The following is a 139,627-nucleotide window of genomic DNA, read 5'->3' as shown; positions in this document are numbered from 1 at the left end:
AGAATCAAACTGTTCCAATGAGTGTCTCAGATTATTAGATGCAGCGTCCAGGAGTGCAACCTCGTCGGCGTAGTCCAGGTCGGTGAAGTGGTATTTCGGAAGAGTGACCCCATTACATTAGTCAATACGCTGAAGAATCCAGTCCATGGCCCTGCAGAAGAGTGCGGGAGCCAAGACGCAACCTTGTCTAACACCAGACGAGGTCTCAAAACTAGCAGAGGCTGGACTGTTGATACGGACTTTGGCGGATGTGCCCTGATGCATGTCGTTTAGAAAGGATGTGGGGATGCCAATGCCACACAAGGCCTTCCAGAGGGCATCTCTGTTGACCGAGTTGAGCGCCCCTTTGAGATCAACATACGCGACGAGGAGCAGTTTGTTAAATTCTCTATGTATCTCTGAGCCTAAGAGTGAGTATGGCATCCATGGTGGAGCGGCCTGCCGTTAAGCCTGACTGCTGGGGTCTCCGCTTGGAGGTCAGAAGTGGTTGTACCCTTGAGAGTAGAACATTTGCGAAGACCTTGCTGGGAACCGAAAGGAGCGTTATCGGCCTGTAGCTAGTGCATGCTGTTTTTGGGCCCTTCCCCTTGTACAGGGCGAAGATGATGCCCTACTTCCATTTGACGGGGACTTTCCCACAAGACCAGACACGCAGAAATAGTTGATGTAAAGCAGTGCTGATCGGCTCAGTTGCAAATTTCAGCAGTTCAGGTGGAATGCCATTTGAGCCGGCGGCACGCCCGTGTCTAATTTTCTGAATAGCAGAACGGACCTCTTCCCGTGACAGAGCATCCGTATGCACAGGATGGTCCTCCACAGCGATGGATGCGAGGTCATGGCATGGATTCGCCAGTGAATGGTTTAGGGCGGATGATATAGATAGTCTATCTAGCTCCCCACTAATCCCATGCTATCTTTACCCTGAAATAGTTGGCCTCCAGTTCTCTGGATATTGTGTCTACGTGAAATTAAATTCCAAGAGCTGCTAAGTAATATGTTTCCTCATCACTTACCACGTCCATAAAATGCTGTAGATGCTGCAGCCATGGCTTCAGCTGCTTAGGGCTCATGCTCACGAGCGTGGTGGGATGCACCCCTGCGGATTTATGTCGTGGGAGTACCGCGATTAAAAACAAAGTGCCTGCGAGTGGGCGCGGAAATCTTGGTGGATTTCTGCACACTCCATTAATGCTATATTAATAGACACCTTCTGCGGCAAAAATCTGCGGCAAATAGAAATGCGTGATTTATTTCCCACTGTGGAAATCCACGGTAGATTTCTGCATGTGAGCATTGACAGACAGAAAGCTATTAGGTTCAATAGAACCTAATAACCGCGAAATTCACGTGCGGATTTCCAGCACAGGAAACACGGTAGAAATTCATCGGTGGGCATTCACCCTTAGACAAAAGAAGATGATGGTAAGAGGATGAGAAATGTAAGATGGAAACGTGTAAAACAGGACAGAAGAAGCAAAGTTACTTCCACAGATCTGAATTGAAGGAAGATCCTGAGTGACCGGGATCCAGGATCAACAACACCAGATGGGGACAGATTACCCAGAACATCGACTGTTACTGACACTCGGTCCAAGGTCAAGATCAGACGGTCACTGGGCTGTTAAGGGACAATGGAGGAGATTAGAGGGTCCCGTGGTTTATGTCTTGTGTTGGGGTGTTAGAGGATTGCTTTGTATAAAGGTTGTCAGTAAGTGAGTATAAACCACTATGTACTTACCGTTAGATCACATACAGACGGCTTGTGTCTCATCATCCTTCTGTAGCATTTAATGGCATCGGTGGACATGTTCTTCTCCTGTGGAGGGTTACAGAAGCTTTATCTGATGTGGATTAAACAGTTTTTATGCATTCAAAATTAATAACTTCATTCGCCAATCCTTCAAGTAGAGTCTGACTATCAATGTCTAGTATCCCGGTGGGGTCAAAAGTTAAGTGTTTAATCTCATCATTTATTAGAAACAATGGATGTACATAGTAAATTGGTTATTCTACTGTTCCACCATCTTAATAGCCACCATATGTAACTATGGTATTTACATAGAGTCTATAATGGAAGGATGAGATTATCGGACACATTTTGTGTGTTTCCTGACTTTTGACTCAGCCTGCAGATCTGTACATCAGAATCCTCCCAGTATACAGTCTTCCTCCTTACATGCTCATTCTGCAGCTCCTTGATCACCGTCATGTCATCAGAAGATACTGATTTATATCTGGACATCCGGCAGGGTCTCCTGAGTGGATTTGTGGTCACTGCCAGAAGTAGAATACTGAAGACCACCAGTCTGATGTCCATGGCCGGAGTATCGGGGCCGATCTGGAGACTTTCTTCTCTTCCTGTGAACCTGTGTATAAGACATTATTACATATAAGATGATTATTGTACATAAATCCATCATGTGAATGTCTGCAGCTCTGATATTCTGTATATACACCCAGCAGAAGATGCTCACCTGCACAATTGTCTTGTGTCTCTCTGCTGCTGATCTCAACTCCATCTTAAGTCTTCCCATGTTTCTCCTTTTATATTTTAGTCTCCAGGAGAGAAATTCCATCATTTCCGCGATGTGGAGGAATCCTCTCTATACATTTAGAATTGTAGTAATTGCAGACAAGTGATAGCAGCCGTAGGAAGTCCTTATAACTATCAGTTTTCTTACTGTACAGGTGAGACGGTAATGTCAGGTAACAAGGGGCAGGCTCCTCCCACTTACCTGACATCACACCTGTATAGTAAGGAAACTGATAGTTGTAAGGACTTCCTACGGCTGCTATCACTTGTCTGCAATTACTTCAGTTCTAAACGTAGAGAGAAGAAACTTCCAAATCACGAAAATCATGGAATTTCTCTCCTGGAGACTAAAATATAAAAGGAGAAACATGGGAAGACTTAAGATGGAGTTGAGATCAGCAGAGGAGAGATCTCCAGATCGGCACCGATACTCCGGCCATGGACATCAGACTGGTGGTCTTCAGTATTCTACTTCTGGCAGTGACTGCAAATCCACTCAGGAGACCCTGCCGGATGTCCAGATATAAATCAGTATCTTCTGATGACATGACGGTGATCAAGGAGCTGCAGAATGAGCATGTAAGGAGGAAGATTGTAATACTGGGAGGATTCTGATTTACAGATCTGCAGGCTGAGTCAAAAGTCAGGAAACATAAACAGTGTACAAGACATTATGTGTTATATCATTAATATTAGGATGGTGGAAGGGCAAAATAACCGTCATTATATGTGCATTCATTGGTTACCATCCATGATGACATGAGGCCCTCAGTGCGGTTCTAAACCTCTGATCAGCCGGTAACAGTAGACATTGATGGTCAGACTCTACTTGAAGGATTGGGGAATGAAGGTATTAATTTTGAATGCATAAAAACTGTTTAATCCACATCAGATAAAGCTTCTGTAACCGTCCACAGGAGAAGAACATGTCCACCGATGCCATTAAATGCTACAGAAGGATGATGAGACACAAGCCGTCTGTATGTGATCTAACGGTAAGTACATAGAGGTCGGTCTTCTCTTACCAAGAACCTTTATACAACAACATGAACCCCTCCTCACCCTCATTGTTCCTCTAACAGCCCGGCGATCGTCTCATCTTCACCTTGAAAAGAGTCTCAGTAACAGTTGATGTTCTGGAAAACATGTCCACATCTGGGGCTGCTGATCCTGGATCCCAGTCACTCAGGATCTTCCTTCAGTTAAGAGATGATCTCATGATCTGTGTAAGTAACTTTGCTCCTTATGTCCAATTGTTACATGTTACACTCTTAGATGGTAGGTATGAAACCTACTTACCCATCGCTTGTCATCATCTTCTTCTTCTAACAGAAAGTGTCCCCGGGATTCAATACGATTCCCTCTAAGCAGCTGAAGCCATGGCTGCACCATCTCCAGCATTTTATGGACGAGGTAAGTGTCCTACATGAGAAATCTGAAGGTTCTCTTCACTGTTTTCTGAGTAATTCTGGAAATTCAACTTCTCAAACACAATTTTTAGAGAGTTGGAGACCAAATATTTCAGGGTGAAGGTAGCAGGGATCACTGGAGTCCTAGATAGACGTCAGAAACCTTGGTAAAGGAATATGGGGATATACCAAGTGCCAAAGACCATATGCTACATTGGTCATATCGATGGATAATTAGATTCTACAGAATTGAAGTCTATCGAATACAAGGACTCTCTACCTCTCATGTACTCGATGTCATAAGAGAGATCAGTTATTGAGCGCTCTGGCACCTACGAAACTTTCTTCAAAGTGCTGAATGGAGCAGGATGAACCCTATTATGGCACAGCTAACTAGTATGAGCCTCCACGGTCAGTCAGAGGTGCCAAGAGGATCCCTATCATTTATGTAGTGTACTCACAAATGTATCTTGTATGGACGCTCCTAAGGATTTAGATAATGACATTGAACTTGTTTTCCATCTCAAGTAAACTTGAGTAGATATCGTGTTTCACCAAAAATAAGACACTGTTTTATATTAATTTTTGCCTCAAAGAGGCACAGTGTCTAATTGTTGGGGGGTGTCTTATAATACTTACCTAGTAGCCGGCATTCAGGTCCCTTGCGCTGGTCTCTGTCGCTGCTGCAGGCTTCCGTGTCCTCTGGTACGCTGACAGAGCAGTTCTTCCTGGTAATGGGCCTTGAATACCCCGCCTCCAGCAAGCTAATGCTCTGATTAGTTAATCGAGCACCATGTCAGCTAATGAGAGCCCATGCTTGATTAACCATTGAATGGCTGTGATTGGTTAATAGAGTGCCGACTTTCATTGGCTGACGCGACGCTCAATTAACCAATCAGAGCGTTAGCTTGCTGGAGGCCGGGTACTCAAGCTCTGCTATCAGGAAGAACTGCTCCATTGGCGTGCAGGAGGACAAGGAAGCCTGCAACAGTGCCGCCGCCCAGCGTGAGGGACCCGAACGCCAGCTGCTTGTTGAGTATTGTTTTCTTTTTTTTACATGTAGTGTATCTAGGGCTTATTTTCAGAAAAGGGCTTATATTTCTTATATTTCAAGCCCTCCCCCCAAAAATCAGTGTGCTTATTATCAGGGAAACATGGTATCAGAGCGCACAACTTAATTTCCAAGCCTTTGCATCTTATTTTGTAGGCATCTCCACAATGTCTTCAGGATGCCGTGTTACTCAGCCTCATCTCATTAATGGTGGAAGATGTTGGATGTTGGGCTCATGGGAAGAAACTACAATGACGTTTCACAGAAGATCCATAAGTCTAGAGGATGCTCTTCAACTTAGGCAACATATAGATCAGGCTGCACAGAAGATCCATGGGATGATTTTTACTTTCCAAGCTCAGTTGAAGACTGAACATTTTTGGAATCTCCTGCATGGACTTCCAAGTTGGGCTCATGAGAATGAACTGCAAAGAACCTTCAGAAATAATCCACAAATCTAGAGCCTGCTCCGCACTCACCAAGCTCAGTTGAAGAAGGTACATTTTATGGAGGTTTTACTTCACAAGTCAGTTACCTTTTTCCTCGGATTAATGGTCACTAATAAGCCTTGATCAGAAATAAAGAAGGAAATCCCCCGCTGTGATTTTTGTGCACAGAAGAAAGAGCTGCTCTAGAAGTTTATTCCAGTCATCGATGTTTTCTGGATCTCTCTTACGAAAAGTAACTTTTCCTCCTGCAGAACGGCCCGAGAGATATTAATATTCTATGATATTTATTCATATTTATGTATTTCTATCCATTATTTCCTGTATTATATATTTGTATCGGTATTTAGATTATTACATGTTGTTTTATTTATTTATCGCTCAGTGCGGATTTATTGGTTTATTTATGAATATTTTTTTACATGTAAAGAAATGTCTAAATAAAATATCCCATAATAACAATGTCTGATGTTTCCTCTTCACTTCTGCATTAATGATTTGTATGATTGTATCCATCTGCCAGGTCACTGATCATCGTCTTCCTCTTTTCTCTCAGACTCCTCAATCACTTGAATTATCATGTAGCTACAACAGAGGACAATGTGCGACTACAAACGGACCGAGATAAGCCGGGGGCTTGGGCAGAAAAATGGCAAATGAAGTTCAATATTGATAAAGATAAGGTTCTGCACATGGGCAGGAGAAACGGATGTCACCAATATACACTAAATGGGGTACTGCTAGGGAAAAGACCTGGGGGTACTAGTGGACTGTATACTCAATTGGAGCAGCTGCAAAAGCAAATAAAGTTTTGGGGTGCATTAAAAGAGGTATAGGGGTGAGGGAGGAGAACATTATCCTCCCATTATATAAGGCACTTGTCAGGCCTCACATGGAATACTGCACACAGTTCTGGACTCCGGTGCTCAGGCAAGGTGTTACAGTGCTGGAGGGGGTTCAAAGAAGGGCAACTAAACTAATAAACAGGATGAGAGGACTGGAATACCCAGAGAGGCATCAAACTGGGATTATTTACCCTGGAAAAAAGATGGGTAAGGGGCGACCAAATAACTCTGTATAAATACATGAGGGGACGATACAAGGATCTCTGCCATGATCTGTTTATACCCAGGACTGCGACGGTAACAAGAGGGCATCCGCTACGTCTAGAAGGTTTCATCACCAACACAGAAGGGGGTTCTTTACTGTAAGAGCAGTGAGACTGTGGAACTCTCTGCCTGAGGACGTGGTGATGGCAGGATCCATGGAGGAGTTTAAGAGGGACTCAATGTCTTTCTAGAGTGCTATGATATTACAGGATACAGACATTAGGTGACCAGCGGGTTATTGTTGAGGGTCTTACATTCAGGTAGGAACTATCAAATGTTGATCCAGGGATTATTCCGATTGCCATTATAGAGTCGGGAAGGAATTTTTCCCCCAAATGGGCTAATTGGCTTCTGCCTCTTGAGGCTTTTTGCCTTCCCCTGTATCAACAAGGGGGTTGAAATAGGCTGAACTAGATGGACATTGCCTTCAGTCAGCCTAACCTACTATGTTACTATGCTACAGTAGACCTTCACTCTCGTCACTGTGGTTCTAAATGATATAACGGCCCACCTTCCTGTCTATCATATTCTAAAAAGTCTTCACAGACAGAATTCTCAGTGATTTCAGTCTTTTTGTTGCTTGTTCTCTTTATTTTCCTGGAGACAATTCTGATCTTTGCTTTAATGCTTTTGAAGCTCATTCTGCAGTTTCCATAGGATCTTTGGTGTAGTACTATGGATCCTATAGAGACCTTGCCCAATCAGTTCAGGGCCTTGGTGATTGAGGTTGCTGAAATTAAGCGGCAGCAACTGGTGCAGTCAAGCTCAGTGAAAGAACCAAAGCTGGACTCGCCATAACCATTCTCGGGGACAGACGGAGGTTTGTTTCTATTGGGGTATCCTGCAGACTGTATTGTAGATTGTGCCCCATCTCTTCATGTAATGAGAGTCAGAGAGCGGGGATCGTGATTAGAGATCTTAGGAAGACCTGCAGGCTTGGGGTTTTTCTTTTTCCTCATGTCCGAGGTTTTGTCATCTGTGGATAGTTTTTTTTTCTGCTCTCGGACTGATTTACGATGACCGGGACAGGGTGTCATTGGCAGAGGGGAAGATCAGGGCTTTGCATCAGAGCGGATCTGCCATTGAGGAGTTTTGTGCAAACTTTTGGCGTTGGGCGACCGAGATACAATGGAACGATCTAGTTATATTTTGGCCTTAACAATAAAATAAACGATCTGATAATCTCACAACCGGCGCCTTGCTATTTGAATGATGCCATGGCATTGGCCATCCGCATCGGGCGGCGTGTGGGAGAACAACACGGCGAACAAGAACCTGGGTTCTCTAGGGAATCGGCAAACGTAGAGGAACCCATGCAGTTAGGTTCTGTGTCCGAACGGTCTGGGAGAGGGGCAGGTTCCGATTTCAGAGACATTGTTTTCTGTGCGACCAAACAGGGAACTTAGTCTAGACTTGTCCACGTCGCAGATCTCGGTCAGAGTGCATGGAGATCTTCATTTTGAGATTAGTTGCATTATAAGCTCCCACCATGTGAGGAACGCACTACAAAATATTGTTCATTGGCAGAAATACGGGCCATAGAAAGGATCCCGGGCATACATGTCAGTGCAGACCGTCTCATAAAAAACTATCATTAGCATAACCCCTATGTTGTTTTTCCCTTTGTCATTTGCTAGGGTTAGCATGTGGCACAGGCACGAGGGTGGATGCGTCCTTATCGGGGCGGGTCATCCACTAGTAGGTAGAGGTTGTCACCCTCTAGTTCCCCTTAGGAAAGGTTTTCCTCCTATGTTTATGTTGCCTTGTATCTGGTGGTGTGAACACTGCCAGAGACTTTATATTGTGGTTTGCAGTTATTGCACGGAGCTGATGTGACAGTCTGAGGGCCTTATTATAGGCCAAGGGTGGAACCAATTATAGCGCCTCAGGTGGCAAGACCGTGCATCTAATCACCACAACTGTAACCATTTGTAACATCTGCCTGAGATGTAACTGCATGCAGAATTGTGCAGCAAAACCACAACTTCTTTTATGTGCTTGATATTTTTTACATAGAGTCTATAATGGAAGGATGAGATTATCTGACACATTTTGTGTGTTTCCTGACTTTTGGCTCAGCCTGCAGATCTGTAAATCAGAATCCTCTCAGTATTACAATCTTCCTCCTTACATGCTCATTCTGCAGCTCCTTGATCACCGTCATGTCATCAGAAGATACTGATTTATATCTGGACATCCGGCAGGGTCTCCGGAGTGGATTTGCGGTCACTGCCAGAAGTAGAATACTGAAGACCACCAGTCTGATGTCCATGGCCGGAGTATCGGTGCCGATCTGGAGACTTTCTTCTCTTCCTGTGAACCTGTGTATAAGACATTATTACATATAAGATGATTATTGTACATAAATCCATCATGTGAATGTCTGCAGCTCAGATATTCTGTATATACACCCAGCAGAAGATGCTCACCTGCACAATTGTCTTGTGTCTCTCTGCTGCTGATCTCAACTCCATCTTAAGTCTCCAGGAGAGAAATTCCATCATTTCCGCGATCTGGAGGAATCCTCTCGATACATTTAGAATTGTAGTAATTGCAGACAAGTGATAGCAGCCGTAGGAAGTCCTTATAACTTTACGTTTTCTTACTGTACAGGTGAGACGGTAATGTCAGGTAACAAGGGTGAGGCTCCTCCCACTTACCTGACATCACACCAGTATAGTAAGGAAACTGATAGTTGTAAGGACTTCCTCCGGCTGCTATCACTTGTCTGCAATTACTTCAGTTCTAAACGTAGAGAGAAGAAACTTCCAAATCAGGAAAATGAAGGAATTTCTCTCCTGGAGACTAAAATATAAAAGGAGAAACATGGGAAGACTTAAGATGGAGTTGAGATCAGCAGAGAGACACAAGACAATTGTGCAGGTGAGCATCTTCTGCTGGGTGTATATACAGAATATCAGAGCTGCAGACATTCACATGATGGATTTATGTACAATAATCATCTTATATGTAATAATGTCTTATACACAGGTTCACAGGAAGAGAAGAAAGTCTCCAGATCGGCACCGATACTCCGGCCATGGACATCAGACTGGTGGTCTTCAGTATTCTACTTCTGGCAGTGACCACAAATCCACTCAGGAGACCCTGCCGGATGTCCAGATATAAATCAGTATCTTCTGATGACATGACGGTGATCAAGGAGCTGCAGAATGAGCATGTAAGGAGGAAGATTGTATACTGGGAGGATTCTGATTTACAGATCTGCAGGTTGAGCCAAAAGTCAGGAAACACAAACAGTGTACAAGACATTATGTGTTATATCATTAATATTAGGATGGTGGAAGGGCAAAATAACCATCATTATATGTGCAGTCATTGGTTACCATCCATGATGACATGAGGTCCTCAGTGCGGTCCTAAATCTCTGATCAGCCGGTAACAGTAGACATTGATAGTCAGACTCTACTTGAAGGATTGGGGAATGAAGTTATTAATTTTGAATGCATAAAAACTGTTTAATCCACATCAGATAAAGCTTCTCTAACCGTCCACAGGAGAAGAACATGTCCACCGATGCCATTAAATGCTACAGAAGGATGATGAGACACAAGCCGTCTGTATGTGATCTAACGGTAAGTACATAGTGGTCGGTCTTCTCTTACCAACAACCTTTATACAAAACAATCCACTAACATCCCAATAGAAATCTGAGAAGACAACAACATGAACCCCTCCTCACCCTCATTGTTCCTCTAACAGCCCAGCGATCGTCTCATCTTCACCTTGAAAAGAGTGTCAGTAACAGTTGATGTTCTGGAAAACATGTCCACATCTGCGGCTGCTGATCCTGGATCCCAGTCACTCAGGATCTTCCTTCAGTTGAGAGATGATCTCATGATCTGTGTAAGTAACTTTGCTCCTTATGTCCAATTGTTATATGTTACACTCATAGATGGTAGGTATGAAACCTACTTACCCATCACTTGTCACCATCTTCTTCTTCTAACAGAAAGTGTCCCCGGGATTCAATACGATTCCCTCTAAGCAGCTGAAGCCATGGCTGCACCATCTCCAGCATTTTATGGACGAGGTAAGTGTCCTACATGAGAAATCTGAAGGTTCTCTTCACTGTTTTCTGAGTAATTCTGGAAATTCCACTTCTCAGACACAATTTTCAGAGTTGGAGACCAAATATTTCATGGTGAAGGTAGCAGGGATCATTGGAGTCCTAGATAAACTTCTGAAACCTTGGTAAAGGAATATGGGGATATACCAAGTGGCAAAGACCATGTGCTACATTGGTCATATCGATGGATAATTAGATTGTACAGTAAATGTACTCTACAGAATTGAAGTCTATCGAATACAAGGACTCTCTACCTCTCATGTACTAGATGTCATAAGAAAGATCAGTTATTGAGCGCACTGGCACCTACGAAACTTCCTTCAAAGTGCTGAATGGAGCAGGATGAACCCTATTATGGCACAGCTAACTAGTATGAGCCTCCAAGGTCAGTCAGAGGTGCCAAGAGGATTCCTATCATTTATGTAGTGTACTCACAAATGTATCTTGTATGGACGCTCCTAGGGATTTAGATAATGACATCAGAGCTGGTTTCCATGTCAGGTAAACTTGAGCAGATATTAGAGACCACAACCTAATTACCAAGCCTTTGCATCTTATTTTGTAGGCATCTCCGCAATGTCTCCAGGATGCCATGTTACTCAGCCTCATATCATTAATGGTGGAAGATGTTGGATGTTGGGCTCATGGGAAGAAACTACAAGGAAGTTTCACAGAAGATCCATAAGTCTAGAGGATGCTCTTCAACTTAGGGAACATATAGATCAGGCTGCACAGAAGATCCATGGGATGATTTCTACTCTCCAAGCTAATTTGAAGACTGAACATTTTTGGAATCTCCTGCATGGACTTCCAAGTTGGGCTCATGAGGATGAACTGCAAAGAACCTTCAGAAAAAATCCACAAATCTAGAGCCTGCTCTGCACTCACCAAGCTCAGTTGAAAAAGGTACATTTTATGGAGGTTTTACTTCACAAGTCAGTTACCTTTTTCCTCGGATTAATGGTCACTAATAAGCCTTGATGAGGAATAAAGAAGGAAATCCCCCGCTGTGATTTTTGTGCACACAGAAGAAAGAGCTGCTCTAGAAGTTTATTCCAGTCATCGATGTTTTCTGGATCTCTCTTACGAAAAGTAACTTTTCCTCCTGCAGAACGGCCCGAGAGATATTAATATTCTATGATATTTATTCATATTTATGTAATTCTATCCATTATTTCCTGTATTATATATTTGTATCGGTATTTAGATTATTACATGTTGTTTTATTTATTTATCGCTCAGTGCGGATTTATTGCCTTTTTTATGAATATTTCTTCAAATGTCAAGAAATGTCTAAATAAAATATCCCATAATAACAATGTCTGATGTTTCCTCTTCAGTTCTGCATTAATGATTTGTATGAGTGTATCCATCCGCCAGGTCACTGATCATCTTCTTCCTCTTTGCTCTCAAACTCCTCAATCACTTGAATTATCATGTAGCTACAGTAGACCTTCACTCTCGTCACTGTGGTTCTAAATTAGCCAATGATATATTGGCCCACCTTCCTGTCTATCATATTCTAAAAGGTCTTCACTAGAGATGAGCGAGTACCAAAATGCTCGGGTGCTCGGTACTGTAGTCGAGCTTTTTGTAATACTCGAGAGCTCGTTTCGAGTGACGAACCCCATTAAAGTCAATGGGCGACTCGAGTATTTTTCAGGCTGACCGATGCTCTGCATAGAGGATGATTAGTGAAACACCGGAGAACCTCATAAAGTCCTGCAAACGCCACAGAAATGGATAAGTAACAGCATGGCTGCATCTGAGGCTCCCAGGTGGCACTATAAAGCCAAATAGGGGGCAAGAACCTGGCGGTCACCCCCCTAACAATTACCTTGGGAAAGACCATCATTAGCAAGGCACACGCACTGGCACATCTTAGGAAAGCACCACACTAGCTGCAACGAAGGACAATCAGCACCTGCGGGTGACACCGCTGCCTCTACTCCTGGTTTACATGCTGGTATTGCTGTCCAACCCCCCGCACGAGCCTGCGTCCACAGCGGACACAAATTTTTCCCTGTGCAGCGCTCAGTTGTCCTCATGCCACATGCTTGCTTCATAGCCACACCACCCTCATGTCTATTTATAAGTGCATCTTGGATGAGGAGGAACCAGAGGCACACACTGCAGAGGGTTGGCAGGGCCTGGCAGCCACCATCCTTGAAAGTGTGGGCGATAGTCCACAAAGCTGATGAAAATTGATGGTAAATTGATATCCAATCATAATTCCAATCCTGTGCCACCTATGTCACAAAATTGTCAGGGGCCGCAAACAAGGGCACGAAGGGGACTCAGGTGCCAGTACTTCTACACATCTCCACAATGCAGCAAAGATTGGTGTGAAGCAGGAGGTGTCGCAAAAGTAGCCACCACAGGTATACAGTGACCCTGTAAAAGTCTCCTTAAATCAGTTACGCTTCCTGTGAACGCTTCAATCCAGTATCTCGGATAACTGAGGTAACACGAAACACGAGAGATAATACATGCCGACCAGCGCTGTTCCCCAGACCCCAAGGAGCAGGAGGAGGTGGCATAATAAGCCCGAGAAACCATCACCGAGGTAGCACCCGCAATACTCTGTGTGGGAAGCACGTGCACGAGCCCAGGGCCAGGCTCAGTCCCAGCCTCCACCTAGCTGACCCAATGTACCGTGAGCAATGGGAAATCCATGTGTCCCCAAACAATTCATTAGGTGTATCTATGAGATAGCTGAACACCGTGCTGGGAAAGCCGTCTGCATTCTGCACCCTACCCAAGTCATTTAGTTTATTTGTGCCCGATAGCTAAACATTGCAATGGGAAATCTTTGTGTATCCACAGCATAGGCGAGCCCATGAAACTCAAAGACAGTATTAAATATGAAGAAATCAGAGTGCCCACACATGGCAGAGTTTCACCCCGCCCAGGACCTCGGCCTCTGCCCACACCCTCAGCAATCGCGGGCATGAAGCGGACTTGAATGCTAGTACAGCTGTAAATGTCGCCTCCAATCTGTTATGCTTCTTTTGATTGGTCCAAACCAGTGTCTCAGATAACTATGGTAACACAAGAGCAAATACATGTTGATCAGCGCTGATCCCCTGACCCCAAGCAGGAGGGGAAGGTGGCATAAGAAGCCTGAGAAACCATGGCCGAGGTAGGACCCGCAATACTCTGTGTGGTAAGCACGTGAGCGACCCCAGGGCCAGGCTCGGTCCAAGCCTCCACCTGGTTGACCCAGTGTGCCATGATTTACATAGCAATGGGAAATCCATGTGTCCCCAAAGAATTTATTCGGTGTATTTGTACCAGATAGTTGAACACCGTGCTGGGAAACCTTTTTGCACCCACAGCATAGGCGAGCCCATGAAACATTTCTTTAGCAAGTGAATAGGCAGCCTCTTGTAACATTTCGGTAGCAAGTGTATAGGCGGACCCCAGTAACATTTCAGTAGCAAGAGTACAGTCGAACCGCTCAAACCTTTCAGTAGCAAGTGTATAGGCGGACCCCAGTAACATTTCAGCAGCAAGTGTATAGGCAGACGCCTGTAACATTTCTCTAGCAAGTGTATAGGCGTACCCATGTAACATTTCTGTAGCAAGAGTATAAGCGAACCCCTGAATCATTGGTGTAGCATGAGTATAGGCGAAGCCCGGAAAAATTAGTTGGATAACAGTATAGGCGAGGGCCAGAAAAATTGGCGTACCAAGAGTAGAAGTGTACCCCTGAAAAATTGCTGAACTCAGAGGACAGGTGAAACCCATAAAAAATTTTTATAGATACAGCTCGTTCTTGCTTCATTTGTAACAGAGCCTGGAGACAGCCTCCGAAACAATTGGTTTAAGTTAAACTTTTAAAACTTTTAAACAGAGACTTTTGGGCCACAGAAAAATTAGCAGTTCAGCGTGATAACATGCTGTTTTAGGAGGGTAGTAGGAGGAGGAGTAACAATATCTGAGAGGGATAGACGTAGATAATTCTGCCCTTTTTTGGGGTGATAGAGGATGCAATTTTTCTCCTGTTGCAGCGAAAAGAATCTCTAGGATCCACTGCTTTCCACCAGTGGAGAAGAGAAGTCTGGGGAAATCCAGCCTTTGTTCATCTTTATGAGGGTAAGCATGTCAGCACTGTCAGTTTACAGGTGGGTACGCTTATCCGTGATGATCCCCCCAGCAGCACTAAACACCCTCTCTGACAAGACGCTAGCGGTAGGGCAGGCCAGCACCTCCAGGGCGTACAGCAAAAGTTCATGCCACGTGTCCAGCTTTGACACCCAACAGTTTTATGGAGCCGAGGCATCACGGAGGATGGTGGTACGGTTGGCTATGTACTCCCTCACCATCTTTTTACAGTGCTCCCTCCGACTCGGTCTTGACTGGGGAGTGGTGACACAGTCTTGCTGGGGAGCCAGAAAGCTGTCAAAGGCCTTAGAGAGTGTTCCCCTGCCTGCACTGAACATGCTGCCTGATCCCCGCACTTCCCTGCTAGTTGGCCCTCTGAGCTGCGTCTTCTACTGCTAGCACTGTCAGATGGGAACTTTAGCATTAGTTTTTCCACCAGGGCCTTGTGGGATTGCATCACTCTCTTTCCCCTTTTCCTCTTCGGAAATGAGAGTGGAAAGGTTCTCCTTATACCATGGGTCTAGAAGGGTGTACACCCAGCAATTCGTGTTGGCCAGAATGCGTCTAACACGCAGGTCAAGGGAAGGGCAGCCTAACATGAAGTTAGCCATGTGTGCCAGAGTCCCAGTACGCAACACATCACTGTCCTCACTAGGAGGATGAACCTCCTGCTCTTCAGCCCATACACGCTGAACAGATGAGAGGGAAGCAGCATGGGTACCCTGTGCATTGTGGCCAGCAGTCTCTTCCCCTGCTCCTCCTCCAAAACACACGTGTGTGAGGCTGCCAAGCTGCAGAGCCACCACCAGGTTACGGCCGTTGTCACACATGACCATGCCCGGTTGGAGGTTCAGCGGTGAAAGGCAGAGGTCGGTATGCTCTGTCAGACCCTGTAACAGCTCAGGGGACGTGTGCCTCTTGTCACCTAAGCTGATTAGTTTCAAAACGGGTTGCTGACGCTTGCCCACCGCTGTGCTGCCGCACTGCGCGCTACTGAATACTGGCAACGTGCTCACACTTCTTAATTGAGAGAGGATGTGGCGGAGGAGGAGGGGGGGGGGGTTGGAGGAGGTGGCATAATATGCCGCAGATACCAGCACCGAGGTAGGACCCTTTATTCTGGCTGTGGGTAGGATGTGAGCGGTCCCAGGATCTGACTCAGTCCCAGCCTCCACCAAGTTCACCCAATGTGCCGTCAGAAAGATATAGTGTCCCTGCTCGCCAGTACTTGTCCACATGTCCGTCGTTAAGTGGACCTTCCCAGTAACTGTGCTGGTGAGGGCACGGTTAATGTTGCAGGGATGTGCTGCTGTAGAGCAGGGACGGCACACTGGGAAAAATAGTGGCGACTATGGACCAAGTAGCGTGGGACCGCCGCCGCTATCATGGTTTTTGAAAACCTCCGTTTCCACAAGCCTGTACGGCAGCATCTCCAGGCTGATTAATTTGTCATTGTGCACATTTAAAGCGTGTGCATGCGGGTGGGTGGCGGCGTATTTCTGCTTTTGCTCCAACGCTTGTGTTAGCTACAGCTAAATGCTGCGCTGAGAGACATTGCTAGAGGCCGTGGAGGGCCGTGCAGGTGAGGGTGTGGGTGCATCCTGGGAGAGGGATTGGATCTGTGTGCCAGGTTGTGGCACAGGTGAAGAGGCAGTGGTGTGACCCGGAGGCGGAGTGTAGCCTTCGTCCCACCTTGTGGGGTGCTTGGCCATCATATGCTTGCGCATGCTGGTGGTGGTGAGGCTGGTAGTGGTGGTTACCCGGCTGATCTTGGTGCGGCACAGGTTGCACACCACCGTTCGTCGGTCGTCTGCGCTCTCACTAAAAAACATCCACACCTTTGAACACCTAGCCCTCTGCACGGAGGCTTGCCATGAGGGGATGCTGTGGGAAACAGTTGGGGGCTTTTTCGCTCTGGCCCTGCCTCTCCCCCGGGCCACCCCACTGCCTCTTCCAACCTGTCCTGCTGCTGCACTTGCCTCTCCCTCTGAAGCCCTGTCCTCAGTAGGCTTAGCAAACCAGGTGGGGTCACTCACCTCATCGTCCAGCTGCTCTTCCTCTGAATCCTCTGTGCGCTCCTCCCTCGGACATACTGCCCTTACTACTATCTAACTGACAGACAACTGAGTCTCATTATCCTCATCCACAAAAAGCTCTTAAGACAGTTGCTGGAAGTCCCCAGCCTCATCACCTGGACTCCGGGAACTTTCCAAAGGTTGGGCATCGGTCACAACAAACTCCTCAGGTGAGAGAGGAACCATTTTTTCCCACTCAGGGCAGGGACCCAAGAGCAGTTCCTGGGAGTCTGCCTGCTCAAAATCTGTCATTTTCCTGGAGTGACGAGGCTGGGAGACAGGAGGAGCAGCTAGAGGATTCAGAATTGCTGTCCCTAGGCCAGGAGTAGTGGACTGTGTAGAAGACTGGGGGTTCGACACATTGCTGGACGCATTATCTGCGATCCACGACAGGACCTGCTTGCACTGCTCTGCTTGTAATGAAGGTCTACCACGTGGACCCGTAAATTGTAATATGAAGCTAGAAACGTGCCTCTCTTCTAATCCTGCAGCAGCCGGCTGTGATTCATTCTTCCCAGGACCTCGGCCTGTGCCCACACCCTCACTTGGACGCCTGTGTCCACGTCCACGTCCTCGACCCTTACCCCTACTCCTCATCATGTTGGATTAAGGATAGAGCAGGGCCCAAATAAATTACCCCACTGTACAGCACTGAGAACTGGGGCTAATTCACCGCACACAGAGATTTGTAGATAGCGGAGGCTGTGTGGAGTGGCAAAAAGCTATAAAGCCAGTGGATAGTGCTGGTAACTGTGGCTACTTCACCCAACACAGAGAATAGTATCTGTGAAATGCTGTTCTGCAGTGGGCCAGGAAATATTTGCGTACTATTTAGCGATGAGAGTGAGCCCTCTGCCTAAGGCACTGCACACATAGAACGGTATAGCTGCAATGAGCTGCAATGGCCCAGGAAATATTAGAGTACTGTTTAGCGTTGAGACCTCTGCCTAATGCACTGCAGACACAGAACAGTATAGGTGTAATGGCCTGCAAAGGCCTAGATGCTTAAAAAAAATATGTTGCACTACTGCTCCCAGCCAGCCACAACAGTAATGCACACAATGAGTAGTAGCCCTAAGGTCCTTGAAGAGAAGATCCTACTCTAACACATTCCCTGCAGGCTATCAGTATATGCAGTCACTCCTCCCCAATCTGGGTTGGGTTGAGTGGGTGACTGCATATTAGCCTGCCAGGAACAAGCTGCTCCTCCACATTATTGTCTGGCTGACTGCATATCTCCAGGGCTTGCGCCCATTGCGCCTGCCCTACGGCGATTGTGCCGGTGGCGATTGTGCCTGCCTTATGGCGATCGTGCCTATGGCGACCGTGTCTGCTTTGCAGACCTTCAGGTATTGTATTTTTGGCTTTTTCTGTGGATAAAATCTAACACATTCCCTATATCAGCAGCAGCACTTACCCTAACCTCTGCCAGCATGCATCTGAGGTGAGCCGCGGGCGGGACCAGTTTAAGTACTCGGCGGTCACCTGATCGGCCCAGCCACTCACTACTGTGGGAGGGAGAGGGCTGGCACGTCACAGCAGGAAGTGGTAATGCCTTCCCCGCGTGTTTATTGGCTAGAAAATGGCGCTTAACATGGGGTTAATTGGCTTCTGCCTCTTGAGGCTTTTTGCCTTCCCCTGTATCAACAAGGGGGTTGAAACAGGCTGAACTAGATGGACATTGCCTTCAGTCAGCCTAACCTACTATGTTACTATGTTACAATAGACCTTCACTCTCGTCACTGTGGTTCTAAATGATATAACGGCCCACCTTCCTGTCTATCATATTCTAAAAAGTCTTCACAGACAGAATTCTCAGTGATTTCAGTCTTTTTGTTGCTTGTGTTCTTTATTTTCCTGGAGACAATTCTGATCTTTGCTTTAATGCTTTTGAAGATCATTCTGCAGTTTCCATAGGATCTTTGGTGTAGTACTATGGATCCTATAGAGACCTTGCCCAATCAGTTCAGGGCCTTGGTGATTGAGGTTGCTGAAATTAAGCGGCAGCAACTGGTGCAGTCAAGCTCAGTGAAAGAGCCAAAGCTGGACTCGCCATAACCATTCTCGGGGACAGACGGAGGTTTGTTTCTATTGGGGTATCCTGCAGACTGTATTGTAGATTGTGCCCCATCTCTTCATGTAATGAGAGTCAGAGAGCGGGGATCGTGATTAGAGATCTTAGGAAGACCTGCAGGCTTGGGGTTTTTCTTTTTCCTCATGTCCGAGGTTTTGTCATCTGTGGATAGTTTTTTTTCTGCTCTCGGACTGATTTACGATGACCGGGACAGGGTGTCATTGGCAGAGGGGAAGATCAGGGCTTTGCGTCAGAGCAGATCTGCCATTGAGGAGTTTTGTGCAAACTTTTGGCGTTGGGCGACCGACATACAATGGAACGATCCAGTTTAATTTTGGCCTTAACAATTAAATAAACGATCTGATCATTTCACAACCGGTGCCTTGATATTTGGATGATGCCATGGCATTGGCCATCCGCATCGGGCGGCGTGTGAGAGAACAACACGGGGAACAAGAACCTGAGTTCTCTAGGGAATCGGCAAATGCAGAGGAACCCATGCAGTTAGGTTCTGTGTCTCAGCGGTCTGGGAGAGGGGCAGGTTCCGATTTCAGAAATATTGTTTTCTGTGTGACCAAACAGGGCACTTATTCTAGACTTGTCCACGTCGCAGATCTCGGTCAGAGTGCATGGAGATCTTCATTTTGAGATCAGTTGCATTATAAGCTCCCACCATGTGAGGAACACACTACAAAATATTGTTCATTGGCAGAAATACGGGCCATAGAAAGGAACCCGGGCATACATGTCAGTGCAGACCGTCTCATAAAAAACTATCATTAGCATAACCCCTATGTTGTTTTTTTCCTTTGTCATTTGCTAGGGTTAGCATGTGGCACAGGCACGAGGGTGGATGCGTCCTTATCGGGGTGGGTCATCCACTAGTAGGTAGGGGTTGTCACCCTCTAGTTCCCCTTAGGAAAGGTTTTCCTCCTATGTTTATGTTGCCTTGTATCTGGTGGTGTGAACACTGCCAGAGACTTTATATTGTGGTTTGCAGTTATTGCATGAAGCTGATGTGACAGTCTGAGGGCCTTATTATAGGCCAAGGGTGGAACCAATTATAGCGCCTCAGGTGGCAAGACTGTGCATCTAATCACCACAACTGTAACCATTTGTTAAATCTGCTTAAGCTTTAACTGCATGCAGAATTCTGCAGCAAAACGACAACTTCTTTTATGTGCTTGATATTTTTTACATAGAGTCTATAATGGAAAGGATGAGATTATCGGACATATTTTGTGTGTTTCCTGACTTTTGGCTCAGCCTGCAGATCTGTAAATCAGAATCCTCTCAGTATACAATCTTCCTCCTTACATGCTCATTCTGCAGCTCCTTGATCACCGTCATGTCATCAGAAGATACGGATTTATATCTGGACATCCGGCAGGGTCTCCTGAGTGGATTTGCGGTCACTGCCAGAAGTAGAATACTGAAGACCACCAGTCTGATGTCCATGGCCGGAGTATCGGTGCCGATCTGGAGACTTTCTTCTCTTCCTGTGAACCTGTGTATAAGACATTATTATATATAAGATGATTATTGTACATAAATCCATCCTGTGAATGTCTGCAGCTCTGATATTCTGTATATACACCCAGCAGAAGATGCTCACCTGCACAATTGTCTTCTATCCCTTTTCTGCTGATCTCAACTCCATCTTAAAGGGGTTGTCCCGCGGCAGCAAGTGGGTCTATACACTTCTGTATGGCCATAATAATGCACTTTGTAATGTACATTGTGCATTAATTATGAGCCATACAGAAGTTATAAAAAGTTTTATACTTACCTGCTCCGTTGCTGGCGTCCTCGTTCCCATGGAGCCGACTAATTTTCGCCCTCCGATGGCCAAATTATCCGCGCTTGCGCAGTCCGGGTCTTCTGCAGTCTTCTATGGGGCCGCTCGTGTAGAATGCCGGCTCCGTGTAGCTCCGCCCCGTCACGTGCCGATTCCAGCCAATCAGGAGGCTGGAATCTGCAATGGACCGCACAGAAGCCCTGCGGTCCACGGAGACAGAGGATCCCGGCGGCCATCTTCAGCAGGTAAGTATGAAGACGCCGGACCGCCGGGATTCAGGTAAGCGCTGTGCGGGTTGTTTTTTTAACCCCTGCATCGGGGTTGTCTCGCGCCGAACGGGGGGGGGGGGGGGGGTTAAAAAAAAAAAAACCGTTTCGGCGCGGGACAACCCCTTTAAGTCTTCCCATGTTTCTCCTTTTATATTTTAGTCTCCAGGAGAGAAATTCCTTCATTTCCGCGATGTGGAGGAATCCTCTCTATACATTTACAATTGAAGTAATTGCAGACAAGTGACAGCAGCCGTAGGAAGTCCTTATAACTTTCAGTTTTCTTACTGTACAGGTGAGACGGTAATGTCAGGTAACAAGGGTGAGGCTCCTCCCACTTACCTGACATCACACCTGTATAGTAAGGAAACTGATAGTTGTAAGGACTTCCTTCCTACGGCTGCTATCACTTGTCTGCAATTACTTCAGTTCTAAACGTAGGGAGTAGAAACCTCCAAATCACGAAAATGATGGAATTTTTCTCCTGGAGACTAAAATATAAAAGGAGAAATATGGGGAGACTTAAAACAAAGTTGAGATCAGCAGAGGAGAGATCTCCAGATCGGCAGCGATACTCCGGCCATGGACATCAGACTGGTGGGCTTCAGTATTCTACTTCTGGCAGTGACCGCAAATCCACTCAGGAGACCCTGCCGGATGTCCAGATATAAATCAGTATCTTCTGATGACATGACGGTGATCAAGGAGCTGCAGAATGAGCATGTAAGGAGGAAGACTGTATACTGGGAGGATTCTGATTTACAGATCTGCAGGTTGAGCCAAAAGTCAGGAAACACAAACAGTGTACAAGACATTATGTGTTATATCATTAATATTAGGATGGTGGAAGGGCAAAATAACCATCATTATATGTGCAGTCATTGGTTACAATCCATGATGACATGAGGCCCTCAGAGCGGTTCTAAATCTCTGATCAGCCGGTAACAGTAGACATTGATAGTCAGACTCTACTTGAAGGATTGGCGAATGAAGTTATTAATTTTGAATGCATAAAAACTGTTTAATCCACATCAGATAAAGCTTCTCTAACCGTCCACAGGAGAAGAACATGTCCACCGATGCCATTAAATGCTACAGAAGGATGATGAGACACAAGCCGTCTGTATGTGATCTAACGGTAAGTACATAGTGGTCGGTCTTCTCTTACCAACAACCTTTATACAACAACATGAACCCCTCCTCACCCTCATTGTTCCTCTAACAGCCCGGCGATCGTCTCATCTTCACCTTGAAAAGAGTGTCAGTAACAGTTGATGTTCTGGAAAACATGTCCACATCTGGGGCTGCTGATCCTGGATCCCAGTCACTCAGGATCTTCCTTCAGTTGAGAGATGATCTCATGATCTGTGTAAGTAACTTTGCTCCTTATGCCCAAGTTTTACACGTTACACTCTTCTCATTTCCACTTATGTCCAATTTTTACATGTTACACTCTTAGATGGTAGGTATGAAACCTACTTACCCATCACTTGTCACCATCTTCTTCTTCTAACAGAAAGTGTCCCCGGGATTCAATACGATTCCCTCTAAGCAGCTGAAGCCATGGCTGCACCATCTCCAGCATTTTATGGACGAGGTAAGTGTCCTACATGAGAAATGTGAAGGTTCTCTTCACTGTTGTTTAAATAATTAAACATATAACTGAGTCATTCTGGAAATTTAACTTCTCAGACACAATTTACAAAGAGTTGGAGACCAAATATTTCAGGGTGAAGGTAGCAGGGATCACTGGAGTCCTAAATAGACTTCTGAAACCTTGGTAAAGGAATATGGAGGTATAACAAGTGCCAAAGACCATGTGAAAAGTGGTCATAACGATGGATAATTAGCTCTACAGAATTAAAGTGTATTGAATACAAGGACTCTCTACTTCTCATGTACTCGATGTCATAGGACAGATCAGTTATTGAGCGCTCTGGCACCTACGAAACTTTCTTCAAAGTGCTGAATGGAGCAGGATGAACCCTATTATGGCACAGCTAACTAGTATGAGCCTCCACAGTCAGTCAGAGGTGCCAAGAGGATCCCTATAATTTATGTAGAATACGCAGACATCTGCATCTTGTATGGACGCTCCTAAGGATTTAGATAATGACATCAGAGCTGGTTTCCATGTCAGGTAAACTTGAGTAGATATCAGAGACTGCAACTTAATTTCCAAGCCTTTTGCATCTTATTTTGTAGGCATCTCCACAGTGTCTTCAGGATGCCGTGTTACTCAGCCTCATCTCATTAGTGGTAGAAGATGTTGGATGTTGGGCTCATGGGAAGAAACTACAAGGAAGTTTTACAGAAGATCCATAAGTCTAGAGGATGCTCTTCCACTTTGGGAACATATAGATCAGGCTGCAAAGAACCTTCATAAATAATCCACAAATCTAGAGCCTGCTCTGCACTCACCAAGCTCAGTTGAAGAAGGTACATTTTATGGAGGTTTTACTTCACAAGTCAGTTACCTTCTTCCTCGGATTATTGGTCACTAATAAGCCTTGATAAGGAATAAAGAAGGAAATCCCCCGCTGTGATTTTTGTGCACACAGAAGAAAGAGCTGCTCTAGAAGTTTATTCCAGTCATCAGTTTTCTGGATCTCTTTGAAAACTCACGAAAAGTAACTTTTCCTCTGCAGAACGGCCCGAGAGATATTAATATTCTATGATATTTATTCATATTTATGTATTTCTATCCATTATTTCCTGTATTATATATTTGTATCGGTATTTAGATTATTACATGTTGTTTTATTTATTTATCGCTCAGTGCGGATTTATTGCCTTTTTTATGAATATTTCTTCAAATGTCAAGAAATGTCTAAATAAAATATCCCATAATAACAATGTCTGATGTTTCCTCTTCACTTCTGCATTAATGATTTGTATGATTGTATCCATCCGCCAGGTCACTGATCATCGTCTTCCTCTTTTCTCTCAGACTCCTCAATCACTTGAATTATCTTGTAACTACAGTAGACCTTCACTCTCGTCACTGTGGTTCTAACTTAGCCAATGATATATTGGCCCTCCTTCCTGTCTATCATATTCTAAAAGGTCTTCACTAGAGATGAGCGAGTACCAAAATGCTCGGGTGCTCGATACTGGAGTTGAGCTTTTCGTAATACTTGAGAGCTCGTTTCGAGTGACGAAACCCATTAAAGTCAATGGGCGACTCGAGTATTTTTCAGGCTGACTGTTGCTCTGTATAGCGGATGATTTGTGAAACACCGGAAAACCTCATAAAGTCAGGGAAACACCACAGAAACGGATAAGGAACAGCAGGGGCAGCATGCATGGCTGCATCTAAGGCTCCCAGGTGGCACTATAAGGCCAAATAGGGGGCAAGAACCTGGCAGTCACTCCCCTAACAATTACCTTGGGACAGACCATCATTAACAAGGCACACGCACTGGCACATCTTAGGTAAGCATCCCACTAGCTGCAACGAAGGACAATCAGCACCTGCGGGTGACACCGCTGCCTCTTCTCCTGGGTTACAAGCTGGCATTACTGTCCAACCTCCCACACGACCCCGCGTCCACAGCGCACACAAAAGTTTCCCTGCGCAGCGTTCAGTTGGCCTCATGCCACACGCTCGCTTCATAGCCACACCACCCTCATGTCTATTTATAAGTGCATCTTGGATGAGGAGGATCCGGAGACACACACTGCAGAGGGTTGGCAGGGCCTGGCAGCCACCATCCTTGAAAGTGTGGGTGATAGCCCACAATGCTGATGAGAATTGATAGTAAATTGATATCCGATCATAATTCCAATCCCGTGCCACCTACGTCACAAAATTGTCAGGAGCCGCAAACGTGGGCATGCAGGGGACTCAGATGCCAGTACTTCTACACATTTCCACAATGCAGCAAAGATTGGTTTGAAGCAGGAAGTGTCGCAAAAGTAGCCACCACAGGTATACAGTGAAAGTCTCCTTAAATCAGTTACGCTTCCTGTGAACACTGCAATCCAGTATCTTGGATAACTGTGGTAACACGAAACATGAGATATAATACATGCCGACCAGTGCTGTTCCCCAGACCCCAAGGAGCAGGAGGAGGTGGCATAATAAGCCCGAGAAACCGTGACCGAGGTAGGACCCGCAATACTCTGTGAGCGGGCCCAGGGCCAGACTCAGTCCCAGCCTCAACCTAGCTGACCCAATGTGCCGTGAGTTACATAGCAATGGGAAATTCATGTGTCCCCAAACAATTCATTAGGTGTATCTGTCAGATAGCTGAACACCACGCTGGGAAAGCCATCTGCCCTCTGCGCCCTACCCAAGTCATTCAGTTTATTTGTGCCCGATAGCTAAAACATTGCAATGGTAAATCTTTGTGCACCCACAGCATAGGCGGACCCCTGCAACCCAGGGACAGTACAAAATATGAAGCAATCAGAGTGCCCACACATGGCAGAGTTTCACCCCACTCAGGACCTCGGCCTCTGCCCACGCCCTCAGCAATCACTGGCATGAAGTGGACTTGGATGCTAGTACACCTGTGAACGCTCCTTTAATCTGTTATGCTTCTTTTGATTGGTCTAAACCAGTGTCTCAGATAACTATGGTAACACGAGAGCAAATACATGTTGACCAGCGCTGATCCCCTGACCCCAAGCAGGAGGGGGAGGTGGCATAAGAAGCCTGAGAAACCATGGCCGAGGTAGGACCCACAATACTCTGTGTGGGAAGCACGTGAGCGAACACAGGGCCAGGCTCAGTCCCAGCCTCCACCTGGTTGACCCAATCTGCCGTGATTTATATTGCAATGGGAAATCCATGTGTCCCCAAACAATTTATTCGGTGTAGTTGTGTATTTGTGCCAGATAGCTGAACACTGCGCTGGGAAACCTTTGTGCACCCACAGCATAGGCGAGCCCATGAAACCCAAAGACAGTATTACACATGAAGAAATGAGAGTGCCCAAACATGGCAGAGTTTCAACCGGCCAAGGACCTCGGCCTCGGCCCACACTTCTGCCCAAATCATTCAGTGTATTTTTGCCAGATAGCTGAACACCGCTATGGGAAACCTTTGTGCACCCACAGCATAGGCAAGCCCATGAAGCATTTCATTAGCAAGTGTATAGGCAGCCTCCTGTAACATTTCGGTAGCAAGTGTATAGGCGGACCCCAGTAACATTTCAGTAGCAAGAGTACAGTCAAACCCCTCAAACCTTTCAGTAACAAGTGTATAGGCAGACCCCAGTAACATTTCAGCAGCAAGTGTATAGTCAGACCCCTGTAACATTTCTGTAGCAAGAGTATAAGCGAACCCCTGAAACATTGGTGTACCAAGAGTATAGGCGAATCCCGGAAAAATTAGTTGGATAACAGTATAGGCGAGGGCCAGAAAAATTGGCGTACCAAGAGTACAAGTGCACCCCTGAAGAATTGCTGAACCCCGAGGGCAGGTAAAACCACTAAAAAATTTTTATAGATACAGCTCGTTCTTGCTTCATTTGTAACAGAGCCTGGAGACAGCGCTCTGAAAAAAATTGGTTTAAGTTAAACTTTTCAAATTCTTAAAAATTGTAAAACTTTTAAACAGAGCCTTTTGGGCCACAGAAAAATTAGCAGTTCAGCATGATGACATGCTGTTTTAGGAGGAGAGTAGAAGAAGGAGGAGTAATAATATCTGAGAGGGATAGAAGTAGCTAATTCTCCCCTTTTTTGGGGTGATAGAGTATGCAATATTTCTCCTGCTGCAGCGAAAAGAATCTTTAGGATCCACTGCTTTCCACCAGTGGAGAAGAGAAGTCTTGGGAAATCCAGCCTTTGTTCATCTTTATGAGGGTAAGCATGTCGGCGCTGTCAGTTGACAGGTGGGTACGCCTATCTGTGATGATCCCCCAGCAGCACTAAACACCCTCTCTGACAAGACTCTAGCGGTAGGGCAGGCCAGCACCTCCAGGGCGTACAGCAACAGTTCATGCCACGTGTCCAGCTTTGACACTCAACAGTTTTATGGAGCAGAGGCATCATGGAGGATGGTGGTACGGTTGGCTACGTACTCCCTCACCATCTTCTTACAGTGCTCCCTCCGACTCAGTCTTGACTGGGAAGTGGTGACCCAGTCTTGCTGGGGAGCCATAAAACTGGCAAAGGCCTTGGTGAGTGTTCCCCTGCCTGCGCTGGACATGCTGCCTGATCCCCTCACTTCCCTACTAGTTGGCCCTCTGAACTGCGTCTTCTACTGCTAGGATGGGAACTTTAGCATCAGTTTTCCACCAGGGCCTTGTGGGATTGCATCACTCTCTTTCCCCTTTTCCTCTTCGGGAATGAGAGTGGAAAGGTTCTCCTTACACCATAGGTCTAGAAGAGTGTACACTCAGTAATACGTGTTGGCCACAATGCGTCTAATGTGCAGGTCATGGGAAACGCAGCCTAACATGAAGTTAGCCATGTATGCCAGAGTCCCAGTACGCAACACATCGCTGTACTCACTAGGAGGATGCTCCTCCTGCTCTTTAGCCCATACACGCTGAACAGATGAGAGGGAAGCAGCATGGGTACCCTGTGCAGTGTGGCCAGCAGTCTCTTCCCCCTCCTCCTCCTCCTCCTCCAAAACACACATGTGTGAGGCTGCCAAGCTGCAGAGCCGCCACCAGGTTACGTCCGTTGTCACACACGACCATGCCTGGTTGGAGGCTCAGCGGCGAAAGGCAGAGGTCGGTATGCTCTGTCAGACCCTGTAACAGCTCAGGGGACGTGTGCCTCTTGTCACCTAAGCTGATTAGTTTCAGCACGGCCTTGCCCACCGCTGTGCTGCTGCACTGCGCGCTACTGACTTCTGGCAACGTGCTTACACTTCTTAATTGAGAGATGGAGGTGGCGGAGGAGGTGGCATAATACGCCGCAGATACCAGCACCAAGGTAGGACCCTCTATTCTGGGTGTGGGTAGGACGTGGGCAGTCCCAGACTCTGACTCAGTCCCAGCCTCCACCAAGTTCACACAATGTGCCGTCAGAGAGATATAGTGTCCCTGTCTGCCAGTACTTGTCCACGTGTCCATTGTTAAGTGGACCTTCCCAGTAACTGTGTTGATGAGGGCACGGTTAATGTTGCGGGGATGTGCTAGTGTGGTGCAGGGACGGCACACTGGGAAAAATAGTGGCAACTGGGGACCGAGTAGCGCGGGACCACCGCCACCATCCTGTTTTTGAAAACCTCAATTTCCACAAGCCTGTACGGCAGCATCCTCAGGCTGATTAATTTGTCAATGTGCACGTTTAAAGCTTGTGCATGTGGGTGGGTGGCGGCGTATTTCTGCTTTCGCTCCAATGCTTGTGTTAGCTACAGCTAAATGCTGCGCTGAGAGACATTGCAAGAGGCTGTGGAGGACCGTGGAGGTGAGGGTGCGTCCTGGGAGGGGGATTGGGTCTGTGTGCCTGGTTGTGGCACAAGGGAAGAGGCAGTGGTGTGACCTGGAGGCAGTGGTGTGACCCGGAGGCAGTGTGTGGCCTTCGTCCCACCTTGTGGGGTGCTTGGCCATCACATGCCTGTGCATGCTGGTGGTGGTGAGGCTAGTAGTGGTGGCTCCCCAGCTGATCTTGGTTCGGCACAGGTTGCACACCACTGTTCGTGGGTCGTCCGCGCTCTCACTAAAAAACATCCACACCTATGAACACCTAGACTTCTGCACGGAGGCTTGCTGCGAGGGGGTGCTGTGGGAAACAGTTGGGGGATTCTTTGCTCTCGGCATGCCTCTCCCCTGGGCCACCCCACTGCCTCTTCCAACCTGTCCTGTTGCTGCACTTGCCTCCCCCTCTGAAGCCCTGCTTTCAGTAGGCTTAGCAAACCTGGTGAGGTCAGTGACCTCATCGTCCAGCTGCTCTTCCTCCGAATCCTCTGTGCGCTTCTCCCTCGGACTTACTGCCCTTACTACTACCTTACTGACAGACAACTGAGTCTCATTATCCTCATCCACAAAAAGCTCTTGAGACAGTTGCCGAAAGTCCCCAGCCTCATCACCCGGACTCCGGAAACTTTCCAAAGGTTGGGCATCGGTAAGGACAAACTCCTCAGGTGAAAGAGGAACCATTTTTTTCCCACTCAGGGCAGGGACCCGAGAACAGTTCCTGGGAGTCTGCCTGCTCAGAATCTGTCATTTTCATGGAGTGAGGAGGCTGGGAGGAAGGAGGAGCAGCCAGAGGATTCAGAGTTCAGTCCCTAGTCCGGGAGTAGTGGACTGCATAGAATACTGGGTGGTCGATACATTGCTGGATGGATTTTCTGCCATCCACGACAGGACCTGCTCACACTGCTCTGTTTGTAATAAAGGTCTACCTCGCGGACCCATAAATTGAGATATGAAGCTGGGGAGCCCAGAAACTTGGCTCTCTCCTAATCCCACAGCAGCCGGCTGTGATTCATTTTTCCCAGGACCTCGGCCTGTGCCCACACCCTCACTTGGACGCCCGCGTCCACGTCCTCGACCCTTACCCCTACTCCTCATCATGGCGAAATAAGGATAGAGCAGGGCCCAAATAAATTACCCCACTGTACAGCACTGAGAACTGGGGCTTAATTCACCGCACACAGAGACTTGTAGATAGCGGAGGCTCAATGCTGTGACCAGAAAAAGTTAAACTGCTGTCTTGCGCTGATACCGAGGGGTAATTTACCGCTCGCAGAGACTTGTAGATTATAGAGGCTGTATGGAGTGGGAGAAGACTGTAAAGCCAGTGGATAGTGCTGGTAACTGTGGCAACTTCACCCAACACAGAGAATGGTATCTGTGAAAGGCTGTTCTGCAGTTGCCCAGGAAATATTTGCATACTATTTAGCGATGAGAGTGAGACCTCTGCCTAAGGCACTGCACACATAGGATGGTATAGCTGCAATGATCTGCAATGACCCAGGAAATATTACAGTACTGTTTAGCGTTGAGACCTCTGCCTAATGCACTGCAGACACAGAACAGTATAGGTGTAATGGCCTGCAAAGGCCTAGATGCTTAAAAAAATATATATGTTGCACTACTGCTCCCAGCCAGCCACAACAGTAATGCACACAATGAGGAGTAGTCCTAAGAAGGACTGTTGGGGTTCCTGACGACAGGATCCTACACTAACACTTTCCCTATATCAGCAGCAGCACTTTCCTAATCTCTGCCAGCATGCGTCTGAGGCGAGCCGCGGGCGGGACGGCTTTAAGTACTCTGCAGTCAGTTGATCTCGCCAGCCACTCACTACAGGGGGGTGGGATAGGGCTGGAACGTCACAGGAGGAAGTGGTAATGCCTTCCCTGCATGTCTATTGGCCAGAAAATGGCGCAAAACTTTCAGGGAAGGAAATGGAATTGACTCGAGTACCGCGTGGTGTTCGTCTCGAGTAATGAGCATCTCGGGTACCCTAATACTCGAACAAGCATCAAGCTCGGACCAGTGCGCTCGCTCACAGACAGAATTCTCAGTGATTTCAGTCTTTTTGTTGCTTGTTCTCTTTATTTTCCTGGAGACAATTCTGATCTTTGCTTTAATGCTTTTGAAGCTCATTCTGCAGTTTCCATAGGATCTTTGGTGTAGTACGATGGATCCTATAGAGACCTTGCCCAATCAGTTCAGGGCCTTGGTGATTGAGGTTGCTGAAATTAAGCAGCAGCAACTGGTGCAGTCAAGCTCAGTGAAAGAACCAAAGCTGGACTCGCCATAACCATTCTCGGGGACAGACGGAGGTTTGTTTCTATTGGGGTATCCTGCAGACTGTATTCTAGATTGTGCCCCATCTCTTCATGTAATGAGAGTCAGAGAGCGGGGATCGTGATTAGAGATCTTAGGAAGACCTGCAGGCTTGGGGTTTTTCTTTTTCCTCATGTCCGAGGTTTTGTCATCTGTGGATAGTTTTTTTTCTGCTCTCGGACTGATTTACGATGACCGGGACAGGGTGTCATTGGCAGAGGGGAAGATCAGGGCTTTGCGTCAGAGCAGATCTTCCATTAAGTAATTTTGTGCGAAATTTTGGTGCTGGGCGACCGACATACAATGGAACGATCTAGTTATATTTTGGCCTTAACAATAAAATAAACGATCTGATAATCTCACAACCGACGCCTTGATATTTGGATGATGCCATGGCATTGGCCATCCGCATCGGGCGGCTTGTGAGAGAAAGACACGGGGAACAAGCACCTGGGTTCTCTAGGGAATCGGCAAACGTAGAGGAACCCATGCAGTTAGGTTCTGTGTCCGAGCGGTCTGGGAGAGGGGCAGGTTCCGATTTCAGAGACATTGCTTTCTGTGCGACCAAACAGGGCACTTAGTCTAGACTTGTCCACGTCGCAGATCTCGGTCAGAGTGCATGGAGATCTTCATTTTGAGATTAGTTGCATTATAAGCTCCCACCATGTGAGGAACACACTACAAAGTATTGTTCATTGGCAGAAATACCGGCCATAGAAAGGGTCCCGGGCATACATGTCAATGCAGACCGTCTCATAAAAAACTATCATTAGCATAACCCTGGTGGTCCGGAGGCCCCTTCTAGAAGCGGAGGTACTGATATGTCAGTTTGAAACTCGAATGTTCATTTAACTTCTTTGACTTTTCTTTGGTGTATTAGCTGTAAGGGAGGGTTTTAGTTCCTTCCTGACCTGACCTGAGCTCCATGCTGATCAATTTCAGTTCAGTCTCCTGATGTGGAGCGAGGACGTCACTGGATCTGGTTTCCGTGGTTCTTTCAGCGGTCCGCTCGTATCAGTTCAGAGATTCCTTACTGAGATTTATTTTTGTAGCTTTTGTGTTTCCTTTTATGTTGTTTTTTCTTTGTCATTTGCTAGGGTTAGCATGTGGCACAGGCACGAGGGTGGATGCGTCCTTATCGGGGCGGGTCATCCACTAGTAGGTAGGGGTTGTCACCCTCTAGTTCCCCTTAAAATGTAACTGCATGCAGAATTGTGCAGCAAAACCACAACTTCTTTTATGTACTTGATATTTTTGACATAGAGTCTATAATGGAAGGATGAGATTATCGGACACATTTTGTGTGTTTCCTGACTTTTGGCTCAGCCTGCAGATCTGTAAATCAGAAGCCTCTCAGTATACAATCTTCCTCCTTACATGCTCATTCTGCAGCTCCTTGATCACCGTCATGTCATCAGAAGATACGGATTTATATCTGGACATCCGGCAGGGTCTCCTGAGTGGATTTGCGGTCACTGCCAGAAGTAGAATACTGAAGACCACCAGTCTGATGTCCATGGCCGGAGTATCGGTGCCGATCTGGAGACTTTCTTCTCTTCCTGTGAACCTGTGTATAAGACATTATTACATATAAGATGATTATTGTACATAAATCCATCATGTGAATGTCTGCAGCTCTGATATTCTGTATATACACCCAGCAGAAGATGCTCACCTGCACAATTGTCTTGTGTCTCTCCTCTGCTGATCTCAACTCCATCTTAAGTCTTCCCATGTTTCTCCTTTTATATTTTAGTCTCCATTAGAGAAATTCCTTCATTTCCGCGATGTGGTGGAATCCTCTCTATACATGTAGAATTGTAGTAATTGCAGACAAGTGATAGCAGCCGTAGGATGTCCTTATAACTTTCAGTTTTCTTATTGTACAGGTGAGACGGTAATGTCAGGTAACAAGGGTGAGGCTCCTCCCACTTACCTGACATCACACCTGTATAGTAAGGAAACTGATAGTTGTAAGGACTTCCTCCGGCTGCTATCACTTGTCTGCAATTACTTCAATTCTAAACGTAGAGAGAAGAAACTTCCAAATCACGAAAATGATGGAATTTCTCTCCTGGAGACTAAAATATAAAAGGAGAAATATGGAGAGACTTAAAACAAAGTTGAGATCAGCAGAGGAGAGATCTCCAGATCGGCACCGATACTCCGGCCATGGACATCAGACTGGTGGTTTTCAGTATTCTACTTCTGGCAGTGACCGCAAATCCACTCCGGAGACCCTGCCGGATGTCCAGATATAAATCAGTATCTTCTGATGACATGACGGTGATCAAGGAGCTGCAGAATGAGCATGTAAGGAGGAAGATTGTATACTGGGAGGATTCTGATTTACAGATCTGCAGGCTGAGTCAAAAGTCAGGAAACACACAAACAGTGTACAAGACATTATGTGTTATATCATTAATATTAGGATGGTGGAAGGGCAAAATAACCATCATTATATGTGCATTCATTGGTTACCATTAGAGATGAGCGAGCGTACTGGGATAAGCGGTACTCGCTCGAGTAATTGGCTTTATCCTAGTATCGCTGTGCTCGGGGCTAAAGATTCGGGTGCCGCTGCGGCTGACAGGTGAGTCGCAGCGGGGAGCAGGGGAGAGCGGGCGGGAGAGAAGGAGAGAAAGATCTTACCTCCGTTCCTCCCCGCTCCGTGCCGGCACCCGAATCTTTAGCCCCGAGCACAACGATACTCGGATAAACCCAATTACTTGAGCGAGTACCGCTTATCCGAGTACGCTCGCTCATCTCTAGTTACCATCCATGATGACATGAGGCCCTCAGAGCGGTTCTAAACCTCTGATCAGCCGGTAACAGTAGACATTGATAGTCAGACTCTACTTGAAGGATTGGGGAATGAAGGTATTAATTTTGAATGCATAAAAACTGTTTAATCCACATCAGATAAAGCTTCTCTAACCGTCCACAGGAGAAGAACATGTCCACCGATGCCATTAAATGCTACAGAAGGATGATGAGACACAAGCCGTCTGTATGTGATCTAACGGTAAGTACATAGTGGTCGGTCTTCTCTTACCAACAACCTTTATACAACAACATGAACCCCTCCTCACCCTCATTGTTCCTCTAACAGCCCAGCGATCGTCTCATCTTCACCTTGAAAAGAGTCTCAGTAACAGTTGATGTTCTGGAAAACATGTCCACATCTGGGGCTGCTGATCCTGGATCCCAGTCACTCAGGATCTTCCTTCAGTTGAGAGATGATCTAATGATCTGTGTAAGTAACTTTGCTCCTTATGTTCAATTGTTACATGTTACACTCTTAGATGGTAGGTATGAAACCTACTTACCCATCGCTTGTCATCATCTTCTTCTAACAGAAAGTGTCCCCAGGATTCCATACGATTCCCTCTAAGCAGCTGAAGCCATGGCTGCACCATCTCCAGCATTTTATGGACGAGGTAAGTGTCCTACAAGAGAAATGTGAAGGTTCTCTTCACTGTTTTCTGAGTAATTCTGGAAATTCAACTTCTCAGACATAATTTTTAGAGAGTTGGAGACCAAATATTTCAGGGTGAAGGGAGCAGGGATCACTGGAGTGCTAGATGGACTTCAGAAACCTTGGTAAAGGAATATGGGGATATACCAAGTGCCAAAGACCATGTGCTACATTGGTCATATCGATGGATAATTAGATTGTACAGTAAATGTACTCTACAGAATTGAAGTCTATCGAATACAAGGACTCTCTACTTCTCATGTACTCGATGTCATAGGACAGATCCGTTATTGAGCGCTCTGGCACCTACGAAACTTTCTTCAAAGTGCTGAATGGAGCAGGATGAACCCTATTATGGCACAGCTAACTAGTATGAGCCTCCACGGTCAGTCAGAGGTGCCAAGAGGATCCCTATCATTTATGTAGAATACGCAGACATCTGCATCTTGTATGGACGCTCCTAAGGATTTAGATAATGACATCAGAGCTGGTTTCCATGTCAGGTAAACTTGAGTAGATATCGTGTTTCACCAAAAATAAGACACTGTTTTATATTAATTTTTGCCTCAAAGAGGCACAGTGTCTAATTGTTGGGGGGTGTCTTATAATACTTACCTAGTAGCCGGCATTCAGGTCCCTTGCGCTGGTCTCTGTCGCTGCTGCAGGCTTCCGTGTCCTCTGGTACGCTGACAGAGCAGTTCTTCCTGGTAATGGGCCTTGAATACCCCGCCTCCAGCAAGCTAATGCTCTGATTAGTTAATCGAGCCCCACGTCAGCTAATGAGAGCCTGCGCTTGATTAACCAATCACATTCATTCATTGAATAGCTGTGATTGGTTAATAGAGTGCCGACTTTCATTGGCTGACGCGATGCTCGATTAACCAATCAGAGCATTAGCTTGCTGGAGGCGGAGTATTCAAGCTCTACTATAAGGAAGAACTGCTCTGTCGGCATGCAGGAGGACAAGGAAGCCTGCAACAGTGCCATCGCCCAGCATGAGGGACCCGAACGCCAGCTGCTTGTTGAGTATTGTTTTCTTTTTTTTACATGTAGTGTATTTAGGGCTTATTTTCAGAAACGGGCTTATATTTCTTATATTTCAAGCCCTCCACCCGAAAATCAGTGTGCTTATTATCAGGGAAACATGGTATCAGAGCGCACAACTTAATTACCAAAGCCTTTGCATCTTATTTTGTAGGCATCTCCACAATGTCTCCAGGATGCCGTGTTACTCAGCCTCATCTCATTAATGGTAGAAGATGTTGGATGTTGGGCTCATGGGAAGAAACTACAATGAAGTTTCACAGAAGATCCATAAGTCTAGAGGATGCTCTTCAACTTAGGGAACATATAGATCAGGCTGCACAGAAGATCCATAGGATGATTTTTACTCTACAAACTCAGTTGAAGACTGAACATTTTTGGAATCTCCTGCATGGACTCCCAAGTTGGGCTCATGAGAATGAACTGCAAAGAACCTTCATAAATAATCCACAAATCTAGAGCCTGCTCCGCACTCACCAAGCTCAGTTGAAGAAGGTACATTTTATGGAGGTTTTACTTCACAAGTCAGTTACCTTCTTCCTCGGATTAATGGTCACTAATAAGCCTTGATAAGAAATAAAGAAGGAAATCCCCCGCTGTGATTTTTGTGCACAGAAGAAAGAGCTGCTCTAGAAGTTTATTCCGGTCATTGATGTTTTCTGGATCTCTCTTACTAAAAGTATCTTTTCCTCCTGCAGAACGGCCCGAGAGATATTAATATTCTATGATATTTATTCATATTTATGTATTTCTATCCATTATTTCCTGTATTATATATTTGTATCGGTATTTAGATTATTCCATGTTGTTTTATTTATTTATCGCTCAGTGCGGATTTATTGGTTTATTTATGAATATTTTTTTAAATGTCAAGAAATGTCTAAATAAAATATCCCATAATAACAATGTCTGATGTTTCCTCTTCACTTCTGCATTAATGATTTGTATGATTGTATCCATCCGCCAGGTCACTGATCATCGTCTTCCTCTTTTCTCTCAAACTCCTCAATCACTTGAATTATCATGTAGCTACAACGGAGGGCAATGTGCGGCTACAAACGGACTGAGATAAGCCAGGGGCTTGGGCAGAAAAATGGCAAATGAAGTTCAATATTGATTAGAGATGAGCGAGCACCAAAATGCTCGGGTGCTCGTTACTCGGGACGAAATTATCGCGATGCTCGAGGGTTCGTTTCGAGTAACGAACCCCATTGAAGTCAATGGGCGACCCGAGCATTTTTGTATTTCGCCGATGCTCGCTAAGGTTTTCATTTGTGAAAATCTGGGCAATTCAAGAAAGTGATGGGAACGACACAGAAACGGATAGGGCAGGCGAGGGGCTACATGTTGGGCTGCATCTCAAGTTCCCAGGTCCCACTATTAAGCCACAATAGCGGCAAGAGTGGCCCCCCCCCCCCCCTCCCAACAACTTTTACTTCTGAAAAGCCCTCATTAGCAATGCATACCTTAGCTAAGCACCACACTAGCTACAACAAAGCACAATCACTGCCTGCATGACACTCCGCTGCCACTTCTCCTGGGTTACATGCTGCCCAACCCCCCCCCCCCCCCCCCCGCACGACCCAGTGTCCACAGCGCACATCAAAGTGTCCCTGCGCAGCCTTCAGCTGCACTCATGCCACACCACCCTCATGTCTATTTATAAGTGCGTCTGCCATGAGGAGGAACCACAGGCACACACTGCAGAGGGTTGGCACGGCTATGCAGCGACCCTCTTTAAAAGGGGCGGGGCAATAGCCCACAATGCTGTACAGAAGCAATGAGAAATATAATCCTGTGCCACCGCCATCAGGAGCTGCACACGTGGGCATAGCAATGGGGAACCTATGTGCCACACACTATTCATTCTGTCAAGGTGTCTGCATGCCCCAGTCAGACCGCGTTTTTTTATAAATAGTCACAGGCAGGTACAACTCCGCAATGGGAATTCCGTGTGCACCCACAGCATGGGTGGCTCCCTGGAACCCACCGGCTGTACATAAATGTATCCCATTGCAGTGCCCATCACAGCTGAGGTAACGTCCGATTAAATGCAGGTGGGCTTCGGCCCACACTGCATGCCCCAGTCAGACTGGGGTTCTTTAGAAGTGGACACATGCAGTTACAACTCCCTGTGGACCGACAGCATGGGTGGGTGCCAGGAAGCCACCGGCGGTACATAAATATATCCCATTGCAGTGCCCAACACAGCTGATGTAACGTCAGCTTTTATGCAGGTGGGCAAAAAATTAATTGGATTACACTGTAGGCGAGGGCCCCCCAAAAATTGGTGTACCAACAGTACTAATGTACCTCAGAAAAATTGCCCATGCCCAACCAAGAGGGCAGGTGAAACCCATTAATCGCTTTGGTTAATGTGGCTTAATTGGTAACTAGGCCTGGAGGCAGCCTAGTTAAAATAAAAATTGGTTCAGGTGAAAGTTTCAACGCTTTAATGAGCATTGAAACGTATAAACATTGTTTACAAAAATTATATGACTGAGCCTTGTGGCCCTAAGAAAAATTGCCCGTTCAGCGTGATTACGTGAGGTTTCAGGAGGAGGAGCAGGAGGAGGAGGAGGAATATTATACACAGATTGATGAAGCAGAAATGTCCCCGTTTTGGATGGTGATAGAGAACGATGCTTCCATCCGCGGGTGCAGCCTACGTATTGTTTAGGTATCGCTGCTGTCCGCTGGTGGAGAACAGAAGTCTGGGGAAATCCAGGCTTTGCTCATCTTGATGAGTGTAAGCCTGTCGGCACTGTCGGTTGACAGGTGGGTACGCTTATCTGTGATGATTCCCCCAGCCGCACTAAACACCCTCTCTGACAAGACGCTAGCCGCAGGACAAGCAAGCACCTCCAGGGCATGCAGCGCGAGTTCAGGCCACGTGTCCAGCTTCGATACCCAGTAGTTGTAGGGGGCAGAGGCGTCACGGAGGACGGTCGTGCGATCCGCTACGTACTCCCTCACCATCCTTTTACAGTGCTCCCACTGACTCAGCCTTGACTGAGGAGCCGTGACACAGTCTTGCTGGGGAGCCAGAAAGCTGTCAAAGGCCTTAGAGAGTGTTGCCCTGCCTGTGCTGTACATGCTGCCTGATCTCTGCGCCTCCCCTGCTACCTTGCCCTCGGTACTGCGCCTTCGGCCACTAGCACTGTCGGATGGGAATTTTACCATCAGTTTGTCCGCCAGGGTCCTGTGGTATAGCATCACTCTCGAACCCCTTTCCTCTTCGGGTATGAGAGTGGAAAGGTTCTCCTTATACCGTGGGTCGAGCAGTGTGTACACCCAGTAATCCGTAGTGGCCAGAATGCGTGTAACGCGAGGGTCACGAGAAAGGCATCCTAACAGGAAGTCAGCCATGTGTGCCAGGGTACCTGTACGCAACACATGGCTGTCCTCACTAGGAAGATCACTTACAGGATCCTCCTCCTCCTCTTCAGGCCATACACGCTGAAAGGATGACGGGCAAGCAGCATGGGTACCCCCAGCAGTGGGCCAAGCTGTCTCTTCCCCCTCCTCCTCATCCTCCCCATGCTCCTCCTCCTCCTCCTCAACGCGCTGAGATATAGACAGGAGGGTGCTCTGACTATCCAGTGACATACTGTCTTCCCCCGCCTCTGTTTCCGAGCGCAAAGCGTCTGCCTTTATGCTTTGCAGGGAACTTCTCAAGAGGCATAGCAGAGGAATGGTGACGCTAATGATTGCAGCATCGCCGCTCACCATCTGGGTAGACTCCTCAAAGTTTCCAAGGACCTGGCAGATGGCTGCCAACCAGGCCCACTCTTCTGAAAGGAATTGAGGAGGCTGACTCCCACTGCGCCGCCCATGTTGGAGTTGGTATTCCACTATAGCTCTACGCTGCTCATAGAGCCTGGCCAACATGTGGAGCGTAGAGTTCCACCGTGTGGGCACGTCGCACAGCAGTCGGTGCACTGGCAGATGAAACCGATGTTGCAGGGTGCGCAGGGTGGCAGCGTCCGTGTGGGACTTGTGGAAATGTGCGCAGAGCCGGCGCACCTTTCCGAGCAGGTATGACAAGCATGGGTAGCTTTTCAGAAAGCGCTGAACCACCAAATTAAAGACGTGGGCCAGGCATGGCACGTGCGTGAGGCTGCCGAGCTGCAGAGCCGCCACCAGGTTACGGCTGTTGTCACACACGACCATGCCCGGTTGGAGGCTCAGCGGCGCAAGCCAGCGGTCGGTCTGCTCTGTCAGACCCTGCAGCAGTTCGTGGGCCGAGTGCCTCTTATCTCCTAAGCTGAGTAGTTTCAGCACGGCCTGCTGACGCTTGCCCACCGCTGTGCTGCCACGCCGCGCGACACCGACTGCTGCCGACGTGCTGCTGCTGACACATTTTGATTGCGAGACAGACGTTGCGGAGGAGGAGGAGGAGGGTGGTTTAGTGGAGGAAGCATACACCGCCGCAGATACCACCACCGAGCTGGGGCCCGCAATTCGGGGGGTGGGTAGGACGTGAGCGGTCCCAGGCTCTGACTCTGTCCCAGCCTCCACTAAATTCACCCAATGTGCCGTCAGGGAGATATAGTGGCCCTGCCCGCCTGTGCTTGTCCACGTGTCCGTTGTTAAGTGGACCTTGGCAGTAACCGCGTTGGTGAGGGCGCGTACAATGTTGCGGGAGACGTGGTCGTGCAGGGCTGGGACGGCACATCGGGAAAAGTAGTGGCGACTGGAAACTGAGTAGCGCGGGGCCGCCGCCGCCATCATACTTTTGAAAGCCTCCGTTTCCACAACCCTATACGGCAGCATCTCCAGGCTGATAAATTTGGCTATGTGCACGTTTAACGCTTGAGCGTGCGGGTGCGTGGCGGCGTACTTGCGCTTGCGCTCCAACAGTTGCGCTAGCGACGGCTGGACGGTGCGCTGCCAGACATTGGTGGATGGGGCCGAGGACAGCGGAGGTGAGGGTGTGGGTGCAGGCCAGGAGACGGTAGTGCCTGTGTCCTCAGAGGGGGGTTGGATCTCAGTGGCAGGTTGGGGCACAGGGGGAGAGGCAGCGGTGCAAACCGGAGGCGGTGAACGTCCTTCGTCCCACCTTGTGGGGTGCTTGGCCATCATATGTCTGCGCATGCTGGTGGTGGTGAGGCTGGTGGTGGTGGCTCCCCGGCTGATCTTGGCGCGACAAAGGTTGCACACCACTGCTCGTCGGTCGTCTGCACTCTCAGTGAAAAACTGCCAGACCTTTGAGCACCTCGGCCTCTGCAGGGTGGCATGGCGCGAGGGGGCGCTTTGGGAAACAGTTGGTGGATTATTCGGTCTGGCCCTGCCTCTACCCCGGCCACCGCACTGCCTCTTGCAACCTGCCCTGCTGCTGCCCTTGCCTCCTCCTCTGAAGACCTGTCCTCAGTAGGCGTAGCAAACCAGGTGGGGTCAGTCACCTCATCGTCCTGCTGCTCTTCCTCCGAATCCTCTGTGCGCTCCTCCCTCGGACTTACTGCCCTTACTACTACCTCACTGATAGACAACTGTGTCTCATCGTCATCGTCCTCCTCACCCACTGAAAGGTCTTGAGACAGTTGCCGGAAGTCCCCAGCCTCATCCCCCGGACCCCGGGAACTTTCCAAAGGTTGGGCATCGGTCACGACAAACTCCTCTAGTGGGAGAGGATTCGGAACCCTTGCTGCCCATTCTGGGCAGGGGCCCGGGAACAGTTCCTGGGAGTCTGCCTGCTCCTCAGAATGTGTCATTGTAATGGAGTGAGGAGGCTGGGAGGAAGGAGGAGCAGCAGCCAGAGGATTCAGAGTTGCAGCAGTGAACGGCGCAGAACTCTGGGTGTTCGATAGATTGCTGGATGCACTTTCTGCCATCCACGACAGGACCTGCTCACACTGCTCAGTTTCTAATAAAGGTCTACCGCGTGGACCCATTAATTGTGAGATGAATGTGGGGACGCCAGAAACGTGGCTCTCTCCTAATCCCGCAGCAGTCGGCTGCGATACACCTGAATCAGGAGCTCGGCCTGTGCCCACACCCTGAGTTGGGCCTCCGCGTCCTCGCCCGCGTCCAAGTCCTCTATGCCTACCCCTACCCCTCAGCATGGTGTATTACCAGTAGTGCAGAAACAGAACGCTGTAATTAAATGTGCCGCTTATTGGCCTGTGGTTGGAGGCTGACTTCGCTTACGGAACGCCAGGAAATAATTTTGCACAAGCCTGCTGTAACACTTAGCTGGCTGCGTATGAATTAGGAGGACAACTACACCCAGCACAGACCCAGTACACTGAGGACAGTCACAGGCAGCCCAAATAGATTTTTTTTCCCAAATGTTTTTGGAAAGGCCCACTGCCTATATTCAATAAATATATGTCTTCTGTCCCTGCCTCACCACCACTACTGGCCCTGGAGTATGTATAATTACTGCAGGGCGCAATGCTCTGCACGGCCGATATACAAAAAAAAAAAAAATGTGCAACACTGCAAAAAGCAGCCTCCACAGTACTGCACACGGTTAGATGTGGCCCTAAGAAGGACCGTTGGGGTTCTTGAAGCCTAAAATACTCCTAACACTCTCCCTATAGCAGCTCCAGCATCAGCAGCACTTTCCCTCCTCTATGTCAGAACGCATCTGAGGCGAGCCGCGGGAGGGGCCGATTTATATACTCGGGTGACACCTGATCTCGCCAGCCACTCACTGCAGGGGGGTGGTATAAGGCTTGAACGTCGCAGGGGGAAGTTGTAATGCCTTCCCTGTCTTTCAATTGGCCAGAAAAGCGCGCTAACGTCTCAGAGATGAAAGTGAAAGTAACTCGAACATCGCGTGGTGTTCGTCACGAGTAACGTGCATCTCGAACACGCTAATACTCGAACGAGCATCAAGCTCGGACGAGTATACTCGCTCATCTCTAATATAGATAAATGTAAGGTTCTGCACATGGGCAGGAGAAACGGATGTCACCAATATACACTAAATGGGGTACTGCTAGGGAAAAGTGATATGGAAAAAGACCTGGGGGTACTAGTGGATTGTAGATTTAACTGGAGCAACCAATGCCAGTCAGCTGCTGCAAAAGCTAATAACGTCTTAGGGTGCATTAAAAGAGGTATAGGGGCGAGGGACGAGAACATTATCCCCCCACTATATAAGGCACTTGTCAGGCCCCACATGGAATACTGCGCACAGTTCTGGTCACCGGTGCTCAGGAAAGATGTTGCAGTGCTTGAGGGGGCTCAAAGAAGGGAAACTAAACTAATAAACTGAATGGGAGGACTGGAATACCCAGAGAGGCACCAAAACTGGGATTATTTGCCCCGGAAAAAAGATGGTTAAGGGGCGACCAAATAACTGTGTATAAATACATGAGGGGACGATACAAGGATCTCTGCCATGATCTGCTTATACCCAGGAGTGCGATGGTAACAAGAGGGCATCCGCTACGTCTAGTAGAAAGCAGGTTTCATCACCAACACAGAAGGGGGTTCTTTACTGTAAGAGCAGTGAGACTGTGGAACTCTCTGCCTGAGGACGTGGTGATGGCAGAATCTATAGAGGAGTTTAACAGGGGACTCAATGTCTTTCTAGAGCAGAAGGATATTACAGGATACAGACATTAGGTGACCAGCGGGTTATTGTTGAGGGTCTTACATTCAGGTAGGAACTATCAAATGTTGATCCAGGGATTATTCCGATTGCCATTATAGAGTCGGGAAGGAATTTTTCCCCCAAATGGGCTAATTGGCTTCTGCCTCTTGAGGCTTTTTGCCTTCCCCTGTATCAACAAGGGGGTTGAAATAGGCTGAACTAGATGGACATTGCCTTCAGTCAGCCTAACCTACTATGTTACTATGCTACAGTAGACCTTCACTCTCGTCACTGTGGTTCTAAATGATATAACGGCCCACCTTCCTGTCTATCATATTCTAAAAAGTCTTCACAGACAGAATTCTCAGTGATTTCAGTCTTTTTGTTGCTTGTTCTCTTTATTTTCCTGGAGACAATTCTGATCTTTGCTTTAATGCTTTTGAAGCTCATTCTGCAGTTTCCATAGGATCTTTGGTGTAGTACTATGGATCCTATAGAGACCTTGCCCAATCAGTTCAGGGCCTTGGTGATTGAGGTTGCTGAAATTAAGCGGCAGCAACTGGTGCAGTCAAGCTCAGTGAAAGAACCAAAGCTGGACTCGCCATAACCCGTCTTGGGGACAGACGGAGGTTTGTTTCTATTGGGGTGTCCTGCAGACTGTATTGTAGATTGTGCCCCATCTCTTCATGTAATGAGAGTCAGAGAGCGGGGATCGTGATTAGAGATCTTAGGAAGACCTGCAGACTTGGGGTTTTTCTTTTTCCTCATGTCCGAGGTTTTGTCATCTGTGGATAGTTTTTTTTCTGCTCTCGGACTGATTTACGATGACCGGGACAGGGTGTCATTGGCAGAGGGGAAGATCAGGGCTTTGCGTCAGAGTGGATCTTCCATTGAGGAGTTTTGTGTAAAATTTTGGTGTTGGGCGACCGAGATACAATGGAACGATCTAGTTTAATTTTGGCCTTAACAATAAAATAAACGATCTGATCATTTAACAACCGGCGCCTATCTATTTGAATGATGCCATGGCATTGGCCATCCGCATTGGGCAGCGTGTGAGAGAACGACACGAGGAACAAGCACCTGGGTTCTCTAGGGAATCGGCAAATGCAGAGGAACCCGTGCAGTTAGGTTCTGTGTCCGAGCGGTCTGGGAGAGGGGCAGTTTCCGATTTCAGAGACATTGTTTTCTGTGCGACCAAACAGGGCACTTAGTCTAGACTTGTCCACGTCGCAGATCTCGGTCAGAGTGCATGGAGATCTTCATTTTGAGATTAGTTGCATTATAAGCTCCCACCATGTGAGGAACGCACTACAAAGTATTGTTCATTGGCAGAAATACAGGCCATAGAAAAGGTCCCGGGCATACATGTCAATGCAGACCGTCTCATAAAAAACTATCATTAGCATAACCCCTATGTTGTTTTTCCCTTTGTCATTTGCTAGGGTTAGCATGTGGCACAGGCACGAGGGTGGATGCGTCCTTATCGGGGCGGGTCATCCACTAGTAGGTAGGGGTTGTCACCCTCTAGTTCCCCTTAGGAAAGGTTTTCCTCCTATGTTTATGTTTCCTTGTATCTGGTGGTGTGAACACTGCCAGAGACTTTATATTGTGGTTTGCAGTTATTGCACGGAGCTCATGTGACAGTCTGAGGGCCTTATTATAGGCCAAGGGTGGAACCAATTATAGCGCCTCAGGTGGCAAGACCGTGCATCTAATCACCACGACTGTAACCATTTGTAACATCTGCCTGAGATGTAACTGCATGCAGAATTGTGCAACAAAACCACAACTTCTTTTATGTGCTTGATATTTTTGACATAGAGTCTATAATGGAAGGATGAGATTAGCGGACACATTTTGTGTGTTTCCTGACTTTTGGCTCAGCCTGCAGATCTGTACATCAGAATCCTCCCAGTATTACAATCTTCCTCCTTACATGCTCATTCTGCAGCTCCTTGATCACCGTCATGTCATCAGAAGATACTGATTTATATCTGGACATCCGGCAGGGTCTCCTGAGTGGATTTGCGGTCACTGCCAGAAGTAGAATACTGAAGCCCACCAGTCTGATGTCCATGGCCGGAGTATCGCTGCCGATCTGGAGACTTTCTTCTCTTCCTGTGAACCTGTGTATAAGACATTATTACATATAAGATGATTATTGTACATAAATCCATCATGTGAATGTCTGCAGCTCCGATATTCTGTATATACACCCAGCAGAAGATGCTCACCTGCACAATTGTCTTGTGTCTCTCTGCTGCTGATCTCAACTCCATCTTAAGTCTCCAGTAGAGAAATTCCATCATTTCCGTGATCTGGAGGAATCCTCTCTATACATTTAGAATTGTAGTAATTGCAGACAAGTGATAGCAGCCGTAGGAAGTCCTTATAACTTTACGTTTTCTTACTGTACAGGTGAGACGGTAATGTCAGGTAACAAGGGTGAGGCTCCTCCCACTTACCTGACATCACACCTGTATAGTAAGGAAACTGATAGTTGTAAGGACTTCCTCCGGCTGCTATCACTTGTCTGCAATTACTTCAGTTCTAAACGTAGAGAGAAGAAACTTCCAAATCAGGAAAATGATGGAATTTCTCTCCTGGAGACTAAAATATAAAAGGAGAAACATGGGAAGACTTAAGATGGAGTTGAGATCAGCAGAGGAGAGACACAAGACAATTGTGCAGGTGAGCATCTTCTGCTGGGTGTATATACAGAATATCAGAGCTGCAGACATTCACAGGATGGATTTATGTACAATAATCATCTTATATGTAATAATGTCTTATACACAGGTTCACAGGAAGAGAAGAAAGTCTCCAGATCGGCACCGATACTCCGGCCATGGACATCAGACTGGTGGTCTTCAGTATTCTACTTCTGGCAGTGACTGCAAATCCACTCCGGAGACCCTGCCGGATGTCCAGATATAAATCAGTATCTTCTGATGACATGACGGTGATCAAGGAGCTGCAGAATGAGCATGTAAGGAGGAAGATTGTAATACTGGGAGGATTCTGATTTACAGATCTGCAGGTTGAGCCAAAAGTCAGGAAACACAAACAGTGTACAAGACATTATGTGTTATATCATTAATATTAGGATGGTGGAAGGGCAAAATAACCATCATTATATGTGCAGTCATTGGTTACCATCCATGATGACATGAGGCCCTCAGTGCGGTCCTAAACCTCTGATCAGCCGGTAACAGTAGACATTGATAGTCAGACTCTACTTGAAGGATTGGGGAATGAAGGTATTAATTTTGAATGCATAAAAACTGTTTAATCCACATCAGATAAAGCTTCTGTAACTGTCCACAGGAGAAGAACATGTCCACCGATGCCATTAAATGCTACAGAAGGATGATGAGACACAAGCCGTCTGTATGTGATCTAACGGTAAGTACATAGTGGTCGGTCTTCTCTTACCAACAACCTTTATACAAAACAATCCACTAACATCCCAATAGAAATCTGAGAAGACAACAACATGAACCCCTCCTCACCCTCATTGTTCCTCTAACAGCCCAGCGATCGTCTCATCTTCACCTTGAAAAGAGTGTCAGTAACAGTTGATGTTCTGGAAAACATGTCCACATCTGCGGCTGCTGATCCTGGATCCCAGTCACTCAGGATTTTCCTTCAGTTGAGAGATGATCTCATGATCTGTGTAAGTAACTTTGCTCCTTATGTCCAATTGTTATATGTTACACTCATAGATGGTAGGTATGAAACCTACTTACCCATCACTTGTCACCATCTTCTTCTTCTAACAGAAAGTGTCCCCGGGATTCAATACGATTCCCTCTAAGCAGCTGAAGCCATGGCTGCACCATCTCCAGCATTTTATGGACGAGGTAAGTGTCCTACATGAGAAATCTGAAGGTTCTCTTCACTGTTTTCTGAGTAATTCTGGAAATTCCACTTCTCAGACACAATTTTCAGAGTTGGAGACCAAATATTTCATGGTGAAGGTAGCAGGGATCATTGGAGTCCTAGATAAACTTCTGAAACCTTGGTAAAGGAATATGGGGATATACCAAGTGGCAAAGACCATGTGCTACATTGGTCATATCGATGGATAATTAGATTGTACAGTAAATGTACTCTACAGAATTGAAGTCTATCGAATACAAGGACTCTCTACCTCTCATGTACTAGATGTCATAAGAGAGATCAGTTATTGAGCGCACTGGCACCTATGAAACTTCCTTCAAAGTGCTGAATGGAGCAGGATGAACCCTATTATGGCACAGCTAACTAGTATGAGCCTCCAAGGTCAGTCAGAGGTGCCAAGAGGATTCCTATCATTTATGTAGTGTACTCACAAATGTATCTTGTATGGACGCTCCTAGGGATTTAGATAATGACATCAGAGCTGGTTTCCATGTCAGGTAAACTTGAGCAGATATTAGAGACCACAACCTAATTACCAAGCCTTTGCATCTTATTTTGTAGGCATCTCCACAATGTCTCCAGGATGCCGTGTTACTCAGCCTCATATCATTAATGGTGGAAGATGTTGGATGTTGGGCTCATGGGAAGAAACTACAAGGAAGTTTCACAGAAGATCCATAAGTCTAGAGGATGCTCTTCAACTTAGGGAACATATAGATCAGGCTGCACAGAAGATCCATGGGATGATTTCTACTCTCCAAGCTAATTTGAAGACTGAACATTTTTGGAATCTCCTGCATGGACTTTCAAGTTGGGCTCATGAGAATGAACTGCAAAGAACCTTCAGAAAAAATCCACAAATCTAGAGCCTGCTCCGCACTCACCAAGCTCAGTTGAAAAAGGTACATTTTATGGAGGTTTTACTTCACAAGTCAGTTACCTTTTTCCTCGGATTAATGGTCACTAATAAGCCTTGATGAGGAATAAAGAAGGAAATCCCCCGCTGTGATTTTTGTGCACACAGAAGAAAGAGCTGCTCTAGAAGTTTATTCCAGTCATCGATGTTTTCTGGATCTCTCTTACGAAAAGTAACTTTTCCTCCTGCAGAACGGCCCGAGAGATATTAATATTCTATGATATTTATTCCTATTTATGTATTTCTATCCATTATTTCCTGTATTATATATTTGTATCGGTATTTAGATTATTCCATGTTGTTTTATTTATTTATCGCTCAGTGCGGATTTATTGCCTTTTTTATGAATATTTCTTCAAATGTCAAGAAATGTCTAAATAAAATATCCCATAATAACAATGTCTGATGTCTTCTCTTCAGTTCTGCATTAATGATTTGTATGATTGTATCCATCCGCCAGGTCACTGATCATCGTCTTCCTCTTTTCTCTCAAACTCCTCAATCACTTGAATTATCATGTAGCTACAGTAGACCTTCACTCTCGTCACTGTGGTTCTAAATTAGCCAATGATATATTGGCCCACCTTCCTGTCTATCATATTCTAAAAGGTCTTCACTAGAGATGAGCGAGTACCAAAATGCTCGGGTGCTCGGTACTGTAGTCAAGCTTTTTGTAATACTCGAGAGCTCGTTTCGAGTGACGAACCCCATTAAAGTCAATGGGCGACTCGAGTATTTTTCAGGCTGACCGATGCTCTGCATAGAGGATGATTTGTGAAACACCGGAGAACCTCATAAAGTCCTGGAAACGCCACAGAAATGGATTAGTAACAGCATGGCTGCATCTGAGGCTCCCAGGTGGCACTATAAAGCCAAATAGGGGGCAAGAACCTGGCGGTCACCCCCCTAACAATTACCTTGGGAAAGACCATCATTAACAAGGCACACGCACTGGCACATCTTAGGAAAGCACCACACTAGCTGCAACGAAGGACAATCAGCACCTGCGGGTGACACCGCTGCCTCGTCTCCTGGTTTACATGCTGGTATTGCTGTCCAACCCCCCGCACGAGCCTGCGTCCACAGCGGACACAAATTTTTCCCTGTGCAGCGTTCAGTTGTCCTCATGCCACATGCTTGCTTCATAGCCACACCACCCTCATGTCTATTTATAAGTGCATCTTGGATGAGGAGGAACCAGAGGCACACACTGCAGAGGGTTGGCAGGGCCTGGCAGCCACCATCCTTGAAAGTGTGGGCGATAGTCCACAAAGCTGATGAAAATTGATGGTAAATTGATATCCAATCATAATTCCAATCCTGTGCCACCTACGTCCCAAAATTGTCAGGAGCCGCAAACGTGGGCACGAAGGGGACTCAGGTGCCAGTACTTCTACACATCTCCACAATGCAGCAAAGATTGGTGTGAAGCAGGAGGTGTCGCAAAAGTAGCCACCACAGGTATACAGTGACCCTGTGAAAGTCTCCTTAAATCAGTTACGCTTCCTGTGAACGCTTCAATCCAGTATCTCGGATAACTGAGGTAACACGAAACACGAGAGATAATACATGCCGACCAGCGCTGTTCCCCAGACCCCAAGGAGCAGGAGGAGGTGGCATAATAAGCCCGAGAAACCATCACCGAGGTAGCACCCGCAATACTCTGTGTGGGAAGCACGTGCACGAGCCCAGGGCCAGGCTCAGTCCCAGCCTCCACCTAGCTGACCCAATGTACCGTGAGTTACATAGCAATGGGAAATCCATGTGTCCCCAAACAAGTCATTAGGTGTATCTATGAGATAGCTGAACACCGTGCTGGGAAAGCCGTCTGCATTCTGCACCCTACCCAAGTCATTTAGTTTATTTGTGCCCGATAGCTAAAACATTGCAATAGGAAATCTTTGTGTATCCACAGCATAGGCGAGCCCATGAAACTCAAAGACAGTATTAAATATGAAGAAATCAGAGTGCCCACACATGGCAGAGTTTCACCCCGCCCAGGACCTCGGCCTCTGCCCACACCCTCAGCAATCGCGGGCATGAAGCGGACTTGAATGCTAGTACAGCTGTAAATGTCGCCTCCAATCTGTTACGCTTCTTTTGATTGGTCCAAACCAGTGTCTCAGATAACTATGGTAACACAAGAGCAAATACATGTTGATCAGCGCTGATCCCCTGACCCCAAGCAGGAGGGGAAGGTGGCATAAGAAGCCTGAGAAACCATGGCCGAGGTAGGACCCGCAATACTCTGTGTGGTAAGCACGTGAGCGACCCCAGGGCCAGGCTCGGTTCAAGCCTCCACCTGGTTGACCTAATGTGCCATGATTTACATAGCAATGAGAAATCCATGTGTCCCCAAAGAATTTATTCGGTGTATTTGTGCCAGATAGTTGAACACCATGCTGGGAAACCTTTTTGCACCCACAGCATAGGCGAGCCCATGAAACATTTCTTTAGCAAGTGTATAGGCAGCCTCTTGTAACATTTCGGTAGCAAGTGTATAGGCGGACCCCAGTAACATTTCAGTAGCAAGAGTACAGTCGAACCGCTCAAACCTTTCAGTAGCAAGTGTATAGGCGGACCCCAGTAACATTTCAGCAGCAAGTGTATAGGCAGACGCCTGTAACATTTCTCTAGCAAGTGTATAGGCGTACCCCTGTAACATTTCTGTAGCAAGAGTATAAGCGAACCCCCGAAACATTGGTGTACCAAGAGTATAGGCGAAGCCCTGAAAAATTAGTTGGATAACAGTATAGGCGAGGGCCATAAAAATTGGCGTACCAAGAGTAGAAGTGTACCCCTGAAAAATTGCTGAACTCAGAGGGCAGGTTAAACCCATAAAAAATTTTTATAGATACAGCTTGTTCTTGCTTCATTTGTAACAGAGCCTGGAGACAGCCTCCGAAACAATTGGTTTAAGTTAAACTTTTAAAACTTTTAAAAATTGTAAAACTTTTAAACAGAGACTTTTGGGCCACAGAAAAATTAGCAGTTCAGCGTGATAACATGCTGTTTTAGGAGGGTAGTAGGAGGAGGAGTAACAATATCTGAGAGGGATAGACGTAGATAATTCTGCCCTTTTTTGGGGTGATAGAGGATGCAATTTTTCTCCTGTTGCAGCGAAAAGAATCTCTAGGATCCACTGCTTTCCACCAGTGGAGAAGAGAAGTCTGGGGAAATCCAGCCTTTGTTCATCTTTATGAGGGTAAGCATGTCGGCACTGTCAGTTTACAGGTGGGTACGCTTATCCGTGATGATCCCCCCAGCAGCACTAAACACCCTCTCTGACAAGACGCTAGTGGTAGGGCAGGCCAGCACCTCCAGGGCGTACAGCAAAAGTTCATGCCACGTGTCCAGCTTTGACACCCAACAGTTTTATGGAGCCGAGGCATCACGGAGGATGATGGTACGGTTGGCTATGTACTCCCTCACCATCTTTTTACAGTGCTCCCTCCAACTCAGTCTTGACTGGGGAGTGGTGACACAGTCTTGCTGGGGAGCCAGAAAGCTGTCAAAGGCCTTAGAGAGTGTTCCCCTGCCTGCACTGGACATGCTGCCTGATCCCCGCACTTCCCTGCTAGTTGGCCCTCTGAGCTGCGTCTTCTACTGCTAGCACTGTCAGATGGGAACTTTAGCATTAGTTTTTCCACCAGGGCCTTGTGGGATTGCATCACTCTCTTTCCCCTTTTCCTCTTCGGAAATGAGAGTGGAAAGGTTCTCCTTATACCATGGGTCTAGAAGGGTGTACACCCAGCAATTCGTGTTGGCCAGAATGCGTCTAACACGCAGGTCAAGGGAAGGGCAGCCTAACATGAAGTTAGCCATGTGTGCCAGAGTCCCAGTACGCAACACATCACTGTCCTCACTAGGAGGATGAACCTCCTGCTCTTCAGCCCATACACGCTGAACAGATGAGAGGGAAGCAGCATGGGTACCCTGTGCATTGTGGCCAGCAGTCTCTTCCCCTGCTCCTCCTCCAAAACACACGTGTGTGAGGCTGCCAAGCTGCAGAGCCGCCACCAGGTTACGGCCGTTGTCACACATGACCATGCCCGGTTGGAGGTTCAGCGGCGAAAGGCAGAGGTCGGTATGCTCTGTCAGACCCTGTAACAGCTCAGGGGACGTGTGCCTCTTGTCACCTAAGCTGATTAGTTTCAAAACGGGTTGCTGACGCTTGCCCACCGCTGTGCTGCCGCACTGCGCGCTACTGAATACTGGCAACGTGCTCACACTTCTTAATTGAGAGAGGATGTGGCGGAGGAGGAGGGGGGGGGGTTGGAGGAGGTGGCATAATATGCCGCAGATACCAGCACCGAGGTAGGACCCTTTATTCTGGCTGTGGGTAGGATGTGAGCGGTCCCAGGATCTGACTCAGTCCCAGCCTCCACCAAGTTCACCCAATGTGCCGTCAGAAAGATATAGTGTCCCTGCTCGCCAGTGCTTGTCCACATGTCCGTCGTTAAGTGGACCTTCCCAGTAACTGTGCTGGTGAGGGCACGGTTAATGTTGCAGGGATGTGCTGCTGTAGAGCAGGGACGGAACACTGGGAAAAATAGTGGCGACTATGGACCAAGTAGCGTGGGACCGCCGCGGCTATCATGGTTTTTGAAAACCTCCATTTCCACAAGCCTGTACGGCAGCATCTCCAGGCTGATTAATTTGTCATTGTGCACATTTAAAGCTTGTGCATGCTGGTGGGTGGCGGCGTATTTCTGCTTTTGCTCCAACGCTTGTGTTAGCTACAGCTAAATGCTGCGCTGAGAGACATTGCTAGAGGCCGTGGAGGGCCGTGGAGGTGAGGGTGTGGGTGCATCCTGGGAGAGGGATTGGATCTGTGTGCCAGGTTGTGGCACAGGTGAAGAGGCAGTGGTGTGACCCGGAGGCGGAGTGTGGCCTTCGTCCCACCTTGTGGGGTGCTTGGCCATCATATGCCTGCGCATGCTGGTGGTGGTGAGGCTGGTAGTGGTGGTTACCCGGCTGATCTTGGTGCGGCACAGGTTGCACACCACCGTTCGTCGGTCGTCTGCGCTCTCACTAAAAAACATCCACACCTTTGAACACCTAGCCCTCTGCACGGAGGCTTGCCATGAGGGGATGCTGTGGGAAACAGTTGGGGGCTTTTTCGCTCTGGCCCTGCCTCTCCCCCGGGCCACCCCACTGCCTCTTCCAACCTGTCCTGCTGCTGCACTTGCCTCTCCCTCTGAAGCCCTGTCCTCAGTAGGCTTAGCAAACCAGGTGGGGTCACTCACCTCATCGTCCAGCTGCTCTTCCTCTGAATCCTCTGTGCGCTCCTCCCTCGGACATACTGCCCTTACTACTATCTAACTGACAGACAACTGAGTCTCATTATCCTCATCCACAAAAAGCTCTTAAGACAGTTGCTGGAAGTCCCCAGCCTCATCACCTGGACTCCGGGAACTTTCCAAAGGTTGGGCATCGGTCACAACAAACTCCTCAGGTGAGAGAGGGACCATTTTTTCCCACTCAGGGCAGGGACCCAAGAGCAGTTCCTGGGAGTCTGCCTGCTCAAAATCTGTCATTTTCCTGGAGTGACGAGGCTGGGAGACAGGAGGAGCAGCTAGAGGATTCAGAATTGCTGTCCCTAGGCCAGGAGTAGTGGACTGTGTAGAAGACTGGGGGTTCGACACATTGCTGGACGCATTATCTGCGATCCACGACAGGACCTGCTTGCACTGCTCTGCTTGTAATGAAGGTCTACCACGTGGACCCGTAAATTGTGATATGAAGCTAGAAACGTGCCTCTCTTCTAATCCTGCAGCAGCCGGCTGTGATTCATTCTTCCCAGGACCTCGGCCTGTGCCCACACCCTCACTTGGACGCCTGTGTCCACGTCCACGTCCTCGACCCTTACCCCTACTCCTCATCATGTTGGATTAAGGATAGAGCAGGGCCCAAATAAATTACCCCACTGTACAGCACTGAGAACTGGGGCTAATTCACCGCACACAGAGATTTGTAGATAGCGGAGGCTGTGTGGAGTGGCAAAAAGCTATAAAGCCAGTGGATAGTGCTGGTAACTGTGGCTACTTCACCCAACACAGAGAATAGTATCTGTGAAATGCTGTTCTGCAGTGGGCCAGGAAATATTTGCGTACTATTTAGTGATGAGAGTGAGCCCTCTGCCTAAGGCACTGCACACATAGAACGGTATAGCTGCAATGAGCTGCAATGGCCCAGGAAATATTAGAGTACTGTTTAGCGTTGAGACCTCTGCCTAATGCACTGCAGACACAGAACAGTATAGGTGTAATGGCCTGCAAAGGCCTAGATGCTTAAAAAAAATATGTTGCACTACTGCTCCCAGCCAGCCACAACAGTAATGCACACAATGAGTCGTAGCCCTAAGGTCCTTGAAGAGAAGATCCTACTCTAACACATTCCCTGCAGGCTATCAGTATATGCAGTCACTCCTCCCCAATCTGGGTTGGGTTGAGTGGGTGACTGCATATTAGCCTGCCAAGAACAAGCTGCTCCTCCACTTTATTGTCTGGCTGACTGCATATCTCCAAGGCTTACGGCCATTGCGCCTGCCCTACGGTGATTTTGCCGGTGGCGATTGTGCCTGCCTTATGGCGATCGTGCCTATGGCGACCGTGTCTGCTTTGCAGACCTTCAGGTATTGTATTTTTGGCTTTTTCTGTGAATAATGTCTTTGTTTTTTCCCTCACCTCTGTGATTTTATGTAATTTATAGTGAGTTAGCGTAGTTACTGACGGACGCGGTGTGGCCTCGGCGCGGCCCGTCAGCCTATGCGTTTTGGCCAAAATGCAGTACCAACACCTGCATTTTATTAGTATGCATTAGTACTTTTGTATGTAGTTTGCTAGTTGGTGGGGGAGCCCAAGATGTCAGCCAGTGTGGCCCAGTTTAGAGATACAGGGCAACCCGCTGTCATATCAGCCAGGGTTGATATCCTGTATGGTGGGTCACCATCCATCTATGGCTGGCATCTTTGGTATCGTTCACATGTGCAGGCTATTAGTATATGCAGTCACTCCTCCCCATTCTGGGCTGGGTTGAGTGGGTGACTGCATATTAGCCTGCCAAGAACAAGCTGCTCCTCCACATTATTGTCTGGCTGACTGCATATCTCCAGGGCTTGTGCCCATTGCGCCTGCCCTACGGTGATTGTGCCGGTGGCGATTGTGCCTGCCTTATGGCGATCGTGCCTATGGCGAGCGTGTCTGCTTTGCAGACCTTCAGGTATTGTATTTTTGGCTTTTTCTGTGGATAAAATCTAACACATTCCCTATATCAGCAGCAGCACTTACCCTAACCTCTGCCAGCATGCATCTGAGGTGAGCCGCGGGCGGGACCAGTTTAAGTACTCGGCGGTCACCTGATCGGCCCAGCCACTCACTACTGTGGGAGGGAGAGGGCTGGCACGTCACAGCAGGAAGTGGTAATGCCTTCCCCGCGTGTTTATTGGCTAGAAAATGGCGCTTAACATGGGGTTAATTGGCTTCTGCCTCTTGAGGCTTTTTGCCTTCCCCTGTATCAACAAGGGGGTTGAAACAGGCTGAACTAGATGGACATTGCCTTCAGTCAGCCTAACCTACTATGTTACTATGCTACAGTAGACCTTCACTCTCGTCACTGTGGTTCTAAATGATATAACGGCCCACCTTCCTGTCTATCATATTCTAAAAGGTCTTCACAGACAGAATTCTCAGTGATTTCAGTCTTTTTGTTGCTTGTTCTCTTTATTTTCCTGGAGACAATTCTGATCTTTGCTTTAATGCTTTTGAAGATCATTCTGCAGTTTCCATAGGATCTTTGGTGGAGTACTATGGATCCTATAGAGACCTTGCCCAATCAGTTCAGGGCCTTGGTGATTGAGGTTGCTGAAATTAAGCGGCAGCAACTGGTGCAGTCAAGCTCAGTGAAAGAACCAAAGCTGGACTCGCCATAACCATTCTTGGGGACAGACGGAGGTTTGTTTCTATTGGGGTATCCTGCAGACTGTATTGTAGATTGTGCCCCATCTCTTCATGTAATGAGAGTCAGAGAGCGGGGATCGTGATTAGAGATCTTAGGAAGACCTGCAGGCTTGGGGTTTTTCTTTTTCCTCATGTCCGAGGTTTTGTCATCTGTGGATAGTTTTTTTTCTGCTCTTGGACTGATTTACGATGACCGGGACAGGGTGTCATTGGCAGAGGGGAAGATCAGGGCTTTGCGTCAAAACGGATCTGCCATTGAGGAGTTTTGTGCAAACTTTTGGCGTTGGGCGACCGACATACAATGGAACGATCCAGTTTAATTTTGGCCTTAACAAGTAAATAAACGATCTGATCATTTCACAGCCGGTGCCTTGATATTTGGATGATGCCATGGCATTGGCCATCCGCATCGGGCGGCGTGTGAGAGAACAACACGGGGAACAAGAACCTGAGTTCTCTAGGGAATCGGCAAATGCAGAGGAACCCATGCAGTTAGGTTCTGTGTCTCAGCGGTCTGGGAGAGGGGCAGGTTCCGATTTCAGAAATATTGTTTTCTGTGTGACCAAACAGGACACTTAGTCTAGTCTCGTCCACGTCGCAGATCTCGGTCAGAGTGCATGGAGATCTTCATTTTGAGATTAGTTGCATTATAAGCTCCCACCATGTGAGGAACACACTACAAAGTATTGTTCATTGGCAGAAATACAGGCCATAGAAAAGGTCCCGGGCATACATGTCAATGCAGACCGTCTCATAAAAAACTATCATTAGCATAACCCCTATGTTGTTTTTTTCCTTTGTCATTTGCTAGGGTTAGCATGTGGCACAGGCACGAGGGTGGATGCGTCCTTATCGGGGTGGGTCATCCACTAGTAGGTAGGGGTTGTCACCCTCTAGTTCCCCTTAGGAAAGGTTTTCCTCCTATGTTTATGTTGCCTCGTATCTGGTGGTGTGAACACTGCCAGAGACTTTATATTGTGGTTTGCAGTTATTGCACGAGGCTGATGTGACAGTCTGAGGGCCTTTTTATAGACCAAGGGTGGAACCAATTATAGCGCCTCAGGTGGCAAGACCGTGCATCTAATCACCACAACTGTAACCATTTGTTAAATCTGCTTAAGCTTTAACTGCATGCAGAATTCTGCAGCAAAACGACAACTTCTTTTATGTGCTTGATATTTTTTACATAGAGTCTATAATGGAAGGATGAGATTATCGGACATATTTTGTGTGTTTCCTGACTTTTGGCTCAGCCTGCAGATCTGTAAATCAGAATCCTCTCAGTATTACAGTCTTCCTCCTTACATGCTCATTCTGCAGCTCCTTGATCACCGTCATGTCATCAGAAGATACTGATTTATATCTGGACATCCGGCAGGGTCTCCGGAGTGGATTTGTGGTCACTGCCAGAAGTAGAATACTGAAGACCACCAGTCTGATGTTCATGGCCGGAGTATCGCTGCCGATCTGGAGACTTTCTTCTCTTCCTGTGAACCTGTGTATAAGACATTATTACATATAAGATGATTATTGTACATAAATCCATCATGTGAATGTCTGCAGCTCTGATATTCTGTATATACACCCAGCAGAAGATGCTCACCTGCACAATTGTCTTCTATCCCTTTTCTGCTGATCTCAACTCCATCTTAAAGGGGTTGTCCCGCGGCAGCAAGTGGGTCTATACACTTCTGTATGGCCATAATAATGCACTTTGTAATGTACATTGTGCATTAATTATGAGCCATACAGAAGTTATAAAAAGTTTTATACTTACCTGCTCCGTTGCTGGCGTCCTCGTTCCCATGGAGCCGACTAATTTTCGCCCTCCGATGGCCAAATTAGCCGCGCTTGCGCAGTCCGGGTCTTCTGCAGTCTTCTATGGGGCCGCTCGTGTAGAATGCCGGCTCCGTGTAGCTCCGCCCCGTCACGTGCCGATTCCAGCCAATCAGGAGGCTGGAATCGGCAATGGACCGCACAGAAGCCCTGCGGTCCACGGAGACAGAGGATCCCGGCGGCCATCTTCAGCAGGTAAGTATGAAGACGCCGGACCGCCGGGATTCAGGTAAGCGCTGTGCGGGTTGTTTTTTTAACCCCTGCATCGGGGTTGTCTCGCGCCGAACGGGGGGGGGGGGGGGGTTAAAAAAAAAAAAAACCGTTTCGGCGCGGGACAACCCCTTTAAGTCTTCCCATGTTTCTCCTTTTATATTTTAGTCTCCAGGAGAGAAATTCCTTCATTTCCGCGATGTGGAGGAATCCTCTCTATACATTTACAATTGAAGTAATTGCAGACAAGTGACAGCAGCCGTAGGGAGTCCTTATAACTTTATGTTTTCTTATTGTACAGGTGAGACGGTAATGTCAGGTAACAAGGGTGAGGCTCCTCCCACTTACCTGACATCACACCTGTATAGTAAGGAAACTGATAGTTGTAAGGACTTCCTACGGCTGCTATCACTTGTCTGCAATTACTTCCGTTCTAAACGTAGAGAGAAGAAACTTCCAAATCACGAAAATGATGGAATTTTTCTCCTGGAGACTAAGATATAAAAGGAGAAATATGGAGAGACTTAAAACAAAGTTGAGATCAGCAGAGGAGAGATCTCCAGATCGGCACCAATACTCCAGCCATGGACATCAGACTGGTGGTTTTCAGTATTCTACTTCTGGCAGTGACCGCAAATCCACTCCGGAGACCCTGCCGGATGTCCAGATATAAATCAGTATCTTCTGATGACATGACGGTGATCAAGGAGCTGCAGAATGAGCATGTAAGGAGGAAGATTGTATACTGGGAGGATGCTGATGTACAGATCTGCAGGCTGAGTCAAAAGTCAGGAAACACACAAACAGTGTACAAGACATTATGTGTTATATCATTAATATTAGGATGGTGGAAGGGCAAAATAACCGTCATTATGTGTGCAGTCATTGGTTACCATCCATGATGACATGAGGCCCTCAGTGCGGTCCTAAACCTCTGATCAGCCGGTAACAGTAGACATTGATAGTCAGACTCTACTTGAAGGATTGGGGACTGAAGTTATTAATTTTGAATGCATAAAAACTGTTTAATCCACATCAGATAAAGCTTCTCTAACCGTCCACAGGAGAAGAACATGTCCACCGATGCCATTAAATGCTACAGAAGGATGATGAGACACAAGCCGTCTGTATGTGATCTAACGGTAAGTACATAGTGGTCGGTCTTCTCTTACCAACAACCTTTATACAACAACATGAACCCCTCCTCACCCTCATTGTTCCTCTAACAGCCCGGCGATCGTCTCATCTTCACCTTGAAAAGAGTGTCAGTAACAGTTGATGTTCTGGAAAACATATCCACATCTGGGGCTGCTGATCCTGGATCCCAGTCACTCAGGATCTTCCTTCAGTTGAGAGATGATCTCATGATCTGTGTAAGTAACTTTGCTCCTTATGTCCAATTTTTACGTTACACTCATAGATGGTAGGTACGAAACCTACTTACCCATCACTTGTCACCATCTTCTTCTTCTAACAGAAAGTGTCCCCGGGATTCAATACGATTCCCTCTAAGCAGCTGAAGCCATGGCTGCACCATCTCCAGCATTTTATGGACGAGGTAAGTGTCCTACATGAGAAATATGAAGGTTCTCTTCACTGTTTTCTGAGTAATTCTGGAAATTCAACTTCTCAGACAAAATTTTTAGTGAGTTGGAGACCAAATATTTCATGGTGAAGGTAGCAGGGATCACTGGAGTCCTAGATAGACGTCAGAAACCTTGGTAAAGGAATATGGGGATATACCAAGTGCCAAAGACCATATGCTACATTGGTCATATCGATGGATAATTAGATTGTACAGTAAATGTACTCTACAGAATTGAAGTCTATCGAATACAAGGACTCTCTACCTATCATGTACTCGATGTCATAAGAGAGATCCGTTATTGAGCGCTCTGGCACCTACGAAACTTCCTTCAAAGTGCTGAATGGAGCAGGATGAACCCTATTATGGCACAGCTAACTAGTATGAGCCTCCGCGGTCAGTCAGAGGTGCCAAGAGGATCCCTATCATTTATGTAGTGTACTCACAAATGTATCTTGTATGGACGCTCCTAGGGATTTAGATAATGACATTGAACTTGTTTTCCATCTCAAGTAAACTTGAGTAGATATCGTGTTTCACCAAAAATAAGACACTGTTTTATATTAATTTTTGCCTCAAAGAGGCACAGTGTCTAATTGTTGGGGGGTGTCTTATAATACTTACCTAGTAGCCGGCATTCAGGTCCCTTGCACTGGTCTCTGTCGCTGCTGCAGGCTTCCGTGTCCTCTGGTACGCTGACAGAGCAGTTCTTCCTGGTAATGGGCCTTGAATACCCCACCTCCAGCAAGCTAATGCTCTGATTAGTTAATCGAGCACCATGTCAGCTAATGAGAGCCCGTGCTTGATTAACCATTGAATGGCTGTGATTGGTTAATAGAGTGCCGACTTTCATTGGCTGACGCGATGCTCGATTAACCAATCAGAGCGTTAGCTTGCTGGAGGCCGGGTACTCAAGCTCTGCTATCAGGAAGAACTGCTCCATTGGCGTGCAGGAGGACAAGGAAGCCTGCAACAGTGCCGCCGCCCAGCGTGAGGGACCCGAACGCCAGCTGCTTGTTGAGTATTGTTTTCTTTTTTTTACATGTAGTGTATCTAGGGCTTATTTTCAGAAAAGGGCTTATATTTCTTATATTTCAAGCCCTCCCCCCAAAAATCAGTGTGCTTATTATCAGGGAAACATGGTATCAGAGCGCACAACTTAATTTCCAAGCCTTTGCATCTTATTTTGTAGGCATCTCCACAATGTCTCCAGGATGCCGTGTTACTCAGCCTCATCTCATTAATGGTGGAAGATGTTGGATGTTGGGCTCATGGGAAGAAACTACAATGAAGTTTCACAGAAGATCCATAAGTCTAGAGGATGCTCTTCAACTTAGGGAACATATAGATCAGGCTGCACAGAAGATCCATGGGATGATTTTTACTCTCCAAGCTAATTTGAAGACTGAACATTTTTGGAATCTCCTGCATGGACTCCCAAGTTGGGCTCATGAGAATAAACTGCAAAGAACCTTCATTAAAAAAAATCCACAAATCTAGAGCCTGCTCTGCACTCACCAAGCTCAGTTGAAGAAGGTACATTTTATGGAGGTTTTACTTCACAAGTCAGTTACCTTCTTCCTCGGATTAATGGTCACTAATAAGCCTTGATGAGGAATAAAGAAGGAAATCCCCCGCTGTGATTTTTGTGCACAGAAGAAAGAGCTGCTCTAGAAGTTTATTCCAGTCATCGATGTTTTCTGGATCTCTCTTACAAAAAGTAACTTTTCCTCCTGCAGAACGGCCCGAGAGATATTAATATTCTATGATATTTATTCCTATTTATATAATTCTATCCATTATTTCCTGTATTATATATTTGTATCGGTATTTAGATTATTACATGTTGTTTTATTTATTTATCGCTCAGTCGGATTTATTGGTTTATTTATGAATATTTATTTAAATGTCAAGAAATGTCTAAATAAAATATCCCATAATAACAATGTCTGATGTTTCCTCTTCACTTCTGCATTAATGATTTGTATGATTGTATCCATCCGCCAGGTCACTGATCATCGTCTTCCTCTTTTCTCTCAGACTCCTCAATCACTTGGTTTATCATGTAGCTACAACAGAGGACAATGTGCGGCTACAAACGGACCGAGATAAGCCGGGGGCTTGGGCAGAAAAATGACAAATGAAGTTCAATATTGATAAATGTAAGGTTCTGCACATGGGCAGGAGAAACGGCTGTCACCAATATACACTAAATGGGGTACTGCTAGGGAAAAGTGAGATGGAAAAGGACCTGGGGGTACTAGTGGACTGTATACTCAATTGGAGCGGCTGCAAAAGCAAATAAAGTTTTGGGGTGCATTAAAAGATGTATAGGGGCGAGGGACGAGAACATTATCCTCCCACTATATAAGGCACTTGTCAGGCCCCACATGGAATACTGCGCACAGTTCTGGACTCCGGTGCTCAGGAAAGATGTTACAGTGCTGGAGGGGGTTCAAAGAAGGGCAACTAAACTAATAAACAGGATGAGAGGACTGGAATACCCAGAGAGGCATCAAACTGGGATTATTCACCCTGGAAAAAAGATGGTTAAGGGGCGACCAAATAACTCTGTATAAATACATGAGGGGACGATACAAGGATCTCTGCCAGGATCTGTTTATACGCAGGACTGCGGCGGTAACAAGAGGGCATCCGCTACGTCTAGAAGGTTTCATCACCAACACAGAAGGGGGTTCTTTACTGTAAGAGCAGTGAGACTGTGGAACTCTCTGCCTGAGGACGTGGTGATGGCAGGATCCATGGAGGAGTTTAAGAGGGACTCAATGTCTTTCTAGAGTGCTATGAAATTACAGGATACAGACAGTAGGTGACCAGCGGGTTATTGTTGAGGGTCTTACATTCAGGTAGGAACTATCAAATGTTGATCCAGGGATTATTCCGATTGCCATTATAGAGTCGGGAAGGAATTTTTCCCCCAAATGGGCTAATTGGCTTCTGCCTCTTGAGGCTTTTTGCCTTCCCCTGTATCAACAAGGGGGTTGAAACAGGCTGAACTAGATGGACATTGCCTTCAGTCAGCCTAACCTACTATGTTACTATGTTACAATAGACCTTCACTCTCGTCACTGTGGTTCTAAATGATATAACGGCCCACCTTCCTGTCTATCATATTCTAAAAAGTCTTCACAGACAGAATTCTCAGTGATTTCAGTCTTTTTGTTGCTTGTTCTCTCTATTTTCCTGGAGACAATTCTGATCTTTGCTTTAATGCTTTTGAAGATCATTCTGCAGTTTCCATAGGATCTTTGGTGTAGTACTATGGATCCTATAGAGACCTTGCCCAATCAGTTCAGGGCCTTGGTGATTGAGGTTGCTGAAATTAAGCGGCAGCAACTGGTGCAGTCAAGCTCAGTGAAAGAGCCAAAGCTGGACTCGCCATAACCATTCTCGGGGACAGACGGAGGTTTGTTTCTATTGGGGTATCCTGCAGACTGTATTCTAGATTGTGCCCCATCTCTTCATGTAATGAGAGTCAGAGAGCGGGGATCGTGATTAGAGATCTTAGGAAGACCTGCAGGCTTGGGGTTTTTCTTTTTCCTCATGTCCGAGGTTTTGTCATCTGTGGATAGTTTTTTTTCTGCTCTCGGACTGATTTACGATGACCGGGACAGGGTGTCATTGGCAGGGGGGAAGATCAGGGCTTTGCGTCAGAGCGGATCTGCCATTGAGGAGTTTTGTGCAAAATTTTGGCGTTGGGCGACCGAGATACAATGGAACGATCCAGTTTAATTTTGGCCTTAACAATAAAATAAACGATCTGATCATTTCACAACCGGCGCCTTTCTATTTGAATGATGCCATGGCATTGGCCATCCGCATTGGGCAGCGTGTGAGAGAACGACACGGGGAACAAGCACCTGGGTTCTCTAGGGAATCGGCAAACGTAGAGGAACCCATGCAGTTAGGTTCTGTGTCCGAGCGGTCTGGGAGAGGGGCAGGTTCCGATTTCAGAGACATTGTTTTCTGTGCGACCAAACAGGGAACTTAGTCTAGACTTGTCCACGTCGCAGATCTCGGTCAGAGTGCATGGAGATCTTCATTTTGAGATTAGTTGCATTATAAGCTCCCACCATGTGAGGAACGCACTACAAAGTATTGTTCATTGGCAGAAATACGGGCCATAGAAAGGATCCCGGGCATACATGTCAGTGCAGACCGTCTCATAAAAAACTATCATTAGCATAACCCCTATGTTGTTTTTCCCTTTGTCATTTACTAGGGTTAGCATGTGGCACAGGCACGAGGGTGGATGCGTCCTTATCGGGGCGGGTCATCCACTAGTAGGTAGGGGTTGTCACCCTCTAGTTCCCCTTAGGAAAGGTTTTCCTCCTATGTTTATGTTTCCTTGTATCTGGTGGTGTGAACACTGCCAGAGACTTTATATTGTGGTTTGCAGTTATTGCACGAAGCTGATGTGACAGTCTGAGGGCCTTATTATAGGCCAAGGGTGGAACCAATTATAGCGCCTCAGGTGGCAAGACCGTGCATCTAATCACCACAACTGTAACCATTTGTAACATCTGCCTGAGATGTAACTGCATGCAGAATTGTGCAGCAAAACCACAACTTCTTTTATGTGCTTGATATTTTTTACATAGAGTCTATAATGGAAGGATGAGATTATCGGACATATTTTGTGTGTTTCCTGACTTTTGACTCAGCCTGCAGATCTGTACATCAGAATCCTCCCAGTATTACAGTCTTCCTCCTTACATGCTCATTCTGCAGCTCCTTGATCACAGTCATGTCATCAGAAGATACTGATTTATATCTGGACATCCGGCAGGGTCTCCTGAGTGGATTTGCGGTCACTGCCAGAAGTAGAATACTGAAGCCCACCAGTCTGATGTCCATGGCCGGAGTATCGGTGCCGATCTGGAGACTTTCTTCTCTTCCTGTGAACCTGTGTATAAGACATTATTACATATAAGATGATTATTGTACATAAATCCATCATGTGAATGTCTGCAGCTCTGATATTCTGTATATACACCCAGCAGAAGATGCTCACCTGCACAATTGTATTGTGTCTCTCTGCTGCTGATCTCAACTCCATCTTAAGTCTTCCCATGTTTCTCCTTTTATATTTTAGTCTCCAGGAGAGAAATTCCATCATTTCCGCGATGTGGTGGAATCCTCTCTATACATTTAGAATTACAGTAACTGCAGACAAGTGATAGTTGTAAGGACTTCCTACGGCTGCTATCAGTTTTCTTACTGTACAGGTGAGACGGTAATGTCAGGTAACAAGGGGCAGGCTCCTCCCACTTACCTGACATCACACCTGTATAGTAAGGAAACTGATAGTTGTAAGGACTTCCTACGGCTGCTATCACTTGTCTGCAATTACTTCAATTCTAAACGTAGAGAGAAGAAACTTCCAAATCACGAAAATGATGGAATTTCTCTCCTGGAGACTAAGATATAAAAGGAGAAATATGGGGACACTTAAAACAAAGTTGAGATCAGCAGAGGAGAGATCTCCAGATCGGCACCGATACTCCGGCCATGGACATCAGACTGGTGGTCTTCAGTATTCTACTTCTGGCAGTGACCGCAAATCCACTCAGGAGACCCTGCCGGATGTCCAGATATAAATCAGTATCTTCTGATGACATGACGGTGATCAAGGAGCTGCAGAATGAGCATGTAAGGAGGAAGATCGTATACTGGGAGGATTCTGATTTACAGATCTGCAGGCTGAGTCAAAAGTCAGGAAACACACAAACAGTGTACAAGACATTATGTGTTATATCATTAATATTAGGATGGTGGAAGGGCGAAATAACCATCATTATATGTGCATTCATTGGTTACCATTAGAGATGAGCGAGCGTACTGGGATAAGCGGTACTCGCTCGAGTAATTGGCTTTATCCTAGTATCGCTGTGCTCGGGGCTAAAGATTCGGGTGCCGCTGCGGCTGACAGGTGAGTCGCAGCGGGGAGCAGGGGAGAGCGGGCGGGAGAGAAGGAGAGAAAGATCTTACCTCCGTTCCTCCCCGCTCCGTGCCGGCACCCGAATCTTTAGCCCCGAGCACAACGATACTCGGATAAACCCAATTACTTGAGCGAGTACCGCTTATCCGAGTACGCTCGCTCATCTCTAGTTACCATCCATGATGACATGAGGCCCTCAGTGCGGTTCTAAACCTCTGATCAGCCGGTAACAGTAGACATTGATAGTCAGACTCTACTTGAAGGATTGGGGAATGAAGGTATTAATTTTGAATGCATAAAAACTGTTTAATCCACATCAGATAAAGCTTCTCTAACCGTCCACAGGAGAAGAACATGTCCACCGATGCCATTAAATGCTACAGAAGGATGATGAGACACAAGCCGTCTGTATGTGATCTAACGGTAAGTACATAGTGGTCGGTCTTCTCTTACCAACAACCTTTATACAACAACATGAACCCCTCCTCATTCTCATTGTTCCTCTAACAGCCCAGCGATCGTCTCATCTTCACCTTGAAAAGAGTCTCAGTAACAGTTGATGTTCTGGAAAACATGTCCACATCTGGGGCTGCTGATCCTGGATCCCAGCCACTCAGGATCTTCCTTCAGTTGAGAGATGATCTCATGATCTGTGTAAGTAACTTTGCTTCTTATGTTCAATTGTTATATGTTACACTCTTAGATGGTAGGTATGAAACCTACTTACCCATCACTTGTCACCATCTTCTTCTTCTAACAGAAAGTGTCCCCGGGATTCAATACGATTCCCTCTAAGCAGCTGAAGCCATGGCTGCACCATCTCCAGCATTTTATGGACGAGGTAAGTGTCCTACAAGAGAAATGTGAAGGTTCTCTTCACTGTTTTCTGAGTAATTCTGGAAATTCAACTTCTCAGACATAATTTTTAGAGAGTTGGAGACCAAATATTTCAGGGTGAAGGGAGCAGGGATCACTGGAGTGCTAGATGGACTTCAGAAACCTTGGTAAAGGAATATGGGGATATACCAAGTGCCAAAGACCATGTGCTACATTGGTCATATCGATGGATAATTAGATTGTACAGTAAATGTACTCTACAGAATTGAAGTCTATCGAATACAAGGACTCTCTACTTCTCATGTACTCGATGTCATAGGACAGATCCGTTATTGAGCGCTCTGGCACCTACGAAACTTTCTTCAAAGTGCTGAATGGAGCAGGATGAACCCTATTATGGCACAGCTAACTAGTATGAGCCTCCACGGTCAGTCAGAGGTGCCAAGAGGATCCCTATCATTTATGTAGAATACGCAGACATCTGCATCTTGTATGGACGCTCCTAAGGATTTAGATAATGACATCTGGTTTCCATGTCAGGTAAACTTGAGTAGATATCGTGTTTCACCAAAAATAAGACACTGTTTTATATTAATTTTTGCCTCAAAGAGGCACAGTGTCTAATTGTTGGGGGGTGTCTTATAATACTTACCTAGTAGCCGGCATTCAGGTCCCTTGCGCTGGTCTCTGTCGCTGCTGCAGGCTTCCGTGTCCTCTGGTACGCTGACAGAGCAGTTCTTCCTGGTAATGGGCCTTGAATACCCCGCCTCCAGCAAGCTAATGCTCTGATTAGTTAATCGAGCCCCACGTCAGCTAATGAGAGCCTGCGCTTGATTAACCAATCACATTCATTCATTGAATAGCTGTGATTGGTTAATAGAGTGCCGACTTTCATTGGCTGACGCGATGCTCGATTAACCAATCAGAGCATTAGCTTGCTGGAGGCGGAGTATTCAAGCTCTACTATAAGGAAGAACTGCTCTGTCGGCATGCAGGAGGACAAGGAAGCCTGCAACAGTGCCATCGCCCAGCATGAGGGACCCGAACGCCAGCTGCTTGTTGAGTATTGTTTTCTTTTTTTTACATGTAGTGTATTTAGGGCTTATTTTCAGAAACGGGCTTATATTTCTTATATTTCAAGCCCTCCACCCGAAAATCAGTGTGCTTATTATCAGGGAAACATGGTATCAGAGCGCACAACTTAATTACCAAAGCCTTTGCATCTTATTTTGTAGGCATCTCCACAATGTCTCCAGGATGCCGTGTTACTCAGCCTCATCTCATTAATGGTAGAAGATGTTGGATGTTGGGCTCATGGGAAGAAACTACAAGGAAGTTTCACAGAAGATCCATAAGTCTAGAGGATGCTCTTTAACTTAGGGAACATATAGATCAGGCTGCACAGAAGATCCATAGGATGATTTTTACTCTACAAACTCAGTTGAAGACTGAACATTTTTGGAATCTCCTGCATGGACTCCCAAGTTGGGCTCATGAGAATGAACTGCAAAGAACCTTCATAAATAATCCACAAATCTAGAGCCTGCTCCGCACTCACCAAGCTCAGTTGAAGAAGGTACATTTTATGGAGGTTTTACTTCACAAGTCAGTTACCTTCTTCCTCGGATTAATGGTCACTAATAAGCCTTGATAAGAAATAAAGAAGGAAATCCCCCGCTGTGATTTTTGTGCACAGAAGAAAGAGCTGCTCTAGAAGTTTATTCCGGTCATCGATGTTTTCTGGATCTCTCTTACTAAAAGTATCTTTTCCTCCTGCAGAACGGCCCGAGAGATATTAATATTCTATGATATTTATTCCTATTTATGTATTTCTATCCATTATTTCCTGTATTATATATTTGTATCGGTATTTAGATTATTACATGTTGTTTTATTTATTTATCGCTCAGTGCGGATTTATTGGTTTATTTATGAATATTTTTTTAAATGTCAAGAAATGTCTAAATAAAATATCCCATAATAACAATGTCTGATGTTTCCTCTTCACTTCTGCATTAATGATTTGTATGATTGTATCCATCCGCCGGGTCACTGATCATCGTCTTCCTCTTTTCTCTCAAACTCCTCAATCACTTGAATTATCATGTAGCTACAACGGAGGGCAATGTGCGGCTACAAACGGACTGAGATAAGCCGGGGGCTTGGGCAGAAAAATGGCAAATGAAGTTCAATATTGATTAGAGATGAGCGAGCACCAAAATGCTCGGGTGCTCGTTACTCGGGACGAAATTATCGCGATGCTCGAGGGTTCGTTTCGAGTAACGAACCCCAATGAAGTCAATGGGCGACCCGAGCATTTTTGTATATCGCCGATGCTCGCTAAGGTTTTCATTTGTGAAAATCTGGGCAATTCAAGAAAGTGATGGGAACGACACAGCAATGGATAGGGCAGGCGAGGGGCTACATGTTGGGCTGCATCTCAAGTTCCCAGGTCCCACTATTAAGCCACAATAGCGGCAAGAGTGGGCCCCCCCCCCCCCTCCCAACAACTTTTACTTCTGAAAAGCGCTCATTAGCATGGCATACCTTAGCTAAGCACCACACTAGCTACAACAAAGCACAATCACTGCCTGCATGACACTCCGCTGCCACTTCTCCTGGGTTACATGCTGCCCAACCCCCCCCCCCCCCGCACGACCCAGTGTCCACAGCGCACATCAAAGTGTCCCTGCGCAGCCTTCAGCTGCACTCATGCCACACCACCCTCATGTCTATTTATAAGTGCGTCTGCCATGAGGAGGAACCACAGGCACACACTGCAGAGGGTTGGCACGGCTATGCAGCGACCCTCTTTAAAAGGGGCGGGGCAATAGCCCACAATGCTGTACAGAAGCAATGAGAAATATAATCCTGTGCCACAGCCATCAGGAGCTGCACACGTGGGCATAGCAATGGGGAACCTATGTGCCACACACTATTCATTCTGTCAAGGTGTCTGCATGCCCCAGTCAGACCGCGTTTTTTTATAAATAGTCACAGGCAGGTACAACTCCGCAATGGGAATTCCGTGTGCACCCACAGCATGGGTGGCTCCCTGGAACCCACCGGCTGTACATAAATGTATCCCATTGCAGTGCCCATCACAGCTGAGGTAACGTCCGATTAAATGCAGGTGGGCTTCGGCCCACACTGCATGCCCCAGTCAGACTGGGGTTCTTTAGAAGTGGACACATGCAGTTACAACTCCCTGTGGACCCACAGCATGGGTGGGTGCCAGGAAGCCACCGGTGGTACATAAATATATCCCATTGCATTGCCCATCACAGCTGAGGTAATGTCATGTTTAATGCAGGTGGGCTTCGGCCCACACTGCATGCCCCAGTCAGACTGGGGTTCTTTAGAAGTAGACACATGCAGTTACAACTCCCTGTGGACCGACAGCATGGGTGGGTGCCAGGAAGCCACCGGCGGTACATAAATATATCCCATTGCAGTGCCCAACACAGCTGATGTATCGTCAGCTTTTATGCAGGTGGGCAAAAAATTAATTGGATTACACTGTAGGCGAGGGCCCCCCAAAAATTGGTGTACCAACAGTACTAATGTACCTCAGAAAAATTGCCCATGCCCAACCAAGAGGGCAGGTGAAACCCATTAATCGCTTTGGTTAATGTGGCTTAATTGGTAACTAGGCCTGGAGGCAGCCTAGTTAAAATAAAAATTGGTTCAGGTGAAAGTTTCAACGCTTTAATGAGCATTGAAACGTATAAACATTGTTTACAAAAATTATATGACTGAGCCTTGTGGGCCTAAGAAAAATTGCCCGTTCAGCGTGATTACGTGAGGTTTCAGGAGGAGGAGCAGGAGGAGGAGGAGGAATATTATACACAGATTGATGAAGCAGAAATGTCCCCGTTTTGGATGGTGATAGAGAACAATGCTTCCATCCGCGGGTGCAGCCTACGTATTGTTTAGGTATCGCTGCTGTCCGCTGGTGGAGAACAGAAGTCTGGGGAAATCCAGGCTTTGCTCATCTTGATGAGTGTAAGCCTGTCGGCACTGTCGGTTGACAGGTGGGTACGCTTATCTGTGATGATTCCCCCAGCTGCACTAAACACCCTCTCTGACAAGACGCTAGCCGCAGGACAAGCAAGCACCTCCAGGGCATGCAGCGCGAGTTCAGGCCACGTGTCCAGCTTCGATACCCAGTAGTTGTAGGGGGCAGAGGCGTCACGGAGGACGGTCGTGCGATCGGCTACGTACTCCCTCACCATCCTTTTACAGTGCTCCCACTGACTCAGCCTTGACTGAGGAGCCGTGACACAGTCTTGCTGGGGAGCCAGAAAGCTGTCAAAGGCCTTAGAGAGTGTTGCCCTGCCTGTGCTGTACATGCTGCCTGATCTCTGCGCCTCCCCTGCTACCTTGCCCTCGGTACTGCGCCTTCGGCCACTAGCACTGTCGGATGGGAATTTTACCATCAGTTTGTCCGCCAGGGTCCTGTGGTATAGCATCACTCTCGAACCCCTTTCCTCTTCGGGTATGAGAGTGGAAAGGTTCTCCTTATACCGTGGGTCGAGCAGTGTGTACACCCAGTAATCCGTAGTGGCCAGAATGCGTGTAACACGAGGGTCACGAGAAAGGCATCCTAACAGGAAGTCAGCCATGTGTGCCAGGGTACCTGTACGCAACACATGGCTGTCCTCACTAGGAAGATCACTTACAGGATCCTCCTCCTCCTCTTCAGGCCATACACGCTGAAAGGATGACGGGCAAGCAGCATGGGTACCCCCAGCAGTGGGCCAAGCTGTCTCTTCCCCCTCCTCCTCATCCTCCTCATGCTCCTCCTCCTCCTCCTCAACGCGCTGAGATATAGACAGGAGGGTGCTCTGACTATCCAGTGACATACTGTCTTCCCCCGCCTCTGTTTCCGAGCGCAAAGCGTCTGCCTTTATGCTTTGCAGGGAACTTCTCAAGAGGCATAGCAGAGGAATGGTGACGCTAATGATTGCAGCATCGCCGCTCACCATCTGGGTAGACTCCTCAAAGTTTCCAAGGACCTGGCAGATGTCTGCCAACCAGGCCCACTCTTCTGAAAGGAATTGAGGAGGCTGACTCCCACTGCGCCGCCCATGTTGGAGTTGGTATTCCACTATAGCTCTACGCTGCTCATAGAGCCTGGCCAACATGTGGAGCGTAGAGTTCCACCGTGTGGGCACGTCGCACAGCAGTCGGTGCACTGGCAGATGAAACCGATGTTGCAGGGTGCGCAGGGTGGCAGCGTCCGTGTGGGACTTGCGGAAATGTGCGCAGAGCCGGCGCACCTTTCCGAGCAGGTATGACAAGCATGGGTAGCTTTTCAGAAAGCGCTGAACCACCAAATTAAAGACGTGGGCCAGGCATGGCACGTGCGTGAGGCTGCCGAGCTGCAGAGCCGCCACCAGGTTACGGCTGTTGTCACACACGACCATGCCCGGTTGGAGGCTCAGCGGCGCAAGCCAGCGGTCGGTCTGCTCTGTCAGACCCTGCAGCAGTTCGTGGGCCGAGTGCCTCTTATCTCCTAAGCTGAGTAGTTTCAGCACGGCCTGCTGACGCTTGCCCACCGCTGTGCTGCCACGCCGCGCGACACCGACTGCTGCCGACGTGCTGCTGCTGACACATTTTGATTGCGAGACAGACGTTGCGGAGGAGGAGGAGGGTGGTTTAGTGGAGGAAGCATACACCGCCGCAGATACCACCACCGAGCTGGGGCCCGCAATTCGGGGGGTGGGTAGGACGTGAGCGGTCCCAGGCTCTGACTCTGTCCCAGCCTCCACTAAATTCACCCAATGTGCCGTCAGGTAGATATAGTGGCCCTGCCCGCCTGTGCTTGTCCACGTGTCCGTTGTTAAGTGTAAAGATTATTAAGTGGACCTTGGCAGTAACCGCGTTGGTGAGGGCGCGTACAATGTTGCGGGAGACGTGGTCGTGCAGGGCTGGGACGGCACATCGGGAAAAGTAGTGGCGACTGGGAACCGAGTAGCGCGGGGCCGCCGCCGCCATCATACTTTTGAAAGCCTCCGTTTCCACAACCCTATACGGCAGCATCTCCAGGCTGATAAATTTGGCTATGTGCATGTTTACCGCTTGAGCATGCGGGTGCGTGGCGGCATACTTGCGCTCCAACACTTGCGCTAGCGACGGCTGGACGGTGCGCTGCCAGACATTGGTGGATGGGGCCGAGGACAGCGGAGGTGAGGGTGTGGGTGCAGGCCAGGAGACGGTAGTGCCTGTGTCCTCAGAGGGGGGTTGGATCTCAGTGGCAGGTTGGGGCACAGGGGGAGAGGCAGCGGTGCAAACCGGAGGCGGTGAACGTCCTTCGTCCCACCTTGTGGGGTGCTTGGCCATCATATGTCTGCGCATGCTGGTGGTGGTGAGGCTGGTGGTGGTGGCTCCCCGGCTGATCTTGGCGCGACAAAGGTTGCACACCACTGCTCGTCGGTCGTCTGCACTCTCAGTGAAAAACTGCCAGACCTTTGAGCACCTCGGCCTCTGCAGGGTGGCATGGCGCGAGGGGGCGCTTTGGGAAACAGTTGGTGGATTATTCGGTCTGGCCCTGCCTCTACCCCGGCCACCGCACTGCCTCTTGCAACCTGCCCTGCTGCTGCCCTTGCCTCCTCCTCTGAAGACCTGTCCTCAGTAGGCGTAGCAAACCAGGTGGGGTCAGTCACCTCATCGTCCTGCTGCTCTTCCTCCGAATCCTCTGTGCGCTCCTCCCTCGGACTTACTGCCCTTACTACTACCTCACTGATAGACAACTGTGTCTCATCGTCATCGTCCTCCTCACCCACTGAAAGGTCTTGAGACAGTTGCCGGAAGTCCCCAGCCTCATCCCCCGGACCCCGGGAACTTTCCAAAGGTTGGGCATCGGTCACGACAAACTCCTCTAGTGGGAGAGGATTCGGAACCCTTGCTGCCCATTCTGGGCAGGGGCCCGGGAACAGTTCCTGGGAGTCTGCCTGCTCCTCAGAATGTGTCATTGTAATGGAGTGAGGAGGCTGGGAGGAAGGAGGAGCAGCAGCCAGAGGATTCAGAGTTGCAGCAGTGAACGGCGCAGAACTCTGGGTGTTCGATAGATTGCTGGATGCACTTTCTGCCATCCACGACAGGACCTGCTCACACTGCTCAGTTTCTAATAAAGGTCTCCCGCGTGGACCCATTAATTGTGAGATGAATGTGGGGACGCCAGAAACGTGGCTCTCTCCTAATCCCGCAGCAGTCGGCTGCGATACACCTGAATCAGGAGCTCGGCCTGTGCCCACACCCTGAGTTGGGCCTCCGCGTCCTCGCCCGCGTCCAAGTCCTCTAGGCCTACCCCTACCCCTCAGCATGGTGTATTACCAGTAGTGCAGAAACAGAACGCTGTAATTAAATGTGCCGCTTATTGGCCTGTGGTTGGAGGCTGACTTCGCTTACGGAACGCCAGGAAATAATTTTGCACAAGCCTGCTGTAACACTTAGCTGGCTGCGTATGAATTAGGAGGACAACTACACCCAGCACAGACCCAGTACACTGAGGACAGTCACAGGCAGCCCAAATAGATTTTTTTTCCCAAATGTTTTTGGAAAGGCCCACTGCCTATATTCAATAAATATATGTCTTCTGTCCCTGCCTCACCACCACTACTGGCCCTGGAGTATGTATAATTACTGCAGGGCGCAATGCTCTGCACGGCCGATATACAAAAAAAAAAAAAATGTGCAACACTGCAAAAAGCAGCCTCCACACTACTGCACACGGTTAGATGTGGCCCTAAGAAGGACCGTTGGGGTTCTTGAAGCCTAAAATACTCCTAACACTCTCCCTATAGCAGCTCCAGCATCAGCAGCACTTTCCCTCCTCTATGTCAGAACGCATCTGAGGCGAGCCGCGGGAGGGGCCGATTTATATACTCGGGTGACACCTGATCTCGCCAGCCACTCACTGCAGGGGGGTGGTATAAGGCTTGAACGTCGCAGGGGGAAGTTGTAATGCCTTCCCTGTCTTTCAATTGGCCAGAAAAGCGCGCTAACGTCTCAGAGATGAAAGTGAAAGTAACTCGAACATCGCGTGGTGTTCGTCACGAGTAACGTGCATCTCGAACACGCTAATACTCGAACGAGCATCAAGCTCGGACGAGTATACTCGCTCATCTCTAATATAGATAAATGTAAGGTTCTGCACATGGGCAGGAGAAACGGATGTCACCAATATACACTAAATGGGGTACTGCTAGGGAAAAGTGATATGGAAAAAGACCTGGGGGTACTAGTGGATTGTAGATTTAACTGGAGCAACCAATGCCAGTCAGCTGCTGCAAAAGCTAATAACGTCTTAGGGTACATTAAAAGAGGTATAGGGGCGAGGGACGAGAACATTATCCCCCCACTATATAAGGCACTTGTCAGGCCCCACATGGAATACTGCGCACAGTTCTGGTCACCGGTGCTCAGGAAAGATGTTGCAGTGCTTGAGGGGGCTCAAAGAAGGGAAACTAAACTAATAAACTGAATGGGAGGACTGGAATACCCAGAGAGGCACCAAAACTGGGATTATTTGCCCCGGAAAAAAGATGGTTAAGGGGCGACCAAATAACTGTGTATAAATACATGAGGGGACGATACAAGGATCTCTGCCATGATCTGCTTATACCCAGGAGTGCGACGGTAACAAGAGGGCATCCGCTACGTCTAGTAGAAAGCAGGTTTCATCACCAACACAGAAGGGGGTTCTTTACTGTAAGAGCAGTTAGACTGTGGAACTCTCTGCCTGAGGACGTGGTGATGGCAGAATCTATAGAGGAGTTTAAGAGGGGACTAGATGCCTTTCTAGAGCAGAAGGATATTACAGGATACAGACATTAGGTGACCAGCGTGTTATTGTTGAGGGTCTTACATTCAGGTAGGAACTATCAAATGTTGATCCAGGGATTATTCCGATTGCCATTATAGAGTCGGGAAGGAATTTTTCCCCCAAATGGGCTAATTGGCTTCTGCCTCTTGAGGCTTTTTGCCTTCCCCTGTATCAACAAGGGGGTTGAAACAGGCTGAACTAGATGGACATTGCCTTCAGTCAGCCTAACCTACTATGTTACTATGTTACAATAGACCTTCACTCTCGTCACTGTGGTTCTAAATGATATAACGGCCCACCTTCCTGTCTATCATATTCTAAAAAGTCTTCACAGACAGAATTCTCAGTGATTTCAGTCTTTTTGTTGCTTGTGTTCTTTATTTTCCTGGAGACAATTCTGATCTTTGCTTTAATGCTTTTGAAGATCATTCTGCAGTTTCCATAGGATCTTTGGTGTAGTACTATGGATCCTATAGAGACCTTGCCCAATCAGTTCAGGGCCTTGGTGATTGAGGTTGCTGAAATTAAGCGGCAGCAACTGGTGCAGTCAAGCTCAGTGAAAGAGCCAAAGCTGGACTCGCCATAACCATTCTCGGGGACAGACGGAGGTTTGTTTCTATTGGGGTATCCTGCAGACTGTATTCTAGATTGTGCCCCATCTCTTCATGTAATGAGAGTCAGAGAGCGGGGATCGTGATTAGAGATCTTAGGAAGACCTGCAGGCTTGGGGTTTTTCTTATTCCTCATGTCCGAAGTTTTGTCATCTGTGGATAGTTTTTTTTCTGCTCTCGGACTGATTTATGATGACCGGGACAGGGTGTCATTGGCAGAGGGGAAGATCAGGGCTTTGCGTCAGAGTGGATCTGCCATTGAGGAGTTTTGTGTAAAATTTTGGTGTTGGGCGACCGACATACAATGGAACGATCTAGTTTAATTTTGGCCTTAACAATAAAATAAACGATCTGATCATTTAACAACCGGCGCCTATCTATTTGAATGATGCCATGGCATTGGCCATCCGCATTGGGCAGCGTGTGAGAGAACGACACGAGGAACAAGCACCTGGGTTCTCTAGGGAATCGGCAAACGTAGAGGAACCCATGCAGTTAGGTTCTGTGTCCGAGCGGTCTGGGAGAGGGGCAGTTTCCGATTTCAGAGACATTGTTTTCTGTGCGACCAAACAGGGCACTTAGTCTAGACTTGTCCACGTCGCAGATCTCGGTCAGAGTGCATGGAGATCTTCATTTTGAGATTAGTTGCATTATAAGCTCCCACCATGTGAGGAACGCACTACAAAGTATTGTTCATTGGCAGAAATACAGGCCATAGAAAAGGTCCCGGGCATACATGTCAATGCAGACCGTCTCATAAAAAACTATCATTAGCATAACCCCTATGTTGTTTTTCCCTTTGTCATTTGCTAGGGTTAGCATGTGGCACAGGCACGAGGGTGGATGCGTCCTTATCGGGGCGGGTCATCCACTAGTAGGTAGGGGTTGTCACCCTCTAGTTCCCCTTAGGAAAGGTTTTCCTCCTATGTTTATGTTTCCTTGTATCTGGTGGTGTGAACACTGCCTGAGACTTTATATTGTGGTTTGCAGTTATTGCACGGAGCTGATGTGACAGTCTGAGGGCCTTATTATAGACCAAGGGTGGAACCAATTATAGCGCCTCAGGTGGCAAGACCGTGCATCTAATCACCACGACTGTAACCATTTGTAACATCTGCCTGAGATGTAACTGCATGCAGAATTGTGCAGCAAAACCACAACTTCTTTTATGTGCTTGATATTTTTGACATAGAGTCTATAATGGAAGGATGAGATTAGCGGACACATTTTGTGTGTTTCCTGACTTTTGGCTCAACCTGCAGATCTGTAAATCAGAATCCTCTCAGTATACAATCTTCCTCCTTACATGCTCATTCTGCAGCTCCTTGATCACCGTCATGTCATCAGAAGATACTGATTTATATCTGGACATCCGGCAGGGTCTCCTGAGTGGATTTGCGGTCACTGCCAGAAGTAGAATACTGAAGCCCACCAGTCTGATGTCCATGGCCGGAGTATCGGTGCCGATCTGGAGACTTTCTTCTCTTCCTGTGAACCTGTGTATAAGACATTATTACATATAAGATGATTATTGTACATAAATCCATCATGTGAATGTCTGCAGCTCCGATATTCTGTATATACACCCAGCAGAAGATGCTCACCTGCACAATTGTCTTGTGTCTCTCTGCTGCTGATCTCAACTCCATCTTAAGTCTCCAGGAGAGAAATTCCATCATTTCCGTGATCTGGAGGAATCCTCTCTATACATTTAGAATTGTAGTAATTGCAGACAAGTGATAGCAGCCGTAGGAAGTCCTTATAACTTTACGTTTTCTTACTGTACAGGTGAGACGGTAATGTCAGGTAACAAGGGTGAGGCTCCTCCCACTTACCTGACATCACACCTGTATAGTAAGGAAACTGATAGTTGTAAGGACTTCCTCCGGCTGCTATCACTTGTCTGCAATTACTTCAGTTCTAAACGTAGAGAGAAGAAACTTCCAAATCAGGAAAATGATGGAATTTCTCTCCTGGAGACTAAAATATAAAAGGAGAAACATGGGAAGACTTAAGATGGAGTTGAGATCAGCAGAGGAGAGACACAAGACAATTGTGCAGGTGAGCATCTTCTGCTGGGTGTATATACAGAATATCAGAGCTGCAGACATTCACAGGATGGATTTATGTACAATAATCATCTTATATGTAATAATGTCTTATACACAGGTTCACAGGAAGAGAAGAAAGTCTCCAGATCGGCACCGATACTCCGGCCATGGACATCAGACTGGTGGTCTTCAGTATTCTACTTCTGGCAGTGACTGCAAATCCACTCCGGAGACCCTGCCGGATGTCCAGATATAAATCAGTATCTTCTGATGACATGACGGTGATCAAGGAGCTGCAGAATGAGCATGTAAGGAGGAAGACTGTAATACTGGGAGGATTCTGATTTACAGATCTGCAGGTTGAGCCAAAAGTCAGGAAACACAAACAGTGTACAAGACATTATGTGTTATATCATTAATATTAGGATGGTGGAAGGGCAAAATAACCATCATTATATGTGCAGTCATTGGTTACCATCCATGATGACATGAGGCCCTCAGTGCGGTCCTAAACCTCTGATCAGCCGGTAACAGTAGACATTGATAGTCAGACTCTACTTGAAGGATTGGGGAATGAAGGTATTAATTTTGAATGCATAAAAACTGTTTAATCCACATCAGATAAAGCTTCTCTAACCGTCCACAGGAGAAGAACATGTCCACCGATGCCATTAAATGCTACAGAAGGATGATGAGACACAAGCCGTCTGTATGTGATCTAACGGTAAGTACATAGTGGTCGGTCTTCTCTTACCAACAACCTTTATACAAAACAATCCACTAACATCCCAATAGAAATCTGAGAAGACAACAACATGAACCCCTCCTCACCCTCATTGTTCCTCTAACAGCCTAGCGATCGTCTCATCTTCACCTTGAAAAGAGTGTCAGTAACAGTTGATGTTCTGGAAAACATGTCCACATCTGCGGCTGCTGATCCTGGATCCCAGTCACTCAGGATTTTCCTTCAGTTGAGAGATGATCTCATGATCTGTGTAAGTAACTTTGCTCCTTATGTCCAATTGTTATATGTTACACTCATAGATGGTAGGTATGAAACCTACTTACCCATCACTTGTCACCATCTTCTTCTTCTAACAGAAAGTGTCCCCGGGATTCAATACGATTCCCTCTAAGCAGCTGAAGCCATGGCTGCACCATCTCCAGCATTTTATGGACGAGGTAAGTGTCCTACATGAGAAATCTGAAGGTTCTCTTCACTGTTTTCTGAGTAATTCTGGAAATTCCACTTCTCAGACACAATTTTCAGAGTTGGAGACCAAATATTTCATGGTGAAGGTAGCAGGGATCATTGGAGTCCTAGATAAACTTCTGAAACCTTGGTAAAGGAATATGAGGATATACCAAGTGCCAAAGACCATATGCTACATTGGTGATATCGATGGATAATTAGATTGTACAGTAAATGTACTCTACAGAATTGAAGTCTATCGAATACAAGGACTCTCTACCTCTCATGTACTAGATGTCATAAGAGAGATCAGTTATTGAGCACACTGGCACCTATGAAACTTCCTTCAAAGTGCTGAATGGAGCAGGATGAACCCTATTATGGCACAGCTAACTAGTATGAGCCTCCACGGTCAGTCAGAGGTGCCAAGAGGATCCCTATCATTTATGTAGTGTACTCACAAATGTATCTTGTATGGACGCTCCTAGGGATTTAGATAATGACATCAGAGCTGGTTTCCATGTCAGGTAAACTTGAGCAGATATCAGAGACCACAACCTAATTACCAAGCCTTTGCATCTTATTTTGTAGGCATCTCCACAACGTCTCCAGGATGCCATGTTACTCAGCCTCATATCATTAATGGTGGAAGATGTTGGATGTTGGGCTCATGGGAAGAAACTACAAGGAAGTTTCACAGAAGATCCATAAGTCTAGAGGATGCTCTTCAACTTAGGGAACATATAGATCAGGCTGCACAGAAGATCCATGGGATGATTTTTACTCTCCAAGCAAATTTGAAGACTGAACATTTTTGGAATCTCCTGCATGGACTTCCAAGTTGGGCTCATGAGAATGAACTGCAAAGAACCTTCAGAAAAAATCCACAAATCTAGAGCCTGCTCTGCACTCACCAAGCTCAGTTGAAGAAGGTACATTTTATGGAGGTTTTACTTCACAAGTCAGTTACCTTTTTCCTCGGATTAATGGTCACTAATAAGCCTTGATCAGAAATAAAGAAGGAAATCCCCCGCTGTGATTTTTGTGCACACAGAAGAAAGAGCTGCTCTAGAAGTTTATTCCAGTCATCAATGTTTTCTGGATCTCTCTTACGAAAAGTAACTTTTCCTCCTGCAGAACGGCCCGAGAGATATTAATATTCTATGATATTTATTCCTATTTATGTAATTCTATCCATTATTTCCTGTATTATATATTTGTATCGGTATTTAGATTATTACATGTTGTTTTATTTATTTATCGCTCAGTGCGGATTTATTGCCTTTTTTATGAATATTTCTTCAAATGTCAAGAAATGTCTAAATAAAATATCCCATAATAACAATGTCTGATGTTTCCTCTTCAGTTCTGCATTAATTATTTGTATGATTGTATCCATCCGCCAGGTCACTGATCATCGTCTTCCTCTTTGCTCTCAAACTCCTCAATCACTTGAATTATCATGTAGCTACAGTAGACCTTCACTCTCGTCACTGTGGTTCTAAATTAGCCAATGATATATTGGCCCACCTTCCTGTCTATCATATTCTAAAAGGTCTTCACTAGAGATGAGCGAGTACCAAAATGCTCGGGTGCTCGGTACTGTAGTCGAGCTTTTTGTAATACTCGAGAGCTCGTTTCGAGTGACGAACCCCATTAAAGTCAATGGGCGACTCGAGTATTTTTCAGGCTGACCGATGCTCTGCATAGAGGATGATTTGTGAAACACCGGAGAACCTCATAAAGTCCTAGAAACGCCACAGAAATGGATAAGTAACAGCATGGCTGCATCTGAGGCTCCCAGGTGGCACTATAAAGCCAAATAGGGGGCAAGAACCTGGCGGTCACCCCCCTAACAATTACCTTGGGAAAGACCATCATTAGCAAGGCACACGCACTGGCACATCTTAGGAAAGCACCACACTAGCTGCAACGAAGGACAATCAGCACCTGCGGGTGACACCGCTGCCTCGTCTCCTGGTTTACATGCTGGTATTGCTGTCCAACCCCCCGCACGAGCCTGCGTCCACAGCGGACACAAATTTTTCCCTGTGCAGCGTTCAGTTGTCCTCATGCCACATGCTTGCTTCATAGCCACACCACCCTCATGTCTATTTATAAGTGCATCTTGGATGAGGAGGAACCAGAGGCACACACTGCAGAGGGTTGGCAGGGCCTGGCAGCCACCATCCTTGAAAGTGTGGGCGATAGTCCACAAAGCTGATGAAAATTGATGGTAAATTGATATCCAATCATAATTCCAATCCTGTGCCACCTACGTCACAAAATTGTCAGGAGCCGCAAACGTGGGCACGAAGGGGACTCAGGTGCCAGTACTTCTACACATCTCCACAATGCAGCAAAGATTGGTGTGAAGCAGGAGGTGTCGCAAAAGTAGCCACCACAGGTATACAGTGACCCTGTGAAAGTCTCCTTAAATCAGTTACGCTTCCTGTGAACGCTTCAATCCAGTATCTCGGATAACTGAGGTAACACGAAACACGAGAGATAATACATGCCGACCAGCGCTGTTCCCCAGACCCCAAGGAGCAGGAGGAGGTGGCATAATAAGCCCGAGAAACCATCACCGAGGTAGCACCCGCAATACTCTGTGTGGGAAGCACGTGCGCGAGCCCAGGGCCAGGCTCAGTCCCAGCCTCCACCTAGCTGACCCAATGTACCGTGAGTTACATAGCAATGGGAAATCCATGTGTCCCCAAACAATTCATTAGGTGTATCTATGAGATAGCTGAACACCGTGCTGGGAAAGCCGTCTGCATTCTGCACCCTACCCAAGTCATTTAGTTTATTTGTGCCCGATAGCTAAAACATTGCAATGGGAAATCTATGTGTATCCACAGCATAGGCGAGCCCATGAAACTCAAAGACAGTATTAAATATGAAGAAATCAGAGTGCCCACACATGGCAGAGTTTCACCCCGCCCAGGACCTCGGCCTCTGCCCACACCCTCAGCAATCGCGGGCATGAAGCGGACTTGAATGCTAGTACAGCTGTAAATGTCGCCTCCAATCTGTTACGCTTCTTTTGATTGGTCCAAACCAGTGTCTCAGATAACTATGGTAACACAAGAGCAAATACATGTTGATCAGCGCTGATCCCCTGACCCCAAGCAGGAGGGGAAGGTGGCATAAGAAGCCTGAGAAACCATGGCCGAGGTAGGACCCGCAATACTCTGTGTGGTAAGCACGTGAGCGACCCCAGGGCCAGGCTCGGTTCAAGCCTCCACCTGGTTGACCCAATGTGCCATGATTTACATAGCAATGGGAAATCCATGTGTCCCCAAAGAATTTATTCGGTTTATTTGTGCCAGATAGTTGAACACCATGCTGGGAAACGTTTTTGCACCCACAGCATAGGCGAGCCCATAAAACATTTCTTTAGCAAGTGTATAGGCAGCCTCTTGTAACATTTCGGTAGCAAGTGTATAGGCGGACCCCAGTAACATTTCAGTAGCAAGAGTACAGTCGAACCGCTCAAACCTTTCAGTAGCAAGTGTATAGGCGGACCCCAGTAACATTTCAGCAGCAAGTGTATAGGCAGACGCCTGTAACATTTCTCTAGCAAGTGTATAGGCGTACCCCTGTAACATTTCTGTAGCAAGAGTATAAGCGAACCCCTGAAACATTGGTGTACCAAGAGTATAGGCGAAGCCCGGAAAAATTAGTTGGATAACAGTATAGGTGAGGGCCAGAAAAATTGGCGTACCAAGAGTAGAAGTGTACCCCTGAAAAATTGCTGAACTCAGAGGGCAGGTTAAACCCATAAAAATTTTTTATAGATACAGCTTGTTCTTGCTTCATTTGTAACAGAGCCTGGAGACAGCCTCCGAAACAATTGGTTTAAGTTAAACTTTTAAAACTTTTAAAAATTGTAAAACTTTTAAACAGAGACTTTTGGGCCACAGAAAAATTAGCAGTTCAGTGTGATAACATGCTGTTTTAGGAGGGTAGTAGGAGGAGGAGTAACAATATCTGAGAGGGATAGACGAAGATAATTCTGCCCTTTTTTGGGGTGATAGAGGATGCAATTTTTCTCCTGTTGCAGCGAAAAGAATCTCTAGGATCCACTGCTTTCCACCAGTGGAGAAGAGAAGTCTGGGGAAATCCAGCCTTTGTTCATCTTTATGAGGGTAAGCATGTCGGCACTGTCAGTTTACAGGTGGGTACGCTTATCCGTGATGATCCCCCCAGCAGCACTAAACACCCTCTCTGACAAGACGCTAGCGGTAGGGCAGGTCAGCACCTCCAGGGCGTACAGCAAAAGAGCTCAGGGGACGTGTGCCTCTTGTCACCTAAGTTGATTAGTTTCAGCACGGCTTGCTGACGCTTGCCCACCGCTGTGCTGCCGCACTGCGCGCTACTGAATACTGGCAACGTGCTCACACTTCTTAATTGAGAGAGGATGTGGCGGAGGAGGAGGGGGTGGGGTTGGAGGAGGTGGCATAATATGCCGCAGATACCAGCACCGAGGTAGGACCCTTTATTCTGGCTGTGGGTAGGATGTGAGCGGTCCCAGGATCTGACTCAGTCCCAGCCTCCACCAAGTTCACCCAATGTGCCGTCAGAAAGATATAGTGTCCCTGCTCGCCAGTACTTGTCCACATGTCCGTCGTTAAGTGGACCTTCCCAGTAACTGTGCTGGTGAGGGCACGGTTAATGTTGCAGGGATGTGCTGCTGTAGAGCAGGGACGGCACACTGGGAAAAATAGTGGCGACTATGGACCAAGTAGCGTGGGACCGCCGCGGCTATCATGGTTTTGAAAACCTCCATTTCCACAAGCCTGTACGGCAGCATCTCCAGGCTGATTAATTTGTCATTGTGCACATTTAAAGCTTGTGCATGCGGGTGGGTGGCGGCGTATTTCTGCTTTCGCTCCAACGCTTGTGTTAGCTACAGCTAAATGCTGCGCTGAGAGACATTGCTAGAGGCCGTGGAGGGCCGTGGAGGTGAGGGTGTGGGTGCATCCTGGGAGAGGGATTGGATCTGTGTGCCAGGTAGTGGTGGTTACCCGGCTGATCTTGGTGCGGCACAGGTTGCACACCACCGTTCGTCGGTCGTCTGCGCTCTCACTAAAAAACATCCACACCTTTGAACACCTAGCCCTCTGCACGGAGGCTTGCCATGAGGGGGTGCTGTGGGAAACAGTTGGGGGCTTTTTCGGTCTGGCCCTGCCTCTCCCCCGGGCCACCCCACTGCCTCTTCCAACCTGTCCTGCTGCTGCACTTGCCTCTCCCTCTGAAGCCCTGTCCTCAGTAGGCTTAGCAAACCAGGTGGGGTCACTCACCTCATCGTCCAGCTGCTCTTCCTCTGAATTCTCTGTGCGCTCCTCCCTCGGACTTACTGCCCTTACTACTATCTAACTGACAGACAACTGAGTCTCATTATCCTCATCCACAAAAAGCTCTTAAGACAGTTGCCGGAAGTCCCCAGCCTCATCATCTTGACTCCGGGAACTTTCCAAAGGTTGGGCATGGGTCACGACAAACTCCTCAGGTGAGTGAGGAACTGTTTTTTCCCACTCAGGGCAGGGACCCAAGAGCAGTTCCTGGGAGTCTGCCTGCTCAGAATATGTCATTTTCCTGGAGTGACGAGGCTGGGAGGAAGGAGGAGCAGCTAGAGGATTCAGAATTGCTGTCCCTAGGCCAGGAGTAGTGGACTGTGTAGAAGACTGGGGGTTCGACACATTGCTGGACGCATTATCTGCGATCCACGACAGGACCTGCTTGCACTGCTCTGCTTGTAATGAAGGTCTACCACGTGGACCCGTAAATTGTAATATGAAGCTAGAAACGTGCCTCTCTTCTAATCTCGCAGCAGCCCGCTGTGATTCATTCTTCCTAGGACCTCGGCCTGTGCCCACACCCTCACTTAGACGCCCGCGTCCACGTCCACGTCCTCGACCCTTACCCCTACTCCTCATCATGTTGGATTAAGGATAGAGCAGGGCCCAAATAAATTACCCCACTGTACAGCACTGAGAACTGTGGCTAATGTACCGCACACAGAGATTTGTAGATAGCGGAGGCTCTATGCTGTGACCAGAAAAAGTTAAAATGCTGTCTTGCGCTGATACCCAGGAGTAATTTACCGCTCGCAGAGACTTGTAGATAAGGGAGGCTGTGTGGAGTGGCAAAAAGCTATAAAGCCAGTGGATAATGCTGGTAACTGCGGCAACTTCACCCAACACAGAGAATAGTATCTGTGAAATGCTGTTCTGCAGTGGGCCAGGAAATATTTGCATACTATTTAGCGATGAGAGTGAGCCCTCTGCCTAAGGCACTGCACACTAAGAACGGTATAGCTGCAATGAGCTGCAATGGCCCAGGAAATATTAGAGTACTGTTTAGCATTGAGACCTCTGCCTAATGCACTGCAGACACAGAACAGTATTGGTGTAATGGCCTGCAAAGGCCCAGATGCTTAAAAAAAAAATGTTGCACTACTGCTCCCAGCCAGCTATAACAGTAATGCACACAATGAGTAGTAGCCCTAAGAAGGACCGTTGGGGTCCTTGAAGAGAGAATCCTACTCTAACACATTCCCTGCAGGCTATCAGTATATGCAGTCACTCCTCCCCAATCTGGGTTGGGTTGAGTGGGTGACTGCATATTAGCCTGCCAAGAACAAGCTGCTCCTCCACTTTATTGTCTGGCTGACTGCATATCTCCAGGGCTTACGGCCATTGCGCCTGCCCTACGGTGATTGTGCCGGTGGCGATTGTGCCTGCCTTATGGCGATCGTGCCTATGGCGACCGTGTCTGCTTTGCAGACCTTCAGGTATTGTATTTTTGGCTTTTTCTGTGAATAATGTCTTTGTTTTTTCCCTCACCTCTGTGATTTTATGTAATTTATAGTGAGTTAGCGTAGTTACTGACGGACGCAGTGTGGCCTCGGCGCGGCCCGTCAGCCTATGCGTTTTGGCCAAAATGCAGTACCAACACCCGCATTTTATTAGTATGCATTAGTAGTTTTGTATGTAGTTTGCTAGTTGGTGGGGGAGCCCAAGATGTCAGCCAGTGTGGCCCAGTTTAGAGATACAGGGCAACCCGCTGTTATATCAGCCAGGGTTGATATCCTGTATGGTGGGTCACCACCCATCTATGGCTGGCATCTTTGGTATCGTTCACATGTGCAGGCTATCAGTATATGCAGTCACTCCTCCCCAATCTGGGTTGGGTTGAGTGGGTGACTGCATATTAGCCTGCCAGGAACAAGCTGCTCCTCCACATTATTGTCTGGCTGACTGCATATCTCCAGGGCTTGCGCCCATTGCGCCTGCCCTACGGCGATTGTGCCGGTGGCGATTGTGCCTGCCTTATGGCGATCGTGCCTATGGCGACCGTGTCTGCTTTGCAGACCTTCAGGTATTGTATTTTTGGCTTTTTCTGTGGATAAAATCTAACACATTCCCTATATCAGCAGCAGCACTTACCCTAACCTCTGCCAGCATGCATCTGAGGTGAGCCGCGGGCGGGACCAGTTTAAGTACTCGGCGGTCACCTGATCGGCCCAGCCACTCACTACTGTGGGAGGGAGAGGGCTGGCATGTCACAGCAGGAAGTGGTAATGCCTTCCCCGCATGTTTATTGGCTAGAAAATGGCGCTTAACATGTGGGTAAGGGAAATAAAATTGACTCGAGTACCGCATGGTGTTCGTCTCGAGTAACGAGCATCTCGGGTACCCTAATACTCGAACAAGCATCAAGCTCGGACCAGTGTGCTCGCTCACAGACAGAATTCTCAGTGATTTCAGTCTTTTTGTTGCTTGTTCTCTTTATTTTCCTGGAGACAATTCTGATCTTTGCTTTAATGCTTTTGAAGCTCATTCTGCAGTTTCCATAGGATCTTTGGTGTAGTACTATGGATCCTATAGAGACCTTGCCCAATCAGTTCAGGGCCTTGGTGATTGAGGTTGCTGAAATTAAGCGGCAGCAACTGGTGCAGTCAAGCTCAGTGAAAGAACCAAAGCTGGACTCGCCATAACCATTCTCGGGGACAGACGGAGGTTTGTTTCTATTGGGGTATCCTGCAGACTGTATTCTAGATTGTGCCCCATCTCTTCATGTAATGAGAGTCAGAGAGCGGGGATCGTGATTAGAGATCTTAGGAAGACCTGCAGGCTTGGGGTTTTTCTTTTTCCTCATGTCCGAGGTTTTGTCATCTGTGGATAGTTTTTTTTTCTGCTCTCGGACTGATTTACGATGACCGGGACAGGGTGTCATTGGCAGAGGGGAAGATCAGGGCTTTGCGTCAGAGCGGATCTGCCATTGAGGAGTTTTGTGCAAACGTTTGGCGTTGGGCGACCGAGACACAATGGAACGATCTAGTTTAATTTTGGCCTTAACAATTAAATAAACGATCTGATCATTTCACAGCCGGTGCCTTGCTATTTGAATTGGCCATCCACATTGGGCAGCGTGTGAGAGAACAACACGGGAACAAGAACCTGAGTTCTCTAGGGAATCGGCAAATGCAGAGGAACCCGTGCAGTTAGGTTCCGTGTCCGAGCGGTCTGGGAGAAGGGCAGGTTCCAATTTCAGAGACATTGTTTTCTGTGCGACCAAACAGAGCACTTATTCTAGACTTGTCCACGCGCAGATCTCGGTCAGAGTGCATGGAGATCTTCATTTTGAGATTAGTTGCATTATAAGCTCCCACCATGTGAGGAACACACTACAAAATATTGTTCATTGGCAGAAATACCGGCCATAGAAAGGATCCCGGGCATACATGTCAATGCAGACCATCTCATAAAAAACTATCATTAGCATAACCCCTATGTTGTTTTTTTCCTTTGTCATTTGCTAGGGTTAGCATGTGGCACAGGCACGAGGGTGGATGCATCCTTATCGGGGCGGGTCATCCACTAGTAGGTAGGGGTTGTCACCCTCTAGTTCCCCTTAGGAAAGGTTTTCCTCCTATGTTTATGTTGCCTTGTATCTGGTGGTGTGAAGACTGCCAGAGACTTTATATTGTGGTTTGCAGTTATTGCATGAAGCTGATGTGACAGTCTGAGGGCCTTTTTATAGACCAAGGGTGGAACCAATTATAGCGCCTCAGGTGGCAAGACCGTGCATCTAATCACCACAACTGTAACCATTTGTAACATCTGCCTGAGATGTAACTGCATGCAGAATTGTACAGCAAAACCACAACTTCTTTTATGTGCTTGATATTTTTTACATAGAGTCTATAATGGAAGGATGAGATTATCGGACATATTTTGTGTGTTTCCTGACTTTTGGCTCAGCCTGCAGATCTGTAAATCAGAATCCTCCCAGTATACAATCTTCCTCCTTACATGCTCATTCTGCAGCTCCTTGATCACCGTCATGTCATCAGAAGATACTGATTTATATCTGGACATCCGGCAGGGTCTCCTGAGTGGATTTGTGGTCACTGCCAGAAGTAGAATACTGAAGCCCACCAGTCTGATGTCCATGGCCGGAGTATCGGTGCCGATCTGGAGACTTTCTTCTCTTCCTGTGAACCTGTGTATAAGACATTATTACATATAAGACGATTATTGTACATAAATCCATCCTGTGAATGTCTGCAGCTCCGATATTCTGTATATACACCCAGCAGAAGATGCTCAACTGCACAATTGTCTTCTATCCCTTTTCTGCTGATCTCAACTCCATCTTAAGTCTTCCCATGTTTCTCCTTTTATATTTTAGTCTCCAGGAGAGAAATTCCATCATTTCTGCGATGTGGAGGAATCCTCTCTATACATTTACAACTGAAGTAACTGCAGACAAGTGATAGCAGCCGTAGGAAGTCCTTATAACTTTCAGTTTTCTTACTGTACAGGTGAGACGGTAATGTCAGGTAACAAGGGGCAGGCTCCTCCCACTTACCTGACGACTCACCTGTATAGTAAGGAAACTGATAGTTGTAAGGACTTCCTTCCTACGGCTGCTATCACTTGTCTGCAATTACTTCAGTTCTAAACGTAGGGAGTAGAAACTTCCAAATCACGAAAATGATGGAATTTCTCTCCTGGAGACTAAGATATAAAAGGAGAAATATGGGGAGACTTAAAACAAAGTTGAGATCAGCAGAGGAGAGATCTCCAGATCGGCACCGATACTCCGGCCATGGACATCAGACTGGTGGTCTTCAGTATTCTACTTCTGGCAGTGACCGCAAATCCACTCAGGAGACCCTGCTGGATGTCCAGATATAAATCAGTATCTTCTGATGACATGACGGTGATCAAGGAGCTGCAGAATGAGCATGTAAGGAGGAAGATTGTATACTGGGAGGATTCTGATTTACAGATCTGCAGGCTGAGTCAAAAGTCAGGAAACACACAAACAGTGTACAAGACATTATGTGTTATATCATTAATATTAGGATGGTGGAAGGGCGAAATAACCGTCATTATATGTGCAGTCATTGGTTACCATCCATGATGACATGAGGCCCTCAGTGCGGTTCTAAACCTCTGATCAGCCGGTAACAGTAGACATTGATAGTCAGACTCTACTTGAAGGATTGGGGAATGAAGTTATTAATTTTGAATGCATAAAAACTGTTTAATCCACATCAGATAAAGCTTCTCTAACCCTCCACAGGAGAAGAACATGTCCACCGATGCCATTAAATGCTATAGAAGGATGATGAGACACAAGCCGTCTGTATGTGATCTAACGGTAAGTACATAGTGGTCGGTCTTCTCTTACCAACAACCTTTATACAACAACATGAACCCCTCCTCACCCTCATTGTTCCCTCTAACAGCCCAGCGATCGTCTCAGCTTCACCTTGAAAAGAGTGTCAGTAACAGTTGATGTTCTGGAAAACATGTCCACATCTGGGGCTGCTGATCCTGGATCCCAGTCACTCAGGATCTTCCTTCAGTTAAGAGATGATCTCATGATCTGTGTAAGTAACTTTGCTCCTTATGCCCAAGTTTTACACGTTACACTCTTCTCATTTCCACTTATGTCCAATTTTTACATGTTACACTCTTAGATGGTAGGTATGAAACCTACTTACCCATCATTTGTCACCATCTTCTTCTTCTAACAGAAAGTGTCCCCGGGATTCAATACGATTCCCTCTAAGCAGCTGAAGCCATGGCTGCACCATCTCCAGCATTTTATGGACGAGGTAAGTGTCCTACATGAGAAATGTGAAGGTTCTCTTCACTGTTGTTTAAATAATTAAACATATAACTGAGTCATTCTGGAAATTTAACTTCTCAGACACAATTTACAAAGAGTTGGAGACCAAATATTTCAGGGTGAAGGTAGCAGGGATCACTGGAGTCCTAAATAGACTTCTGAAACCTTGGTAAAGGAATATGGAGGTATAACAAGTGCCTAAGACCATGTGAAAAGTGGTCATAACGATGGATAATTAGCTCTACAGAATTAAAGTGTATTGAATACAAGGACTCTCTACTTCTCATGTACTCGATGTCATAGGACAGATCAGTGATTGAGCGCTCTGGCACCTACGAAACTTTCTTCAAAGTGCTGAATGGAGCAGGATGAACCCTATTATGGCACAGCATATTATGTGAGCCTCCACAGTCAGTCAGAGGTGCCAAGAGGATCCCTATAATTTATGTAGAATACGCAGACATCTGCATCTTGTATGGACGCTCCTAAGGATTTAGATAATGACATCAGAGCTGGTTTCCATGTCAGGTAAACTTGAGTAGATATCAGAGACTGCAACTTAATTTCCAAGCCTTTTGCATCTTATTTTGTAGGCATCTCCACAGTGTCTTCAGGATGCCGTGTTACTCAGCCTCATCTCATTAGTGGTAGAAGATGTTGGATGTTGGGCTCATGGGAAGAAACTACAAGGAAGTTTTACAGAAGATCCATAAGTCTAGAGGATGCTCTTCCACTTTGGGAACATATAGATCAGGCTGCAAAGAACCTTCATAAATAATCCACAAATCTAGAGCCTGCTCTGCACTCACCAAGCTCAGTTGAAGAAGGTACATTTTATGGAGGTTTTACTTCACAAGTCAGTTACCTTCTTCCTCGGATTATTGGTCACTAATAAGCCTTGATAAGGAATAAAGAAGGAAATCCCCCGCTGTGATTTTTGTGCACACAGAAGAAAGAGCTGCTCTAGAAGTTTATTCCAGTCATCAGTTTTCTGGATCTCTTTGAAAACTCACGAAAAGTAACTTTTCCTCTGCAGAACGGCCCGAGAGATATTAATATTCTATGATATTTATTCCTATTTATGTATTTCTATCCATTATTTCCTGTATTATATATTTGTATCGGTATTTAGATTATTCCATGTTGTTTTATTTATTTATCGCTCAGTGCGGATTTATTGCCTTTTTTATGAATAATTTTTCAAATGTCAAGAAATGTCTAAATAAAATATCCCATAATAACAATGTCTGATGTTTCCTCTTCACTTCTGCATTAATGATTTGTATGATTGTATCCATCCGCCAGGTCACTGATCATCGTCTTCCTCTTTTCTCTCAGACTCCTCAATCACTTGAATTATCTTGTAACTACAGTAGACCTTCACTCTCGTCACTGTGGTTCTAACTTAGCCAATGATATATTGGCCCACCTTCCTGTCTATCATATTCTAAAAGGTCTTCACTAGAGATGAGCGAGTACCAAAATGCTCGGGTGCTCGATACTGGAGTTGAGCTTTTCGTAATACTTGAGAGCTCGTTTCGAGTGACGAACCCCATTAAAGTCAATGGGCGACTCGAGTATTTTTCAGGCTGACTGTTGCTCTGTATAGCGGATGATTTGTGAAACACCGGAAAACCTCATAAAGTCAGGGAAACACCACAGAAACGGATAAGGAACAGCAGGGGCAGCATGCATGGCTGCATCTAAGGCTCCCAGGTGGCACTATAAGGCCAAATAGGGGGCAAGAACCTGGCAGTCACTCCCCTAACAATTACCTTGGGACAGACCATCATTAGCAAGGCACACGCACTGGCACATCTTAGGTAAGCATCCCACTAGCTGCAACGAAGGACAATCAGCGCCTGCGGGTGACACCGCTGCCTCTTCTCCTGGGTTACAAGCTGGCATTACTGTCCAACCTCCCACACGACCCCGCGTCCACAGCGCACACAAAAGTTTCCCTGCGCAGCGTTCAGTTGGCCTCATGCCACACGCTCGCTTCATAGCCACACCACCCTCATGTCTATTTATAAGTGCATCTTGGATGAGGAGGATCCGGAGACACACACTGCAGAGGGTTGGCAGGGCCTGGCAGCCACCATCCTTGAAAGTGTGGGTGATAGCCCACAATGCTGATGAGAATTGATAGTAAATTGATATCCGATCATAATTCCAATCCCGTGCCACCTACGTCACAAAATTGTCAGGAGCCGCAAACGTGGGCATGCAGGGGACTCAGATGCCAGTACTTCTACACATCTCCACAATGCAGCAAAGATTGGTTTGAAGCAGGAAGTGTCGCAAAAGTAGCCACCACAGGTATACAGTGAAAGTCTCCTTAAATCAGTTACGCTTCCTGTGAACACTGCAATCCAGTATCTTGGATAACTGTGGTAACACGAAACATGAGATATAATACATGCCGACCAGTGCTGTTCCCCAGACCCCAAGGAGCAGGAGGAGGTGGCATAATAAGCCCGAGAAACCGTGACCGAGGTAGGACCCGCAATACTCTGTGAGCGGGCCCAGGGCCAGACTCAGTCCCAGCCTCCACCTAGCTGACCCAATGTGCCGTGAGTTACATAGCAATGGGAAATTCATGTGTCCCCAAACAATTCATTAGGTGTATCTGTCAGATAGCTGAACACCACGCTGGGAAAGCCATCTGCCCTCTGCGCCCTACCCAAGTCATTCAGTTTATTTGTGCCCGATAGCTAAAACATTGCAATGGTAAATCTTTGTGCACCCACAGCATAGGCGGACCCCTGCAACCCAGGGACAGTACAAAATATGAAGCAATCAGAGTGCCCACACATGGCAGAGTTTCACCCCACTCAGGACCTCGGCCTCTGCCCACGCCCTCAGCAATCACTGGCATGAAGTGGACTTGGATGCTAGTACACCTGTGAACGCTCCTTTAATCTGTTATGCTTCTTTTGATTGGTCTAAACCAGTGTCTCAGATAACTATGGTAACACGAGAGCAAATACATGTTGACCAGCGCTGATCCCCTGACCCCAAGCAGGAGGGGGAGGTGGCATAAGAAGCCTGAGAAACCATGGCCGAGGTAGGACCCACAATACTCTGTGTGGGAAGCACGTGAGCGAACACAGGGCCAGGCTCAGTCCCAGCCTCCACCTGGTTGACCCAATCTGCCGTGATTTATATTGCAATGGGAAATCCATGTGTCCCCAAACAATTTATTCGGTGTAGTTGTGTATTTGTGCCAGATAGCTGAACACTGCGCTGGGAAACCTTTGTGCACCCACAGCATAGGCGAGCCCATGAAACCCAAAGACAGTATTACACATGAAGAAATGAGAGTGCCCAAACATGGCAGAGTTTCAACCGGCCAAGGACCTCGGCCTCGGCCCACACTTCTGCCCAAATCATTCAGTGTATTTTTGCCAGATAGCTGAACACCGCTATGGGAAACCTTTGTGCACCCACAGCATAGGCAAGCCCATGAAGCATTTCATTAGCAAGTGTATAGGCAGCCTCCTGTAACATTTCGGTAGCAAGTGTATAGGCGGACCCCAGTAACATTTCAGTAGCAAGAGTACAGTCAAACCCCTCAAACCTTTCAGTAACAAGTGTATAGGCAGACCCCAGTAACATTTCAGCAGCAAGTGTATAGTCAGACCCCTGTAACATTTCTGTAGCAAGAGTATAAGCGAACCCCTGAAACATTGGTGTACCAAGAGTATAGGCGAATCCCGGAAAAATTAGTTGGATAACAGTATAGGCGAGGGCCAGAAAAATTGGCGTACCAAGAGTACAAGTGCACCCCTGAAGAATTGCTGAACCCCGAGGGCAGGTAAAACCACTAAAAAATTTTTATAGATACAGCTCGTTCTTGCTTCATTTGTAACAGAGCCTGGAGACAGCGCTCTGAAAAAAATTGGTTTAAGTTAAACTTTTCAAATTCTTAAAAATTGTAAAACTTTTAAACAGAGCCTTTTGGGCCACAGAAAAATTAGCAGTTCAGCGTGATAACATGCTGTTTTAGGAGGAGAGTAGAAGAAGGAGGAGTAATAATATCTGAGAGGGATAGAAGTAGCTAATTCTCCCCTTTTTTGGGGTGATAGCGTATGCAATATTTCTCCTGCTGCAGCGAAAAGAATCTTTAGGATCCACTGCTTTCCACCAGTGGAGAAGAGAAGTCTTGGGAAATCCAGCCTTTGTTCATCTTTATGAGGGTAAGCATGTCGGCGCTGTCAGTTGACAGGTGGGTACGCCTATCTGTGATGATCCCCCAGCAGCACTAAACACCCTCTCTGACAAGACTCTAGCGGTAGGGCAGGCCAGCACCTCCAGGGCGTACAGCAACAGTTCATGCCACGTGTCCAGCTTTGACACTCAACAGTTTTATGGAGCAGAGGCATCATGGAGGATGGTGGTACGGTTGGCTACGTACTCCCTCACCATCTTCTTACAGTGCTCCCTCCGACTCAGTCTTGACTGGGAAGTGGTGACCCAGTCTTGCTGGGGAGCCATAAAACTGGCAAAGGCCTTGGTGAGTGTTCCCCTGCCTGCGCTGGACATGCTGCCTGATCCCCTCACTTCCCTACTAGTTGGCCCTCTGAACTGCGTCTTCTACTGCTAGGATGGGAACTTTAGCATCAGTTTTCCACCAGGGCCTTGTGGGATTGCATCACTCTCTTTCCCCTTTTCCTCTTCGGGAATGAGAGTGGAAAGGTTCTCCTTACACCATAGGTCTAGAAGAGTGTACACTCAGTAATACGTGTTGGCCACAATGCGTCTAATGTGCAGGTCATGGGAAACGCAGCCTAACATGAAGTTAGCCATGTATGCCAGAGTCCCAGTACGCAACACATCGCTGTACTCACTAGGAGGATGCTCCTTCTGCTCTTTAGCCCATACACGCTGAACAGATGAGAGGGAAGCAGCATGGGTACCCTGTGCAGTGTGGCCAGCAGTCTCTTCCCCCTCCTCCTCCTCCTCCTCCAAAACACACATGTGTGAGGCTGCCAAGCTGCAGAGCCGCCACCAGGTTACGTCCGTTGTCACACACGACCATGCCTGGTTGGAGGCTCAGCGGCGAAAGGCAGAGGTCGGTATGCTCTGTCAGACCCTGTAACAGCTCAGGGGACGTGTGCCTCTTGTCACCTAAGCTGATTAGTTTCAGCACGGCCTTGCCCACCGCTGTGCTGCTGCACTGCGCGCTACTGACTTCTGGCAACGTGCTTACACTTCTTAATTGAGAGATGGAGGTGGCGGAGGAGGTGGCATAATACGCCGCAGATACCAGCACCAAGGTAGGACCCTCTATTCTGGGTGTGGGTAGGACGTGGGCAGTCCCAGACTCTGACTCAGTCCCAGCCTCCACCAAGTTCACACAATGTGCCGTCAGAGAGATATAGTGTCCCTGTCTGCCAGTACTTGTCCACGTGTCCATTGTTAAGTGGACCTTCCCAGTAACTGTGTTGATGAGGGCACGGTTAATGTTGCGGGGATGTGCTAGTGTGGTGCAGGGACGGCACACTGGGAAAAATAGTGGCAACTGGGGACCGAGTAGCGCGGGACCACCGCCACCATCCTGTTTTTGAAAACCTCAATTTCCACAAGCCTGTACGGCAGCATCCTCAGGCTGATTAATTTGTCAATGTGCACGTTTAAAGCTTGTGCATGTGGGTGGGTGGCGGCGTATTTCTGCTTTCGCTCCAATGCTTGTGTTAGCTACAGCTAAATGCTGCTGTTACCATACAGCGCGGCACGGGATCCGGCGGTCGGCGCGCGTCGCTCCGGCGTCGGCTCCAGCAGCCTGGAGCCCTGTGTCGAGGTTATCCCAGCAGCTTGGGACGGCCGGTGGGCGGCGGCATGGGCGTGTCCACCCGTAGGGTGCCGCCCGCACTCCTCCGTTCGTCTTATACAGCAGTGGGTGGAGTTGCCTCCTCCCACTCTCCGCCCGGGGGCGGAACCTTGTGGTTAAGAGACTGGCAGTGATGTGAGCTCACTGCCAGTTATTGGTTCTGCTTTCAGCTAGTCAGTCTGTCTGCAGTTTTCCTCAGCCAGTCACTAGTTGTCTGTCAGCCCTGCTATCCTTTCTCAGCCTGTTTCTGTTGGTCCTGTTAGCCCCTAGTCTGGTCTGTCCCAGTCAGCACTAGTTGCTATTCGGGTCCTGTCTATCTGCCTGTGAGCTCCATCTCCAGCCCTGCTTGTACTTGTAAGTTTTGTTGGTTTGTTACACCTGCCTCTTCTGTCGGCACTCTGTCCCCTGTTAGTAGTTCCAGCTAGGCAGTCGCCAGGTCCCTAGCCAGTGCAGGGACTGCCGCCCAGTTGTCCGCCTGGGGTTAGCCAGGGCCGAGGCAAGTAGGCAGGGACAGTGGGGTGCAGGAGATCAGGGCACCCCAACTGGCGCTCGGGGGGCAGAGTGCCGTAACATAATAACTGGCCCTTAAAATACCTTTTTTTTCATGGCGGCGATCAGCGCCCTTGCAAACCAGCTGCAAGACCTGGTGCCGGTGATCCGGGATTTGTCAGCTCGCATGGTGGCCCAGGAGCAGTGGGCGTTGTCGCAGGGGCAGAACGCCTTTACCAGTCCCGAACCCAAGTGCCCTCTCCCCGAGGTGTTCTCTGGGGAGAGGAACAAGTTTTTCGTTTTTCAACAGGCGTGTCGCCTGTTTTTTCGGATGCGTCCCCGTTCTTCGGGCTCAGAGGCCCAGAGGGTCGGGCTTATAATGTCCCTGCTGCGGGGCTCTGCCCAGACTTGGGCCTTTTCTATTCCCGAGGGTTCCCCCTCCCTGCAGTCGGTGGACTCCTTTTTTCAGGAACTCGGGGGCATCTTCGATGAGCCGGACCGAGTGGGGTTGGCGGTTTCACGGTTGCTGGCGCTGCATCAGGGGTCGCTTTGTGTGGAGGATTATTGCTCCAGTTTCAGACGCTATGCGGGCGACACTGCATGGAACGAGAGTGCCCTGAAGGACGTTTTTCTACAGGGTCTCTCGGACGCGGTCAAAGAGCTGTTGATCTCCCATCCCATTCCCGGGTCCTTAAAGGAGGCCATGGAGCTAGCGGTGAAGGCAGATAGGAGGCTCAGGGCTGGGAAGCAGGACAGGCAGACCAGTAGAGTCAGGGAGGTCGTTTGTCCGGTTCCTTCCTCTTCCGTACCAGTCTCTGTTCCCGAACCTATGGAACTGGACCCGCTGGACCCCAAGGAGCGACGCCGAGTTCGGTTATTGCATCATCTCTGCCTCTACTGCGGGAAAGCTGGACATCGGGTGATAACCTGCCCCCTGAGGCCTCAGCGCCCACAGTCCGAATCGGCAGAAAGACTCCCAGTCCTAGGCGATTGCAGGGAGGGTCGCCTAGGACCACAGGTACGTCCTAGACTTCTAATACCCTGCCAGGTTAGATTCCGGAACTTCTCCCGCCTAGGGCAGGCATTTATTGATTCCGGAGCAGCCGCTAACCTGGTAAGCATGCGTCTTGTTGAGCCCCTGAGGGCAGAATTTTTGGCGCTGAAGACGCCAATTCGTTTTGCTAGCATTGATGCTACTCCTCTGGCTTCGGGCTTGGTACGATGGAGGACCCCAGTGTTACAACTCACTGTGGGGGGTCGCCATTCGGAAGGTCTATCATTCCTGGTAATGGAGAAAATGTCGGTAGACATGGTACTAGGGATGCCGTGGCTGGCGTTGCATAACCCCCAATTCGATTGGGCCACTGGGGAGCTAACCCAGTGGGGCCCGTTCTGCCATAGCCATCGCGCTTCCCATCCTCCCTGCTCAGTCGAGACCGCACTCAGTCCCCGAGGTCCCACTTACCTTCACACCCCATCCGCCTGCCCTGCTGCTGATGTCGCCACCGATGCCCTGCAGGGGGGACGGAAGAAAGGGGTGGGGTCTCGTATGCAGTTGCGTTGTGAGGAGAGTCTGTCGGTGGTTGAGCCGTACAGGGCGGGACAGAAGGGGTACCGGTCCTCTGGAAATCGCAAAAGGAGGGGTCGCAGGGGGTTCCATAAGTCTGTGTCGAAACCTGTTTTCCCTTCGGTGATGCCCACCTCCGGTCCCCCGCCGCCCACCCCGGTCCGTGATGAAGTTGAATACGAGGCCCAGGAGATCCTGGATTCTCGCCGGGCTACAGGAACCTTACAATATTTGGGGGCCCGGAAGAGTTTTTTGGAGTATGATAGCTCAGATGACAGTGATTTTAAAGTTGGAGATGCCTCAGATTTTGAAGGCAGCGTCATTGGTAGCGAGGATGGGTCAAAAGACAGTGGTGAATGGTTGGACATTGACTCGGAAGACGACCTGAAACATGACGATATGTCAACGGTTGGCCCTGAAGGAAATGGGGCAGCCACAGACTACCGAAGTCATGGACCTGAGGATCAGCCCATGGTGACCGCCCAGGTGGGTCACATTCTCGGGTTGGTACAGCGTTTTCGCAGCCGCCTCCTGGATAAGCCTGGTCGAGTTTCCGGGGGCCCGGAGGTCCCCCGTCAGAGGGGGGGTAATGTTACCATACAGCGCGGCACGGGATCCGGCGGTCGGCGCGCGTCGCTCCGGCGTCGGCTCCAGCAGCCTGGAGCCCTGTGTCGAGGTTATCCCAGCAGCTTGGGACGGCCGGTGGGCGGCGGCATGGGCGTGTCCACCCGTAGGGTGCCGCCCGCACTCCTCCGTTCGTCTTATACAGCAGTGGGTGGAGTTGCCTCCTCCCACTCTCCGCCCGGGGGCGGAACCTTGTGGTTAAGAGACTGGCAGTGATGTGAGCTCACTGCCAGTTATTGGTTCTGCTTTCAGCTAGTCAGTCTGTCTGCAGTTTACCTCAGCCAGTCACTAGTTGTCTGTCAGCCCTGCTATCCTTTCTCAGCCTGTTTCTGTTGGTCCTGTTAGCCCCTAGTCTGGTCTGTCCCAGTCAGCACTAGTTGCTATTCGGGTCCTGTCTATCTGCCTGTGAGCTCCATCTCCAGCCCTGCTTGTACTTGTAAGTTTTGTTGGTTTGTTACACCTGCCTCTTCTGTCGGCACTCTGTCCCCTGTTAGTAGTTCCAGCTAGGCAGTCGCCAGGTCCCTAGCCAGTGCAGGGACTGCCGCCCAGTTGTCCGCCTGGGGTTAGCCAGGGCCGAGGCAAGTAGGCAGGGACAGTGGGGTGCAGGAGATCAGGGCACCCCAACTGGTGCTCGGGGGGCAGAGTGCCGTAACAGCTGCGCTGAGAGACATTGCAAGAGGCTGTGGAGGACCGTGGAGGTGAGGGTGCGTCCTGGGAGGGGGATTGGGTCTGTGTGCCTGGTTGTGGCACAAGGGAAGAGGCAGTGGTGTGACCTGGAGGCAGTGGTGTGACCCGGAGGCAGTGTGTGGCCTTCGTCCCACCTTGTGGGGTGCTTGGCCATCACATGCCTGCGCATGCTGGTGGTGGTGAGGCTAGTAGTGGTGGCTCCCCAGCTGATCTTGGTTCGGCACAGGTTGCACACCACTGTTCGTGGGTTGTCCGCGCTCTCACTAAAAAACATCCACACCTATGAACACCTAGACTTCTGCACGGAGGCTTGCTGCGAGGGGGTGCTGTGGGAAACAGTTGGGGGATTCTTTGCTCTCGGCATGCCTCTCCCCTGGGCCACCCCACTGCCTCTTCCAACCTGTCCTGTTGCTGCACTTGCCTCCCCCTCTGAAGCCCTGCTTTCAGTAGGCTTAGCAAACCTGGTGAGGTCAGTGACCTCATCGTCCAGCTGCTCTTCCTCCGAATCCTCTGTGCGCTTCTCCCTCGGACTTACTGCCCTTACTACTACCTTACTGACAGACAACTGAGTCTCATTATCCTCATCCACAAAAAGCTCTTGAGACAGTTGCCGAAAGTCCCCAGCCTCATCACCCGGACTCCGGAAACTTTCCAAAGGTTGGGCATCGGTAAGGACAAACTCCTCAGGTGAAAGAGGAACCATTTTTTTCCCACTCAGGGCAGGGACCCGAGAACAGTTCCTGGGAGTCTGCCTGCTCAGAATCTGTCATTTTCATGGAGTGAGGAGGCTGGGAGGAAGGAGGAGCAGCCAGAGGATTCAGAGTTCAGTCCCTAGTCCGGGAGTAGTGGACTGCATAGAATACTGGGTGGTCGATACATTGCTGGATGGATTTTCTGCCATCCACGACAGGACCTGCTCACACTGCTCTGTTTGTAATAAAGGTCTACCTCGCGAACCCATAAATTGAGATATGAAGCTGGGGAGCCCAGAAACTTGGCTCTCTCCTAATCCCACAGCAGCCGGCTGTGATTCATTTTTCCCAGGACCTCGGCCTGTGCCCACACCCTCACTTGGACGCCCGCGTCCACGTCCTCGACCCTTACCCCTACTCCTCATCATGGCGAAATAAGGATAGAGCAGGGCCCAAATAAATTACCCCACTGTACAGCACTGAGAACTGTGGCTTAATTCACCGCACACAGAGACTTGTAGATAGCGGAGGCTCAATGCTGTGACCAGAAAAAGTTAAACTGCTGTCTTGCGCTGATACCGAGGGGTAATTTACCGCTCGCTGAGACTTGTAGATTATAGAGGCTGTATGGAGTGGCAAAAAGCTATAAAGCCAGTGGATAGTGCTGATAACTGTGGCAACTTCACCCAACACAGAGAATGGTATCTGTGAAAGGCTGTTCTGCAGTTGCCCAGGAAATATTTGCATACTATTTAGCGATGAGAGTGAGACCTCTGCCTAAGGCACTGCACACATAGGATGGTATAGCTGCAATGATCTGCAATGACCCAGGAAATATTACAGTGCTGTTTAGCGTTGAGACCTCTGCCTAATGCACTGCAGACACAGAACAGTATAGGTGTAATGGCCTGCAAAGGCCTAGATGCTTAAAAAAATATATATGTTGCACTACTGCTCCCAGCCAGCCACAACAGTAATGCACACAATGAGGAGTAGTCCTAAGAAGGACTGTTGGGGTTCCTGACGACAGGATCCTACTCTAACACTTTCCCTATATCAGCAGCAGCACTTTCCTAATCTCTGCCAGCATGCGTCTGAGGCGAGCCGCGGGCGGGACGGCTTTAAGTACTTTGCAGTCAGTTGATCTCGCCAGCCACTCACTACAGGGGGGTGGGATAGGGCTGGAACGTCACAGGAGGAAGTGGTAATGCCTTCCCTGCATGTCTATTGGCCAGAAAATGGCGCAAAACTTTCAGGGAAGGAAATGGAATTGACTCGAGTACCACGTGGTGTTCGTCTCGAGTAATGAGCATCTCGGGTACCCTAATACTCGAACAAGCATCAAGCTCGGACCAGTGTGCTCGCTCACAGACAGAATTCTCAGTGATTTCAGTCTTTTTGTTGCTTGTTCTCTTTATTTTCCTGGAGACAATTCTGATCTTTGCTTTAATGCTTTTGAAGCTCATTCTGCAGTTTCCATAGGATCTTTGGTGTAGTACTATGGATCCTATAGAGACCTTGCCCAATCAGTTCAGGGCCTTGGTGATTGAGGTTGCTGAAATTAAGCGGCAGCAACTGGTGCAGTCAAGCTCAGTGAAAGAACCAAAGCTGGACTCGCCATAACCATTCTCGGGGACAGACGGAGGTTTGTTTCTATTGGGGTATCCTGCAGACTGTATTGTAGATTGTGCCCCATCTCTTCATGTAATGAGAGTCAGAGAGCGGGGATCGTGATTAGAGATCTTAGGAAGACCTGCAGGCTTGGGGTTTTTCTTTTTCCTCATGTCCGAGGTTTTGTCATCTGTGGATAGTTTTTTTTCTGCTCTCGGACTGATTTACGATGACCGGGACAGGGTGTCATTGGCAGAGGGGAAGATCAGGGCTTTGCGTCAGAGCAGATCTGCCATTGAGGAGTTTTGTGCAAAATTTTGGCGTTGGGCGACCGAGATACAATGGAACGATCTAGTTTTATTTTGGCCTTAACAATAAAATAAACGATCAGATAATCTCACAACCGGCGCCTTGATATTTGGATGATGCCATGGCATTGGCCATCCGCATCGGGCGGCGTGTGAGAGAACGACACGAGGAACAAGCACCTGGGTTCTCTAGGGAATCGGCAAACGTAGAGGAACCCATGCAGTTAGGTTCTGTGTCCGAGCGGTCTGGGAGAGGGGCAGGTTCCGATTTCAGAGACATTGCTTTCTGTGCGACCAAACAGGGAACTTAGTCTAGACTTGTCCACGCGCAGATCTCGGTCAGAGTGCATGGAGATCTTCATTTTGAGATTAGTTGCATTATAAGCTCCCACCATGTGAGGAACACACTACAAAGTATTGTTCATTGGCAGAAATACGGGCCATAGAAAGGATCCCGGGCATACATGTCAATGCAGACCGTCTCATAAAAAACTATCATTAGCATAACCCTGGTGGTCCGGAGGCCCCTTTTAGAAGCGGAGGTACTGATGTGTCAGTTTGAAACTTGAATGTTCATTTAACTTCTTTGACTTTTCTTTGGTGTATTAGCTGTAAGGGAGGGTTTTAGTTCCTTCCTGACCTGACCTGAGCTCCATGCTCCATGCTGATCAATTTCAGTTCAGTCTCCTGATGTGGAGCGAGGACGTCACTGGATCTGGTTTCCGTGGTTCTTTCAGAGGTCCGCTCGTATCAGTTCAGAGATTCCTTACTGAGATTTATTTTTGTAGCTTTTGTGTTTCCTTTTATGTTGTTTTTTCTTTGTCATTTGCTAGGGTTAGCATGTGGCACAGGCACGAGGGTGGATGCGTCCTTATCGGGGCGGGTCATCCACTAGTAGGTAGGGGTTGTCACCCTCTAGTTCCCCTTAAAATGTAACTGCATGCAGAATTGTGCAGCAAAACCACAACTTCTTGTATGTACTTGATATTTTTTACATAGAGTCTATAATGGAAGGATGAGATTATCGGACACATTTTGTGTGTTTCCTGACTTTTGGCTCAGCCTGCAGATCTGTAAATCAGAAACCTCTCAGTATACAATCTTCCTCCTTACATGCTCATTCTGCAGCTCCTTGATCACCGTCATGTCATCAGAAGATACTGATTTATATCTGGACATCCGGCAGGGTCTCCTGAGTGGATTTGCGGTCACTGCCAGAAGTAGAATACTGAAGACCACCAGTCTGATGTCCATGGCCGGAGTATCGGTGCCGATCTGGAGACTTTCTTCTCTTCCTGTGAACCTGTGTATAAGACATTATTACATATAAGATGATTATTGTACATAAATCCATCCTGTGAATGTCTGCAGCTCTGATATTCTGTATATACACCCAGCAGAAGATGCTCACCTGCACAATTGTCTTCTATCCCTTTTCTGCTGATCTCAACTCCATCTTAAGTCTTCCCATGTTTCTCCTTTTATATTTTAGTCTCCATTAGAGAAATTCCTTCATTTCCGCGATGTGGTGGAATCCTCTCTATACATTTAGAATTACAGTAACTGCAGACAAGTGACAGCAGCCGTAGGAAGTCCTTATAACTATCAGTTTTCTTACTGTACAGGTGAGACGGTAATGTCAGGTAACAAGGGTGAGGCTCCTCCCACTTACCTGACGACTCACCTGTATAGTAAGGAAACTGATAGTTGTAAGGACTTCCTACGGCTGCTATCACTTGTCTGCAATTACTTCAATTCTAAACGTAGAGAGAAGAAACTTCCAAATCACGAAAATGATGGAATTTCTCTCCTGGAGACTAAGATATAAAAGGAGAAATATGGGGAGACTTAAAACAAAGTTGAGATCAGCAGAGGACAGATCTCCAGATCGCCACCGATACTCCGGCCATGGACATCAGACTGGTGGTCTTCAGTATTCTACTTCTGGCAGTGACCGCAAATCCACTCAGGAGACCCTGCCGGATGTCCAGATATAAATCAGTATCTTCTGATGACATGACGGTGATCAAGGAGCTGCAGAATGAGCATGTAAGGAGGAAGATTGTATACTGGGAGGATTCTGATGTACAGATCTGCAGGCTGAGTCAAAAGTCAGGAAACACACAAACAGTGTACAAGACATTATGTGTTATATCATTAATATTAGGATGGTGGAAGGGCAAAATAACCATCATTATATGTGCATTCATTGGTTACCATAAGAGATGAGCGAGCGTACTCGGATAAGCGGTACTCGCTCGAGTAATTGGCTTTATCCTAGTATCGCTGTGCTCGGGGCTAAAGATTCGGGTGCCGCTGCGGCTGACAGGTGAGTCGCAGCCGGGAGCAGGGGAGAGCGGGCGGGAGAGAAGGAGAGAAAGATCTTACCTCCGTTCCTCCCCGCTCCGTGCCGGCACCCGAATCTTTAGCCCCGAGCACAACGATACTCGGATAAACCCAATTACTCGAGCGAGTACCGCTTATCCGAGTACGCTCGCTCATCTCTAGTTACCATCCATGATGACATGAGGCCCTCAGTGCGGTCCTAAACCTCTGATCAGCCGGTAACAGTAGACATTGATAGTCAGACTCTACTTGAAGGATTGGCGAATGAAGTTATTAATTTTGAATGCATAAAAATTGTTTAATCCACATCAGATAAAGCTTCTCTAACCGTCCACAGGAGAAGAACATGTCCACCGATGCCATTAAATGCTACAGAAGGATGATGAGACACAAGCCGTCTGTATGTGATCTAACGGTAAGTACATAGTGGTCTGTCTTCTCTTACCAACAACCTTTATACAAAACAATCCACTAACATCCCAATAGAAATCTGAGAAGTCACCAACATGAACCTCTCCTCACCCTCATTGTTCCTCTAACAGCCCAGCGATCGTCTCATCGTGACCTTGAAAAGAGTGTCAGTAACAGTTGATGTTCTGGAAAACATGTCCACATCTGGGGCTGCTGATCCTGGATCCCAGTCACTCAGGATCTTCCTTCAGTTGAGAGATGATCTCATGATCTGTGTAAGTAACTTTGCTTCTTATGTTCAATTGTTATATGTTACACTCTTAGATGGTAGGTATGAAACCTACTTACCCATCGCTTGTCATCATCTTCTTCTAACAGAAAGTGTCCCCAGGATTCCATACGATTCCCTCTAAGCAGCTGAAGCCATGGCTGCACCATCTCCAGCATTTTATGGACGAGGTAAGTGTCCTACAAGAGAAATGTGAAGGTTCTCTTCACTGTTTTCTGAGTAATTCTGGAAATTCAACTTCTCAGACACAATTTTTAGTGAGTTGGAGACCAAATATTTCATGGTGAAGGTAGCAGGGATCACTGGAGTGCTAGATGGACTTCAGAAACCTTGGTAAAGGAATATGGGGATATACCAAGTGCCAAAGACCATGTGGTACATTGGTCATATCGATGGATAATTAGATTGTACAGTAAATGTACTCTACAGAATTGAAGTCTATCGAATACAAGGACTCTCTACCTCTCATGTACTCGATGTCATAAGAGAGATCAGTTATTGAGCGCTCTGGCACCTACGAAACTTTCTTCAAAGTGCTGAATGGAGCAGGACGAACCCTATTATGGCACAGCTAACTAGTATGAGCCTCCACGGTCAGTCAGAGGTGCCAAGAGGATCCCTATCATTTATGTAGAATACGCAGACATCTGCATCTTGTATGGACGCTCCTAAGGATTTAGATAATGACATCTGGTTTCCATGTCAGGTAAACTTGAGTAGATATCGTGTTTCACCAAAAATAAGACACTGTTTTATATTAATTTTTGCCTCAAAGAGGCACAGTGTCTAATTGTTGGGGGGTGTCTTATAATACTTACCTAGTAGCCGGCATTCAGGTCCCTTGCGCTGGTCTCTGTCGCTGCTGCAGGCTTCCCTGTCTTCTGGTACGCTGACAGAGCAGTTCTTCCTGGTAATGGGCCTTGAATACCCCGCCTCCAGCAAGCTAATGCTCTGATTAATCGAGCCCCACGTCAGCTAATGAGAGCCTGCGCTTGATTAACCAATCACATTCATTCATTGAATAGCTGTGATTGGTTAATAGAGTGCCGACTTTCATTGCCTGACGCGATGCTCGATTAACCAATCAGAGCATTAGCTTGCTGGAGGCGGAGTATTCAAGCTCTACTATAAGGAAGAACTGCTCTGTCGGCATGCAGGAGGACAAGGAAGCCTGCAACAGTGCCATCGCCCAGCATGAGGGACCCGAACGCCAGCTGCTTGTTGAGTATTGTTTTCTTTTTTTTACATGTAGTGTATCTAGGACTTATTTTCAGAAAAGGGCTTATATTTCTTATATTTCAAGCCCTCCACCCGAAAATCAGTGTGCTTATTATCAGGGAAACATGGTATCAGAGCGCACAACTTAATTACCAAAGCCTTTGCATCTTATTTTGTAGGCATCTCCACAATGTCTCCAGGATGCCGTGTTACTCAGCCTCATCTCATTAATGGTAGAAGATGTTGGATGTTGGGCTCATGGGAAGAAACTACAAGGAAGTTTCACGGAAGATCCATAAGTCTAGAGGATGCTCTTTAACTTAGGGAACATATAGATCAGGCTGCACAGAAGATCCATGGGATGATTTTTACTCTCCAAGCTCAGTTGAAGACTGAACATTTTTGGAATCTCCTGCATGGACTTCCAAGTTGGGCTCATGAGAATGAACTGCAAAGAACCTTCATAAATAATCCACAAATCTAGAGCCTGCTCCGCACTCACCAAGCTCAGTTGAAGAAGGTGCATTTTATGGAGGTTTTACTTCACAAGTCAGTTACCTTCTTCCTCGGATTAATGGTCACTAATAAGCCTTGATCAGAAATAAAGAAGGAAATCCCCCGCTGTGATTTTTGTGCACAGAAGAAAGAGCTGCTCTAGAAGTTTATTCCAGTCATCGATGTTTTCTGGATCTCTCTTACATAAAGTAACTTTTCTCCTGCAGAACGGCCCGAGAGATATTACTATTCTATGATATTTATTCATATTTATGTATTTCTATCCATTATTTCCTGTATTATATATTTGTATCGGTATTTAGATTATTACATGTTGTTTTATTTATTTATCGCTCAGTGCGGATTTATTGCCTTTTTTATGAATATTTTTTTAAATGTCAAGAAATGTCTAAATAAAATATCCCATAATAACAATGTCTGATGTTTCCTCTTCACTTCTGCATTAATGATTTGTATGATTGTATCCATCCGCCAGGTCACTGATCATCTTCTTCCTCTTTTCTCTCAGACTCCTCAATCACTTGAATTATCATGTAGCTACAACGGAGGGCAATGTGCGGCTACAAACGGACTGAGATAAGCCGGGGGCTTGGGCAGAAAAATGGCAAATGAAGTTCAATATTGATTAGAGATGAGCGAGCACCAAAATGCTCGGGTGCTCGTTACTCGGGACGAAATTATCGCGATGCTCGAGGGTTCGTTTCGAGTAACGAACCCCATTGAAGTCAATGGGCGACCCGAGCATTTTTGTATTTCGCCGATGCTCGCTAATGTTTTCATTTGTGAAAATCTGGGCAATTCAAGAAAGTGATGGGAACGACACAGCAATGGATAGGGCAGGCGAGGGGCTACATGTTGGGCTGCATCTCAAGTTCCCAGGTCCCACTATTAAGCCACAATAGCGGCAAGAGTGGGCCCCCCCCCCCTCCCAACAACTTTTACTTCTGAAAAGCCCTCATTAGCAATGCATACCTTAGCTAAGCACCACACTACCTCCAACAAAGCACAATCACTGCCTGCATGACACTCCGCTGCCACTTCTCCTGGGTTACATGCTGCCCAACCCCCCCCCCCCCCCGCACGACCCAGTGTCCACAGCGCACATCAAAGTGTCCCTGCGCAGCCTTCAGCTGCACTCATGCCACACCACCCTCATGTCTATTTATAAGTGCGTCTGCCATGAGGAGGAACCACAGGCACACACTGCAGAGGGTTGGCACGGCTATGCAGCGACCCTCTTTAAAAGGGGCGGGGCAATAGCCCACAATGCTGTACAGAAGCAATGAGAAATATAATCCTGTGCCACCGCCATCAGGAGCTGCACACGTGGGCATAGCAATGGGGAACCTATGTGCCACACACTATTCATTCTGTCAAGGTGTCTGCATGCCCCAGTCAGACCGCGTTTTTTTATAAATAATCACAGGCAGGTACAACTCCGCAATGGGAATTCCGTGTGCACCCACAGCATGGGTGGCTCCCTGGAACCCACCGGCTGTACATAAATGTATCCCATTGCAGTGCCCATCACAGCTGAGGTAACGTCCGATTAAATGCAGGTGGGCTTCGGCCCACACTGCATGCCCCAGTCAGACTGGGGTTCTTTAGAAGTAGACACATGCAGTTACAACTCCCTGTGGACCGACAGCATGGGTGGGTGCCAGGAAGCCACCGGCGGTACATAAATATATCCCATTGCAGTGCCCAGCACAGCTGATGTAACGTCAGCTTTTATGCAGGTGGGCAAAAAATTAATTGGATTACACTGTAGGCGAGGGCCCACAAAAATTGGCGTACCAACAGTACTAATGTACGTCAGAAAAATTGCCCATGCCCAACCAAGAGGGCAGGTGAAACCCATTAATCGCTTTGGTTAATGTGGCTTAATTGGTAACTAGGCCTGGAGGCAGCCTAGTTAAAATAAAAATTGGTTCAGGTGAAAGTTTCAACGCTTTAATGAGCATTGAAACGTATAAACATTGTTTACAAAAATTATATGACTGAGCCTTGTGGGCCTAAGAAAAATTGCCCGTTCGGCGTGATTATGTGAGGTTTCAGGAGGAGGAGCAGGAGGAGGAGGAGGAATATTATACACAGATTGATGAAGCTAAAATGTCCCCGTTTTGCATGGTGATAGAGAACAATGCTTCCATCCGCGGGTGCAGCCTACGTATTGTTTAGGTATCGCTGCTGTCCGCTGGTGGAGAACAGAAGTCTGGGGAAATCCAGGCTTTGTTCATCTTGATGAGTGTTAGCCTGTCGGCACTGTCGGTTGACAGGCGGGTACGCTTATCCGTGATGATTTCCCCAGCCGCACTAAACACCCTCTCTGACAAGACGCTAGCCGCAGGACAAGCAAGCACCTCCAGGGCATACAGCGCGAGTTCAGGCCACGTGTCCAGCTTCGACACCCAGTAGTTGTAGGGGGCAGAGGTGTCACGGAGGACGGTCGTGCGATCGGCTACGTACTCCCTCACCATCCTTTTACAGTGCTCCCGCCGACTCAGCCTTGACTGGGGAGCCGTGACACAGTCTTGCTGGGGAGCCAGAAAGCTGTCAAAGGCCATAGAGAGTGTTGCCCTGCCTGTGCTGTACATGCTGCCTGATCTCTGTGCCTCCCCTGCTACCTGGCCCTCGGAACTGCGCCTTCGGCCACTAGCACTGTCGGATGGGAATTTTACCATCAGTTTGTCCGCCAGGGTCCTGTGGTATAGCATCACTCTCGAACCCCTTTCCTCTTCGGGTATGAGAGTGGAAAGGTTCTCCTTATACCGTGGGTCGAGCAGTGTGTACACCCAGTAATCCGTAGTGGCCAGAATGCGTGTAACGCGAGGGTCACGAGAAAGGCATCCTAACAGGAAGTCAGCCATGTGTGCCAGGGTACCTGTACGCAACACATGGCTGTCCTCACTAGGAAGATCACTTACAGGATCCTCCTCCTCCTCTTCAGGCCATACACGCTGAAAGGATGACGGGCAAGCAGCATGGGTACCCCCAGCAGTGGGCCAAGCTGTCTCTTCCTCCTCCTCCTCATCCTCCTCATGCTCCTCCTCCTCCTCCTCAACGCGCTGAGATATAGACAGGAGGGTGCTCTGACTATCCAGTGACATACTGTCTTCCCCCGCCTCTGTTTCCGAGCGCAAAGCGTCTGCCTTTATGCTTTGCAGGGAACTTCTCAAGAGGCATAGCAGAGGAATGGTGACGCTAATGATTGCAGCATCGCCGCTCACCATCTGGGTAGACTCCTCAAAGTTTCCAAGGACCTGGCAGATGGCTGCCAACCAGGCCCACTCTTCTGTAAAGAATTGAGGAGGCTGACTCCCACTGCGCCGCCCATGTTGGAGTTGGTATTCCACTATAGCTCTACGCTGCTCATAGAGCCTGGCCAACATGTGGAGCGTAGAGTTCCACCGTGTGGGCACGTCGCACAGCAGTCGGTGCACTGGCAGATGAAACCGATGTTGCAGGGTGCGCAGGGTGGCAGCGTCCGTGTGGGACTTGCGGAAATGTGCGCAGAGCCGGCGCACCTTTCCGAGCAGGTATGACAAGCGTGGGTAGCTTTTCAGAAAGCGCTGAACCACCAAATTAAAGACATGGGCCAGGCATGGCACGTGCGTGAGGCTGCCGAGCTGCAGAGCCGCCACCAGGTTACGGCTGTTGTCACACACGACCATGCCCGGTTGGAGGCTCAGCGGCGCAAGCCAGCGGTCGGTCTGCTCTGTCAGACCCTGCAGCAGTTCGTGGGCCGAGTGCCTCTTATCTCCTAAGCTGAGTAGTTTCAGCACGGCCTGCTGACGCTTGCCCACCGCTGTGCTGCCACACCGCGCGACACCGACTGCTGGCGACGTGCTGCTGCTGACACATTTTGATTGCGAGACAGACGTTGCGGAGGAGGAGGAGGAGGAGGGTGGTTTAGTGGAGGAAGCATACACCGCCGCAGATACCACCACCGAGCTGGGGCCCGCAATTCGGGGGGTGGGTAGGACATGAGCGGTCCCTGGCTCTGACTCTGTCCCAGCCTCCACTAAATTCACCCAATGTGCCGTCAGGGAGATATAGTGGCCCTGCCCGCCTGTGCTTGTCCACGTGTCCGTTGTTAAGTGGACCTTGGCAGTAACCGCGTTGGTGAGGGCCCGTACAATGTTGCGGGAGACGTGGTCGTGCAGGGCTGGGACGGCACATCGGGAAAAGTAGTGGCGACTGGAAACTGAGTAGCGCGGGGCCGCCGCCGCCATCATACTTTTGAAAGCCTCCGTTTCCACAACCCTATACGGCAGCATCTCCAGGCTGATAAATTTGGCTATGTGCATGTTTACCGCTTGAGCATGCGGGTGCGTGGCGGCATACTTGCGCTCCAACACTTGCGCTAGCGACGGCTGGACGGTGCGCTGCCAGACATTGGTGGATGGGGCCGAGGACAGCGGAGGTGAGGGTGTGGGTGCAGGCCAGGAGACGGTAGTGCCTGTGTCCTCAGAGGGGGGTTGGATCTCAGTGGCAGGTTGGGGCACAGGGGGAGAGGCAGCAGTGCAAACCGGAGGCGGTGAACGTCCTTCGTCCCACCTTGTGGGGTGCTTGGCCATCATATGTCTGCGCATGCTGGTGGTGGTGAGGCTGGTGGTGGTGGCTCCCCGGCTGATCTTGGCGCGACAAAGGTTGCACACCACTGCTCGTCGGTCGTCTGCACTCTCAGTGGAAAACTGCCAGACCTTTGAGCACCTCGGCCTCTGCAGGGTGGCATGGCGCGAGGGGGCGCTTTGGGAAACAGTTGGTGGATTATTCGGTCTGGCCCTGCCTCTACCCCTGGCCACCGCACTGCCTCTTGCAACCTGCCCTGCTGCTGCCCTTGCCTCCCCCTCTGAAGACCTGTCCTCAGTAGGCGTAGCAAACCAGGTGGGGTCAGTCACCTCATCGTCCTGCTGCTCTTCCTCCGAATCCTCTGTGCGCTCCTCCCTCGGACTTACTGCCCTTACTACTACCTCACTGATAGACAACTGTGTCTCATCGTCATCGTCCTCCTCACCCACTGAAAGGTCTTGAGACAGTTGCCGGAAGTCCCCAGCCTCATCCCCCGGACCCCGGGAACTTTCCAAAGGTTGGGCATCGGTCACGACAAACTCCTCTAGTGGGAGAGGATTCGGAACCCTTGCTGCCCATTCTGGGCAGGGGCCCGGGAACAGTTCCTGGGAGTCTGCCTGCTCCTCAGAATGTGTCATTGTAATGGAGTGAGGAGGCTGGGAGGAAGGAGGAGCAGCAGCCAGAGGATTCAGAGTTGCAGCAGTGAACGGCGCAGAACTCTGGGTGTTCGATAGATTGCTGGATGCACTTTCTGCCATCCACGACAGGACCTGCTCACACTGCTCAGTTTCTAATAAAGGTCTACCGCGTGGACGCATTAATTGTGAGATGAATGTGGGGACGCCAGAAACGTGGCTCTCTCCTAATCCTGCAGCAGTCGGCTGCGATACACCTGAATCAGGAGCTCGGCCTGTGCCCACACCCTGAGTTGGGCCTCCGCGTCCTCGCCCGTGTCCACGTCCTCTAGGCCTACCCCTACCCCTCAGCATGGTGTATTACCAGTAGTGCAGAAACAGAACGCTGTAATTAAATGTGCCGCTTATTGGCCTGTGGTTGGAGGCTGACTTCGCTTACGGAACGCCAGGAAATAATTTTGCACAAGCCTGCTGTAACACTTAGCTGGCTGCGTATGAATTAGGAGGACAACTACACCCAGCACAGACCTAGTACACTGAGGACAGTCACAGGCAGCCCAAATAGATTTTTTTTCCCAAATGTTTTTGGAAAGGCCCACTGCCTATATTCAATAAATATATGTCTTCTGTACCTGCCTCACCACCACTACTGGCCCTGGAGTATGTATAATTACTGCAGGGCGCAATGCTCTGCACGGCCGATATACAAAAAAAAAAAAAATGTGCAACACTGCAAAAAGCAGCCTCTACACTACTGCACACGGTTAGATGTGGCCCTAAGAAGGACCGTTGGGGTTCTTGAAGCCTAAAATACTCCTAACACTCTCCCTATAGCAGCTCCGGCACCAGCAGCACTTTCCCTCCTCTATGTCAGAACGCATCTGTGGCGAGCCGCGGGAGGGGCCGATTTATATACTCGGGTGACACCTGATCTCGCCAGCCACTCACTGCAGGGGGGTGGTATAGGGCTTGAACGTCGCAGGGGGAAGTTGTAATGCCTTCCCTGTCTTTCTATTGGCCAGAAAAGCGCGCTAACGTCTCAGAGATGAAAGTGAAAGTAACCCGAACATCGCGTGGTGTTCGTCACGAGTAACGTGCATCTCGAACACGCTAATACTCGAACGAGCATCAAGCTCGGACGAGTATGCTCGCTCATCTCTAATATAGATAAATGTAAGGTTCTGCACATGGGCAGGAGAAATGGATGTCAGCAATATACACTAAATGGGGTACTGCTAGGGAAAAGTGATATGGAAAAAGACCTGGGGGTACTAGTGGATTGTAGATTTAACTGGAGCAACCAATGCCAGTCAGCTGCTGCAAAAGCTAATAACGTCTTAGGGTGCATTAAAAGAGGTATAGGGGCGAGGGACGAGAACATTATCCCCCCACTATATAAGGCACTTGTCAGGCCCCACATGGAATACTGCGCACAGTTCTGGTCACCGGTGCTCAGGAAAGATGTTGCAGTGCTTGAGGGGGCTCAAAGAAGGGAAACTAAACTAATAAACTGAATGGGAGGACTGGAATACCCAGAGAGGCACCAAAACTGGGATTATTTGCCCCGGAAAAAAGATGGTTAAGGGGCGACCAAATAACTGTGTATAAATACATGAGGGGACGATACAAGGATCTCTGCCATGATCTGCTTATACCCAGGAGTGCGATGGTAACAAGAGGGCATCCGCTACGTCTAGTAGAAAGCAGGTTTCATCACCAACACAGAAGGGGGTTCTTTACTGTAAGAGCAGTGAGACTGTGGAACTCTCTGCCTGAGGACGTGGTGATGGCAGAATCTATAGAGGAGTTTAACAGGGGACTCAATGTCTTTCTAGAGCAGAAGGATATTACAGGATACAGACATTAGGTGACCAGCGGGTTATTGTTGAGGGTCTTACATTCAGGTAGGAACTATCAAATGTTGATCCAGGGATTATTCCGATTGCCATTATAGAGTCGGGAAGGAATTTTTCCCCCAAATGGGCTAATTGGCTTCTGCCTCTTGAGGCTTTTTGCCTTCCCCTGTATCAACAAGGGGGTTGAAATAGGCTGAACTAGATGGACATTGCCTTCAGTCAGCCTAACCTACTATGTTACTATGCTACAGTAGACCTTCACTCTCGTCACTGTGGTTCTAAATGATATAACGGCCCACCTTCCTGTCTATCATATTCTAAAAAGTCTTCACAGACAGAATTCTCAGTGATTTCAGTCTTTTTGTTGCTTGTTCTCTTTATTTTCCTGGAGACAATTCTGATCTTTGCTTTAATGCTTTTGAAGCTCATTCTGCAGTTTCCATAGGATCTTTGGTGTAGTACTATGGATCCTATAGAGACCTTGCCCAATCAGTTCAGGGCCTTGGTGATTGAGGTTGCTGAAATTAAGCGGCAGCAACTGGTGCAGTCAAGCTCAGTGAAAGAACCAAAGCTGGACTCGCCATAACCCGTCTTGGGGACAGACGGAGGTTTGTTTCTATTGGGGTGTCCTGCAGACTGTATTGTAGATTGTGCCCCATCTCTTCATGTAATGAGAGTCAGAGAGCGGGGATCGTGATTAGAGATCTTAGGAAGACCTGCAGACTTGGGGTTTTTCTTTTTCCTCATGTCCGAGGTTTTGTCATCTGTGGATAGTTTTTTTTCTGCTCTCGGACTGATTTACGATGACCGGGACAGGGTGTCATTGGCAGAGGGGAAGATCAGGGCTTTGCGTCAGAGTGGATCTTCCATTGAGGAGTTTTGTGTAAAATTTTGGTGTTGGGCGACCGAGATACAATGGAACGATCTAGTTTAATTTTGGCCTTAACAATAAAATAAACGATCTGATCATTTAACAACCGGCGCCTATCTATTTGAATGATGCCATGGCATTGGCCATCCGCATTGGGCAGCGTGTGAGAGAACGACACGAGGAACAAGCACCTGGGTTCTCTAGGGAATCGGCAAATGCAGAGGAACCCGTGCAGTTAGGTTCTGTGTCCGAGCGGTCTGGGAGAGGGGCAGTTTCCGATTTCAGAGACATTGTTTTCTGTGCGACCAAACAGGGCACTTAGTCTAGACTTGTCCACGTCGCAGATCTCGGTCAGAGTGCATGGAGATCTTCATTTTGAGATTAGTTGCATTATAAGCTCCCACCATGTGAGGAACGCACTACAAAGTATTGTTCATTGGCAGAAATACAGGCCATAGAAAAGGTCCCGGGCATACATGTCAATGCAGACCGTCTCATAAAAAACTATCATTAGCATAACCCCTATGTTGTTTTTCCCTTTGTCATTTGCTAGGGTTAGCATGTGGCACAGGCACGAGGGTGGATGCGTCCTTATCGGGGCGGGTCATCCACTAGTAGGTAGGGGTTGTCACCCTCTAGTTCCCCTTAGGAAAGGTTTTCCTCCTATGTTTATGTTTCCTTGTATCTGGTGGTGTGAACACTGCCAGAGACTTTATATTGTGGTTTGCAGTTATTGCACGGAGCTCATGTGACAGTCTGAGGGCCTTATTATAGGCCAAGGGTGGAACCAATTATAGCGCCTCAGGTGGCAAGACCGTGCATCTAATCACCACGACTGTAACCATTTGTAACATCTGCCTGAGATGTAACTGCATGCAGAATTGTGCAACAAAACCACAACTTCTTTTATGTGCTTGATATTTTTGACATAGAGTCTATAATGGAAGGATGAGATTAGCGGACACATTTTGTGTGTTTCCTGACTTTTGGCTCAGCCTGCAGATCTGTACATCAGAATCCTCCCAGTATTACAATCTTCCTCCTTACATGCTCATTCTGCAGCTCCTTGATCACCGTCATGTCATCAGAAGATACTGATTTATATCTGGACATCCGGCAGGGTCTCCTGAGTGGATTTGCGGTCACTGCCAGAAGTAGAATACTGAAGCCCACCAGTCTGATGTCCATGGCCGGAGTATCGCTGCCGATCTGGAGACTTTCTTCTCTTCCTGTGAACCTGTGTATAAGACATTATTACATATAAGATGATTATTGTACATAAATCCATCATGTGAATGTCTGCAGCTCCGATATTCTGTATATACACCCAGCAGAAGATGCTCACCTGCACAATTGTCTTGTGTCTCTCTGCTGCTGATCTCAACTCCATCTTAAGTCTCCAGGAGAGAAATTCCATCATTTCCGTGATCTGGAGGAATCCTCTCTATACATTTAGAATTGTAGTAATTGCAGACAAGTGATAGCAGCCGTAGGAAGTCCTTATAACTTTACGTTTTCTTACTGTACAGGTGAGACGGTAATGTCAGGTAACAAGGGTGAGGCTCCTCCCACTTACCTGACATCACACCTGTATAGTAAGGAAACTGATAGTTGTAAGGACTTCCTCCGGCTGCTATCACTTGTCTGCAATTACTTCAGTTCTAAACGTAGAGAGAAGAAACTTCCAAATCAGGAAAATGATGGAATTTCTCTCCTGGAGACTAAAATATAAAAGGAGAAACATGGGAAGACTTAAGATGGAGTTGAGATCAGCAGAGGAGAGACACAAGACAATTGTGCAGGTGAGCATCTTCTGCTGGGTGTATATACAGAATATCAGAGCTGCAGACATTCACAGGATGGATTTATGTACAATAATCATCTTATATGTAATAATGTCTTATACACAGGTTCACAGGAAGAGAAGAAAGTCTCCAGATCGGCAGCGATACTCCGGCCATGGACATCAGACTGGTGGTCTTCAGTATTCTACTTCTGGCAGTGACTGCAAATCCACTCCGGAGACCCTGCCGGATGTCCAGATATAAATCAGTATCTTCTGATGACATGACGGTGATCAAGGAGCTGCAGAATGAGCATGTAAGGAGGAAGATTGTAATACTGGGAGGATTCTGATTTACAGATCTGCAGGTTGAGCCAAAAGTCAGGAAACACAAACAGTGTACAAGACATTATGTGTTATATCATTAATATTAGGATGGTGGAAGGGCAAAATAACCATCATTATATGTGCAGTCATTGGTTACCATCCATGATGACATGAGGTCCTCAGTGCGGTCCTAAACCTCTGATCAGCCGGTAACAGTAGACATTGATAGTCAGACTCTACTTGAAGGATTGGGGAATGAAGGTATTAATTTTGAATGCATAAAAACTGTTTAATCCACATCAGATAAAGCTTCTGTAACCGTCCACAGGAGAAGAACATGTCCACCGATGCCATTAAATGCTACAGAAGGATGATGAGACACAAGCCGTCTGTATGTGATCTAACGGTAAGTACATAGTGGTCGGTCTTCTCTTACCAACAACCTTTATACAAAACAATCCACTAACATCCCAATAGAAATCTGAGAAGACAACAACATGAACCCCTCCTCACCCTCATTGTTCCTCTAACAGCCCAGCGATCGTCTCATCTTCACCTTGAAAAGAGTGTCAGTAACAGTTGATGTTCTGGAAAACATGTCCACATCTGCGGCTGCTGATCCTGGATCCCAGTCACTCAGGATTTTCCTTCAGTTGAGAGATGATCTCATGATCTGTGTAAGTAACTTTGCTCCTTATGTCCAATTGTTATATGTTACACTCATAGATGGTAGGTATGAAACCTACTTACCCATCACTTGTCACCATCTTCTTCTTCTAACAGAAAGTGTCCCCGGGATTCAATACGATTCCCTCTAAGCAGCTGAAGCCATGGCTGCACCATCTCCAGCATTTTATGGACGAGGTAAGTGTCCTACATGAGAAATCTGAAGGTTCTCTTCACTGTTTTCTGAGTAATTCTGGAAATTCCACTTCTCAGACACAATTTTCAGAGTTGGAGACCAAATATTTCATGGTGAAGGTAGCAGGGATCATTGGAGTCCTAGATAAACTTCTGAAACCTTGGTAAAGGAATATGGGGATATACCAAGTGGCAAAGACCATGTGCTACATTGGTCATATCGATGGATAATTAGATTGTACAGTAAATGTACTCTACAGAATTGAAGTCTATCGAATACAAGGACTCTCTACCTCTCATGTACTCGATGTCATAAGAGAGATCAGTTATTGAGCGCACTGGCACCTATGAAACTTCCTTCAAAGTGCTGAATGGAGCAGGATGAACCCTATTATGGCACAGCTAACTAGTATGAGCCTCCAAGGTCAGTCAGAGGTGCCAAGAGGATTCCTATCATTTATGTAGTGTACTCACAAATGTATCTTGTATGGACGCTCCTAGGGATTTAGATAATGACATCAGAGCTGGTTTCCATGTCAGGTAAACTTGAGCAGATATTAGAGACCACAACCTAATTACCAAGCCTTTGCATCTTATTTTGTAGGCATCTCCACAATGTCTCCAGGATGCCGTGTTACTCAGCCTCATATCATTAATGGTGGAAGATGTTGGATGTTGGGCTCATGGGAAGAAACTACAAGGAAGTTTCACAGAAGATCCATAAGTCTAGAGGATGCTCTTCAACTTAGGGAACATATAGATCAGGCTGCACAGAAGATCCATGGGATGATTTCTACTCTCCAAGCTAATTTGAAGACTGAACATTTTTGGAATCTCCTGCATGGACTTTCAAGTTGGGCTCATGAGAATGAACTGCAAAGAACCTTCAGAAAAAATCCACAAATCTAGAGCCTGCTCCGCACTCACCAAGCTCAGTTGAAAAAGGTACATTTTATGGAGGTTTTACTTCACAAGTCAGTTACCTTTTTCCTCGGATTAATGGTCACTAATAAGCCTTGATGAGGAATAAAGAAGGAAATCCCCCGCTGTGATTTTTGTGCACACAGAAGAAAGAGCTGCTCTAGAAGTTTATTCCAGTCATCGATGTTTTCTGGATCTCTCTTACGAAAAGTAACTTTTCCTCCTGCAGAACGGCCCGAGAGATATTAATATTCTATGATATTTATTCCTATTTATGTATTTCTATCCATTATTTCCTGTATTATATATTTGTATCGGTATTTAGATTATTCCATGTTGTTTTATTTATTTATCGCTCAGTGCGGATTTATTGCCTTTTTTATGAATATTTCTTCAAATGTCAAGAAATGTCTAAATAAAATATCCCATAATAACAATGTCTGATGTCTTCTCTTCAGTTCTGCATTAATGATTTGTATGATTGTATCCATCCGCCAGGTCACTGATCATCGTCTTCCTCTTTTCTCTCAAACTCCTCAATCACTTGAATTATCATGTAGCTACAGTAGACCTTCACTCTCGTCACTGTGGTTCTAAATTAGCCAATGATATATTGGCCCACCTTCCTGTCTATCATATTCTAAAAGGTCTTCACTAGAGATGAGCGAGTACCAAAATGCTCGGGTGCTCGGTACTGTAGTCAAGCTTTTTGTAATACTCGAGAGCTCGTTTCGAGTGACGAACCCCATTAAAGTCAATGGGCGACTCGAGTATTTTTCAGGCTGACCGATGCTCTGCATAGAGGATGATTTGTGAAACACCGGAGAACCTCATAAAGTCCTGGAAACGCCACAGAAATGGATTAGTAACAGCATGGCTGCATCTGAGGCTCCCAGGTGGCACTATAAAGCCAAATAGGGGGCAAGAACCTGGCGGTCACCCCCCTAACAATTACCTTGGGAAAGACCATCATTAACAAGGCACACGCACTGGCACATCTTAGGAAAGCACCACACTAGCTGCAACGAAGGACAATCAGCACCTGCGGGTGACACCGCTGCCTCGTCTCCTGGTTTACATGCTGGTATTGCTGTCCAACCCCCCGCACGAGCCTGCGTCCACAGCGGACACAAATTTTTCCCTGTGCAGCGTTCAGTTGTCCTCATGCCACATGCTTGCTTCATAGCCACACCACCCTCATGTCTATTTATAAGTGCATCTTGGATGAGGAGGAACCAGAGGCACACACTGCAGAGGGTTGGCAGGGCCTGGCAGCCACCATCCTTGAAAGTGTGGGCGATAGTCCACAAAGCTGATGAAAATTGATGGTAAATTGATATCCAATCATAATTCCAATCCTGTGCCACCTACGTCCCAAAATTGTCAGGAGCCGCAAACGTGGGCACGAAGGGGACTCAGGTGCCAGTACTTCTACACATCTCCACAATGCAGCAAAGATTGGTGTGAAGCAGGAGGTGTCGCAAAAGTAGCCACCACAGGTATACAGTGACCCTGTGAAAGTCTCCTTAAATCAGTTACGCTTCCTGTGAACGCTTCAATCCAGTATCTCGGATAACTGAGGTAACACGAAACACGAGAGATAATACATGCCGACCAGCGCTGTTCCCCAGACCCCAAGGAGCAGGAGGAGGTGGCATAATAAGCCCGAGAAACCATCACCGAGGTAGCACCCGCAATACTCTGTGTGGGAAGCACGTGCACGAGCCCAGGGCCAGGCTCAGTCCCAGCCTCCACCTAGCTGACCCAATGTACCGTGAGTTACATAGCAATGGGAAATCCATGTGTCCCCAAACAAGTCATTAGGTGTATCTATGAGATAGCTGAACACCGTGCTGGGAAAGCCGTCTGCATTCTGCACCCTACCCAAGTCATTTAGTTTATTTGTGCCCGATAGCTAAAACATTGCAATAGGAAATCTTTGTGTATCCACAGCATAGGCGAGCCCATGAAACTCAAAGACAGTATTAAATATGAAGAAATCAGAGTGCCCACACATGGCAGAGTTTCACCCCGCCCAGGACCTCGGCCTCTGCCCACACCCTCAGCAATCGCGGGCATGAAGCGGACTTGAATGCTAGTACAGCTGTAAATGTCGCCTCCAATCTGTTACGCTTCTTTTGATTGGTCCAAACCAGTGTCTCAGATAACTATGGTAACACAAGAGCAAATACATGTTGATCAGCGCTGATCCCCTGACCCCAAGCAGGAGGGGAAGGTGGCATAAGAAGCCTGAGAAACCATGGCCGAGGTAGGACCCGCAATACTCTGTGTGGTAAGCACGTGAGCGACCCCAGGGCCAGGCTCGGTTCAAGCCTCCACCTGGTTGACCTAATGTGCCATGATTTACATAGCAATGAGAAATCCATGTGTCCCCAAAGAATTTATTCGGTGTATTTGTGCCAGATAGTTGAACACCATGCTGGGAAACCTTTTTGCACCCACAGCATAGGCGAGCCCATGAAACATTTCTTTAGCAAGTGTATAGGCAGCCTCTTGTAACATTTCGGTAGCAAGTGTATAGGCGGACCCCAGTAACATTTCAGTAGCAAGAGTACAGTCGAACCGCTCAAACCTTTCAGTAGCAAGTGTATAGGCGGACCCCAGTAACATTTCAGCAGCAAGTGTATAGGCAGACGCCTGTAACATTTCTCTAGCAAGTGTATAGGCGTACCCCTGTAACATTTCTGTAGCAAGAGTATAAGCGAACCCCCGAAACATTGGTGTACCAAGAGTATAGGCGAAGCCCGGAAAAATTAGTTGGATAACAGTATAGGCGAGGGCCATAAAAATTGGCGTACCAAGAGTAGAAGTGTACCCCTGAAAAATTGCTGAACTCAGAGGGCAGGTTAAACCCATAAAAAATTTTTATAGATACAGCTTGTTCTTGCTTCATTTGTAACAGAGCCTGGAGACAGCCTCCGAAACAATTGGTTTAAGTTAAACTTTTAAAACTTTTAAAAATTGTAAAACTTTTAAACAGAGACTTTTGGGCCACAGAAAAATTACCAGTTCAGCGTGATAACATGCTGTTTTAGGAGGGTAGTAGGAGGAGGAGTAACAATATCTGAGAGGGATAGACGTAGATAATTCTGCCCTTTTTTGGGGTGATAGAGGATGCAATTTTTCTCCTGTTGCAGCGAAAAGAATCTCTAGGATCCACTGCTTTCCACCAGTGGAGAAGAGAAGTCTGGGGAAATCCAGCCTTTGTTCATCTTTATGAGGGTAAGCATGTCGGCACTGTCAGTTTACAGGTGGGTACGCTTATCCGTGATGATCCCCCCAGCAGCACTAAACACCCTCTCTGACAAGACGCTAGTGGTAGGGCAGGCCAGCACCTCCAGGGCGTACAGCAAAAGTTCATGCCACGTGTCCAGCTTTGACACCCAACAGTTTTATGGAGCCGAGGCATCACGGAGGATGATGGTACGGTTGGCTATGTACTCCCTCACCATCTTTTTACAGTGCTCCCTCCAACTCAGTCTTGACTGGGGAGTGGTGACACAGTCTTGCTGGGGAGCCAGAAAGCTGTCAAAGGCCTTAGAGAGTGTTCCCCTGCCTGCACTGGACATGCTGCCTGATCCCCGCACTTCCCTGCTAGTTGGCCCTCTGAGCTGCGTCTTCTACTGCTAGCACTGTCAGATGGGAACTTTAGCATTAGTTTTTCCACCAGGGCCTTGTGGGATTGCATCACTCTCTTTCCCCTTTTCCTCTTCGGAAATGAGAGTGGAAAGGTTCTCCTTATACCATGGGTCTAGAAGGGTGTACACCCAGCAATTCGTGTTGGCCAGAATGCGTCTAACACGCAGGTCAAGGGAAGGGCAGCCTAACATGAAGTTAGCCATGTGTGCCAGAGTCCCAGTACGCAACACATCACTGTCCTCACTAGGAGGATGAACCTCCTGCTCTTCAGCCCATACACGCTGAACAGATGAGAGGGAAGCAGCATGGGTACCCTGTGCATTGTGGCCAGCAGTCTCTTCCCCTGCTCCTCCTCCAAAACACACGTGTGTGAGGCTGCCAAGCTGCAGAGCCGCCACCAGGTTACGGCCGTTGTCACACATGACCATGCCCGGTTGGAGGTTCAGCGGCGAAAGGCAGAGGTCGGTATGCTCTGTCAGACCCTGTAACAGCTCAGGGGACGTGTGCCTCTTGTCACCTAAGCTGATTAGTTTCAAAACGGGTTGCTGACGCTTGCCCACCGCTGTGCTGCCGCACTGCGCGCTACTGAATACTGGCAACGTGCTCACACTTCTTAATTGAGAGAGGATGTGGCGGAGGAGGAGGGGGGGGGGGTTGGAGGAGGTGGCATAATATGCCGCAGATACCAGCACCGAGGTAGGACCCTTTATTCTGGCTGTGGGTAGGATGTGAGCGGTCCCAGGATCTGACTCAGTCCCAGCCTCCACCAAGTTCACCCAATGTGCCGTCAGAAAGATATAGTGTCCCTGCTCGCCAGTGCTTGTCCACATGTCCGTCGTTAAGTGGACCTTCCCAGTAACTGTGCTGGTGAGGGCACGGTTAATGTTGCAGGGATGTGCTGCTGTAGAGCAGGGACGGAACACTGGGAAAAATAGTGGCGACTATGGACCAAGTAGCGTGGGACCGCCGCGGCTATCATGGTTTTTGAAAACCTCCATTTCCACAAGCCTGTACGGCAGCATCTCCAGGCTGATTAATTTGTCATTGTGCACATTTAAAGCTTGTGCATGCTGGTGGGTGGCGGCGTATTTCTGCTTTTGCTCCAACGCTTGTGTTAGCTACAGCTAAATGCTGCGCTGAGAGACATTGCTAGAGGCCGTGGAGGGCCGTGGAGGTGAGGGTGTGGGTGCATCCTGGGAGAGGGATTGGATCTGTGTGCCAGGTTGTGGCACAGGTGAAGAGGCAGTGGTGTGACCCGGAGGCGGAGTGTGGCCTTCGTCCCACCTTGTGGGGTGCTTGGCCATCATATGCCTGCGCATGCTGGTGGTGGTGAGGCTGGTAGTGGTGGTTACCCGGCTGATCTTGGTGCGGCACAGGTTGCACACCACCGTTCGTCGGTCGTCTGCGCTCTCACTAAAAAACATCCACACCTTTGAACACCTAGCCCTCTGCACGGAGGCTTGCCATGAGGGGATGCTGTGGGAAACAGTTGGGGGCTTTTTCGCTCTGGCCCTGCCTCTCCCCCGGGCCACCCCACTGCCTCTTCCAACCTGTCCTGCTGCTGCACTTGCCTCTCCCTCTGAAGCCCTGTCCTCAGTAGGCTTAGCAAACCAGGTGGGGTCACTCACCTCATCGTCCAGCTGCTCTTCCTCTGAATCCTCTGTGCGCTCCTCCCTCGGACATACTGCCCTTACTACTATCTAACTGACAGACAACTGAGTCTCATTATCCTCATCCACAAAAAGCTCTTAAGACAGTTGCTGGAAGTCCCCAGCCTCATCACCTGGACTCCGGGAACTTTCCAAAGGTTGGGCATCGGTCACAACAAACTCCTCAGGTGAGAGAGGGACCATTTTTTCCCACTCAGGGCAGGGACCCAAGAGCAGTTCCTGGGAGTCTGCCTGCTCAAAATCTGTCATTTTCCTGGAGTGACGAGGCTGGGAGACAGGAGGAGCAGCTAGAGGATTCAGAATTGCTGTCCCTAGGCCAGGAGTAGTGGACTGTGTAGAAGACTGGGGGTTCGACACATTGCTGGACGCATTATCTGCGATCCACGACAGGACCTGCTTGCACTGCTCTGCTTGTAATGAAGGTCTACCACGTGGACCCGTAAATTGTGATATGAAGCTAGAAACGTGCCTCTCTTCTAATCCTGCAGCAGCCGGCTGTGATTCATTCTTCCCAGGACCTCGGCCTGTGCCCACACCCTCACTTGGACGCCTGTGTCCACGTCCACGTCCTCGACCCTTACCCCTACTCCTCATCATGTTGGATTAAGGATAGAGCAGGGCCCAAATAAATTACCCCACTGTACAGCACTGAGAACTGGGGCTAATTCACCGCACACAGAGATTTGTAGATAGCGGAGGCTGTGTGGAGTGGCAAAAAGCTATAAAGCCAGTGGATAGTGCTGGTAACTGTGGCTACTTCACCCAACACAGAGAATAGTATCTGTGAAATGCTGTTCTGCAGTGGGCCAGGAAATATTTGCGTACTATTTAGTGATGAGAGTGAGCCCTCTGCCTAAGGCACTGCACACATAGAACGGTATAGCTGCAATGAGCTGCAATGGCCCAGGAAATATTAGAGTACTGTTTAGCGTTGAGACCTCTGCCTAATGCACTGCAGACACAGAACAGTATAGGTGTAATGGCCTGCAAAGGCCTAGATGCTTAAAAAAAATATGTTGCACTACTGCTCCCAGCCAGCCACAACAGTAATGCACACAATGAGTCGTAGCCCTAAGGTCCTTGAAGAGAAGATCCTACTCTAACACATTCCCTGCAGGCTATCAGTATATGCAGTCACTCCTCCCCAATCTGGGTTGGGTTGAGTGGGTGACTGCATATTAGCCTGCCAAGAACAAGCTGCTCCTCCACTTTATTGTCTGGCTGACTGCATATCTCCAAGGCTTACGGCCATTGCGCCTGCCCTACGGTGATTTTGCCGGTGGCGATTGTGCCTGCCTTATGGCGATCGTGCCTATGGCGACCGTGTCTGCTTTGCAGACCTTCAGGTATTGTATTTTTGGCTTTTTCTGTGAATAATGTCTTTGTTTTTTCCCTCACCTCTGTGATTTTATGTAATTTATAGTGAGTTAGCGTAGTTACTGACGGACGCGGTGTGGCCTCGGCGCGGCCCGTCAGCCTATGCGTTTTGGCCAAAATGCAGTACCAACACCTGCATTTTATTAGTATGCATTAGTACTTTTGTATGTAGTTTGCTAGTTGGTGGGGGAGCCCAAGATGTCAGCCAGTGTGGCCCAGTTTAGAGATACAGGGCAACCCGCTGTCATATCAGCCAGGGTTGATATCCTGTATGGTGGGTCACCATCCATCTATGGCTGGCATCTTTGGTATCGTTCACATGTGCAGGCTATTAGTATATGCAGTCACTCCTCCCCATTCTGGGCTGGGTTGAGTGGGTGACTGCATATTAGCCTGCCAAGAACAAGCTGCTCCTCCACATTATTGTCTGGCTGACTGCATATCTCCAGGGCTTGTGCCCATTGCGCCTGCCCTACGGTGATTGTGCCGGTGGCGATTGTGCCTGCCTTATGGCGATCGTGCCTATGGCGAGCGTGTCTGCTTTGCAGACCTTCAGGTATTGTATTTTTGGCTTTTTCTGTGGATAAAATCTAACACATTCCCTATATCAGCAGCAGCACTTACCCTAACCTCTGCCAGCATGCATCTGAGGTGAGCCGCGGGCGGGACCAGTTTAAGTACTCGGCGGTCACCTGATCGGCCCAGCCACTCACTACTGTGGGAGGGAGAGGGCTGGCACGTCACAGCAGGAAGTGGTAATGCCTTCCCCGCGTGTTTATTGGCTAGAAAATGGCGCTTAACATGGGGTTAATTGGCTTCTGCCTCTTGAGGCTTTTTGCCTTCCCCTGTATCAACAAGGGGGTTGAAACAGGCTGAACTAGATGGACATTGCCTTCAGTCAGCCTAACCTACTATGTTACTATGCTACAGTAGACCTTCACTCTCGTCACTGTGGTTCTAAATGATATAACGGCCCACCTTCCTGTCTATCATATTCTAAAAGGTCTTCACAGACAGAATTCTCAGTGATTTCAGTCTTTTTGTTGCTTGTTCTCTTTATTTTCCTGGAGACAATTCTGATCTTTGCTTTAATGCTTTTGAAGCTCATTCTGCAGTTTCCATAGGATCTTTGGTGTAGTACTATGGATCCTATAGAGACCTTGCCCAATCAGTTCAGGGCCTTGGTGATTGAGGTTGCTGAAATTAAGCGGCAGCAACTGGTGCAGTCAAGCTCAGTGAAAGAACCAAAGCTGGACTCGCCATAACCATTCTCGGGGACAGACGGAGGTTTGTTTCTATTGGGGTATCCTGCAGACTGTATTGTAGATTGTGCCCCATCTCTTCATGTAATGAGAGTCAGAGAGCGGGGATCGTGATTAGAGATCTTAGGAAGACCTGCAGGCTTGGGGTTTTTCTTTTTCCTCATGTCCGAGGTTTTGTCATCTGTGGATAGTTTTTTTTCTGCTCTTGGACTGATTTACGATGACCGGGACAGGGTGTCATTGGCAGAGGGGAAGATCAGGGCTTTGCGTCAAAACGGATCTGCCATTGAGGAGTTTTGTGCAAACTTTTGGCGTTGGGCGACCGACATACAATGGAACGATCCAGTTTAATTTTGGCCTTAACAAGTAAATAAACGATCTGATCATTTCACAGCCGGTGCCTTGATATTTGGATGATGCCATGGCATTGGCCATCCGCATCGGGCGGCGTGTGAGAGAACAACACGGGGAACAAGAACCTGAGTTCTCTAGGGAATCGGCAAATGCAGAGGAACCCATGCAGTTAGGTTCTGTGTCTCAGCGGTCTGGGAGAGGGGCAGGTTCCGATTTCAGAAATATTGTTTTCTGTGTGACCAAACAGGACACTTAGTCTAGTCTCGTCCACGTCGCAGATCTCGGTCAGAGTGCATGGAGATCTTCATTTTGAGATTAGTTGCATTATAAGCTCCCACCATGTGAGGAACACACTACAAAGTATTGTTCATTGGCAGAAATACAGGCCATAGAAAAGGTCCCGGGCATACATGTCAATGCAGACCGTCTCATAAAAAACTATCATTAGCATAACCCCTATGTTGTTTTTTTCCTTTGTCATTTGCTAGGGTTAGCATGTGGCACAGGCACGAGGGTGGATGCGTCCTTATCGGGGTGGGTCATCCACTAGTAGGTAGGGGTTGTCACCCTCTAGTTCCCCTTAGGAAAGGTTTTCCTCCTATGTTTATGTTGCCTCGTATCTGGTGGTGTGAACACTGCCAGAGACTTTATATTGTGGTTTGCAGTTATTGCACGAGGCTGATGTGACAGTCTGAGGGCCTTTTTATAGACCAAGGGTGGAACCAATTATAGCGCCTCAGGTGGCAAGACCGTGCATCTAATCACCACAACTGTAACCATTTGTTAAATCTGCTTAAGCTTTAACTGCATGCAGAATTCTGCAGCAAAACGACAACTTCTTTTATGTGCTTGATATTTTTTACATAGAGTCTATAATGGAAAGGATGAGATTATCGGACATATTTTGTGTGTTTCCTGACTTTTGGCTCAGCCTGCAGATCTGTAAATCAGAATCCCCCCAGTATACAGTCTTCCTCCTTACATGCTCATTCTGCAGCTCCTTGATCACCGTCATGTCATCAGAAGATACTGATTTATATCTGGACATCCGGCAGGGTCTCCGGAGTGGATTTGTGGTCACTGCCAGAAGTAGAATACTGAAGACCACCAGTCTGATGTTCATGGCCGGAGTATCGCTGCCGATCTGGAGACTTTCTTCTCTTCCTGTGAACCTGTGTATAAGACATTATTACATATAAGATGATTATTGTACATAAATCCATCATGTGAATGTCTGCAGCTCTGATATTCTGTATATACACCCAGCAGAAGATGCTCACCTGCACAATTGTCTTCTATCCCTTTTCTGCTGATCTCAACTCCATCTTAAAGGGGTTGTCCCGCGGCAGCAAGTGGGTCTATACACTTCTGTATGGCCATAATAATGCACTTTGTAATGTACATTGTGCATTAATTATGAGCCATACAGAAGTTATAAAAAGTTTTATACTTACCTGCTCCGTTGCTGGCGTCCTCGTTCCCATGGAGCCGACTAATTTTCGCCCTCCGATGGCCAAATTAGCCGCGCTTGCGCAGTCCGGGTCTTCTGCAGTCTTCTATGGGGCCGCTCGTGTAGAATGCCGGCTCCGTGTAGCTCCGCCCCGTCACGTGCCGATTCCAGCCAATCAGGAGGCTGGAATCGGCAATGGACCGCACAGAAGCCCTGCGGTCCACGGAGACAGAGGATCCCGGCGGCCATCTTCAGCAGGTAAGTATGAAGACGCCGGACCGCCGGGATTCAGGTAAGCGCTGTGCGGGTTGTTTTTTTAACCCCTGCATCGGGGTTGTCTCGCGCCGAACGGGGGGGGGGGGGTTAAAAAAAAAAAAAACCGTTTCGGCGCGGGACAACCCCTTTAAGTCTTCCCATGTTTCTCCTTTTATATTTTAGTCTCCAGGAGAGAAATTCCTTCATTTCCGCGATGTGGAGGAATCCTCTCTATACATTTACAATTGAAGTAATTGCAGACAAGTGACAGCAGCCGTAGGGAGTCCTTATAACTTTATGTTTTCTTATTGTACAGGTGAGACGGTAATGTCAGGTAACAAGGGTGAGGCTCCTCCCACTTACCTGACATCACACCTGTATAGTAAGGAAACTGATAGTTGTAAGGACTTCCTACGGCTGCTATCACTTGTCTGCAATTACTTCCGTTCTAAACGTAGAGAGAAGAAACTTCCAAATCACGAAAATGATGGAATTTTTCTCCTGGAGACTAAGATATAAAAGGAGAAATATGGAGAGACTTAAAACAAAGTTGAGATCAGCAGAGGAGAGATCTCCAGATCGGCACCAATACTCCAGCCATGGACATCAGACTGGTGGTTTTCAGTATTCTACTTCTGGCAGTGACCACAAATCCACTCCGGAGACCCTGCCGGATGTCCAGATATAAATCAGTATCTTCTGATGACATGACGGTGATCAAGGAGCTGCAGAATGAGCATGTAAGGAGGAAGATTGTATACTGGGAGGATGCTGATGTACAGATCTGCAGGCTGAGTCAAAAGTCAGGAAACACACAAACAGTGTACAAGACATTATGTGTTATATCATTAATATTAGGATGGTGGAAGGGCAAAATAACCGTCATTATGTGTGCAGTCATTGGTTACCATCCATGATGACATGAGGCCCTCAGTGCGGTCCTAAACCTCTGATCAGCCGGTAACAGTAGACATTGATAGTCAGACTCTACTTGAAGGATTGGGGACTGAAGTTATTAATTTTGAATGCATAAAAACTGTTTAATCCACATCAGATAAAGCTTCTCTAACCGTCCACAGGAGAAGAACATGTCCACCGATGCCATTAAATGCTACAGAAGGATGATGAGACACAAGCCGTCTGTATGTGATCTAACGGTAAGTACATAGTGGTCGGTCTTCTCTTACCAACAACCTTTATACAACAACATGAACCCCTCCTCACCCTCATTGTTCCTCTAACAGCCCGGCGATCGTCTCATCTTCACCTTGAAAAGAGTGTCAGTAACAGTTGATGTTCTGGAAAACATATCCACATCTGGGGCTGCTGATCCTGGATCCCAGTCACTCAGGATCTTCCTTCAGTTGAGAGATGATCTCATGATCTGTGTAAGTAACTTTGCTCCTTATGTCCAATTTTTACGTTACACTCATAGATGGTAGGTACGAAACCTACTTACCCATCACTTGTCACCATCTTCTTCTTCTAACAGAAAGTGTCCCCGGGATTCAATACGATTCCCTCTAAGCAGCTGAAGCCATGGCTGCACCATCTCCAGCATTTTATGGACGAGGTAAGTGTCCTACATGAGAAATATGAAGGTTCTCTTCACTGTTTTCTGAGTAATTCTGGAAATTCAACTTCTCAGACAAAATTTTTAGTGAGTTGGAGACCAAATATTTCATGGTGAAGGTAGCAGGGATCACTGGAGTCCTAGATAGACGTCAGAAACCTTGGTAAAGGAATATGGGGATATACCAAGTGCCAAAGACCATATGCTACATTGGTCATATCGATGGATAATTAGATTGTACAGTAAATGTACTCTACAGAATTGAAGTCTATCGAATACAAGGACTCTCTACCTATCATGTACTCGATGTCATAAGAGAGATCCGTTATTGAGCGCTCTGGCACCTACGAAACTTCCTTCAAAGTGCTGAATGGAGCAGGATGAACCCTATTATGGCACAGCTAACTAGTATGAGCCTCCGCGGTCAGTCAGAGGTGCCAAGAGGATCCCTATCATTTATGTAGTGTACTCACAAATGTATCTTGTATGGACGCTCCTAGGGATTTAGATAATGACATTGAACTTGTTTTCCATCTCAAGTAAACTTGAGTAGATATCGTGTTTCACCAAAAATAAGACACTGTTTTATATTAATTTTTGCCTCAAAGAGGCACAGTGTCTAATTGTTGGGGGGTGTCTTATAATACTTACCTAGTAGCCGGCATTCAGGTCCCTTGCACTGGTCTCTGTCGCTGCTGCAGGCTTCCGTGTCCTCTGGTACGCTGACAGAGCAGTTCTTCCTGGTAATGGGCCTTGAATACCCCACCTCCAGCAAGCTAATGCTCTGATTAGTTAATCGAGCACCATGTCAGCTAATGAGAGCCCGTGCTTGATTAACCATTGAATGGCTGTGATTGGTTAATAGAGTGCCGACTTTCATTGGCTGACGCGATGCTCGATTAACCAATCAGAGCGTTAGCTTGCTGGAGGCCGGGTACTCAAGCTCTGCTATCAGGAAGAACTGCTCCATTGGCGTGCAGGAGGACAAGGAAGCCTGCAACAGTGCCGCCGCCCAGCGTGAGGGACCCGAACGCCAGCTGCTTGTTGAGTATTGTTTTCTTTTTTTTACATGTAGTGTATCTAGGGCTTATTTTCAGAAAAGGGCTTATATTTCTTATATTTCAAGCCCTCCCCCCAAAAATCAGTGTGCTTATTATCAGGGAAACATGGTATCAGAGCGCACAACTTAATTTCCAAGCCTTTGCATCTTATTTTGTAGGCATCTCCACAATGTCTCCAGGATGCCGTGTTACTCAGCCTCATCTCATTAATGGTGGAAGATGTTGGATGTTGGGCTCATGGGAAGAAACTACAATGAAGTTTCACAGAAGATCCATAAGTCTAGAGGATGCTCTTCAACTTAGGGAACATATAGATCAGGCTGCACAGAAGATCCATGGGATGATTTTTACTCTCCAAGCTCAGTTGAAGACTGAACATTTTTGGAATCTCCTGCATGGACTCCCAAGTTGGGCTCATGAGAATGAACTGCAAAGAACCTTCATAAATAATCCACAAATCTAGAGCCTGCTCCGCACTCACCAAGCTCAGTTGAAGAAGGTACATTTTATGGAGGTTTTACTTCACAAGTCAGTTACCTTCTTCCTCGGATTAATGGTCACTAATAAGCCTTGATAAGGAATAAAGAAGGAAATCCCCCGCTGTGATTTTTGTGCACAGAAGAAAGAGCTGCTCTAGAAGTTTATTCCGGTCATTGATGTTTTCTGGATCTCTCTTACTAAAAGTAACTTTCCTCCTGCAGAACGGCCCGAGAGATATTAATATTCTATGATATTTATTCATATTTATGTATTTCTATCCATTATTTCCTGTATTATATATTTGTATCGGTATTTAGATTATTACATGTTGTTTTATTTATTTATCGCTCAGTGCGGATTTATTGGTTTATTTATGAATATTTTTTTAAATGTCAAGAAATGTCTAAATAAAATATCCCATAATAACAATGTCTGATGTTTCCTCTTCACTTCTGCATTAATGATTTGTATGATTGTATCCATCCGCCAGGTCACTGATCATCGTCTTCCTCTTTTCTCTCAAACTCCTCAATCACTTGAATTATCATGTAGCTACAACAGAGGACAATGTGCGGCTACAAACGGACCGAGATAAGCCGGGGGCTTGGGCAGAAAAATGGCAAATGAAGTTCAATATTGATAAAGATAAGGTTCTGCACATGGGCAGGAGAAATGGATGTCACCAATATACACTAAATGGGGTACTGCTAGGGAAAAGTGATATGGAAAAGGACCTGGGGTACTAGTGGACTGTATACTCAATTGGAGCGGCTGCAAAAGCAAATAAAGTTTTGGGGTGCATTAAAAGAGGTATAGGGGTGAGGGAGGAGAACATTATCCTCCCACTATATAAGGCACTTGTCAGGCCTCACATGGAATACTGCGCACAGTTCTGGACTCCGGTGCTCAGGCAAGGTGTTACAGTGCTGGAGGGGGTTCAAAGAAGGGCAACTAAACTAATAAACAGGATGAGAGGACTGGAATACCCAGAGAGGCATCAAACTGGGATTATTTACCCTGGAAAAAAGACGGTTAAGGGGCGACCAAATAACTCTGTATAAATACATGAGGGGATGATACAAGGATCTCTGCCATGATCTGTTTATACCCAGGACTGCGACAGTAACAAGAGGGCATCCGCTACGTCTAGAAGGTTTCATCACCAACACAGAAGGGGGTTCTTTACTGTAAGAGCAGTGAGACTGTGGAACTCTCTGCCTGAGGACGTGGTGATGGCAGGATCCATGGAGGAGTTTAAGAGGGACTCAATGTCTTTCTAGAGTGCTATGATATTACAGGATACAGACAGTAGGTGACCAGCGGGTTATTGTTGAGGGTCTTACATTCAGGTAGGAACTATCAAATGTTGATCCAGGGATTATTCCGATTGCCATTATAGAGTCGGGAAGGAATTTTTCCCCCAAATGGGCTAATTGGCTTCTGCCTCTTGAGGCTTTTTGCCTTCCCCTGTATCAACAAGGGGGTTGAAACAGGCTGAACTAGATGGACATTGCCTTCAGTCAGCCTAACCTACTATGTTACTATGCTACAGTAGACCTTCACTCTCGTCACTGTGGTTCTAAATGATATAACGGCCCACCTTCCTGTCTATCATATTCTAAAAAGTCTTCACAGACAGAATTCTCAGTGATTTCAGTCTTTTTGTTGCTTGTTCTCTTTATTTTCCTGAAGACAATTCTGATCTTTGCTTTAATGCTTTTGAAGCTCATTCTGCAGTTTCCATAGGATCTTTGGTGTAGTACTATGGATCCTATAGAGACCTTGCCCAATCAGTTCAGGGCCTTGGTGATTGAGGTTGCTGAAATTAAGCGGCAGCAACTGGTGCAGTCAAGCTCAGTGAAAGAACCAAAGCTGGACTCGCCATAACCATTCTCGGGGACAGACGGAGGTTTGTTTCTATTGGGGTATCCTGCAGACTGTATTCTAGATTGTGCCCCATCTCTTCATGTAATGAGAGTCAGAGAGCGGGGATCGTGATTAGAGATCTTAGGAAGACCTGCAGGCTTGGGGTTTTTCTTTTTCCTCATGTCCGAGGTTTTGTCATCTGTGGATAGTTTTTTTTCTGCTCTCGGACTGATTTACGATGACCGGGACAGGGTGTCATTGGCAGGGGGGAAGATCAGGGCTTTGCGTCAGAGCAGATCTGCCATTGAGGAGTTTTGTGCAACATTTTGGTGTTGGGCGACCGACATACAATGGAACGATCTAGTTTAATTTTGGCCTTAACAATAAAATAAACGATCTGATCATTTCACAACCGGCGCCTTTCTATTTGAATGATGCCATGGCATTGGCCATCCGCATTGGGCAGCGTGTGAGAGAACGACATGGGGAACAAGCACCTGGGTTTTCCCTAGGGAATCGGCAAACGTAGAGGAACCCATGCAGTTAGGTTCTGTGTCCGAGCGGTCTGGGAGAGGGGCAGATTCCGATTTCAGAGACATTGTTTTCTGTACGACCAAACAGAGCACTTAGTCTAGACTTGTCCACGTCGCAGATCTCGGTCAGAGTGCATGGAGATCTTCATTTTGAGATTAGTTGCATTATAAGCTCCCACCATGTGAGGAACACACTACAAAGTATTGTTCATTGGCAGAAATACAGGCCATAGAAAAGGTCCCGGGCATACATGTCAATGCAGACCGTCTCATAAAAAACTATCATTAGCATAACCCCTATGTTGTTTTTTTCCTTTGTCATTTGCTAGGGTTAGCATGTGGCACAGGCACGAGGGTGGATGCGTCCTTATCGGGGCGGGTTATACACTAGTAGGTAGGGGTTGTCACCCTCTAGTTCCCCTTAGGAAAGGTTTTCCTCCTATGTTTATGTTGCCTTGTATCTGGTGGTGTGAACACTGCCAGAGACTTTATATTGTGGTTTGCAGTTATTGCACGAGGCTGATGTGACAGTCTGAGGGCCTTTTTATAGGCCAAGGGTGGAACCAATTATAGCGCCTCAGGTGGCAAGACCATGCATCTAATCACCACAACTGTAACCATTTGTAACATCTGCCTGAGATGTAACTGCATGCAGAATTGTACAGCAAAACCACAACTTCTTTTATGTGCTTGATATTTTTGACATAGAGTCTATAATGGAAGGATGAGATTATCGGACACATTTTGTGTGTTTCCTGACTTTTGACTCAGCCTGCAGATCTGTACATCAGAATCCTCTCAGTATACAATCTTCCTCCTTACATGCTCATTCTGCAGCTCCTTGATCACCGTCATGTCATCAGAAGATACTGATTTATATCTGGACATCCGGCAGGGTCTCCTGAGTGGATTTGCGGTCACTGCCAGAAGTAGAATACTGAAGACCACCAGTCTGATGTCCATGGCCGGAGTATCGGTGCCGATCTGGAGACTTTCTTCTCTTCCTGTGAACCTGTGTATAAGACATTATTACATATAAGATGATTATTGTACATAAATCCATCATGTGAATGTCTGCAGCTCTGATATTCTGTATATACACCCAGCAGAAGATGCTCACCTGCACAATTGTCTTGTGTCTCTCTGCTGCTGATCTCAACTCCATCTTAAGTCTCCAGGAGAGAAATTCCATCATTTCCGCGATGTGGAGGAATCCTCTCGATACATTTAGAATTGTAGTAATTGCAGACAAGTGATAGCAGCCGTAGGGAGTCCTTATAACTTTACGTTTTCTTACTGTACAGGTGAGACGGTAATGTCAGGTAACAAGGGTGAGGCTCCTCCCACTTACCTGACATCACACCTGTATAGTAAGGAAACTGATAGTTGTAAGGACTTCCTCCGGCTGCTATCACTTGTCTGCAATTACTTCAGTTCTAAACGTAGAGAGAAGAAACTTCCAAATCAGGAAAATGATGGAATTTCTCTCTGGGAGACTAAAATATAAAAGGAGAAACATGGGAAGACTTAAGATGGAGTTGAGATCAGCAGAGGAGAGACACAAGACAATTGTGCAGGTGAGCATCTTCTGCTGGGTGTATATACAGAATATCAGAGCTGCAGACATTCACATGATGGATTTATGTACAATAATCATCTTATATGTAATAATGTCTTATACACAGGTTCACAGGAAGAGAAGAAAGTCTCCAGATCGGCACCGATACTCCGGCCATGGACATCAGACTGGTGGTCTTCAGTATTCTACTTCTGGCAGTGACCGCAAATCCACTCAGGAGACCCTGCCGGATGTCCAGATATAAATCAGTATCTTCTGATGACATGACGGTGATCAAGGAGCTGCAGAATGAGCATGTAAGGAGGAAGATTGTATACTGAGAGGATTCTGATTTACAGATCTGCAGGCTGAGCCAAAAGTCAGGAAACACAAACAGTGTACAAGACATTATGTGTTATATCATTAATATTAGGATGGTGGAAGGGCAAAATAACCGTCATTATATGTGCAGTCATTGGTTACAATCCATGATGACATGAGGCCCTCAGAGCGGTCCTAAACCTCTGATCAGCCGGTAACAGTAGACATTGATAGTCAGACTCTACTTGAAGGATTGGGGAATGAAGGTATTAATTTTGAATGCTTAAAAACTGTTTAATCCACATCAGATAAAGCTTCTGTAACCGTCCACAGGAGAAGAACATGTCCACCGATGCCATTAAATGCTACAGAAGGATGATGAGACACAAGCCGTCTGTATGTGATCTAACGGTAAGTACATAGTGGTCGGTCTTCTCTTACCAACAACCTTTATACAACAACATGAACCCCTCCTCACCCTCATTGTTCCTCTAACAGCCCAGCGATCGTCTCATCTTCACCTTGAAAAGAGTGTCAGTAACAGTTGATGTTCTGGAAAACATGTCCACATCTGCGGCTGCTGATCCTGGATCCCAGTCACTCAGGATCTTCCTTCAGTTGAGAGATGATCTCATGATCTGTGTAAGTAACTTTGCTCCTTATGTCCAATTGTTATATGTTACACTCATAGATGGTAGGTATGAAACCTACTTACCCATCACTTGTCACCATCTTCTTCTTCTAACAGAAAGTGTCCCCGGGATTCAATACGATTCCCTCTAAGCAGCTGAAGCCATGGCTGCACCATCTCCAGCATTTTATGGACGAGGTAAGTGTCCTACATGAGAAATGTGAAGGTTCTCTTCACTGTTTTCTGAGTAATTCTGGAAATTCAACTTCTCAGACACAATTTTCAGAGTTGGAGACCAAATATTTCATGGTGAAGGTAGCAGGGATCATTGGAGTCCTAGATAAACTTCGGAAACCTTGGTAAAGGAATATGGGGATATACCAAGTGCCAAAGACCATATGCTACATTGGTCATATCGATGGATAATTAGATTGTACAGTAAATGTACTCTACAGAATTGAAGTCTATCGAATACAAGGACTCTCTACCTCTCATGTACTAGATGTCATAAGAGAGATCAGTTATTGAGCGCACTGGCACCTATGAAACTTCCTTCAAAGTGCTGAATGGAGCAGGATGAACCCTATTATGGCACAGCTAACTAGTATGAGCCTCCACGGTCAGTCAGAGGTGCCAAGAGGATCCCTATCATTTATGTAGTGTACTCACAAATGTATCTTGTATGGACGCTCCTAGGGATTTAGATAATGACATCAGAGCTGGTTTCCATGTCAGGTAAACTTGAGCAGATATCAGAGACCACAACCTAATTACCAAGCCTTTGCATCTTATTTTGTAGGCATCTCCACAATGTCTCCAGGATGCCATGTTACTCAGCCTCATATCATTAATGGTGGAAGATGTTGGATGTTGGGCTCATGGGAAGAAACTACAAGGAAGTTTCACAGAAGATCCATAAGTCTAGAGGATGCTCTTCAACTTAGGGAACATATAGATCCGGCTGCACAGAAGATCCATGGGATGATTTTTACTCTCCAAGCTAATTTGAAGACTGAACATTTTTGGAATCTCCTGCATGGACTTCCAAGTTGGGCTCATGAGAATGAACTGCAAAGAACCTTCAGAAAAAATCCACAAATCTAGAGCCTGCTCTGCACTTTCCAAGCTCAGTTGAAAAAGGTACATTTTATGGAGGTTTTACTTCACAAGTCAGTTACCTTTTTCCTCGGATTAATGGTCACTAATAAGCCTTGATCAGAAATAAAGAAGGAAATCCCCCGCTGTGATTTTTGTGCACACAGAAGAAAGAGCTGCTCTAGAAGTTTATTCCGGTCATTGATGTTTTCTGGATCTCTCTTACGAAAAGTAACTTTTCCTCCTGCAGAACGGCCCGAGAGATATTAATATTCTATGATATTTATTCCTATTTATGTAATTCTATCCATTATTTCCTGTATTATATATTTGTATCGGTATTTAGATTATTACATGTTGTTTTATTTATTTATCGCTCAGTGCGGATTTATTGCCTTTTTTATGAATATTTTTTTAAATGTCAAGAAATGTCTAAATAAAATATCCCATAATAACAATGTCTGATGTTTCCTCTTCAGTTCTGCATTAATGATTTGTATGATTGTATCCATCCGCCAGGTCACTGATCATCGTCTTCCTCTTTGCTCTCAAACTCCTCAATCACTTGAATTATCATGTAGCTACAGTAGACCTTCACTCTCGTCACTGTGGTTCTAAATTAGCCAATGATATATTGGCCCACCTTCCTGTCTATCATATTCTAAAAGGTCTTCACTAGAGATGAGCGAGTACCAAAATGCTCGGGTGCTCGGTACTGTAGTCGAGCTTTTTGTAATACTCGAGAGCTCGTTTCGAGTGACGAACCCCATTAAAGTCAATGGGCGACTCGAGTATTTTTCAGGCTGACCGATGCTCTGCATAGAGGATGATTTGTGAAACACCGGAGAACCTCATAAAGTCCTGGAAACGCCACAGAAATGGATAAGGAACAGCATGGCTGCATCTGAGGCTCCCAGGTGGCACTATAAAGCCAAATAGGGGGCAAGAACCTGGCGGTCACCCCCCTAACAATTACCTTGGGAAAGACCATCATTAGCAAGGCACACGCACTGGCACATCTTAGGAAAGCACCACACTAGCTGCAACAAAGGACAATCAGCACCTGCGGGTGACACCGCTGCCTCGTCTCCTGGTTTACATGCTGGTATTGCTGTCCAACCCCCCGCACGAGCCTGCTTCCACAGCGGACACAAATTTTTCCCTGTGCAGCACTCAGTTGTCCTCATGCCACATGCTTGCTTCATAGCCACACCACCCTCATGTCTATTTATAAGTGCATCTTGGATGAGGAGGAACCAGAGGCACACACTGCAGAGGGTTGGCAGGGCCTGGCAGCCACCATCCTTGAAAGTGTGGGCGATAGTCCACAAAGCTGATGAAAATTGATGGTAAATTGATATCCAATCATAATTCCAATCCTGTGCCACCTACGTCACAAAATTGTCAGGAGCCGCAAACGTGGGCACGAAGGGGACTCAGGTGCCAGTACTTCTACACATCTCCACAATGCAGCAAAGATTGGTGTGAAGCAGGAGGTGTCGCAAAAGTAGCCACCACAGGTATACAGTGACCCTGTGAAAGTCTCCTTAAATCAGTTACGCTTCCTGTGAACGCTTCAATCCAGTATCTCGGATAACTGAGGTAACACGAAACATGAGAGATAATACATGCCGACCAGCGCTGTTCCCCAGACCCCAAGGAGCAGGAGGAGGTGGCATAATAAGCCCGAGAAACCATCACCGAGGTAGGACCCGCAATACTCTGTGTGGGAAGCACGTGCACGAGCCCAGGGCCAGGCTCAGTCCCAGCCTCCACCTAGCTGACCCAATGTACCGTGAGTTACATAGCAATGGGAAATCCATGTGTCCCCAAACAATTCATTAGGTGTATCTATGAGATAGCTGAACACCGTGCTGGGAAAGCCGTCTGCATTCTGCACCCTACCCAAGTCATTTAGTTTATTTGTGCCCGATAGCTAAAACATTGCAATGGGAAATCTATGTGTATCCACAGCATAGGCGAGCCCATGAAACTCAAAGACAGTATTAAATATGAAGAAATCAGAGTGCCCACACATGGCAGAGTTTCACCCCGCCCAGGACCTCGGCCTCTGCCCACACCCTCAGCAATCGCGGGCATGAAGCAGACTTGAATGCTAGTACAGCTGTAAATGTCGCCTCCAATCTGTTACGCTTCTTTTGATTGGTCCAAACCAGTGTCTCAGATAACTATGGTAACACAAGAGCAAATACATGTTGATCAGCGCTGATCCCCTGACCCCAAGCAGGAGGGGAAGGTGGCATAAGAAGCCTGAGAAACCATGGC

General features: G+C 47.4%; 13 protein-coding genes across 13 annotated transcripts; all 13 read left to right on the top strand.

Annotated features, from left to right (window-relative positions):
- The first annotated feature begins 2,971 nt into the window (after positions 1-2,971).
- Positions 2,972-5,248, top strand: LOC136579906 (interferon lambda-2-like). Its single transcript, XM_066579992.1, has 5 exons — positions 2,972-3,112; positions 3,451-3,528; positions 3,616-3,759; positions 3,866-3,946; positions 5,150-5,248. The coding sequence occupies exons 1-5, from the start codon at positions 2,972-2,974 to the stop codon at positions 5,246-5,248; spliced, it is 543 nt and encodes a 180-aa protein (XP_066436089.1).
- A 4,126-nt stretch (positions 5,249-9,374) lies between these two features.
- LOC136581159 (interferon lambda-2-like) lies at positions 9,375-11,323 on the top strand. The gene is made up of 6 exons (XM_066582142.1): positions 9,375-9,451; positions 9,540-9,729; positions 10,067-10,144; positions 10,272-10,415; positions 10,522-10,602; positions 11,204-11,323. The coding sequence occupies exons 1-6, from the start codon at positions 9,375-9,377 to the stop codon at positions 11,321-11,323; spliced, it is 690 nt and encodes a 229-aa protein (XP_066438239.1).
- A 10,217-nt stretch (positions 11,324-21,540) lies between these two features.
- LOC136581158 (interferon lambda-2-like) lies at positions 21,541-23,283 on the top strand. The gene is made up of 6 exons (XM_066582141.1): positions 21,541-21,681; positions 22,019-22,096; positions 22,184-22,327; positions 22,418-22,420; positions 22,475-22,555; positions 23,164-23,283. The coding sequence occupies exons 1-6, from the start codon at positions 21,541-21,543 to the stop codon at positions 23,281-23,283; spliced, it is 567 nt and encodes a 188-aa protein (XP_066438238.1).
- A 9,545-nt stretch (positions 23,284-32,828) lies between these two features.
- LOC136581157 (interferon lambda-2-like) lies at positions 32,829-35,431 on the top strand. The gene is made up of 5 exons (XM_066582140.1): positions 32,829-32,969; positions 33,604-33,681; positions 33,769-33,912; positions 34,016-34,096; positions 35,333-35,431. Exons 1-5 carry the CDS (start codon positions 32,829-32,831, stop codon positions 35,429-35,431), a joined length of 543 nt encoding a protein of 180 aa, XP_066438237.1.
- A 9,927-nt stretch (positions 35,432-45,358) lies between these two features.
- On the top strand, positions 45,359-47,311 carry LOC136581156 (interferon lambda-2-like). The gene is made up of 6 exons (XM_066582138.1): positions 45,359-45,438; positions 45,527-45,716; positions 46,055-46,132; positions 46,260-46,403; positions 46,510-46,590; positions 47,192-47,311. The coding sequence occupies exons 1-6, from the start codon at positions 45,359-45,361 to the stop codon at positions 47,309-47,311; spliced, it is 693 nt and encodes a 230-aa protein (XP_066438235.1).
- Positions 47,312-58,137: 10,826 nt separating this feature from the next.
- LOC136581155 (interferon lambda-3-like) lies at positions 58,138-60,429 on the top strand. Its single transcript, XM_066582137.1, has 5 exons — positions 58,138-58,278; positions 58,618-58,695; positions 58,783-58,926; positions 59,031-59,111; positions 60,331-60,429. The coding sequence occupies exons 1-5, from the start codon at positions 58,138-58,140 to the stop codon at positions 60,427-60,429; spliced, it is 543 nt and encodes a 180-aa protein (XP_066438234.1).
- A 4,241-nt stretch (positions 60,430-64,670) lies between these two features.
- Positions 64,671-67,292, top strand: LOC136581154 (interferon lambda-2-like). The gene is made up of 5 exons (XM_066582136.1): positions 64,671-64,811; positions 65,446-65,523; positions 65,611-65,754; positions 65,861-65,941; positions 67,173-67,292. Exons 1-5 carry the CDS (start codon positions 64,671-64,673, stop codon positions 67,290-67,292), a joined length of 564 nt encoding a protein of 187 aa, XP_066438233.1.
- A 7,938-nt stretch (positions 67,293-75,230) lies between these two features.
- LOC136581152 (interferon lambda-2-like) lies at positions 75,231-79,332 on the top strand. Its single transcript, XM_066582135.1, has 8 exons — positions 75,231-75,323; positions 76,641-76,838; positions 77,167-77,174; positions 77,548-77,737; positions 78,076-78,153; positions 78,281-78,424; positions 78,531-78,611; positions 79,213-79,332. Exons 1-8 carry the CDS (start codon positions 75,231-75,233, stop codon positions 79,330-79,332), a joined length of 912 nt encoding a protein of 303 aa, XP_066438232.1.
- A 9,411-nt stretch (positions 79,333-88,743) lies between these two features.
- On the top strand, positions 88,744-90,488 carry LOC136581151 (interferon lambda-2-like). Its single transcript, XM_066582134.1, has 6 exons — positions 88,744-88,884; positions 89,224-89,301; positions 89,390-89,533; positions 89,624-89,626; positions 89,681-89,761; positions 90,369-90,488. The coding sequence occupies exons 1-6, from the start codon at positions 88,744-88,746 to the stop codon at positions 90,486-90,488; spliced, it is 567 nt and encodes a 188-aa protein (XP_066438231.1).
- A 13,006-nt stretch (positions 90,489-103,494) lies between these two features.
- LOC136581150 (interferon lambda-2-like) lies at positions 103,495-106,149 on the top strand. The gene is made up of 6 exons (XM_066582133.1): positions 103,495-103,635; positions 104,270-104,347; positions 104,475-104,618; positions 104,668-104,670; positions 104,722-104,802; positions 106,030-106,149. Exons 1-6 carry the CDS (start codon positions 103,495-103,497, stop codon positions 106,147-106,149), a joined length of 567 nt encoding a protein of 188 aa, XP_066438230.1.
- A 9,896-nt stretch (positions 106,150-116,045) lies between these two features.
- On the top strand, positions 116,046-117,998 carry LOC136581149 (interferon lambda-2-like). The gene is made up of 6 exons (XM_066582132.1): positions 116,046-116,125; positions 116,214-116,403; positions 116,742-116,819; positions 116,947-117,090; positions 117,197-117,277; positions 117,879-117,998. Exons 1-6 carry the CDS (start codon positions 116,046-116,048, stop codon positions 117,996-117,998), a joined length of 693 nt encoding a protein of 230 aa, XP_066438229.1.
- A 10,824-nt stretch (positions 117,999-128,822) lies between these two features.
- Positions 128,823-131,347, top strand: LOC136579848 (interferon lambda-3-like). The gene is made up of 5 exons (XM_066579902.1): positions 128,823-128,963; positions 129,303-129,380; positions 129,468-129,611; positions 129,716-129,796; positions 131,016-131,347. The coding sequence occupies exons 1-5, from the start codon at positions 128,823-128,825 to the stop codon at positions 131,112-131,114; spliced, it is 543 nt and encodes a 180-aa protein (XP_066435999.1). The 3' UTR covers positions 131,115-131,347.
- Positions 131,348-135,253: 3,906 nt separating this feature from the next.
- On the top strand, positions 135,254-137,165 carry LOC136581148 (interferon lambda-2-like). The gene is made up of 6 exons (XM_066582131.1): positions 135,254-135,333; positions 135,422-135,611; positions 135,949-136,026; positions 136,114-136,257; positions 136,364-136,444; positions 137,046-137,165. The coding sequence occupies exons 1-6, from the start codon at positions 135,254-135,256 to the stop codon at positions 137,163-137,165; spliced, it is 693 nt and encodes a 230-aa protein (XP_066438228.1).
- The last annotated feature ends 2,462 nt before the right edge of the window (positions 137,166-139,627 follow it).

Source organism: Eleutherodactylus coqui, chromosome 10 (assembly GCF_035609145.1).
Source record: "Eleutherodactylus coqui strain aEleCoq1 chromosome 10, aEleCoq1.hap1, whole genome shotgun sequence".
In the NCBI taxonomy this organism is placed as follows: Eukaryota; Metazoa; Chordata; class Amphibia; order Anura; family Eleutherodactylidae; genus Eleutherodactylus; species Eleutherodactylus coqui.
This window is presented reverse-complemented; position numbering and strand designations above follow the sequence as displayed.

Coding starts and splice junctions, on each gene's coding strand:
- LOC136579906 (XM_066579992.1), top strand. CDS start 2,972: ATGGACATCAGACTGGTGGTCTTCAGTATTCTACTTCTGGCAGTGACT. Junction 3,113..3,450: donor AGGAGCTGCAGAATGAGCAT/GTAAGGAGGAAG, acceptor AACCGTCCACAG/GAGAAGAACATGTCCACCGA. Junction 3,947..5,149: donor TCCAGCATTTTATGGACGAG/GTAAGTGTCCTA, acceptor CTTATTTTGTAG/GCATCTCCACAATGTCTTCA.
- LOC136581159 (XM_066582142.1), top strand. CDS start 9,375: ATGGGAAGACTTAAGATGGAGTTGAGATCAGCAGAGAGACACAAGACA. Junction 10,145..10,271: donor CGTCTGTATGTGATCTAACG/GTAAGTACATAG, acceptor TTCCTCTAACAG/CCCAGCGATCGTCTCATCTT. Junction 10,416..10,521: donor GAGATGATCTCATGATCTGT/GTAAGTAACTTT, acceptor TTCTTCTAACAG/AAAGTGTCCCCGGGATTCAA.
- LOC136581158 (XM_066582141.1), top strand. CDS start 21,541: ATGGACATCAGACTGGTGGGCTTCAGTATTCTACTTCTGGCAGTGACC. Junction 22,097..22,183: donor CGTCTGTATGTGATCTAACG/GTAAGTACATAG, acceptor TTCCTCTAACAG/CCCGGCGATCGTCTCATCTT. Junction 22,556..23,163: donor TCCAGCATTTTATGGACGAG/GTAAGTGTCCTA, acceptor CTTATTTTGTAG/GCATCTCCACAGTGTCTTCA.
- LOC136581157 (XM_066582140.1), top strand. CDS start 32,829: ATGGACATCAGACTGGTGGTTTTCAGTATTCTACTTCTGGCAGTGACC. Junction 33,682..33,768: donor CGTCTGTATGTGATCTAACG/GTAAGTACATAG, acceptor TTCCTCTAACAG/CCCAGCGATCGTCTCATCTT. Junction 33,913..34,015: donor GAGATGATCTAATGATCTGT/GTAAGTAACTTT, acceptor TTCTTCTAACAG/AAAGTGTCCCCAGGATTCCA.
- LOC136581156 (XM_066582138.1), top strand. CDS start 45,359: ATGGGAAGACTTAAGATGGAGTTGAGATCAGCAGAGGAGAGACACAAG. Junction 45,439..45,526: donor GTGAGCATCTTCTGCTGGGT/GTATATACAGAA, acceptor TCTTATACACAG/GTTCACAGGAAGAGAAGAAA. Junction 46,591..47,191: donor TCCAGCATTTTATGGACGAG/GTAAGTGTCCTA, acceptor CTTATTTTGTAG/GCATCTCCACAATGTCTCCA.
- LOC136581155 (XM_066582137.1), top strand. CDS start 58,138: ATGGACATCAGACTGGTGGTTTTCAGTATTCTACTTCTGGCAGTGACC. Junction 58,696..58,782: donor CGTCTGTATGTGATCTAACG/GTAAGTACATAG, acceptor TTCCTCTAACAG/CCCGGCGATCGTCTCATCTT. Junction 58,927..59,030: donor GAGATGATCTCATGATCTGT/GTAAGTAACTTT, acceptor TTCTTCTAACAG/AAAGTGTCCCCGGGATTCAA.
- LOC136581154 (XM_066582136.1), top strand. CDS start 64,671: ATGGACATCAGACTGGTGGTCTTCAGTATTCTACTTCTGGCAGTGACC. Junction 64,812..65,445: donor AGGAGCTGCAGAATGAGCAT/GTAAGGAGGAAG, acceptor AACCGTCCACAG/GAGAAGAACATGTCCACCGA. Junction 65,942..67,172: donor TCCAGCATTTTATGGACGAG/GTAAGTGTCCTA, acceptor CTTATTTTGTAG/GCATCTCCACAATGTCTCCA.
- LOC136581152 (XM_066582135.1), top strand. CDS start 75,231: ATGGATCCTATAGAGACCTTGCCCAATCAGTTCAGGGCCTTGGTGATT. Junction 78,154..78,280: donor CGTCTGTATGTGATCTAACG/GTAAGTACATAG, acceptor TTCCTCTAACAG/CCTAGCGATCGTCTCATCTT. Junction 78,425..78,530: donor GAGATGATCTCATGATCTGT/GTAAGTAACTTT, acceptor TTCTTCTAACAG/AAAGTGTCCCCGGGATTCAA.
- LOC136581151 (XM_066582134.1), top strand. CDS start 88,744: ATGGACATCAGACTGGTGGTCTTCAGTATTCTACTTCTGGCAGTGACC. Junction 88,885..89,223: donor AGGAGCTGCAGAATGAGCAT/GTAAGGAGGAAG, acceptor AACCCTCCACAG/GAGAAGAACATGTCCACCGA. Junction 89,762..90,368: donor TCCAGCATTTTATGGACGAG/GTAAGTGTCCTA, acceptor CTTATTTTGTAG/GCATCTCCACAGTGTCTTCA.
- LOC136581150 (XM_066582133.1), top strand. CDS start 103,495: ATGGACATCAGACTGGTGGTCTTCAGTATTCTACTTCTGGCAGTGACC. Junction 103,636..104,269: donor AGGAGCTGCAGAATGAGCAT/GTAAGGAGGAAG, acceptor AACCGTCCACAG/GAGAAGAACATGTCCACCGA. Junction 104,348..104,474: donor CGTCTGTATGTGATCTAACG/GTAAGTACATAG, acceptor TTCCTCTAACAG/CCCAGCGATCGTCTCATCGT.
- LOC136581149 (XM_066582132.1), top strand. CDS start 116,046: ATGGGAAGACTTAAGATGGAGTTGAGATCAGCAGAGGAGAGACACAAG. Junction 116,404..116,741: donor AGGAGCTGCAGAATGAGCAT/GTAAGGAGGAAG, acceptor AACCGTCCACAG/GAGAAGAACATGTCCACCGA. Junction 117,278..117,878: donor TCCAGCATTTTATGGACGAG/GTAAGTGTCCTA, acceptor CTTATTTTGTAG/GCATCTCCACAATGTCTCCA.
- LOC136579848 (XM_066579902.1), top strand. CDS start 128,823: ATGGACATCAGACTGGTGGTTTTCAGTATTCTACTTCTGGCAGTGACC. Junction 129,381..129,467: donor CGTCTGTATGTGATCTAACG/GTAAGTACATAG, acceptor TTCCTCTAACAG/CCCGGCGATCGTCTCATCTT. Junction 129,612..129,715: donor GAGATGATCTCATGATCTGT/GTAAGTAACTTT, acceptor TTCTTCTAACAG/AAAGTGTCCCCGGGATTCAA.
- LOC136581148 (XM_066582131.1), top strand. CDS start 135,254: ATGGGAAGACTTAAGATGGAGTTGAGATCAGCAGAGGAGAGACACAAG. Junction 135,612..135,948: donor AGGAGCTGCAGAATGAGCAT/GTAAGGAGGAAG, acceptor AACCGTCCACAG/GAGAAGAACATGTCCACCGA. Junction 136,445..137,045: donor TCCAGCATTTTATGGACGAG/GTAAGTGTCCTA, acceptor CTTATTTTGTAG/GCATCTCCACAATGTCTCCA.